A 107,310-nucleotide genomic window follows, 5' to 3' on the forward strand; every position below is an offset into this window, starting at 1 on the left:
CTACTGCATGTTTCCACCCTACTGGTTTCGCTCTTTTCCCCCATATAATATTATATAATTTCAAACCAATTTGAGAATTCTCTTGGGAGATTTAAATATTATGTTGCCTATATTATGTTTTACCTGGAAATGTATTCTTGCTGATATCAATAACTTTCTCAAGTTCCTGCATACAAAACTATTCATTCAGTACAGTATCTTCATATTTACCCCACCTACATAATAGTTTATGATTCTGTTCAATGAATTGTCTTTTAATTTGATGAAAAAACTGCACTTTGATTTTCATCATTATTTACCCCTTGGAAAAACTATGTTAAAACTTCTGCTTTCTCATTATCAGAACTTATTTTGTCAGTTCAAATAAGACCTGGGATGTGACTACATTTAGTTTGCATTTCATTCATTCTTCTATTTTGCCTGTACATTTCTGATGTCTTGGCATCTTTATTTATCCACCCACAGTATTTCCTGCAACTCTCTTTGTTTTTGTTTTTTTAATAATTCTTTGTGTGACTGACTTATTTCTTTTATACTTTGTTAGATCTTTACTGTTCATTGTAGTTTTGCTTTTTATAGGCTTTGTCCCTTTCTTTAATTGCCAGTTTGCATTCCTCCTTCCACCATGGAAGTGAGGTTTTAGTTTTGGGGTACTTCAATATCTTAGGTACAGCTACTGAAACTGCTGCTATTAATCTGTTTATTATGTTGCCATTGAAATTCTCTATGTCATCACACACAATGAACATTCACAAATTCAGTACACTTACTTGTAAATAGCGTCTAGTTAGCTTTCTTAAAATTCCAGGTGAGTAATTTTCTATTACCTTCAACCTTACCTTGGCCTTGAAAAGTAGTATGGATAGGGATTTCTTTTTCCTTATATATTATTTCTCAACTGCATCTGCTTGCAATGTCTGCTGTTATAATTCCAAGGTGTAAGCAAGAAAAACTATTGTCTGCTGCATTAAATCTAGTTGGGGTGCTACAGTTTAAAACCACTAGATGGTTTTCATCAATTAACTTTTAGTTCTTGACCATGTGCTATCAAACTGTGTGCATTCCAAAAAAGATTGTGATCCCTGGACTAGTCATTTCACCATTAGCCTAATCCAAAATCATATAAATATAGCCTATTGACAGATTGCTAACATACACATATTTTTCTACTGCCCTTGCAATGCTCATTTTTTTCTGATTGTTCTTTGTTTGTGATGTGCAATTTATCACTTCAATAATAAATGTAATAAACCTTTCTTTTTTCCATACTAATATATCATCGCTTATTCCTTCCGCAATGTTTATCATATTTTTATAGAGTGAGGCTGTGTTTGCAGTTTCCCTTTTCCTCTTCTGATTTTCTCTTCCTTCTCCGCCTGCTGTTTTGAGAGTCTCCTTACAGCTTCTGCATAAGATCTGCCACTAACAATTTTTGCCTTTTGTATCAACTTATCTTATTTTGCCAGATGACACCCTCTATATGCCGGACTGTGATTACTACCACTGTTACTATACTTGACATCCACCCTTCTATGCAACTTCCATAGGAATGCTCTCCCCTGTATTTACCACATCTCATTTTCCCCTTACAAACATTTGCTACATGCCTATACCATACTGTTGGCATTTATAATTCCTGAAGGGAGGGGAAATATATGGCTTGATGCTAAAGATCTGAAACACTGGTCTTACTTTCTCAGCTAGAGTGTCTCCGTTAAACATAATCAGCACTGCTGTTGATGATTTACTTTCTCCTCCTCATTCACCATGGTCTGAGTGTCCATCGCCTCTGTTTGCTAGAAGCAGGGCGTGGACAACAGGGGCTGGATCATTTGATGATTATCTGTTCTGTTCATTCCCTTTGAAGCACCTGGCATTGGCCACTGCTGGAAGACGGGATACTGGGCTAGATGGACCATTGGTGTGACCCACTATGGCCATTCTTATATTCTGAAGAAGTATGTTTTTCTAGCTGTTAGCCCTGCAAGTTCAGTCTGAAATCTCATAGGCAATTTGGGTCCTTTCCTTCTTTTGCATCATCACCAAAAAACGTTATTGCTTTTTTTACTCCTGTTAAGCCTGCAGAGTCAACACAGCTAGCCAGACTCTATTCCTTCTTATGAATCATTAAGGGAATTGTTTACAAATCTCCAGTAAGTTACACATTAAAAGCAATGAGGATGCATAGATGTCACTAAGGATCAAATTGGAAGACAATGGGATTGCATAATTGCACTGTTTTGAAGGCTTAAATTGGATTCAAATTTGTGCACAGAGTTTGTGCCCACACTTTCCACATGGGCGAATTTTACCTAGTGAGTAGATCTATTGAGTAATAAGGTGTCATTTTTGCAGTTACTTTTCAGAGGAGAGCAAAACTTAAGTTTCTGGGGGCAAGGACTCTTTCTACTTATTCTTGTAAAGTGTCGTGCATGTTTGTCACTGCATAAATGTATAACAATAATTTTGGCCCATGTAATATTTATTGTATCTCCTTTGATGCTGTAACATGATTTCAGTAAAGATAGATGTGGGTCTTTAGTGTATTTCAAATTAAAATGCCCTCAAATTTTGCACATCTAAGAGTACGTCCAGATTACCCACCTTATCGGTGGGTAGCAATCGATTTTTCGGGGATTGATATAGCGCATCTCATCTAGATGCGATTTATCGATCCCCGAACGCACTCCCATTGACTCCGGAACTCCACCAGAGTGAGCGGAGTCGACACAGGGAGCCGTGGACGTTGATCCGACACCATGAGGACCCGAGGTAAATTGATCTAAGATACTTCAACTTCAGCTATGCTATTCACGTAGCTGAAGTTACGTATCTTAGATCGATACCGCCCCCCATTTTAGACCAGCCCATAGACAACTTGAACAATATGTTGACTGCCAGACTTAGTGAGAGAGTCAGACTATTAGAATGTTCCAGATGTGGGGTGTCTAATTACATAAATTTGTGGCATTTTGTAGGAGACAGAAGGTTCTATGTGCACTGGATGTACAAATGTCATAGATGCACTTGGGAGCAGGGTGACATCAAACAGAAATGAGCCTCACAGACATGTAAACATTTTTAGTTGACTTGATTATATTCTAAATCTGCTGAAGTTACTTTAATTACTTTTGTCTCAGAATGAAGGGAACACTGATTTGCTCTCCTTAATCTTGTAAAACGTCCATTGAAAGTCAATGAAAGCTTTGTCAGAGTACCAAGTGCAGATTGAGAAGCCAAGTCAGCTCCACATTATTGAATACCTGTGTAATCAGTATCACTTATTTACAGAGAGTATTATGATTGAAAGATGTGTACAAGATGATACAGAATTAATACCGGACTGTGCAGTATGGTACACTAGCTAAACAAATATTTTAGAAGATCTTTCATTTCTGCAATTTTCTTTACCCCGTTACACCACCTCAAGACAGTGTCGTTTGAGGGGAAATTCCACACTTGTTCAAGTAAGGCTGATTTTTATTATTTGTATTAGCCCCATTGTATAAACACAGAACAAAAAGACAGTCCCTGGCCTAGACAACTTAGATTCTAAGCAGGAGACCAGAGGCAACGGATGATACAGTGCAGGTGGGGAAGTACAAGGAAACAATGAGACAATATTAGACAGTATAATAAGCAGTGGTCTCAGCACAACAGTGGCTAACCATTATCAAGATTTTTGGAGGCATCATAGCAGGGCCACCCAGAGGATTCAGGGGGCCTGGGGCAAAGCAATTTCAGGGGCCCCTTCCATAAAAAAAAGTTGCTATACTATAGAATATTATATTCTTGTCAGGGCCTGGGGCAAATTCCCCCACTTGCCCCCGACCCTGGGCAGCCCTCCATCATAGAGAAGTAGAGTTTTTTGGGAGGTTTAGAAGATACTTAGGTAGCTTTGCAGATATTTATGAAGAGATACTCCCAAGAATAAAAAGCGGCAGAGGAGAAAGAATGAAATGCTTGTCTGAGCACTTAATTGGGCAATGGACGTTAGCATCATGCACAGATCAAAGGTGAGGGTCAATATGTCATCAGTACAAAAGATGTTAAGTAAGGTGGCTGTGGGGATAGGCTGTGAAATGCCTTGAAAGTGAACATAAGTAGCTTACATTTGATGCAATAGAGAAGGAAGAGCCAGTGGAGAAATGCAAACAGAGAGAACAACACGATCAAAGCAATGGGCTAGGAAAATGATTTTTGCAGCAGCATTCTGACTGGGTATCAGTGGGGGCAAGGTTGAATGTGTCAAGGCCAGAGAAAAGGATGTTACAGTAACTGGGGTGTGAGATGATGAGATAAGAGTTTTAGCTACATAAACGGATAGAAAAGGCCATATCTTAGAGATATGGCATAGAAAAGATCTGCAAGATTTAGACATGGACCTCTCTCTAGGTTCTCATACCCAGACTGAGTCGAAGATGATGACCAGGTTGTGGATCTGAGTAACTAGCAAGTTATTGGTGGTGTCCACAGTGATTGAGAAAGGAGGTAGTGCAGAGGACTTGTGGCAGAAAATTGAGGCCTGTTTCAGCCATGTTAAGCTTGAGCTGGTGGCTAGACATAGAGTTATAGAGTTTAAGGCCAGCAGGTACCACTAGATTATTTAGTGTGACTCTCTGTATAGCACAGGCCATGTCCACCCATCCAGCACCAGGGGCGGCTCCAGGCACCAGCGCAGCAAGTGCATGCCTGGGGTGGCAAGCAGCGGGGGGCGGCCTGCTGGACGCTGTGAGGGCGACAGTCAAGAAGCATTCAGCGGCATGCCTGCAGGAGGTCCGCTGGTCCCGCGGCTTTGGCAGCAAGTCAGTGGCAAGTGCAGAAGGCACGGGACCGGCAGATCACCCGCAGAAATGCCACCGAATCTGTGTGATCAGTGGACTGCTGTGCTTGGGGCAGCAAAAAACATAGATCCACCCCGCCAGCACCCACAGGCTAAACCCAACAACTGAAATTAGACCAAAGTATTACAGCCCACAGAAGATTAACTGTTATGTGTCACAGACAGAGAATAGGAGGGACCAAGGTACACCAGTGCCCCAAGCCTCCCCACATGGGCTGGGAAATGTTTAAGTGAGATATGCCCTGATAATCCTAGCAAGTGATCTGCAACCATATGCTGCAGAGGAAGGTGAAAACCCCTTGTCACGCTGTCCAGAGTGACTCATGACTGAGTGTGTCAGTCTCAGGACAGACTGTTAAAAAGCAGGGCAGACACCCCAACTGGTGGTATGTTCTATAATTAGATTTCACCAACCCAGTAACAAACATGAACTTCCACAATAGTCACAGTCTGAGCTATAGACTAGTCTGATTGAGAGGGGAGGTTCACCCTCAGTCTCTTCTATTGAAGCTATTCCACTTCGGCTAAAGAATTACAGTCACTGAATCAAAGAGGAGAATGACTGTACAGCCTGGTGGTTAGGGCACCCACTGAAGAGGTGGGAGACCAGGAGCTAGTCCTCCTTCTCCAATGACTAATTATTTGTACACAGTGGAACAGCTTCAACAGGAAAGACTGAGGGAATCCCCTGAATATCCTATAGCAGAGGTGGGCAAACTATAGCCCGTGAGCCGTTTTAAGCTGGCCCACTAGTCGCACCAGGGACTTGGCCCTGCTCCTGCCAGGGCACTGGGTCGGGGCTGACCAGCGGCTTGGTCCCGCTCTGGCTGGGGTGCTGGGTTGGGGGCCGCACCATGCTTGAAGTAAGCGCCACTTGGAGCCTGCATCCCTGAGCCTCTCCCCATGCCCCAACACCCTGCCCCAGCCCAGATCCCCCTCCCGCTCTCCAAATCCCTCTATCCCAGCCTGGAGCACCATCCTGCACCCCAAACCTCTCATCCCCAGCCCCCACCCCAGAGCCTGCACCCCCAGCTGGAACCTGCACCCCTTCTCGCACCCCCTGCCCCAGTCCTGATCCCCCTCCTGCCCTCCGGACCCCTTGGTCCAGGCCCAGATCACTCTCCTAGATCCCAAACTCCTCATCCCCAGCCCCACCCCAGAGCTCGCACCCCTCCTGCACCCTAACCTCTATTTTGTAAGCATTCATGGCCCTGTCCCACTGTCTGTGATTTGGGGGCGTGTCATAAACAGATAGCTAAGGGTTAATGTCTCTTTCACCTGCAAAGGGGTAACAAACAACACCTGACCAGAGGACCAATCAGGAAACAAGATATTTTAGAATCTCAAGGGAGGGGGAAAGTTTTTGGGTGTGGTCCTTTGTTCTGGGTCAGTGCTCTCTAGGCTCTGAGGGTGATTACACTATCTCCAGGCTCCTAATCTTCTGTTTCCAATTTGTAAGTACAGTAGAAATACAATATAGGTTTTTACATTGTTTTTTCTGTATTGCAAATGCGAGTTTGCTGAAATGTAAATGTATTTTTTCTGAATAAGGTGTTATTAATATTTCATCTTGATTACAGAGACGATTTTTATGTCTTTTCTTTCTTTTTATTAAAGCTTTCTTTTTAAGACCTGTTGATTTTCTATTCCTAGTTGAGGCTCAAGGGGATAGGAACTCTGGGCCAGGATACGTCTCCCTCAGGGAAAGACTGGGAGGGGAAAAGAAGGAGGGGGAAGGTGAATGTCCTCTCTGTTGTTAATTCAAGGAGTTTAAGTATAGTAATCTTCCAGGGTAACCCAGGAGGGAAACCTGGGAAGAGGTAAAGAGGGAGAAAAAACCTGATCTGTCCTGTGTTGTGTTTCAAGGGATTGAAGCACGGTAATCTCCTAGTGTCCCCAGGGCGGGAAGAATCTGGGAGGAAGAAAGGAGGGGGAGAGAAATGGTTTATTCCCCTTTGTTGTGAGACTCAGGGAATCTGGGCCTTGGGGGTCCCCAGGCAAGGTTCTGGGGAGACCAGAGTGTACCAGGCACTGGAATTCCTGTTTGGTGGCAGCGTTACAGGTTCTAAGCTGGTAATTAAGCTTAGAGGAATTTATGCTAGTACCTCATATTTGAACTCTAAGGTTCAGATTGAGGAATTATACTATGACAGGCCTGCCATACAATTTTTATTCCCTTATGTGGTTCTCAGGCCAAAAAGTTTGCCCATCCGTGGTACAGACTCATGTGTGCGTGTGTGTGTGTAGAAGCACTATTAAAGAACTTATGTTTTTTAGTGGATCAATATGAAAATGTACCCCTTATAATTACTTAATACATTATAGAAAAATAGAGCCAGAAGCAGGCACACTAACCAAATGCCTGTTAAGAGGCCACTAAAAAGAACTATTATTGGTAACAAATTTTTGCTTGTATAGGGTCTGAATTAGCTCCTATTGCAGTCAGCATGAAGTGTGGCAAGTCTTTGGACTCTGGGTTAAATACTGCAGTCCTTATTCATCCCATTTAAAATGGGGCTTAAATTCTGTATCCTCACCAAACTGACAGAATTTACTTTTTATAATTTCTGAGAGTTTTTCAAGTAAATCTGTTGATTCTTTTGAGTTATAAACTTTTTTATATCACTGTGATAAAGTGGGGTTTTATTCATCTTGTTACGTTGCATGTGAGTCTTACTGGCCTATACTAACGCTGTGTGTACCTTAGTTTCCCTGTGTACTGCACCAATACTTAGGTGGTGGGAATTGGGTGTGTGATTTTTGCTGAGGCCTTCAGGGCAGGTGAGGCTGCCCCACTGTTTGCACCTATATAACCTGAGACCCAGGAAGGGGGATGCAGCCAGGTGACACCTGTTGCCCAGGAAGTGAGACAAAGAGAAGGAGGAGGATCCTCAAAGATGGTATCAGAGGCTGGGTAGCTGGAAGTGGGCAGTCTGTGTGGGAGGACTGGATTCCCAAGATGGACCTGGCTGAAAGTCAGTGATGTCTGTAATAGCAAGTTCTGTTCTACGCTGTGTTCCTGTCGGTTAATAAACCTTCTGTTTTATCAGCTGTCTGAGAGTCACAACTGACTGCAGAGTTGGGGTGCAGGGCCCTCCGGCTTCCCCAAGAGCCCTGCCTGTGCAGACTCACTGCGGGAAGCGCATGGTGTGAAAAGTGGATGCTGAATATTCCAAGGTCAGACCCAGGAAGGTTGAAGCTGTGTAAGCCTCTTGACCTGGAGACAGTATGCTCACAGAGAGGAGGCATGCGCCCCCAGAGTCTTGACTGGCTTCATATAGAGTAGTTCCTGAGCATCGTCCAGTGACTACTTGGTAACTGGTGTTTGAAGTGGGATCAAACTGCACCGTGTGGACAGAGAATCCTGCAGTAAGTGACTTGGGAGCAGGAGAACAATGGGGATTAGAGAGAGATGGGCATGCTGGAGGCTCCAAGAGATGCATTTCCAGGAGGCAGACGAGTCTATGGCATAACCCCTGAGAGAAAGTGGACCCCTGAGAAGGGCTGTCGCACTGAAGGGGTTCCTCCCAGGGATCATGGGAAGCTGAGAGAGCACAGGCCTGTGAGTCTATGACCACATGGGAACAGCATGGAGATGGCCTATAATCATCTTCTTAAAAAGAACATTGTAGAGCCGTGCAGAGAGAGAGGGCTGCACATTGGAAAATTCACCAAGGCACTGCTGATTGCTCAGTTGGAAGAGAATGATTGCTCTAAGGAGCCGGTTCCTGACCCAGGTGGGACCGCGAGAGAGGCTCAGAGCAGCCAGGCAGCCCCAGGCGTCATCCCAGCCACCGACCCAACCATGAACATGGGAGGGCTGAAAGCAGTCAGGCAGCCTCAGGATCCACCTACCCAACCAGCAGGGGATCTTCATGGCTGAGTTCCCCATTGGTGGAGCTGAGACTGTTGGACCTGGAAATGGAACTGAAACTGAAAGAGCTGGAGGACTGTGAGAAGGAACGGCAGGACCGTGAGAGACAGATGCAGCATGAATTGGCTATGGCGGAGCTGAGAAGCAGAGATACCCCTACCGTGGTGAGTGGGAATGGGCCCAGGGTGGCTAAGTCTGCAGGGAACTCCGATATAAAAGCGCTGCCTCAGTTTAAGGAAGGGGATGCAATGTGCACCAGGTTGACCCTGCAAACAGGTTTTGGCATCTCACCCCCTTACTGGGTCCCAAAACCATAGAGATGTTCAGCCAGACGGATAAACTGGAAGCAGGGGACTATAGACTGTTCAAACAAGACCTGCTGTACAAGTTTGAGCTGATCCCTGAGGCATAGAGGAAAAGGTTCTGGGGTGTGCAGAAGACCCAGGGGATGACCTATCTGGAACTGGTCATGTTGATGGGGGAATACACCTGCAAGCGGGTGAATGGGGCCGGAGCACAGACCAAGGAGGACATGATTGAACAGATGGGGCTGGAGCAACTATATGAACTCTGCCCCCCTGACCTGAGGATATTGCTGGTGGACAAGAGGCCGAAGGACCTACACCACGCGGGGCTGCTGACTGATGAGTTTGTAGACAGCAGGTCGGAATATAGAATGGAATCCCCGGGGAACAGGCCCACATCAATACAAAAGGGGGGTCATCCAGGGGCTTCCCTGAAGGGAGTCTCTGATAAATCCCTCCTGAGAGGCACAGCCAGTACCCAAGGTGACTGACCCAGCCCCAGATGACCAACAGTACCTGAGGTGTAATTACTGTGGGCAGAGGGGCCACAGATGTTCAAGGACACGGACAGGATGAGCAAACCAAGCCCTCAATGGGTTTAGTGGGTGGGAGCCCAGCCGGAGAAGGGGCTGGCTCTCCAGGCAGGAGGGGCTGGCAGTTTAGCAATGGCCCAAGAGGGAGGAGTCTCCCAGGTCAGCTCCTCAGGGAGGCTTGGTGCCCTGGATTCAAAGTTCTCAGTCTACAGGGCGGCTGTGGGGCAGCCCCTGAGGAGCAAGTGTCTCATTCCCCTGGAGGTGGATGGGAAGCTGGTCACTGGGTACTGGGACACGGACTCTGAGGTGATGCTGGTCCAGCCCGAGATGGTGCTCAACATCTACCTGACCCTAACGGGCCTGTGTGGGCCCCTGTTTAAGGTGCCCGTGGCAAGGGTACATCTGAAATGGGGGGCCAAGGAGGGGCCCAAAGATGTGGGGGTGCACCATCAGTTGCCAACCGAGGTGCTGATGGGGGGTGACCTGGTGGATTGGCTGGGTGGCCCCTAGAGCACCCTAGTCATCACCCATAGCCAGAGCCAGTGAAAGGCACTCTGCCCTGACACTGGGGGCAGTGCTCTGCTGAGAATGCAGGTTCCTAATCCAGCAGGAAAGGAGCCACTGGGGACTGGTCTTGGCAGAGCTATGGCATTAGACCCAACCACTGAGAGGGAGCAGGTCCCCATTCCTTCCTCAGACGCTGAATTCCAGGCCGAGCTGCCTAAGGATCTCTCCTTGGAGAAGCTGAGGGAACTTGCTGGCTACAGCACGGCGAAAACTCTGGAGGAAGGCTGTTGGGAAAGATTCCTATGGGAGAAGGGATTCCTGTACTGGGAATGGGCTCCCCAAGGGGAAGTGGAACTGTGGGGGATTAAGAGGCAGCTAGTGGTCCCCAGAAGTACTGCCACAGGCTACTGTACCTGACCCATGATGTCCCTTTCTCGGGACTCCAGGGAATCCAGCACACCAGGCAGAGGCTGCTAGGGAACTTTTATGGGCCCGAGGTCTTTGTTGCTGTCCAACAATACTGCAGGTCCTGCGAACCCTGCCAGTGGGTGGGGAAGGCCCAGGACAAGTGAAAAGCAGCTTTGAGTCACCTGCCCATCATAGAGGAGTCTTTCCAGAAGGTGGCCATGGACATAGTGGGACCCCTCAGCAAGGCAGCTCAGACAAGGAAAAAATACATTCTGGTGGTGGTAGATTTTGCTACTCGTTATCCCAAGGCAGTGGCCTTGTCCTCTATTGAGGCAGACACTGTGGCAGACGTGTTGCTGACCATTTTCAGCAGAGTAGGGTTCCCCAGCGAGGTCCTTACAGACCTGGACTCCAATTTCATGTCAGCTCTGCTCTGGTGCTTGTGGGAGAAGTGTGGGGTCCGACACACCTGGGCCTTAGCGTATCACCCTCAGTCCAACGGGCTGGTGAAGAAGTTCTATGGGACCCTAAAGATGATGCTGAAAACCAGCATGAACCAGCACCCACAGGACTGGGACAAGTATTTACCCCACCTGCTGTTCTCATACTGGGAAGTGCCCCAGGAATCAACCGGGTTCTCTCCTTTCGATTTGCTATATGGGAAGAGAGTGAGGGGACCCCTGGACTTGATGAGGGACAAATGGGAGGGGAAGGCCTCCCCCGATGGAGAATCAATGGTGGAGTATGTACTGACTTTCTGGAAAAAGCTTGCTGATTTCATGGACTTGGTTGGGGAGAATCTAGCCAGGGCCCAAGGGAAGAAGAAGGTCTAGTACCACCACTCAGCACATGCCTACTCCTATGCCACCGGGGACCAGGTGATGGTTCTCCTTCCCATGAGAAAGAACAAACTACAAGCTGCCTGGGATGGGCCCTTTAAGGTCATCAAGCAGCTGAATGAGGTGAACTATTTAGTGGAACTGTCTAACCGGGCTCACAGCCACCAGGTGTGCCATGTCAACATGATGACATTCTCCCTGCCTTACTTTGACAGGGAGAATTTGGTACTGACTGTGTGTGGCCAGTGGGAGGAGCAGGTAGATGATCCCCTGGTGAATCTATTCCCTGAGACGGGGGCCGGCCCTTCGCTGGAATCAATTCCCCTCTCTGGCCTGCTAACCCCTGCCAAGCACGCAGAGATCCGAGAGATGCTGGGTTCCTACCAGCAGCTGTTCTTCAACCAGCCTGGGCTCACTAACCTGGCTGTCCACCAGGTGGAGAAAGGAGCCCACTCTCCTGTAAGATGCTTCCCGTTCTGGGTCACTGGGAAACCAGCCCAGAATTTGGAGAGAGAGGTCAAGGACATGCTAGCTTTAGGAGTAATCCAGCTGTCCTCCAGCCCTTAGGCCTCTCCCATGGTGTTGGTCCCCGAGAAGGACGGGTCAGTCTGGTTTTGTGTGGATTACCAGAGGCTTAATGCCATCACCAAATTCGATGCCTACCCCATACCTAGACCTGACGAGCTTCTCAACAAGCTGGGGAGGGGCTTGTTATCTCACTATTATGGATCTCACCAAGGGCTACTGGCAAGTACCTTTGGATCTGGATGCCTGGCTGAAGTCTGCTTTTATCACCCCTCTGGGGTTATACGAGTTCCTGGCCTAAAAGGGGCACCTGCCACCTTCCAGCGCCTGGTGGACCAGTTACTCAAGGGGATGGAGAATTTTGCCCTGGTGTATATTGATTTAATCTGTGTTTTTAGCCTGTTAGGGAAAAAGGCCCCTAGTCTCTTATTACTCCTAACAACTACTAGCATTAACAGGAGGCCTAATGGAAGTTTCCTAACAACCCGACTAAATGCAGACAGCCTGCTTCAATCACTATTTGATAAAAATAGATGCATGTACTAACGACATATTAATAAGGATAGAGAAGACGATTTATCAGCATATAAGCCATCTGGCCGGAATTGGGGAACTAGACACAGGTCACAAGGACCCCAAATAGGCCCACATAGCTTGCCAAACAAAAACCGCAAGTAGGGGTATCTGAACAGTCAAGGCCGCCTGACTGTCAGGGGACTGTCTATACGGAAATGAAACACAGTACGCTTGCATTTTTAAGAGGTTATAGGAGTTTGTGTATCAAATAAGGCAATTACCTAATTGTTTATGAAATATAGAACCATAAAAGGTATAACAAATGATTTAATGAAATATGCTAATTTGCGGTTTGTAGCTATATAAGCTGGAGCAGAAGCATGCTCAGGAGGCCAGCCCATCCCTTGCATGGGAGAACGCTGACCTCCACTTGTGCACAGGTGTATACTCAATAAAGGTGCCTCAGGCTGTCTGATCAAAGTACAGAGGTGGTCTTCTTTTCCCCAACAAGCCAGACCTGGGAGGACCACGTGTCCCACGTTAAACAAGTGCTGGACCAGCTCTGGGATGCAGGTCTGATAAAAGCTGGCAAGTGCAAAGTGGGGATGTCAGAAGTGTCATAGATGGGCCACAAAGTGGGGGTCGGCTGCCTAAAACCAGAGCCAGCCAAGGTGGAGGTGATCAGAGATTGGCCTACTCCCCAGATTAAGGAGCAGGTCCAGGCTTTCATTGGGATGGCGGGCTACTATCAGAGGTTCGTGCTCCACTTTAGCTCCATAGCTGCCCCCATCACTGAGTTATGTAAGAAGTAAGCCAGATAAGGTGGTCTGGACTGAACAGTGCCAGAGGGCTCTCTGTGCTCTGAAGGAGGCTCTGGTCAAGGGCCCGGTGCTGGTAAACCCGGACTTTGACAAGCCCTCAATGGTGTTCACCGATGCCTCAGACACAGGGCTGGGTGCTGTCCTAATGCAGTCATCATGAAGTGTGGCAAGTCTTTGGACTTGGGGTTAAATACTGCAGTCCTTATTCACCCCATTTAAAATGGGGCTTAAATTCTGTATCCTCACCAAACTGACAGAATTTACTTTTTATAATTTCTGAAAGTTTTTCACGTAAATCTGTTAATTCTTTGAGTTATAAACTTCTTTATATTGCCGTGACAAAGTGGTGTTTTATTCATCTTGTTATGTTGCATCTGAGTCTTACTGGGCTATACTAATGCTGTGTGTACCTTAGTTTCTCTGTGTACTGCACCAGTACTTAGGTGGTGGGAATTGGGTGTGTGATTTTTGCTGAGGCCTTCAGGGCAGGTGAGGCTGCCCTGCTGTTTGCACCTATGTAACTTGAGACCCAGGAAAGGGGATGCAACTAGGTGACACTTGTCACCCCAGGAAGGGGAAACGAGACAAAGAGAAGGAGGAGGAGCGTCAAGAAGGATGTCGGAGGCCGGGTAGCTGGAAGTGGGCAGTCTGCATGGGGGGACTGGAAGAGGGGGAATTCCCAAGATGGACTTGGTTGAAAGTCAGTGATGTCTGTAATAGCAAGCTCTGTTCTAATCTGTGTTCCTGTCAACTAATAAACCTTCTGTTTTATCAGCTGTCTGAGAGTCACATCTGACTGCGGAGTTGGGATGCAGGGCCCTCCGGCTTCCACAGGAGCCCTGTCTGTGCAGACTCGCTGCGGGAGGTGCATGGTGTGAAAAGTGGATGCTGAATGCTCCGAGGTCAGACCCAGGAAGGTCAAAGCTGTGTAAACTTCTTGCCCTGGAGACAGTATGCTCAGAGGGAGGTGGCATGTCACCCAGAGTCCTGACTGGCTTCATATGGAGTAGTTCCAGAGCATCGCCGAGTGACTCCATGACAATCACCACTTCTGATTTTTTGCTTGGGGGTGGGGCTGAATCTAATCTTTGGGGTCCCTGGATTTTGAGAATTGAGAACAGACTCACTTGTAGATAATTCCAAAATCTAAGGCATGGGTTATTTTTTTTAATTGATGTGCTTGGTCTGTAAATACTTTGAGCCACAACTATTTCTATTTACACTGCATGTAATTTTTCAATTAATTGTTGTTAGATGCATTTTACAACAACTATTGTGGCAAATAATTGATTTCACACTGATTAATTGTGACAGAGTGTGTGGTTTTTAATATATAATTGCAAGGTAAATCACCTAGGGAGAAACTGACAGAGATAGCACTGTCTTATAGTTATTTAATTCAGGGCTTCATTGGCTGAACTACAGCCTGTTTCCTGCATCTTGGTAAAACCATAGGAAGGAGCAGCTGTCCTGCATGTGAGTGCTGATACTTACATCAAACAAGAAAATCAGCTGATATAATGGAGATTGGACAGTGGACAAATGACAATGGCTGGATGAAGACAGAAAGTGCCTACTCAAGACTTAAAGGAACAAATAGAGACTGTCCAAAGGTCTTGAGAGTGAAGCTGGCCAGGAAGCAGAGCTGGGAAACAATGGAGCCTGTTAAACAATCACATCTGCTTGGTTTGAAACTTCAAATTTCCAAGAAAGAGCTTTAAATAGTATTCAAACTTCCTCCACCAGGTGCTCAAACCTCTGCAGGCTCCCAGGCTCCTGCAGCTTCACAACTAAAATTTTGAGAAGCAGGCAAAGGAAGTTGGAGCACTGGTTAAAGTTTTCTCTAATGGGCGTGCCAGGTCTGAAACAGAAAAAACCATCTCCTCAGTCCCACTCACAGAGAGCCTCTCTCTCCAGCCCCTTCACAAATGAGTCTGCAATCCACACAGCTCCATATCCAATTTTTTTAAAGCCCAAATAATTCCTACACAAAAGAGTTTGTTAAATTAGAGTTAAGGTTGACTGTGTTTCCTCACAACAATGCAAACACTGAAAAGCAAAGAAACCATAAGTTAAGGCAGAATTCACACAACTAATACCAGTTTCCAAGTGTTAGTCCACTACCACTCTTCCTCACCAACACAAACACGCTCAATTTCAGTTCAACAGTACTATCACCCTCAACTACAGTTGATCAGAGAACAATGCTGTTTCGTGGCAACTTGCTGAGGTGTTGAAATTAGTTTTTGTTCTGCTTTGGCATGAAAGCAAAACCTTTCAAACATTTTCACAAACATCAAGGGAGAGTGCATGGGTAAGGCACTGGCCTGTGGTGGGGGAGACCCCAGTTTCACGTCCCTGCTCCCCAGCAGAGTTTTTTAATCCCAGATCACTCTGAATCTGTTAGTGCAGGAACTTGAACCTGAGTCTTCTACATCACAGGCCAATGCCCTAACCACCAGGCTCTAGAATACTGTATAAGACTCACTTTCCCCTGCCTTAAAAAACTTCCTACCTTTTCAACGAAGACTTCATCAAAACCAGAACATCTCAATGAAAACAATATATTTTGATGAATTTTGTTAGTCTTAGTTTTCTCTGTTGCTGCATATTTTTGTTTTGATCTCGACGCTTCCTGTTTTGCTCTCCTGATCCAATCCACTTCCCTCCTGCACAGGCACTCTGAGGATACCAAGACTGTTCTCACCAATTCTTTTCTCATCAGAAGAAGCACATCACCAAAATGAATGAGGTAAGCAGTGTATTGGTGAAGTGTGTTAATAGACCAATGAAACAGTTGATTTGGAAGTGGCAGTTCTATGAAGTGCTGGACAAATTGTCATGACCTTGGGAGTGATTGACTAATGAGAGTTATTTGTGATGATGTGATGTTTCATAGACTGTCTTGTCATTGGATATCCCGCTGAAGTTTTCATACGGAGTTCTGTGGACTATTCCAGAAGATTATCTCCCCCACATATAGTTCAATTACGATTTTATTATGCTCATTGGCCACCATATTTCCAGGAACTCAATGAACAATACTACAAGGAGTACAGTGCTAATTTGAATGCTAGAAGGAATGATGATCTTTCATTGGCTCTTGGTAATATTGCTAAAGCGCAAGACAAACAATAAATACACTATGCTAGAAGAAAGACTTGTAAATATGGGAAAACAACATTCAAGGTTAGGGACCATGTTATGTAAATGGTGATTCTTTGTAACTTGAAGTCTTTAAATCATGATTTGAGGACTTCAGTAACTCAGCCAGTAGTTAGGGGTCTATCACAGGAGTGGGTGAGTGAGGTTCTGTGGCTTGCAATGTGCAGGAGATCAGACTAGATAATTATGAGGGTCCCTTCTGACCTTAAAGTCTCTGAGTTATTTTTCAGCTGTTCTCTAGACTCCTTCAAACACATCTGTCATTTTGAGAAAAATCTTCTTCTGTTAAAATAGTGTATTTTCACAGTTGTGGGAAAGAACTAATGCTGGAGGAGACAATAAAGATCTGGATTGTCTGAGCTGTGCTCAGTGCAAGTATGCAGTGGGGGAGAGAATTTTATTTAGAGAACATTATGTGTATCACTGACTGAAGCAGAACATTTCTGAGGGAGCCCTTTGTTAGAGTTTTGACAGCATATCACTGGAGTGCACAAGAATTTTGCTGGTCAGGATGATGAGGAAAAGGTGGATTTGAAAAAAAAGTGGCTGAGAGTAGTATTTGTACGCTTAACTTTCAAACACTGTTGGGGCCAAATATTTCCATGACTTTTATTTATGTATTAAAAGCAGTATTTGATCCTTTATGTACCATCAATTCTCTATTGTTTATGCAATAGAGAGATCTTGCAGAAATGTTTACGCTGACTGCCTGTATTGTTTTTGCAGGTAGAACTCAACTACACACAATATCCGGACTATCTATTTGAATATGATCAAATTACACCAGCATGTGACAAGGGGGAAGTCAGAAACTTCACAAAAGTATTTTTGCCAATTGCATACTCAATTATATGTGTCCTGGGCTTAGTGGGTAACATCTTTGTAGTAATGACCTTTGCTTTACATAAAAAACCTAAGTGTATGACAGATATATACCTCTTCAACATAGCCATAGCAGACATATTGTTTGTTCTCACTCTTCCATTTTGGGCAGTGAATTATGCTGCTGAAAAATGGGTCTTTGGTGACTTCATATGCAAAATTACCAGAGGTATTTATGCAATCAACTTCAATTGTGGTATGCTGCTCTTGGCCTTTATCAGTATGGACCGATACATTGCTATTGTACAGGCAACAAAGTCATTTAAACTTCGGGCTCGAACGCTAGCATACAGTAGACTGATCTGTTTGGTTGTATGGGTATTGTCAATTTTAATTTCCAGTTCCACTTTCTTATTCAGTCAAAGCTACAGCCACTCCGTCAATGAAACAGAACAGATTTGTGAACACAGATCCAATACCGAGACAAAAGGCACTACTTTGAAATTATTGCTGCTGGGTATGCAACTTCTATTTGGATTTTTTATCCCTCTGCTGTTTATGGTATTTTGCTATGCATTCATTGTCAAAAGCTTGGTGAAAGCTCAGAATTCCAAAAGAAACAAAGCAATATGTCTGCTTGTATTAATTGTTGCTGTTTTCCTGGTTTGTCAGGTACCACATAACATGGTTCTTCTTGTGACTGCCATAAATATGGGTAAATTGAATAAACTTTGTGATAGTGAAAAGCAAATAGCCTTTGCAAAGTACATTACAGAAGTCCTGGCCTTCTTCCATTGTTGTTTGAACCCAGTGCTCTACGCTTTTATTGGGGTCAAATTTAGAAGTTACTTTCCGAATATGATGAACGATCTGTGGTGCTTGAGAAACAAGAAATACAAGACCAAGAGTTCAAGGACAAGTTCTGATACCTATCACTCAAGGCAGACAAGTGAAATTATGAGTGACAATGTGTCATCCTTTACTATGTAATAACTTCAACATTATTACAAAGGAGCTTTGATTATATTCATCCACCAATCCAAACCAATTCATTATTCATGTCACAGCTAATGATTTGACTTTCTGACACCCTAAATAGTATTTCCTATGATCTACAGCTCCCTCCATCAAAACAATTAACATAAACAGAAGAATGACACCACTATGGAAAACTCGTATTAATCACTGTCTAGCTAATGTTTATGCTGTTTTCAAATACAGGCACTTAAAATTCTCCAGAGAGCTAAATTTATCAAGCAACTTCCTTGATTCTAATGAAAAATTGCAAGTTTGATTTGAACATTGCCTTGGTATTTTGGTTTTAAAATAAGCCTCAACTCAGCTATCTCATATCATAACAACAATTTTGATAGAATAACAATTTTAAAAGAATCAGAGAGGCAAATTCACCACCAGCCCAACTCCATTTATACTTATGTTATTATTAATTATTTATATTGCAGTAGTGTCTTGAGGTCTTGACTAAGACTGGGACCCCTTTGTGCTAGCATTGTATATACAAATAGTAAGAGACAGTCCCCGCACCAATGAGCTTGCATTCTGAATAGCCAAGACAGACAGAGAATGGGAAGGGACATGCTCAAGGTCACATAACATGTCTGTGGTAGAATCCTCTCCTGCATCCCCATGCATTCCAGTGCCCTAACTACTGACTGCTGCCTCCCTCTATAGTTGTGCCTTATGTCAGCACTGAATTGTCCAGAACCACGGCTTCTGAAGGGAATAGTATGTTGTTTTATTAAATACACACTGAAAGGTTTTGTAACATCAGTTTTTATCATCTGTGGAACAGAAAATCAGGTTTATTTGAGAAGAGACATTTTCCTGATTTGGCAGTGGAATTTCAGGTTGTAGACTCTTCTGAAACTGACCATTTTGTAAATTTGTCCTTGAGAAAGATAAATATTCAGAGTGGTGTTTTGGCCTATTTGCTTTATTAAATGAAATTTTAAATTCACATGAGTGATTTCTGTTTTTCACTGAAGATGGCCTAACAGGGCAGTATTTGGCTCACTTGATACTGTGATATTTATTTGGACAAACAGTGACATGGAGAAAAATCCTGAAGTCTTTTCTCAGTACTTATTAGGTATTAAAATTCCTGTTAGGCTCAATTGTGCTACCTGCTAAACTGATGCAAATCTGGAGTAACTCCACAGACTTCAGAAATTGATATGATTGAGAGCAGAATTTGGCTCATTGACTGCCATGTAACTCGGAGATAATACTGAGTAAGGACTTCAGTATTTGACCCATTATGAATAAACCTTGAATACTTATACAATAAACTGTCAGAATTATTAGTCAGTGCTAGAGGCATACAGTATAACCTAATCATGATCCAGCATTAAACTGGGATACATCTGTTATGCAATTTAGCTTTTTTCACATTTTATATTTACACATTTCAGCAATAAAGATTCAGCATAGAACTTAACTGATTTTTTAAATTATGCACAACACACAGAAAAATATGTAAATAGCATAGCTACCTTAAAATGGTTGTTATAGTTTCTTTAATACTTCTGTTTAGTTAATTAAAAGTTCTGTTTGCTGTGGGAGCTCATAAAATTGCAACAGAGGTCAGAAGAAAACTAGAGAAGAAGTCCCATTCTTTCATAAACAGGATTGGTTAGAGAATATTCTAGACAGGAGCTTGGAATCTTTGAGGGAATTATTTTGGGTCTGAAGTTACTAGCAGGCAATCAAATTTCAGTCTGAAATGGAGGGTGGGGGGAAAAGTGTAGAAAGGAGCAAAAGCAGCTGCTTTGCTTCAATCTCTACAAGCACAGCTCCTTTGCAGAACAGCTGAAATGTGGGGAAGTCACTAGCTAGATTCCGATAGATGTCTGGGGAATAGTTTCTGCACGTGGACTGTTCCCTTCTCAGATCAGTATAAGTTTTGGCTTTGGCAGAGTAACTACCCTTGCATGATTTTAACTGGCTGCAGGATGGGGAAGCAGATTGGAGCCAGCAGAGTGCCTGCCAGTGGTAGCATGACAGGGCCAAGAGCTGGTGCTGATGGGGTACTGAGGAGGGAGAACACAGATGGGACATGCTACATGGGGACTGTTCTCATTGGAGCAATTCATCAACGTTTGTAAATTAGTTTGAGATTTTCAGATATAAATGTTGTCTATTTTTTTCTGACACTTCAAATTTGAAAATTAAATATGGCTTTTATTGTTAATTAACTGTAAATTATACAAACGTGATACAAAAATACATATATTTATTCATATATAGCAAAGCATTCTTACTAGTAGAAATTCCAGCAAATAAAACTTTGATAACTGATTGACAGAAAAATAATACAGTTCTGTCTTCATTATCCTAACATTAAATAGCTGAAACAGGGTCACTTGATTATATTGAAAATTCCTTATTCATCTTAAAAACTCTATTATACAGTCTATTCAATGTTTCCTCCTTCCCCTATCATTAGATACAAGACTTTTAACTGTATTTTGCTGTATATAGTAGAAAATACCATTTAAAATGTGTTTAATATTACTTCTATGGTTTTTGTAACAGATTTCCTAGATAGTGTTTGGAAAACCTGTATAAATAAGATATGCTTGTTATAGTTTATATTCTGAGTATATTAAAAAAGATAAACTTCTTATCAATGTTCCCTCTAATTTTTTACATCCATGTGTGGAATTAATTTTTTATGTGCACCAATATGGAGGCGATGTGTGACAGGGGTGGGGCCAATGGGTTTGGAGTGCATGAGGGTGCTCAGGGTTAGGGTGTGTGTGGGGCTCTGGCTGGGGGCGCAGGCTCTGCGATGGGGCCAGGAATGAGAGGTTTAGGGTGCAGGCTGTCCTGGGGCTGCAGCAGGGAGAGAGGACTTGCCCCAGCAGCGAGGGGACAGGGGAGAGGCACCTCTTGCCAGCCACAGCAGCTCCAGAGCCAGGGCAGAGGCGTCTCTTTCTGGCTGCGGCAGCTCCGAGGCTGGGGGAGAGGTCCCTCTCCCCCATTTGTGGCCCTTAATAGCCTGCTGTATGGCCAAGCAACTTAGAGGGAACTTAGCTCCTTATTGAATTTTGTGTGCTTTTCTTCACACAAATCCCACAATGGTTTGCATATTATTAAATTGTGGCATGAGTGATGATTTTGAAATGATAGAGGACCTCAGGAAGCACTTACAATCTGGCACATTTCGTCCCTGTGACCCATATGCAGTGGAGACCCTCCACTTTTGGATCTGCTGCAGTCAGTATGGAGGTGAGGTGGGGTGGGAATGAGGGGTGACAGACTTTGACACTGTCTCCTGACCACAGAGGAAAGGACTGGGCATCTGCAAGCAACAAGGCAATAGGAGTGAAAAGACTGAGGTACGTCTACACTGCACGATTATTTTGAATTAGCTTAAACCGATATTACAAAACAGATCTAATAAAATCGGTTTAGCGCGTCCACAGTGGGATCACGAAATTCGATTGTTCGTCCATGGTCCAAGTTTACCATCGATTTTCAGGACCCGTTGCACATGTGTGGGTAGCTGTTCCTCAGCTATCCCATAGTTCCCACTTCCGGGTTTGAGAGCACAGTGCCTGATTGGGCAGAAAACATTGCCCGGGTGGTGCTGGGTACAGCCTCACCCCTCCCTTTGTGAAGCAGCAGACAACCCTTTGGGCGCCTTTTTCCCGCGAGTGCATTGAGCAAACGCCACATAGCACAGCAATCATGGACCCTGAGATCACAACAGTTATCCTGGCCGTTGTCAACCACTCCCGTACCTCTCTGCCAGCAGCATTCATCGTACACAGAGGGTGACATTTACAGTACTCAAGGAATTATTTATTTTACTTCTCTTTCACGTGCTGAGGGTGGGGGGGGGAAAGGACTGACTGCTGTTCCGTTGAACCACGCAAGACACTGTGTATTAAGCTACAGACATTGGGCGCTCAGCCAGAATGCAAATAGTTTTTCAGAGACTGCTGTGAGACTGGAGTTGTTAGTCCTCATTACCCCTCCCTCCATGAGCATGGTCCGTTTGAGTCTCTGGCTTTCCGTTACGTTGTTGTCCACGACCGCTGTGTATCCTGGGAGTTATTTTTCAAACGCTTTGGCATTTCCTGTTCTTTAAACGGAGCTCTGATAAAACAATTTGTCTCACCATACAGCGATCAGATTTAGTATCTCCCGTAAGGTTCAATGCAGGAGCTACTTTTGCATTTGAACTGCATCGCCACCCGTGCTGATCAGAGCTGGACACGTGAAAGCAGGAAAATGTCATTCTAAAAGTCTCGGGGTTTTCCTCTGTTTACCGGCACTTCGCATCCGATTCGGATTGCGGACCAGAGCGGTCAGTGGTGCACGTGTGGTACCTCTAGGGAGGCCAATAATGTCGATTTCCGTCCACACGAAAACCGCTAATCCGAGTTATCACTTTTCGAATTTAGCGCTACTTCCTGTCATTCTTGGGAGGAGTTCCGAAATCGATTTAAGGAGCCGTTTAACTCGATATTAATGACGACGTCGTGTGAACGGGTACAGCGTTAAATCGGTATATCGGCCATTAAACCGATTTAAAGTCGCAGTGTAGACCTGGCCTGAGTAGACACACATTATCCCTTCCCTAGCCTCTCCCTTCTTTTAAAATAATTCTGAGAGCAGTAGCTGGTAGGAGAAACTTTGCCACCAATGAGTCTGAGTGAACAGGGGAGGGTCCTGGAGCAAGTATAGAGACACAGAACCTCCCTGCAGATGAAGCTGTGCTGCAGAGGATGACCAAAATCTGCACAGATCAAGGGATCCTGCAAGGTTTGTGTGCTTATCCTATGTGAGTGTGTTTAAACTCGACCCCCACAACAGAAAAATTTGGAAGAAACTTTTTTAGAGTTTCCCGCCAGTGGGAATGATCTGGAGCCTAGCGATTAGCGTATTAGAAGCTGAAGGCATCACTAAACAGAGTACACAAAATCTATAGAACTCAATGCTATATTCCTTGTAAGACAGCTAAATAAATGGATCATAGTTTGTTTCAAAGGTATCTGTACACAGTGGTAAAGGGGAAGTAACAAAAATACATACTTAGGTACTTGACAAGCAGAATACAAACTGCAAGCCACCCAGAAGTCACAGTGCCATTATCATGTATGTATCTTCATTATTATAAAAACATCAGAATGCCAATACTGGGTCAGACCAGTGGTCCATCTAGCCCAGTATCCTGTCTTTCGGAGGGAATGAACAGAATTGGGAAATTGTTGAGTGATCCATCGTTCCTCCAGTCCCTGCTTCTGGCAGTCAGAGGTTCTGGGACACCTGGAGCATGAGGTTGTGTCCCTGACCATCTTGGCTAACGGCCATTGATGGTCCTATCCTCCATGAACTTACCTAATTTTTTTTTAACCCAGTTATACTTTTAGCCTTCACATCATCCTCCGGCAATGAGTTCCAAAGGTAGACTGTTGTGTGAAAACATGTTGTCTCATGTTTATTTTAAACCTCCTGCCCACTAATTTCATGAGGTGACCCCTGATTCTTGTGTTATATAAAGGGGTAAATAACACTTCCCTACTCATTTTTTCCACACCATTCATGATTTTATAGACCTCTATCCTATCCCCCCTCAGTTATCTCTTCTCAAAGATGAACAGTACCAGTCTTTTTAATCACTCCTTGTGTGGAACACAAGTCCAACACCCCTAATCAGATTTGTTGTCTTTCTCTGTACCTTTTCTAATTCTAACACGTCATTTCTGAGATGGAGAAACCAGAATAGAACTTAATATTCAAGGTGTGGGCATACCATGGATTTACAGTGGCATTAGGATATTTTCTGTTCTATTCCCTTTCTTAATGGTTCCTAACATTCTGTTCGCTTTTTGGACTCTCACTGCACATTGAGCAGATGTTTTCAGAAAATTATCTAAGATGACTCCAAGGTCTCTTTCTTGAAGGGTAACAGCTAATTTAGAACTCATCATTTTGTATGTATTGTTAGGATTATGTTTTCCAAGGTGCACTACTTTGCACTTATCGACACTGAATTTCATCTGCCATTTTGTTGCTCAGTCACCCAGTTTTGTAAGATGCCTTTGTACCTCTTCAATCCGCTTTGGACTTAACTATCTTGAATAATTTAGTATCATCTGCAAACTTCATCACCTCACTGGTTACCCCTTTTCCAGATCATTTATGATTATACTGAATAGCACTGGTCCCACTAATATCCTGCGGGAACTCCACTACTGACTACTTTCCATTCTGAAAACTGACCATTTATTCCTATCTTTTGTTTCCTACCTTTTAACCAGATACTGATGCATGAGAGGTCCTTCCCTCTTAGCTCAAGATTAAGGTGATGTTTTAGTCATGAGTATTTTTAGTAAAAATCATGTTCAGATCACGAGCAGTAAACAAAAATTCACAACCCTTGACCACCTCTCCATAACTTGTACTATATATCCCTGACTAAATCTTGGGTAGGGGAGGGCAGTGGCCCAAGGGGCACCATGGGTGCCTTTGGGCGGAAGAGGGGTGGCCTGGGAACCCGCTAATACCGGGGGGGGAGCACGGCTGATGCCGGGTGGGGGGCGAAGAGGTTGGCAGCGCTGGCAGATTCCCTACCTGGCTCCTCCTGGCTCCCTGGAAGTGGTAACATGTCCCTCCCTCAGCTCCGTGCCCTGCCCCTGCGCCAAGTGCCAGCTCTGCAGTTCCCATTGGCCAGGAACTGTGGCCAATAGGAGCTACAGGGGTGGTGCCTGCGAGTAGAAGCAGTGCATTAAGCTGTCTGCTAGCAGCTGAGGGAGGGGAATGTCACAGCTTCTGGGAAGCCTCCCAAGATAAGCACCATCCAGAGCCCACCTCATCCCCACCTGTGCCCCAACCCCTAGGTCCTTCTACATGTACCCAAAATCCTGCTGCTGGGGCAGGAGGCGAAGGGGTCGATTGCCCAGGACTGCCTCAGCAGCAGTAGGTACGGCTGGCTGAGCAGCTGCCCAAACTCATCAGGTGGCTCCCTGACTTTGATGACCTCTGTGAGAAACTTGTAGCCTTACTCATGACTGCTTACTCTGCTTAAGAGCCTTTGGCACAGGACCTTCTCAAAGGCTTCCTGTAATGGGGAACTGTGGCCAATGGGAACTTCCGGGGTGGTAGATACAGGTGAGAGCAGCACACAGTGCATCCGCCTGCCCCACCCCAGCCCCAGGAGCCACTGCCAGACATGCTGGCCACTTCCAGAAGCGGCGCGGGGCCAGGGCAGGCTGGGAGCCTGCCTTAGCCTTGCTGCCACCCTAGAGACACTTGAAGGAAGCTGTGCCTGGCTGGAGCCTGCCCTGCAAACCCTTCCTGCACTCCAACTCCCTGTCTGATCCCCCTTCCACACCCACCACTCCTCACCCAGAGCCCATTCCTGCACACCACACTCCCTTCCACACCCCAACTCCCTGCCCCAGCCCTACATTATGGGCCTGCATACAATTTCCCCACCCAGATGTGGCCCTCAGGCCAAAAAGTTTGCCCACCCCTGTCCTATAGCTCAGTGGTTAGAGAACTCTCCTGAGATATGTGGGATCCTTTTTCCCCTTCAGGCAGAGGACTGAACTGAATCTGGGCCTCCCACATCCCAGGTGAGTGCTCTAAGCACTGTGTTAAGAATTGTAAGGGAAGCACTGCAATCTCCTCCTCTGGCCAGATTCTGAATGTGGCCCAATTTGTTAATGGGACCCATGGGGAAAATACACATTTGCCCACCTTTCTTTCCCCCGTTTTTGAATTGCACTGGGATTTAGGCAGAAGCCAGGCAAAAAGATACTTAAGTAATTTTTATCTTGGAAATTTAAGTACTGGGTGAGTTTAGACACATAGAGGGTTAGGTGGCAACCAAGCAGGAGTCTTGTGGATCTCAGTGGCTCCTGAGATTGGTACTTAGGGGCCTAAAATCATGCACTGAGGCACATAAGGTCCATTATGGATCTAGGCCTCCCTCATTCCCACACAGGATCTACTCATATGGCTAGTAACAGTAAGAGAGGGAGAGCAGCCTCTGTGGAGCCATTGCACCATCTTCCACAGAAGTAGCTGAAGAGTAGGGGCCAGAAAGAATCATATCATGGTCCCTGCTCTGCTCCTGCATCAGTGCAACTACATGTTGGCCCTTCGTCAGGGCTTGTGGCAAAGCCATAATTTAACTGTATATTGCCACTTAGCCAAGAATAGCTGTTCCAGAAACCGGTATTTTACTTTAACAAAAACTAGCTAGCAGATTTGTTTTAGCTTTCTCAATTTTTGCACCCAGCACATTAAAGGTAATCATTAGAGGTGTGAGTGCCTCTTATGTAATGCTAAGTGCTTTCAGTTTCCACTTAACCAATGAGAATGAGGGCACTCATACCTCTCAGCAGGCACTTGTTACCATGCAGGAAAGAGTTATATTCCAGTTCTTCTATTCATGATAGAAACAAGAGAGATCACATACTTATAAGAAATAGAGAAAATAACTATGTCCTATATATACTTATTAAAATTGTATATGACAGCCAAGACTGAAATATGATGATACAGCACCTTGTCTCAAGCCTACCACAATGGTTTTTTGCATTAAAGCTGTAATTGAACATTTTTGTTCTCCATACCTCATTATTTCCAGAGCCGCTCAAAAAGCAACTCCTTTTGAGTTCCCATATTTGTAATCAGGCCTTTCCTGGCTATTGTTTCTAAAACACCTGTGTTACTTTTGTCTTTTCAAGAACTAGAAGAGACTGCAGAATCTTTGCTCCAAGGAGTGTGCCATATAAACAGAGCAAAAACTGACTATAAACCAAGGGACAGTGCCAAGTGTATATAGGAGGATAAATTACAACAGCGTAAGATCATCTGATATTCTTAATGTTACTGATGAATCCTTTTGTTTCCTCTCTATTGTTAGAAAAAATATTAGGGTTGGTAGATGGTGTCAGGAATGAAGGCTGTTTGGAGTAGTGACAGTGACAGAAGGACTGTAGTGTGGTAGAATTATTTTTATGACAGTGTTGTCTATAGTTTTTATGCTAAGATAAGAATGATCAGATCCCATGTTTACAGTTTTAGGGTGTCTGCTGATCCCCACAGCAGTCAGAAAAGGGAAATTATTTTTAAAACATCCAGACTTTTGAGGTAGTCTTTACACATCATGAAGAATCAGTAAGAGACACAATCTTTTGCTTTGAAGTTCACTCTTATCACCACAGAGCGCAGTGAAGTCAAATTATTTTTTCAACTTCAGCTCCTTTGTTGTGATAATTCATGAAGAGCCAAACCCTGCTTGCCTTTTTAACATAAATGGAAGTACTGACTTCAGCAGGGTGCATACGGAGAGCAAGTATAGCAGCAAGAGTTAATATACTGATGCTAATATATCAAATGTTTTCTGCTAATGAGAACAATGTGGCCTTGTCTATCTTCAAATAACGGAAATAGGAGAATGTACAAAATTATAAACCAATCAGCATAAGTTTGATCCCCAGAAAGATATTGAAACAAATTATTAAACAATTTGTTCAAATCTAGAGAATAAGGTTGTAATAGCCAAATGCCAAATGTTAAACCAATCTAATTTCCTTCTTTGACAGGTTATTGGAATTATTTGAAATTATTCATATTAATATGGGAAACCATCAAACACTAATTTAACCATAAGTTCCTTTATTAAATTTAAAGGCCAATACAATAGCTCTAAACATGCCTAAAAAGCCTAAATTATAAGCAATTTACTACATCTAAACAGTAACAAAACATTTATAAGCATTTGATTAAGAAACTTACAACCAGGCTAAACCTAGGGGTGCTTAGACCCTTATTGGTTGGCTCCAGCATGGTCAGGCAGCAGGTATTAACAATGAATCCTTTAAGATGATGCTTCTTAACCTTTACTGTAGCCTGCATCCCTTCGGTTCTCTGAAATATGTTCTTGCACCCCTTATCAAAAATCGTTGAAGTAGGTCAGTTCTTTAAACCTAGATATATCATAACTATAGAATGAAAGAGATAGAATTATATATTTATTTTAGTTTTGCAGTTAAAATTTAACACCGTAATCGTTAAAAAAAATGTATAATGTTAATACATACATAGGTTTGATTAAACAAAGTAGTTGTACTTACGTGCCTGTGCTTAATTTGAGTTTCCGATGATTTACCCTCTAAAAAAATCTGGCATGTCTCACACCCCCAGAAAGGGCATCTTATACCCCCAGAGGGTGCATGCACCCCAGGTTAAGAGCCACTGCTTTAAGAGGTTACTTTTTATACCCTTTAACAAACACATGCGGTCACTTCCCATTACAGACTCCAGCTAAAAACCAATCTGAGACCATTCACCCTTATTTCCAGTCTTAACACAGAGAAGATTTTTACAATCTCCTTTCTCAGCAGGCCCTTCCTCCTCTCCTTCTTGATGACCTACAGTTTTTCTTTTGCACCTGGGTTCACATAGGCCCTAAATTTTGAGATAACACTGGAATGAGTGGTGGGAACGACCATGCTGGATCATTTAAACACAGATTTATTTCGTTTTATTTAAAACCATCTGCAGATACCCTTATTGGTCAGAGGCCATCTTTTTAGAAACTTCCCCTTATTTCATTAGTTATTCTTTGAACCAGACATCCTTCCTACTTCATTCCTTCTGACCTTTTACATTATTATTTTCAAGGCATTCCTTCTAGTTGCAAGTCAGATCCTTTCTTTACAACAAATAGAGAGTCCCTTAAGTTAACTCTAATTCTTTAATTGCATATTTATCTTACACAGAGTGACTGGTCTAGTGGATAGGAGGAAGCTGTAGATGTGATACAGCTGGACTTCAGTAAGGCTTTTGATGCAGTCGCATTGAGTCTCATCAGCAAACTAGTGAAATATGATCTAAATAAAATTACTAGAAAGTAAAGCTTGTGAACTGGACTTCCGATACAACAGAGGTACAGGCTGTTTAAGAGAGCTGCGACTATGGTGGTTTTTTAAGTGAAAGCCTGGGTTTGGAAGGAATTTGGAAAGACCATGGAGAACGACTACCAGATGGTCTCAAAGGTGTTCTGGCAACCCATCTGTCACCTTAGGAGAGGTCAGTGGGACATTGCTCAGGCTGTTCCCAGCAAGAGTGGTGAAACACTGGCCTCAGCTGAGGAGATTGTTGAAAGCACTTTGAGGAACTCCTCAACCCTGTGGACACGCTCTCTTTTCATGAGGCAGGGCTGGAACTCCCTCGGTGAGATCAGATCTATTTCCATTGTAGAGGTCACTACAGCAGTAAAGTGCCTCCGTAGTGGTAAGGCAACAGGGATGGACAAGATTCGTCCGGAGATGTTGAAATCACTGGATAATGTTGGAGTGTTGTAATTAATGTGCCTCTTCAATGTTGCACGGAAGGCAGGTTTAGTACCTCTGAACTGTCAAACCAGGATGGTGGTCCTGATTTTTAAGAATGGAGACTAGAGGGTGTGTTCCAACTAGAAGGGGAAAAATCACACTCCTCAGCCAAGTCCATGCCAGGGTGTTAGAAAGGAGGCTATGCCCATTAGTTGAACCTCAGATTCAGGAGGAAAAATGCAGATTCCATCCCAGCCATGGAACAATGGACCAGCTCTTTGCTCTCTTGCAGATATTTAAGGGGTCATGGGAGCTTGCTAATCTGGTCTATTTTTGTTTTGTAGACCTGGAGGAAGCATATGATTGCGTTCCTCAAGCTATTTTGTGGGAAGTGTTTTTCGGGTGTATAAGGTGCCGGTGCCACTTTTGCGTGCTATCCTGTCCCTCTATTCTTGGAGTGAGTTGTGTTTGTATTCTTGGCATTAAGTTGAGTTTAAGGTGGGTATTGGACTCCACCAACAGTGTATTTTGTCCTCACTCTTGTTCATGATTTTCATGGACAGGACATCAAAGTGCAGCTGAGCTATGGAATGTATCCAATATGGGGACGTGGAGGTGGTATCTCTGCTATTTGCAGATGATGTCCTTCTTGCTTCTTCAGATTGTTACCTCCAACGTGCACTCGAATGTTTTGCTGTTGAGCGTGAAGCAGCTGGGATGAGAATCAGCAACTCCAAATCAGAGGTCATGGTCCCTTCTCAGAAAAAGATGGACTGTTCTCTCCAGGTGAATGGGGACAAGCTCCCTTAGTGGACAAGTTCAAGTAACTAGGGGTCTTGTTCACAAGTGATGGTAAGTAGGAGCGTGAAATTGACCTGCATACTGGTGCAGCAGTGGCAGTGATGAAGGTGCTGTACCGATCTGTGGTGGTGAAGTGGGAGCTCAGTACTCGGATGAAGCTCTCAGTTTACAGGTCAATCTAATCTATGTCCCCATCCTCACTTATGGTCATAAAATTTGGATAATGACCGAAAAACAAGAGAGCAGGTAAAAGGAGTGGAAATTAGGTTTCTCCGCTGTTTGGCTGGGCTTACTCTCCGAGACAGGATGAGAGGCTCAGCTATGTGGGAGAGCCTCAGACTAGAGCTGCCATACCTGCAGATCCAGAGGAGCCAGCTGAGGTGGTTCAGGCACCCGATAAGGATGACCCCTGGAAAGCTTCCTTTGGAACTCTACTGGGCACGTCCCACAGGGAGGAGGCCCCAAGGCAGACCCAGTACACGCTGAAGGGGTTACACCTCCTGGCTGGCCTGGGAATGCTGGAAAATACCCCCCCCCCATCTCTTTCAGGAGGCACTGGAACCTGTTGCGGAAGAAAGGGAAGTCTGGTCCTTCCCACTCTCCATGCTGTTGCTGCGACCCTCAGCAGGAAAAAGGCATAAAGGAAAAAGAAAAAGCAAAGTAAACGCACAATTGGCAGAAAGACCACTTTCAAAAAGTAGTTATTAATGGTTAACTGCCAAACTGGAAGGATGTATTTAGTGGGCTCCCGCAAAGGTCTGTCCCTGAGTTTGGTATTACTGAATATTTTCATTAAGGACTTGGAGGGGATAGTGTGCTTATAAAATTTGCAGATGACATCAAGCTGAGAGAGGTTGCAAACACTTTGGAGGACAGAATTAGAATTCAAAATGATCTTGATGCATTGGAGAACTGGTCTGAAATCAATAAGATGAAATTCAATAAAGACGTGCAAAGTACTACACTTAGGAAGGAAAAATCAAATGCACAAATACAAAATGGAGAATAACTGACTAGGCAGTAGAACTGAAAAACAGGATCTGGGGGTAATAGGGGATCACAAATTGAATACAAGTCAGCAGTGTGATGCTGTTGTGAAAAAGACGTCATATGTAGCATCATATGTAAGACATGGGAGACTGGTGAGGCAATCAGGTGAACTGTGTCTACTTTTGGGCACCACACTTCAAGATAGATGTAAACAAATTGGAGACTCAAGAGGAGAGCAACAAAAATAATAAGTTTAGAAAACATGACTTTTCTAACTATAATTATACATGCAACAAGTTACCTAGGAAGGAGGTGGAGCCCCCATCTTTGGAGGTTTTTAAGAACAGGTTAGACAAACATCTGTCAGGGATGATCTAGATATACTTAATTCTGCCTCAATGTAGGAGGATGGACTAGACCTCAAGAGCCCTTCCAGCTCTACATTTTTGGATTCTGTATTTTGCTTATTGCAATATTTTGCAAAACTAGGTTAAAAACATTTTTTATAAATTTGAAAAAACAAAAGTTTATGCATTGATTCTAATGGAGTTTCACATTATGGGTTTGCCCATGGAGAGCAGCTTTCAGGATCAGGACTTTAGACTGCAATATTACATTCTTTGCATCACTCTAGGTATGAGCTCAATCATTCAGCAATACATGCAGCAGGAAGGACAGAGAAATATTAACATGGTGAAACAGGCCATGATGTTGCTTAAATCTGACTTCTCAGATTTCTTTTTAAAATAATCTTAACCTTGAATTGTGTCAAGGGAAAATAGTATGTAGCTCATTAGTGCCACCTATTGCATGTTTCTGGAAACAAAATACCAATCAACAATACATGTATACTAGTGTACAGTATCTGCACCTTATGGTTAATCACTTTGAATTTTCTTAAATCTTTTAAAATTTCTAATTACATATTTCATTTGGGGTTGCTTCATCTCCTGAACTTCCTACAACTTTCCCCTCATTTCTATAATTTACTACAGATGGATACAAAGGTTTCTTTACAAACATACTGCAAAGAATAATCACATACTGTAAAGTATTTGCATGTCTTAGTCTACAGCATTAGTAATGCTTTATATGTTCAAGGCACTGCATAACCATTAATTAATTAATCCTCACAAAATCTCTTTGAGGTAAATAAATAGCAATCTATAAAATTCTTATCTGAACCATACTCCAAACATAAATTCATCAAAACCACTTGCTCCCTCATTTTCTTTTGAACAGTATTTTTTCAACAGTATTAACAAATGTTAAAACATTTAGAGAATCCTCAGTCTTTTTTTTTTTGTTTTAAATCTGTGGTAGCTCTGCATATAGAATTTAATTTGCATCCCCCTCCCTTAGTTGCATGTTTGTTTATCAACAGGGGTTGGATCAGGCCAACTCCTGTTTGGCTTACTCACACAAATAGTCCCATGAATTGAGTAATTAAGCAGAGCAGGATTTGGTCCCAAGAGCATTTTAAAAGTGATTCTCAATTTTTGCTGTGGGTAATGTGCTGCTCATTGAACTAACTACATGTGCCTTTCCTAAAGTTCTGCTGCTTTTGCTATGAAACATTCTACTGAAATGAAGTGAAGTGTAAACAGCTGTGAGAACTACTCAGTTATATGAACAATAGAGTGGATCAGAAACATTTTCATGTAAACTTTTTAATGAAAAATACTTGATTACATTTTAGTGATTTTTTAAAATTTTGATCAAAATTTTTCAAAACTAAATGTTTTAAAAACTTTTAAACTCTCCCCCAACTGAAAAAAAACCTCACTCTCTCACTTTTCTTTTACTCCTTCCTCTTTTTCCCCTCCAGCAGAAAAAAAAGTATTGTTTCCACCTACACAAAACTGAAACGTAGGGGGAAAAAAGTATTGAAAACCCCAAAAATATTCATAGGAAGTTTTTGAAAGTGAAAAATTTATTTTTAAATATTTCATAAAATATACTTATCTGTTTTCAACTAGCTGTAATTAAGATGTGAAAGTATCAGATTAAGATAAAAGCAATTTTAATTATCTGAATTTATGCTTTCAGTTTTCACGCAACAGAACCACCCATTATCCTAATTATTCTATACCAGAGGTTCTCAAACTGTGGTCTGTCGACCACCAGTGGTCCATGAGCTCCATTCATGTTGTCTGTGGATAGTTCTCTCTAAGGTACACACCAGGACGGCTGCACACGAGACTAACTAGGTGCCTGGACCCTGGAGATGACACACATGTAAGGTGAGGTAGTGGCCTTAGGGGGAATAGGAGGTAGGTAGGTAGGAGGGGGAAGTGGGATGAGGGGAAATTTGGGATATGCAAGGCTGCGGCAGCCAGAGAAAGAGGTGACTTTCCCCAGTTCCAGGGCTGTGGCTACCAGGGAGAGATGGCCCTCCTTCCCAACTTCAGCTCTGTGGCAGGAGAGAGATGCCCCCTCATTCCCAGCCTCAGCTCTACAGCCGCTGTGGCAGAGGAGAGAAATGGCCCTGCCCCTTCCCAGCGCCAGCTGGGGGTGGGGGGGTGGGGGGAGCTTGCCACAGCAGGGGGGAGAAGGCACATCCATTGCATTAGAAAGGTAAGACTACTGATATTAAGATACAAGTTGTATGCTTTTATTTGTAGAACAAAAAAGTTAATTATTAGTAAAGGTTTTTTTATATAGCACTTTTATCCAAAGTGCTTTACTATAGTTAGCAAACAGTACAAACAACATTTGGAAAGATCATTAAGTGGTCCACGGAGACCCTCAGCAATTTTCAAGTGGTCCATGAAAAAAAGTTTGAGAACCACTGTTCTACACCATTTTGCTATTATGAGTCAAACTCAGATGGTGATTTAAACTATGCAGTTGGTGTAAATTGACCAGCAAAAAAGTGTGAAGTGATCACCAAAAAGCACTCTTTGGATGGACTTAGCATCCAGGTTCCATTTCAGCAAGGTACTTTAAGCGCGTGCCTAACTTTAAACACAAAAGTCATCCCTATTGGGCAAAGCACTTAAACACCTGGTTAATTTCGGGCACGTGCACAATTTCCCTGGATTTCCAGGGATGTTTAAGTCCCACTCATTTCATTGAGGTCCATGGGGACTGTGCCTCCTTGGGCGCTGTGCTGAAGAGGGACGGGATCACTCACGTGCACCAGGTGAGGCAGCAGTTTCACTGGGGCCGGGCGTGGCGTTGGATAGGTACCAGCCAGGGGAAATAATTTACGGGGGGAGCGTCAAGCGTGAATAGCCTGGACAGGAACGGCCGGGTCGTGACCCTTTGTCTTACCTCTCCCGTTATTAGCCGGTTTTCCAGCTGCACCCCGGCCCCGCGCTCTCCACCCACAGTTACCCCAGGACACCAGCCGCCAATCCGGGCCCCTGAGCAGCTCTAGAGACCCCCGCGTCTCCCTCCTTTCCGGGCCGGGCGCCCTCCCCAAACAAGGCCCCAGCCTAGCCCCGCCCCTTCCCTTTAAACCTCCCGCGCCCGCCCGCCAACCGCGGCGCTGCTTGTTGGCACTCGCACATTCCACGTGCTGGGCCCGAGACAGGCCCTGAGCAGTTCCAGTCCCTCCCGTCGCCTCTTGGGTAGCTAGGAAGTCGGCACGGCCGCTTGCCTGCTCTCCTCCCCTGCCCTCTGCCCTGACGTTAGCGCCTCTTCTCTTCTCCGCGGCGAATCTGCGCGACCCGTCCCGCCGCTAACATAGTTTGGGCGGTTGTCAGGGAGAAACAAGATGGCGGCGGAGGAGGACACGGAGCTGCGGGACCTGCTGGTGCAGACGCTGGAGAGCAGTGGGGTACTCAATAAAATCAAGGTACTAGCAGGGGAGGAGTTTGACCCCTGGGGCGCGAGACACGTGCGTGTGTTGGGGGGGGAAGCGGGCGGAGCGGCCTGCCCTAACGGTACTAACGGCTACTCCGCCCGCCCCGCGCCATGAGGGGAAGGCGGGGCCGGGGACTCGGTTCGCTTCCTCCTGCGCCGCCCCTCCCCCAGCTGGGAGCTGCTAGGCCCAACGCTCCCCCGGGAGTCCGGGACGCGATCGCCGCACTTGTCTGGCCTACGGCGCCCGTGGGTTAGGCGGGAGCCGTGATGAGCCACTGCCCTGCGGGATCTTCCGCGCCCGGGGAGCGCCGCTGGCCTGGCCCCTGACCCACCCGCTCGGCCCCTGGCGCTGCGCTCGCTGCGTTGGGGGGCGAGTTTGCTCCCCACGCTCGCGCGGCAGCTTCAGGCCCAGGGCGCGCCTGGCAGAGCCCAAGCAAAGGAACCCGCTCCAAGCTGTTCGATGCTGCAAGCAGAGGCTGTGTAACGTCCCGGTTCAAATAGGGCCCCTCCTGAATGTCCGTGGGCCTGACCCGTGTAGCCTCATTGATGGATGCGTGTATTGATTACCGATTGATCTTTTCGATTGTATTGGTTAAAAAAGAATCGCTCTCCTGAGGGTTACAGCTGCAGGAATAGTATTAGTATTAAGAGATTTAGGTGCACCCAAGAAACACTGAGCAGATAAACAATCCCACAAATACTAAAATACAGTAGCAGATAAAAAGGGTTCTACTCTGTGACCAGCATCTCTCACATCTCCTAGAGGGAGTCCCTGGAGTGTCAGTCATCATTCTCCTCATCCTTATCATCAGCCAGGGTTGTCATCCTGGTGTGTCTCTATCCATTTCTTCCTTGTGCATACAGGCTGGCCAACCCCTTTTATTCACAGTCATGCTTGCATCCACTAAGAGTCATTCATGTACATAAAGGTTAGTGATTGTATACTATAAACTGTAAGCCTTTCTTTGTTGCTAACTCTTGGATTTCCTTTAAATGAGGTTATGTTGGCTTCTTCTTGGGTCACATAATTAATTTCTTTTAATTCTTTTGACATTCCCATTCTAAATAGACCTGTGAGGCTTCCCAGAATGCCAAAAGGATGAATTCCTTGTTTGTTTCTGGGTGCCTTTTATTCTTGGCTGCACCCATGTGTCTGAATTGAGCTGGAGCCTTGCAAATCCTGAGAACAGCCGTACTGTTTGGGTCTGACTCAAATATGTTTAAGGCTTGTGCATGCTAACAAGGGAGAGCCGTGTGTAACTGGGTTTCGGATTGGCCCCGTTGTAACTGAGTCCTTTGAATGGCTCATAGACTGGGCCTGTGTTTGCCAGGATATGAAGCTGTGGTTCTAGGGATTCCTGTCCAGACAAGCAGCTTAGACCAATACAAGGGATTTATTTGGGCAAATGTAAGGGGATTAGAAAAACCTGAAGTTGAAAAGTATATAATGACGCTATATAAAGTCACTAACTTTAAAGTATATAACTTTTTAAAGATCAGCTCGGTTTGGTCAGGTATGTGTGTCACGCTTTAAGCAAAACTGTGCAATTGAAACATTATTGTCCCCTGTAGTTTGAAATAAGTGTGCTATTTTTTGCTTCCTTTCTTAAATTTCATTCATAGATGAAAAGTGCTCACTGTATATAACGCCATATGTAAATACAGTTGATTATAGTATGGTTACTACTAGTAGTTGCTAGTTCAATTTAATTTCTTATGTAAAACCTTCCTGTGTGTGTCCTTGCATAAATCCTTCCGTTCTAATGTCCTGCAAACTGTAATTAGGCTTGGAAAGTTTTTTTTTATTTTTTATTTTTATCAATAAATGTTGGTAAACATTAATTTCACCAACATAAACAACAAAGAAATATTTTATCAATGTTTGAAATTAACAATTAGGTGAAGTAAGAAAAATGCTGCTTGAGAACTTCTTAGAGTTTTATTTTTAGGATGTTTACTTTGTTTTGACATGTGATGTTGACAGTTTGTGTTTTTAATGGTAATAAAGCTTTGTTTTTATATTTTGATGTTTACTGTCATTCTCTGATCACCCATAACTTCCTGCAACTGTGAAAATTAAATAGATAAAAACACTGAAAAATAAAGTTTAAAAGTACATGTTGGATTTATTGGTCAAACTCATTTGAAAAAATTGAACTCTGCCAAGTCTAGTTATAATACAGAAACTCGCAGTAACTGATAAGGTTAAATTTACCTGGCCTTGGTTGAGATAAAAGTAGTGAGAGACTCTTAGAAGTTTACATCCTACTCCTCACTTGGCCCCTGTGCCCTACAGAGACTTGTAAATGGTTCCTGTAGCTTCTGCTGCTAGCTCCTTTTTTTTTGCCAGTGGCTCCCACTGATGCCATGCTTCCCAGGGCTTTGGAGCGGTGCTCCGGCTCTGTTCCAGCTCCAGGCAAAACCCTGTGGCTCCGCTGCTCCAGGATCTGCTCCAAAGCCCTAATGCTTCCCTGAAATTGACAATTTTCATATCTTAAACACAGTATTTTAAATAGCCATGTAGTAGCAGCTGTCTGAATGAGGGTGAGGACAGACTTTTGATAGATAGTTGTGGTAATTTATGGGAGTTGTGCTACTTCTATTGATCTGACCGATTTTGATAGGCATTTACACTTCTTCAAGTTGATTTATAAAATGCATAAGGAATTTTTCTTACAGTACATTAAATGTAATAATACTCAAGCAAGCAATATGTTGAGTATTATGTACCTGTTAGTACTTCATTTTATTTTTTTAAATAAAAATATCTAAGTTAGGGAAAACAAGCTATGCTCTGATATTGCGTATTTATACCTCAAAATTAAACAGTCTACTTTCCAAGGATGGGTGAGCGTAAAAGCTAGAAAGTAAGGCATAGAAGGATGTGTGTTCAGTGTCATGTGGAGATCAGTAAGACATAAATGAGAGCAAACTATAAAAAGGGTATTCATGTGAGTCTGATGCAAATGAAGTAGAGAGAATGTGAACTTGTCATAAGAGACAAATGTGGAAAGACTCTAGTTAAAATAGAATATATTCAATAGAAGACGTATTATAAAGGCGACCAGTGATAAAACTGGGGAAAATATACGAGATCTATTTGCTTAGTTTTAGGCCTTCTACAGAAACTTGTGAAGGAACTTGTCCTGCAGGAGTTTGTATGTGGTTGTAATAATAATAAACGTAGTTTGCTTGGGTTTGGCTTTTCTTTATATTAATATCTTGTGCACGTTGGCATTTGTGTAAATTATTTAACTTGACAATGCAAAATGTCTGTTACTTTCTAAAACCATTAATGTTTTGAGTAATGCTGGGCATTTATTTTAGAAGTGTTATATTTTATTTACTAGTCTTTGAGCACAAGAGAATGAGTAAAGCCGTAATTTGTACACTGCCAGATACGTAAGCATGGATAAATGATATATTGGCCACTTGCAACTGATATGCATTTCTTCTTTTGCTGATACACACTTCTTAAACTGAAATTTATAATATTAATGTTCATAATCCATGACCATGAAACTAGTTAATATTCAAAAACTATCCAGGTGTGTGTTCCTTCCTGTTACTTCATGTATTCTTGTGACGTTTCTACAAAAGCTTGTTCTTCACATTCATACTCTTATTACTTGTTTCCACTAAAACTGACAACGTGATGTGTGCTGTACAAACACAAAAGAAGATTTGGTTCCGAAGAGCTTGTGCTTTTTCTTTTCTTTTCATTCAGGGAGACAGTCTTCATATGACAAAGGAAGGCCTCTACTCTTTCCCTTCCCCCTCCCCCATATCCTGCTTTACAACCACTGTTTTCTGGCTGGATATGATTTGTTCAAAATAATTGTATGCCCCTTCAGTTGGGTGAAATGTCGCTAATGACATGGGGTTTGCAGCACTCACAGCACCTCTTGGTCATAGCAATAGGAGAGCAAGACTCCTTTCACAGCATAAAGCTAACGGCAGCCTTGATAAGTCAGTTTTATAAGTTCAGCTTAAAAACTGTTTCTGTTGGGCAGTTATCAGGTTTGCCACAACAGAGGGTTAAAAAAAGAATAAGATTATATTAATTAAGATGTTATAAAGTTGATTCTTTATTTTAAAGAACTTATTAGTTTCCACAGCTCCTTCTGTCACCGTTCATGACAACTGCACCTGTATTCCCCTCCGTGGTCCATGAAGAGCATGCACTCGAGGACCCAGGCTCATCAGTCATGACCTCTCTTGGGTAGAGACCTGTGCGTCTCTCCCTCTTGACCAGGGTGTTTCCAGGGCTGCATGGTTTCCTGCCATAGTTTCCTGTGGTATCACTAGCAAGCCAGACTGCCCAAACAGGCCAGCGTCTGCACTTGTATTTCTCTTTGAAGGCTATAAATAGCTGTGATTGCTAGTAGTCACAAGTTACCACACAACTCTTTCTAAGAAGCACACTTATTCTTAAAGCAGAAGCATTACAGAGAAAATATATTAAAAACAATCTACACCCATGCTACCAAGCTTATCAAAAAGAACTCTGGTAGGAGTCAGTCCTTCGAACTCAACCAAGGGTGTTTTCTGTGGTTATAGTTTAGTAATAGCTTGAGCTAGCACACCCATGAATAAGTTGATCTTTTCTTTATACAGTTTGAACTTTTGATTTTGAGACTCTGGGAACAGGTAATCAGCAGATGGTGGTTGTCTCCTCAGGGAGTAGTTTGCATAACTGGAGGTGGGGAATTTGCATTCACTTCCACCTAGAGATTTCCCCAGGCAAACCATTTGACAATGTTTGTCCCAGAAGTCCATTCTTGTCTGGCACATTGTTCAGTGTAGTCCTTTAAAGTTCATAACACTTCACAAGGTTCACATCCTGTCTCCCCTCTAGGAGAGTGGTTATGTACAGTCCTGGCCCAGACAATTTAAAACAGTGGTCCTCAAATGTACTTAAACTTAGTAAACTCTCCCAAGGATATTGCAGAAAAGATCATATCTGTTATACCATCCATTTATTATAAAGCACATTTTATAAAGTCTATTAATTACTAATTTCCTGTCATACTCAGCACATTTTGTACTATTTAGTCTCACAGGGTGTAATCTCCAGCATTCCCATCCCTCTTACACGTATTGTTACAGAAGCAGCTTCATTTCAGGAGGACAGCTTGTTCATTAAACTAGAATGACTGTCTAGGTACCATTATAAATAATGTTAACTATACTTTTAGCATTTTTAGCTTCTTTGAAGTAAATGAGTATTTTTAAGAAATAGTTGTTCAGATTTTAAATTTAAAACTTGTGCTTGAGCTGATTTCAAGTGTTACCTACTCTACAAATAAAAAAAGGATCTCCTACTTTGTTAATGACATGAGAGCCAGATCTGCATGTGGCACATGAACAAAATCACTATGATAGGATCTTAGCAGGAATAGTTATTTTCATTGATGTAATGTGGTTTTCTAGTAGGACTGGGGGGATCATTTTGTGGCTCAGACGGAGATGTCACCAGAGGCTAGGGTGACCAGATCGCAAGAGTGAAATATCAGGACACATTGGGCGAGCAGGGTGGGGGAAATGATGACGATAGACACAGGTGCACAGCCCCGACCAGAGCCATGAGAGGGGCACACAGCCCTAGGAAGCTGCAAGAAGAGTTGTATGGCCCCTGCTTCAGCCCGCACCACAAGCCACAGAGTAAGGACTCATGGCCTCAGCTTCAGCCCCCAGTAGAAGCCACGAGGCCAGAGGCACAGGACTCTGGCTCCAGCCCCCAGCTGAAGCTTCAGGACAGGGGCACAGGATCCTGGTTGCAAAGTCGGATCCAGTGGCAGGGGAGCGAAGGTTCCCAGTTCTAGTGCTGGCTCCAGCCACAGTCACAGAGGGGAGACCCCCAGTCCTGCCTTCAGCCACTGACAGCTGAAGCAACCTACGTCACAGAGGTCTGGAATCAGTGAGTCTAAATTATAGACTTAGTCATAATACATATTTAAACATACAGATTTATTTGTACACTAAACAAACAGGGGTAAAGGGCTGGGTTTTTTATTCAGTCAATAAATCAACTTCCCAATTTACATACCTCTCAGATATTCCAGAAGTCTACTATTTCTTGGATAACTTTTCCATAGTCATGACTTGCTTCTGGGCAATCACAAAGCTGTAGAAGTCCTTGCAACTCATCTGGAAATTCATTTTGACAAGGGTTTCAGTCCGCACCAAGACTGTGCTGCTTTGATTCTGGACATCAGTCCATGCACCTTTCATGACTGAAAATACACGCTCTGAGTATGCATTGCTTATGGGTATACTGAGCACATATGACACCAGCTTTGCCACGTTCAGGAGTTCAGTGCTACTGTCTTTGTTTCTCAGCACTTGAGACCAGAGTTCCCCACCTAAATAGTTTCCAGGTTCCAACTTGGAGTTGATGTCTTTGATGATAGAGCTGATCAAGGTCCACTGTTTTCTGAAGGTATACAGCTGTCACGGCCGCAGACAGATCCTAGTATTCGAATACCTTATTAACTTTGATGATCAAGCACTGGGTATTGAACAAGTAGCCAGTTGTTGAAAAATCAAACCATTTCTTCAAATATAGGATCGACACATCGTAAAATTTCATGAAATCTTTCTGGAGACATGTAGCAGTGACAGGCAGCATGTCAGTTAATGCATTTTCAACTTTGGAGCCAAAGAATTTGTCATTTTTCCATTGCTGAAGTTTAGTTCTCAGAGTATGCATTATGACATATACTTCACATGCTGTGATACTCTCATTTTCCAAACAGAGCACAGTATCATTGAAGATTTTCAGGACATTCTGGAGGAAAAATAGATGAACCTCAACTTTGCTAGGTCTCTCACCTTGTTCACCGTTTTTGCTGTCCGAGAACAGCATCTATAGAAATTTTGGGCACTTCTCACTGCCCAGAGAAACAAAGTAGCACTTAATAGCCTGCCACACGTTTACAAGCCTGTTTACAGCTGGAAAAAGACTCAACCAGCACGTTGGAACATGGCACAGTAAAGTGGCATACTCTATAGCCACAAAGTCAAACATATCCTTCAGTACTGCTACTCTTAGCAGAACTGCTGAAATAATTGAACATCTTAGTCACCAGAATCTCAGTGTCAATTTGTAGGGTATTGCTAGCATGTTTCATGGCGTTGTGCACAACATAGAGAGGGCAGTTTGCTAGCAAGATATTTTCATTTTGTTTTTTTAAATTCTGGTACACTGATTGTCGCTTTCCGTAATTCACATTTGCATTATCAGCACAGTAGGAAGACACTTTGTTTAGGTCTAGTTTCTGTGTCACAAGTTTTTCAAGTAAAGTGTTGCTTATTGCCTCTGCAGTCTCTTCACTTTCCTCATAGAAGTCTAACAGTTTATCTTGGACCTCATGTTCAGGAGTCCAGGTGTCAGTGATAAGGGGAAGGTTTTCACATTGCCACAGATGCATCTAGCAAGGGCAATGAGAAATAGGGACCATCTGGCTTGCTGAGGTCTTTTAAAAATTCTGTGGAGAACGGTGACAGCACATTTTTGATCAATGCCTCTGCTTTAGTCCGGCCATAGCTGATGTGCTTTGCAATCGTTGAATCTGGATACAGGGTAGGCGCCAGTTTAAGTTCACAGTCACGCAAGCGATAGGAGTGTTGATGGGCTACTGTGCAGTAAACTTGAGTTAGCTCAGTAGTGATAACCTTGTTGAAGGATTCATTTGGCTTGCTGAAAAAATGTGAGACCAAGGTACTGCTCTTCTGAGTCTGGGTGTTCTGTCCATGATTTTTTGATTCGGCGTGATGCTTAACATCAGACTCACCACCATGGCAAATGCTAAATTCTTTCCTGCATGCTTTACAAAAGGCTTTTGAATCGCACTCCTAGGATTTCCAAATCCAGGTGTAAGTGGCTTCTCATTCTGTCCTGTATCTGCACTGTCTTTTTTTTTTTGTGTGTTTTTGGTAGTTGGCTTCTCCCTTGCCATTGCCATTTCAGTTGGGTTTTCAGCTGAAGATTGTTAGCTTAGCTAGCCACTGCAAAGAACTACCACTTATGTGTTATTACATGCCCACTGTAGTTTGTCCTACGGTATACACTGTGGTTCAGAACTGTAAACTACATATCCCTACCATAAATTTGCATTACACCAGAAAACAACCTGAAAAACCAAAATTGCCAGTGGATAACCAGTCACAGTCGGGTTTAATGGGACATTCCCAATCAACTAATTTTCTATTTCACTACCAAATGTTACATTTTACCTGACTCTCTCGACAAATGGTGACCCGATTGTACGTCAAGCAGATGTACACTGCCAAGTGCAATCCCTGCTTGCTAATATGGGTAAGTGAACTGGGCAGCAGGTTAGCAGTGCTTGCTCCCAGCCTGCTCTGTAGAATCAGCATGTGCAGAGAGAGGCAGGTGCCTCCTTTCCTTGACTCTGCCATGAGCAAGGTGGACCGGTCTGCACACACTCTGCTGGGTAGAAAGATGCAGCCTCTGACACTTACCTCAGGGACCTGCCGGCCGCTTCCTGGGAGCCACCTCAAATAAGCACTGCTGGGACCCACCACTGCATTCATTTGAGGCGGTGAGCAGCAGGAGGGGCGGGACTGACCTGGGGCATGTATGGCATGGCCAGAGGCACGCTGGTCTGCCTGTGTCATAAGGTATAATTCCCAAATCTGAACCTTAGCGTCCAAAATTCTGGTACCTGCATGAATTCCTCTAAGCTTAATTACCAGCTTAGATCCTGTAGCGCTGCCACCAACCAGGAATTCCAGTGCCTGGTACAGTCTGGTCCCCCCAAAACCTTCTCTGGGGACCCCAAGACTCAGATGCCTTGAGTCTCACAACAAAGGGAAATAACCCACTTCCCTTCCCCCCCTTTACCTCCTCCCAGGCTTCCCCTCCCTGGGTTACCCTGGAAGATTACTGTACTTAAACTCCTTGAATTACAAAACAGAGAGGACAATTTACCTTCCCCCCTCCTTCTTTTTCCCCCTCCCAGACTCTCCCTGAGAGAGACAGTAATCCTGGCACAGAAATTCCTATCCCCTTGAGCCTTAACTAGAAGAAAAATCAAACAGGTCTTAAAAAGGAAGCTTTTAATAAAAAGAAAGAAAAGACATAAAAATTGTCTCTGTAATCAAGATGAAAATATTACAGGGTCTGTTGGCTTATAAAAAAATAAACAAACAGCCTTATTCAGAAAAAATACAATTTAAACATTTTCAGCAAACTACACACTTGCAAATACAGAAAAACAATGTGAAAGCCTATATCGTCTTCCTACCTGTACTTACAAATTGGAAATAGAAGATTAGAGAGCCTGGAGATAGTGTGATCACCCTCAGAGCCTAGAGAGCACACAGACACAGAACAAAGGACCCACACCCAAAACTTCCCTCCCTTGAGATTTGAAAGTATCTTGTTTCCTGATTGGTCCTCTGGTCAGGTGTTGTGTTTTACCCCTTTCCAGGTGAAAGAGACATTAACCCTTAGCTATCTGTTTATGACAGCCTGGACCTGTTCTACCAGCATGCCCCTTTCTGTTGGGGGTGGGCCCGTGCTGCACCACACAGCTCCCCTGCCCAGTGCCCCCTGGATCCATTGTGCCTTGCACTCCCTGAACCCACTATGCCTAGAGCTCCCCAACAACAAATGCACAGTGTTGTGCACACCGCCCCGCCCACAGTCCCACCACAGCTGCCCAGCACCTCACACAGAACCTCCCCCAACTTGCTAGTTTCCCAATACACACATTTTCCCTCCCAATGCCCTTCTCCACAGCCCTACCACCACAGCTACACAATGGCCCCCACTCACACAGCCTACCCAGTGTCCCATTAAACCCGACACACACAGATCTCCCTCACTTCCCAACACCCCCTCCAACAGGCCCACAGTGCCTAGCACCCCAAAACACAGAAACCTCCCCCACTGTCCAGTGGCCTCCACACCCTCACAGCCCAGCACCCCCCACACACACCTCCCAGACATTCACCATCACATCCTACCCCCTTCCCTGGCCGCACTCACGAGCCCTGCTGGGAGGCCTCTAGCTCCTAGGCTGAGAGTGGCTAGGGGAGTCTCCAGATTCTCCACGTGCTGCACCTGCCAGAAGCACAAGCTTTGTGGTTGGTGGCTCCCATTGGCTGCCAGAGTCACGGAGTGGGGCTTACAGGCACTGGCAGCATGCAGAGCTGCCTCCCCCTCCCCCCACCCCCAACCAAGAGTTAGAGGGACTTGCCAGGGGCTGAGATGGGCAGTCCCAATGGTGCTTACCTGGAGCGGCTCCCAGGAAGCATCCGGCAGGCAGGTCCCTCTGGGTCGTAGGGTCACAGGTCGGGGCGGAGAGACTCTCTGTCCACTGCTGGCGCCTGCAAGTCCTGCTTCTGCAGCACGTGATAGAGACCTCCTTGCTTCCTCTGTGCCTGGGGCTGCACTGCAGGCTCCTGCCAGCGGGCAGGTGCCGGGAGCTGCCCCAGGAAGAAGAGGTGAGCAGCACCGGCGGCAGCGTGTGGTGCTTCTTCACCAGACTGTCCCGATATTGGGACAAAGTGTGTCCCAACTGATGTAAAGGTTGGGATACGGGACAAGTCTCCTAAAATTGGGACTGTCCCGACAATATTGGGTGTCTGGTCACCCTACCAGAGTCCCTCTTCTTTTAGAGATGTTTGGAAGGAGTACCAAGGTGTCTAGAGAGAATTACTCATCCTGTATCTTGGAGAACCACTGAGTCCGCCTCTTAATCTGCCTAAGGAGCAGAGACTGGTAGCCCTTGATCCACTAGTTCCTGTCTTCCATTAATAAACAATTAAAGAGAATACTTCAAGTGTTCAATCTGATTAGGGAATGCTTTGTTTAACCTGCTGTAAGTGCATTTGGCTTCTATGGCATTAGAAGAGTGAGAGAAATCTGTTTGAAACCAACAAGGAAGTTAGGTAACTTGTAAAGAAACAAAATGAGGTAAACTTTAAATGTTAGGTGCTGGTGGGGAAGTTAACTATACTCTTTAAATTTGTAAGAATACTGTAATTACTTAGTTGATTTCTTAGGGTATGGCTACACTCACACTTTACAGCACTTTGAAATTCCAAGTGTAGCCATACCCTTAAAAAAAAAAAAAAAAAAAAGGAGGTTGTAAAAAAGTTGACTGATTCACAAGGGCTGTTACCCAACGTTCCCAGAAAAAATCAAGCACTTCATGGACTTTTACTGTCAAATGCAATTGTAAACATTGAACATTCTCACTGAAGGGAAATCTTTGCTGGGAATATTGTGTCTGGAGAAGCCTTGTACTAGAAAACTTTTATTATAGTAACTGCTGTGCCTGAAATATTGTCATTTCAACTTCTGTGAGGGGCAAAAACCCCAGTAATGTTCTGTCTTCTTAACCTGTGTTCAGAAAACATATATTGAGTCACACGCACACGCACACACACCCTGCGCTGAGCACTGCAAATTTCACCGCTGTAAAGTGCCAGTGTAAATGGTGCTCCAGTAGTGGGAGCTACTTCCTTCATGGAGGTGGTTGGTTGTTTCATGTTTGAACACTGGGAGAGAGCTATGCTGCGACTATACAAGCCACATTAAAGCACTCCCATGGCAGCGCTTAAACGTTGCTAATGAAGATGTGCCCTTAGTGACAACCATACAACACAATTCTCATAACTTCATATGCATTCATTATATACATATATGGAGAAAGAAATGACGTTCAGCAGGTCATAACTTTTCCCCTGATACCTTACAAGGCATGCTTTATGTGTAATATAATTATATTCCTCATCTGTACATGGGGAGTTACAGGGTGCTTCCCCAAGGTACAGAATGTCACACCAAGTACGCTATATCCACTGTATCATACTTGTCCACATGTTCCTTGATCTCCTCAAAGAATTGTAATAGATTGGTGAGGTATAATTTCCCTTTACAAAAGCCAGGTTAATTTTTCCCCAACAAATTATTTTCATCTACATGTTTGATAGTTCTGTTCTTTACTATGGTTTCAACCAATTTGCCTGGTACTGAAATTATCTTTACTAATCTATGATTGCCTCTGGAACCCTAGCTGTATGGAAAGCCTTTGGGTCCAAGTTTCCATGCAGCTTACAGGCAGTTCTCTTTTGTGATGGTACCTTTTAATTTCCATCTAACTAGTTCACTCATTTTGTATAGGTTCCCTTTCTGAAGTTAAATGCTAGTATGATGTGCTTCTTTGGTATTTCTCCCCACCGCTAGTCCCACAAGGATGTTAAATTTAATTATGATATAGCTGATATTACTGAGTGATTCAGCTATATTCACCTCTTGGATCAGATACTGTGTTCCACTTAGGACTAAATCAAGAATTTCCTCTCCCCTTCGGGGTTCCAGGACCAGCTGCTCCGAGAAGGAGTCACTTACAGTATCTAGAAACTTTTATCTCTTCATCCCGCCCTGAAGTGCAATGTACTCAGTCAAGATGGGGATAGTTGAAATCCCACATTATTATTTAGTTTTCTATTTTTATAGCCTTTCTAATCTGCCAAAGCATTTCACAGTCACCATCACCATCCTGGTCATGTGGTCAGTAGCATATTCCTACTGTTATATTCTTATTATTCAAGCATTGAATTTCTAGCCATAGAGATTCTGTGGTATAGTTTGATTTATTTAAGATTTTGACTATATTTGACTCTGCTTTCTTTCACTTGACCTACTCTGTCATTCCTATATATTTTGTATCCTTACCATGTCCAATTGATTATCCTCATTCCTCTAACTTTCTGTGATGCCTGTTAGAGCAATATCCTCATTTAATATCAGGCACTCAAGTTCACCTATTTTAGTATTTAGACTTCTGCCATTTGTATGCAAACACTTATTAAGTTTGTCACTTTTTAGGTGTCTGCCATGATCTGATGTAATTGAATGGGACTCTTTCATTTGACTGTTTCTCTTTGATTCTTGTCTGTGCTTTATCAATTTTTAGCCTGTCCTCCTTACTAGAATATAGACTTCCCATTAATAGATGCTCCCCTAAGGAATGTCTCTGTCTGAACTGTATGCTCCTCCACAGCTATTTGCTTTCCCCCAGCCCTTATTTTAAAAACTCTACAACCTTTTTAATTTTATATGCCTGCGGTCTTGTTCTGTTTTGGTTTAAGTGGAACCATCTTTCCTGTATAGGCTCCTGCTTTCCCAAAGGGTCCCCCAGTTTGTAATAAACCTAAACCCTCCTCCATACACTATTGTCTCATCCATGCACTCAGACCTTGCGTTTCTGACTAACTGGCCCTGCGCATGGAACTGGAAGCATTTCAGAAAATGCTGTCATGCAGGTCCTGGACCTCAGTCTCTTACCTACCAGCCTACATTCAGCCTCTATGACCTCTCTCCTACCTTTCCCTATGTCATTGGTACCTACATGTACTATGACCACCAGCTCCTCCCAGCACTGCACATATCTGCCTAGATAACTTGAGAGATTTGCAGCCTTTGCAGCTAGCAGGTAGTTCACCATCTAAATGGATGAAGGTTCATTAAAGGTATGATTTATTTTTTATTTTTTTTCAACAAATACAAGGATAGAACAAAATGCTGTACCTTGGAATATTCCATGAGGGATGTAGGGAGACTCAGACATAAGGAAGTATTTATGCAAGACTTAAATTTGAATGTTCAAGAAGAAAAATCGAATGAATGAATGAAAATGAATCCAAAAAAATAAAGCTATACTCGTTTTACAGAGATCGTTTTATACCTTGAATACTGCTCAGATTCATGAGTTTAGATTCTGTTGCCTGTCTCCTGACCAGACACTGCAGAAATATCTATATCTTGCTATTAACATTTTCTTAATCTTTGAGTATATTGTTTGTGTACATTTCCTTGTCATAGAAATGTATATTAAATGTGGACATTTCAAAGACACATAAAGGACTTAAATGTCCAACTTGTATTCAAAATTAATAATAATTAGGTGCCCAGTCCCCCCTAGGCAGTGTGGTGTTAAAAAAAATAATTAAAAAAAAAAAATAAAAAACCCCCCCACCCTGACAGTAGAAATGACCTAGTAGGCCATGTACAGTGGAACGTCAGAGTTACGAACAACAGCATTTTTCTTCTGCATAGTAAAGTTTCAAAGCTGTATTAAGTCAATGTTCAGCTGTAAACTTTTGAAAGAACAACCATAATATTTTGTTTAGCGTTACAAACCTTTTAGAGTTACAAACAACCTCCATTCCCAAGGTGCTCATAACTCTGCGGTTCTGCTGTAGTTCACGTTCCTATTGTTTCTTCCCTTTGTTTTTTTTAGATTGTGAAAACTCTTCTTTCCCAGCCCGAAACCACGTTTAATATAATGATGACATTTAGGTGTATTAAATTCAATACAAGTACCTCTGGAAGAAGCTGGGGTCAGTTTAAACAAATACCTGGCAGGCTACTTGTTGCTTCTTATGTTCGAATTGTGGGGAGAAAATAGTGACTGCAAAAATACGATTTCTTTTTTAATTTGGTAGGCAGAACTACGAGCAGCTGTATTTTTGGCACTTGAAGAGCAAGAAAAAGTAGAGGTAAGGAGATAAAATAATGTAATTTCTACGTCAGCTTTCAGTAAACTCTTAATGCAATAAAAAGTACAAAAATACAAATAAAAAGTTCATTTTTTGTCACTTTGCCAAAAGTATGTTGATAACCTTAAATTCTTACTGATTTCAGTGGTAACAGGATCAGGCTTTAAATATGGCAACAGAAATATCAAGATTTTACTCAAAATTTTCTAGTTTTTTAGATGTTTGGGTTACAACAGTGAGACGAAGTGTTGGAGTTTATTCACTGAAAAATATAAAAAACTGTCTTTTCTGTTTTTTCCTTTTTTATAAGATCTGGTTAGATTAATAACATCTCATTCACAATCGGTTAGCTCTCTTGGGTAAACATTGATCTTGGCTAGTTTTCAAATAGCATGTTGTCCAGAATGACTCTAAAGAGGATAGGAAAGAGACAAGGTGGATGAGGTAATATGTTTTATTGGACCAACATTTGTTGCTGGAAGAGAGAAGCTTTTGAGCTTCACAGGTCCCTGCAGAAGAGCTCTTGTCTCTTCCACCAGCGGAAGTTAGTCCAATAAAAGACACTAGCGCACCCACCTTCTCTCTGTCATATCCTGGGACCAACACAACTTCAACAACACTACAAACATCTAAAAAAATACACCAGTCCGTCAAGTATGTTCAGAAATTCTTTTAAAATGCTTCTTATTGACCTGAGCAATGTCATATCCGATCATAAGACTTCTGAAATGTAAAAGATGGAAATACTTTCAAAAAGCACGTGATGAAAAATTAATTAATGCATGCAGTTGCCAAGAGTACTTCTGCATTTTTAAAAAAACATTTTAAAGGAACTTTATCAGTTTACTCATGTATAAACTTACATTTAAAATTAGAGCCTCTGAATTAAAATATAAAGTTTAAGAACATATTTCTCATTTGCAAATTTCTGTGCTTTTTGTTCTTTTGGTGACTCTGCAGCAACAGTTAACACAGACAAAGGCTGTCCCTGGAGATGTACAGACATCATTATTAGACTGATTCATGAACAGTGATATTTTGGTATGCTGGTGATCTTGGTTTAAAATTTGGCATTATCTAAATAGTATAGTGATTTTTTTCAAACCAAAAACTGCATGTTAATTTCTCCTTGATTTTAAAATGTAGGTTAAATAGAACAGATCTAGTAGGGGAAATTAGCACTTAGACGCTTGCCGGAAGGTATTGCAAAAAATAGAAAATAAAATTGTTTAGTAATCCCATGTTAACTAATAGTTTAGTCCATATTTTCTTGAAGAATCTGCAAATTCTATTTTAAAAAACAGAGCAAGTTCAAAATAGTAGGGCTGTCAAGCAATTCAAAACAACCTAATTGCGCGATTAATCATACTGTTAAACAACAATAGATGTTTGTATGCCCCTTCATGATATCTGGCATGTATGCTGGTTACAAAAGTCCCATGCAAATGCCTGATCTCACTTTCTGTTGACATTGTAAATAAAGAAGAGGGCAGAATTATCTCCTGTAAAGGTAAACAAACTTGTTTGTCTGAGCGATTGGCTGAGTGCACTTGTGGGCTCTAAAGTTTTACATTGTGTTATTTTTTTGTACATAATTCTATGTTCGTAAGTTCAACTTTCATGATAAAGAGATTGTGCTACAATACTTTTAGGAGGTGAATTGATACATATTGTTTCTTTTGTATATCATTTTTACAGTGCAAATATTTAATAAAAATAATATAAAGTGATCAGTGTACACTTTGTATTCTGTGTTGTAATTGAAATCAATATATTTGAAAATGTAGGAAAAAATTCAAAAATATTTAGTTTCAATTGGATTCTATTGTTTAACAGTGCGATTAAAGCTGATTAGTCACAATTAATTTTATTTGCATTAATGGGGTGAGTTAACTGCGATTAAGTGACAGCCCTACAGAATAAAATTGGCAAACTTCTATTTTTCAGTAGTTGTTTTGCTCAGCTGTTAAACTTGTAACTTTTTTTTCACTGTATGGGAAAAACATAAAAATTCATAACCTGCTGAACTGTTCCTACCTTATAATAATGTTTCTATAGCCAAACTATAATCCCCTGGGGGTTTGTAACAGAAATATTAAGACAGCCTTAATTATGGCCATCTAAATTTACTAATTACTACTAGTACACTTAGTCTAAAAGCACATTTTATTTGGTAAAGTGGATTGTTTAAGCTGTGAGGCCTGTATGCCCAAAACTCTTGGTGAGGCGTTAAATTTCTTTGCAGTACAGGGAAATCCTTATTAATTGTCCTTGATTTTTCATCTTTCAACAGAACAAAACACCCCTGGTAAATGAAAGCTTGAAAAAGTTTCTAAATACAAAAGATGGTAAGCTCTTCCCTGTTCATTAACTTATACATTCCTAAGATATGACAAATATTTTGAAGAAAATGAAAGTAAATCCATTTGTTCTTGTTTTGCAATATGATCCTGATGTTGGTCATAAACAGATCGGCAGTAAAGATAGAAGCCAATCCTGCTCCCATTAGATAAAATATCAAAACTACCATTGCACATGCTGAAGTCAAGATTGAGTCCAGAGTTTTTAAAGCTAGGATTCTGTTATTGCCATAGTCTCAGTTGAGAGGACTGATTTCTGTAGGTATTTGAATTAATTGCTGAGGAAATTTTTTTCCATTGTTTTGTCATTTGTTGATTTACAATAATTCAGTTGAGCCTTTTTAGTGCAGCAGAAACAGCAACCTGAAGCTGTAATATGAAAGTAGATTGTAGAGCTACAGCATTAAAAGTATGTGTGGGACAGACACCAAGAATAAGATGTCTTTGAGCTGGATTTTTATATTATTTTATTTATTTTTTTAAAAGATTAAATGGAGCATAAATTTTAGAAGGAACCCTAAGCCCAGGTCTACACTACGAGATTAAATCGATTTTAGATACGCAATTTCAGCTACGAGAATAGCGTAGCTGAAATCGAATATCTAAAATCGATTTACTCACCCGTCTTCACCGCGCGGGATCGATCCGCGCGGCTCGCCGTGTCGAATCCGGAAGTCCGGTCGTCTAGCTGGAGTTCCGGAATCGATGTAAGCACGCTCTGGGATCGAGATATCGCGTCCAGACCAGACGCGATATTTTGATCCCTGAGCAATCGATTTTAACGCGCCGATCTGGCGCGTAGTCTAGACGTGGTCTAAGTTTTGCTCCAGCAGTTTTGGTTTAATTTAAATGTCTTCCTGATATGGATTGAGGATTAGGTAGTTAAATACCTAAACCAGGCCTGCAGAATTATGAGTGGACAGAGGAGACCAGACTGAGGCTTTCTTAAAAATCATGTCCTTAATATAAGAGAATTTAATTCTGTTTGATCTGCCAAATGATTTTTTTCTTTTTTCTTTTTAGGTCGCTTGGTTGCTGGTCTTGTTGCAGAATTTCTTCAGTTTTTCAATCTTGACTTTACATTGGCTGTTTTTCAGCCTGAATCAAGCACAGTAAGGAAGATACTGTTTTTAATCATATGCTAACTTGACTGTTAGAATCTGAAATGAACAAATGCAGAAGCTTTATTGGATTTGGTTTTGGTCTATGCCAGTTACTGAAATTTGTATGCTAAATATCAGCAGGGCTGCCCAGAGGATTCAGGGGGCCTGGGGTCTTCGGCAGTGGGGGGCTCCCACTGCCAAAGTGCCCCGAAGACCCGTGGCAGGAGGGTGCTGCCACTGAATTGCCACCAAAGACCCGGCACTTTGGCAGCAGGTCTCAGAGCAGAAGGACCCCCCGCCGCCAAATTGCCACCGAAGACCTGGAGCGGAAGAAGCTCCAGGGGCCCAGGGCCCTGTGAGAGTTTTCTGGAGCCCCCGGAGCGAGTGAAGGACCTGACTCCAGGGGCCCCGAAAAACTCTCGTGGGGGCCCCTGTAGGGCCTGGGGCACATTGCCCCACTTGCACCCCCCACTCTGCCCCGGGTGGCCCTGAATATCAGCAGGAACTTAGTACGTGTACATGTATCCCTACACTATCCCAGGCCATAGACTGTCACAAGTACAGAAAAAGGATGCTTATGTAATTAAGTATTCATAGGTTATGGTTTTTTTTTAAAGTTGACTCTGCTAAAAGCATAAGTGCTTCATCAGTTCTTTTTTACTCTGTCATTTTTAAATAAATCAGTTTTATCTGTGGAGCTATCTGTGCTCATAATAGTGCTCATAATAGTCAGGGATTCTATTAATCAAATAGTGACGTTCCTTTGGCCTGTGTGCCAAATTTTACGTCTCTATTGTGGAAGAAATGAACTCCACTCTCAGGTTGGAAGCAACAAAATCAAAGACAGCTTTATTCAGGACATGCAATTGCAAGGGAAGAACACAGCTGACAGAGAGCATCCCTGCCTCAGTTTCTCCAAGGTACAAGCAAAATCGCACAAGCATTTATACCTCTTTGTGATATGCATTAATTCAAAACATCTGCATTTTATTTAGGCTATTTGCTATCTATTCCAGTATTTTCTCACTTTCTTTTCTCAAACATTGTTACCTCAAGGCTAGGTCAGACTTACTATTCTGCTGTTTTCCACTTGCTTCTGATGTGAGCCCTGCTTCTACAGGGCTCTTGATATTAGGCTAAGACTTGACAGAACAGTTGCTTTGTCTCTGACACTTAAATGGCTGCACTTAAACCATCTCTTTCTTTCCCTGCTTCCACACTATCAATGAAGCAATACTGAACTGAGAGTAAAATAACTCACTGTATAATGTCAGAAAGTGGTTCTGCTGTAAGAGAAACTGGAGGAAAAACAAGTGATTGTATGCAAGTGAGCCAAACAACACAATAAGCAACAAAGTTGTGTGCTTGGGGTGTTACAATTCTGTTACGGAAGGAGGAGACCGAAAATGGCTTTTTTTTTTTTTTTTTAAGTAGTACTATTTTTTAATAATGGAGATATACCCATCTCCTAGAACCAGAAGGGACCCTGAAGAGTCATTGAGTTGAGTCCAGTCCCCTGCCTTCACTAGCAGGACCAAGTACTGATTTTGCCCCAGATTCCTAAGTGGCACCCTCAAGGATTGAGCTCACAACCCTGGGGTTAACAGGCCAATGCTCATACCACTGAGCTATCCCTCCCCCCTGTATTTAGCTATGTCTTCTAAACGCTTTTTCAATTATAAAATACTTATATATGACATTGATTATTTCTAATTTGAAAATATTTTTCATCTGTTTTAAAATGTTAATTCCTTCACAAAGTTTTCATTCTTATTGATCACTTTTCAGTTTAGTTTTCTAGAATCGTTGCTAAACTAGTTATTTAAGCTTGAATTTGAGCAAGAATGAATTTTTTTCACGTGAATGGAATATTGATTTCATATCCATTTTAAAAAGTGGCTAATATAAGGCATTTGTTAATTCAGTCTAGATAAACAGATAAAAACTGGTGATTCATATTAAATCCTAGTGGAAGGACTTTTGCCCTGTTTTGCAGAAGAAAATTCAGAAAAATCTTCTGCAACTGACTTAATCCTAAAACCACCTAGACTCCCATGCTGTGCTAAATGTCCTCAACTCCATGTGTCTTCAGAATCAGCTCTGATTAAGAGGAGCTTGTATACTAGAGAAATATTTCAAGTGTTCCCTATTCATTACATAAAATGAAGGTCTGTTCTGAAAATGGCACTTCCTACTAACAGATTGCTCCCTTGCTGTCTCTAGAGTCACATCTGCTGAGTTCAATAGCCAAAAATGCTGTTACTACACTGCTTCTGTTAGCCCTACAGAACCAACATAGCTGAGAATGCAGGCTGAGTTCTCTTTGTTGTGTTATCAACAGTTTGTTTTTTGGGCTGTTTTTTTTTACAGTCAGTTATACCTCTGCATACTCAAGGAAAAGCATAGTTTTATATTGATTAATGATAAGAAAAAGACCCAGCTTGACTCTCAAAATCCAAATGGAGATTGTGGGACTGGCATTTTTGGGGTGTGGTAAAAGTGGGAATCTTTGTAAAATGAGCATGTTTGATAAGGAGATGTATTGAAATAAAATAAATATAGAATTCCACAATGGCACATTTATAGTCATTTTTCAGATTATAATCTCTTTTCAAATCTGTTTATCTTTCAGTAACTTCCATAATTTATTTACTATATTTGCTACTGATTTTGTTTCCTCACAGCACTCTCTTTTATATGATCCTAGAATGAAGTAATACATTTTGTGCAGTTATTTCTGTAGTAGTAGACCCCTAATTTAATGGGATTGGGTAATTCAGAGGATTAGAGGGTTGTATAGATGTTTTCTGCTCAAGGTTTTTGATTTGAGTAAAGCCAGGCCTTTACGGACTAAATGATTATATCGTCGTGTGGGCGATTTTAGTCTGTTTTGAATGAGATGATGTCTATATCAAACACTAAATTTTACTTGTGATTTCCCTGTATTTTTGAAGAGAGGGCTACAGCTCCCATTAAGTCACCTTAAGAATTAAAGAGGAAGGATGCCATTTGTAGTCATTCTGTACTCATGTCAGTGAAACTTGGACAAACCATACTGTCACATTTTTGTCTCTCAGCTACATGTGTAAAAGTTGAATTTAGAGCTACCTTTGTTCATTTTTTATTGAACTGATTTACAAGCTATTCTATAATCTTGTTGCTGATGTTGAGAACAAAGGAATTTGGAAAAAAGATTAGGACAAATTTTCATCTGGGTCGTTCGTTAAAATCTGATTTTTTTGGACCCATAGAGGCTGGAAATTAAGGCTTTGATTCTGCATACTGCTCCACATAGGTGAAGCCATGTGCTCGCACAGTTCCATTGAAGTCACTGAAACCCTGCATGGAGGCCGTGGTCCATTTGTGCTGAGCTTGTTGCAGAATCATTGGTTGAAGTATGGTATGACCCAGTTTTAAAAGGTAATAGACTAAAATAACTTGAATATAATATTTATTTTAATCTTAATTCTGTGTTAAGTGACGTGGAATATTTATTTATTTTGTTTTTGTAAGTTCTATAATGTGGTATAAAATAAAGTTGCTGTTCAGTGTCAGCTGGTCCTGATATGTACATGATTGCAGCTGGGAAATCTTGACTGGATGGTCAAATTGTTGCTGTGTAACCCCTAAAAGTTTACCACTTTCATTTAAGTTTAAGATTATATGTTAACTTTTTTCCAGCTAAATGGGCTTGAAGGGCGAGAGAATTTAGCCCGAGATTTAGGAATTATAGAAGCAGAAGGTACTGTAGGTGGCCCCTTATTGTTGGAAGTGGTCAGAAGATGTCAGCAGAAAAAAGGTTCCAGTGGTGGAGAAGTAAGTATTGTTAAAATGCATTATACCTTTTTTACAATTTACATTTTTATGTAGTTTATAAACTGCTTGTCTTCTTAGGGATGAACTGTTGGAATTCTTTACATGGAAATAGTATCTTAAGAGAGAGTTTTCACCTTCAGGACTTTCATTCCTGGGTCTTAGCTGTTAGGGTATTTTGACCCTTGAGGGCAATAGTAGATAGAATGGGCAGGCGCCCTACTGGTAATCATCTTCCATTTCTTGACACCTATAAATATCACCATCTAAATGTTCCAGACAGTTCCTTTGGTTGCAGTTTCCATGATAAACCAATACAAAATGAACACACAAGCAAGAGTATACCTCAAATTAAAAAAGAAAACAAATTATAAAAATTGAGACACATTCATAAATATCTTCACTTCTGAGTGGAAGTGAGAGAGAGCCCTGCAAGGTTGTATCTTCAGAGGAAACAAATTGCATGTAGGTATTTTTATCTTTATTTAGCAAGATACCATCTGTGCAGGGTTCTCACTCTTGGGGAGTAAGTAGTTTGAGAGATGTCTCAAAAGAAGAAGAAAAATGAATAAAGTTGCAATGAGTAACAGCAAGGCCAATGCCCGTAGTGTGGATTTTTCTTTTATTTTTATTTTACCAATCTACGAATATATGGCTTGATCCTGCTCCATTGAACCCATTGTGAGTTTTGCCATTGTCTTCAGTAGGAGCAGGATCAGACCTGTGAGGAGGCTTTTTAATCACCCAATACATAAACGATATTTTAGTTTATAAGAGGTGGCAGCAATTAGTGAGAAACTTTCTACAAAAAAAATCAGTGACCTGAGAATAAGGAACCATTCCAAAAGAAACTAATGTTTTTAGGGGAGTGGAAATAAAAGGGCTACAAGAGTTTACTTGAGAAATCTTTTCCAAAGAAATGGAGAACAGAGAGTCTGAAACAGGATTCCATTCTGGAAGCTGTATCAAAGCACCAGTGCTTTGTAAATATGTGGTGAAGATCATGTTGTTGCTTTACAGATGTCTGCAGTGGAGACGCAGCTGAAGCAGGCTGTGGCAGTAGCATATGCAGTTATAGCTCTTTCATTTCCTGATCTTTGAGTTTTTGACTGTGCAAACTTAAAATTCTCAATACTTTTTATGGTATATACACCTACAATACATGACACTTAAATACTATGCTCACTGGTGTATTGGATTATATGTAAGCACAGATGTCCATTTTACTGTAAACAGTAGTCCAAAGGAGCAAAATAAAGCACTAAATATTTTTAGAAACCTGCCTTCTATATGGTAAATTCTTACAAAGTGCAACTTTTGCATGGCCTCCAACCAAGAGAACAAAGTCCTCTGTCTTGCCAAACTTGAACTTCAGGTCTATCTTAATTGAGTTACATTTGGTCTAAATTATGTTCTGCTTTTGAGATAACTCATTAAGCATTTATGTTTGAATATATATTAAGAAATACTGCTTCCTTTCCAAAACAACGACAACATTGCCAGTTCTAACTTCTCCCTCCTCCTTTGAGGCTAGATCTGATTGTAGCTAAGTGTAAGTTATAGGGAAGTTCTATAGGAATCTCTACTACTTTCTCTAGGCTCCCTGTGGCATCAGTTGCTGCTTCCTTTCTTACAGTTGATTCATGTAAGATACTTCAGCGTCACAACTGCCTTCCTAGTATCATTGCTCAATCAGAAACAAATTCAGCAATCCCACAAGCTGTTGGTTTCTATGTGCTTGTTGTCTGGAGAGACTCATTGTTTAATTCATCTCTTGCAGCTTGTATTTTTAAAGTCAAGAAACATGCATACAAGCTGTTTTTTGTTAAAACAGGAAAATCTGAATATGTAACTTAACCCTGTCACTAGCATAAATTAAAGATATTTTGGTCAAAGGTGTGAAAAAACACTCCCCTGACAGACAAAAGTTTTACCAATCAAAAGCACCAATGTGAAAAGTGCTTTGTCAGTGGGAGATGCTCTCCTGCCAACAAAGCTTTCAGGGGGTGGTTTTATTTTGTTGGAAGAACTCTCATGCCAACAAGGAGCGGCTACACTGCGTAACTTACAGCCACACCTGTATAGCGTCACCGCTGTGCTACTCTATAGTACACAGTGTAGAGATAGCCTTAGTTCTTTTACAATTTTTTTTCAAAATAGATCTAATTACTGAAATGTCTTTATAGAAAATGAGAACAGTTTTCCATTATGATTAGGAATGGAATGAGATTCTGTACAACTGCTTAATCAGAAGTGTTCTATCTACTGTGCTTCATCATAAAGTGTTATGTTAACAGCAATTTAATATAATAAGAAAAGTATTCAACGTGTTTTAAGAGGATGCAATGATGAATTCTGTTTTTTTTTTTTTATTCTGATGCAATCAACAAACAAACATTCAGTGTGAGATGTAGACTAATACAGTATTACCCTTAGAAACCAAGTAGTAATGTCTACACTATGAAATTAGGTTGAATTTATAGAAGTCGATTTTTTTAGAAATAAGTTTTATACAGTTGATTGTGTGTGTCCCCACTCTAAGACCATTAAGGCCATTAACTCGGCGGAGTGCGTCCATAGTACCAAGGCACAGTTCCTGCAGTCTTCATGTCCATTGGAATTCTGGGTTGAGCTCCTAATGCCTCATGGGTCAAAAACCATTGTCGCGGGTGGTTCTGAGTACATGAGTACATGTTGTCAGCTGCCCTGACCCCCCAACCCCCCCCCCCCCCCCGCGTGAAAGGAATGGCAGACAATCTTTTCAAGCCTTATTTCCTGGATTGTCCATGCAGGCACCATACCATGGCAAGCATGAAGCCCACTCAGCTCACTGTCACCATATGTCTCCTGGGTGCTGGCAGACGTGGCACTACATTGCTACACAGCAGCAGCTCATTGCCTTTTGGCAGCAGACGGTGCATTACGACTGATAGCCGTTGTTGTCTCCTGGGTGCTATTTTAGCTGACCTCGGTGAGGTCTGTCAGGGGCACCTGGGCATAAATGGGAGTGACTCTAGGTCATTCTCTTTAAGTTTCATCTCATGGATATTCAGTCCTGCCTGAAGTCGTTCTGCACCGTCTTCTGGTGAGTAGCCAGGAGACAAGGCTGGCTAGCAATCGTACTGCACCGTCGTCTGCCAGCCTAAGATGTATAAAAGAGCAATGGAGTGGATCAAAACAAGAAAGAGACCAGATTTGTTGTGTATGCATTTGCACCCCCCTCCCTCCCTCCCTGAATAGTGGTGGGAGGGATAGCTCAGTGGTTTGAGCATTGGCCTACTAAACCTAGGGTTTTGAGTTCAGCCCTTGAGGGGACCATTCTGTGTGACAGTTGTGTGTTTCTCCTTGATGCAGACCCACTCTCTTTGTTGATTTTTTAATTCCCTGTAAGCCAAGTCGCCCCTCCTTCCATCAGAGCAATGGCAGACAATCATTTCGCACCTTTTTTCAGTGCAGATGCCATAGCATGGCAAGCATGGAGCCTGCTCAGATCACCACAATTATGAGCACTGTAAACATCACACACATGATCCTGCAGTATATGCAGAACCTGCAAAAGCAAAACCAGGCGAGGAGGCAACGGCAGCACGGTGATGAGAGTGATGAGGACATAGACACAGACTTCTCTCAAAGTACAGGTCTCAGCAATGTGGACATCATGATGTTGTTATTGGGGCATGTTCATGCAGTGGAACACTGATTCTGGGCCCGGGAAACAAGCACAGACTGGTGGGACCGCATAGTGTTGCATGTCTGGGACGATTCCCAGTGGCTGCGAAACTTTCACACGGGTAAGGGCACTTTCATGGAACTTTGTGACTTGCTTTCCCCTGCCCTGAAGCGCAAGAATACCCAGATGAGAGCAGCCCTCACAGTTCACAAGTGAGTGGCAATAGCCCTGTGGAAACTTGCAACACCAGACAGCTACCAGTCAGTGGGGCATCAATTTGGAGTGGGCAAATCTACTGTGGGGGCTACTGTGATCCAATGCAATCAAAGAGCTGCTGCTGTTAAGGGTAGTGACTCTGGGAAATGTGCAAGTCCTAGTGGATGGCTTTGCTGCAATGGGATTCCCTAACTATGTTGGGGCGATAGATGGAACCCATATCCCTATCTTGGCACCAGAGCACCAAGACAGCGAGTACATAAACCGCAAGGGATGCTTTTCAGTGGTGCTGCAAGCATTGGTGGATCACAAGGGACGTTTCACCAACATCAACGTGGGATGGCCGGGAAAGGTACATGATACTCTCATCTTCAGGAACTCTGATCTGTTTCAAAAGCTGCAGCAGGGGACTTTCTTCCCAGACCAGAAAATAACCATTGGGGATGTTGAAATACCTATAGTTATCCTTGGGGACCTAGCCTACCCCTTAATGCCATGTTTCATGAAGCCATACCCAGGCAGCCTGGACAGTAGTCAGGAGCTGTTCAACTACAGGCTGAGCAAGTGCAGAATGGTGGTAGAATGTGCCTTTGGATGTTCAAAAGCGCACTGGCTTAGTTTATTGATTCTGATAGAGCTCAGCGAAACCAATATTCCCATTGTTATTACTGCTTGCTGTGCACTCCAGAATATCTGTGAGAGTAAAGGGGAGACGTTTATGGCGAGGTGGGAAGTTGAGGCAAATCGCCTGGCCGCAGATTACGCGCAGCCAGACACCAGGGCGGTTAGAAGAGTCTCTGATGCGCAGCGCGCCCTCCTGTAAGCTTTGAAAACCAGTTTTGTGACTGGCCAGGCTACGGTGTGAAAGTTCTGTTTGTTCTTCGAGCGCTTGCTCATATCCATTCCAATTAGGTGTGCGCGCGCAGCGTGCACGTTCGTCGGAGACTTTTTATCCTAGCACACTTCGTGGGCCGGCAGGTCGCCCCCTGGAGTGGTGCCGCTGTGGCGCTTGATATATACCCCTGTCGGCCCATCCGCTCCTCAGTTCCTTCTTACCACTCGTGTCAGTCATTGGAACAGTGGAGTGCGGCTTAGCTGATCTCCACCTCCCTAGCGAACAAGCCCTCTTAAGCAGATACAGTTACAATACCTGGGAGGCGGTTGGCAAGTTTACCGAGTTGGTTCCGCAGGACTCCCGTCAGGAGTTTACAGCTCTCCTAGAGAAGGGGAAGAGGGTCGTGAGGACCTCCTTACAAGCCTCGCTAGATGCCGCAGATTCGGCCGCTAGAACAGTCGCCTCTGGCATAGCCATGCGACGTATATCACGGTTGCAGGTGTCTGGCCTACCACCTGAGCTGCAACACACCATACAAGACTTGCCCATTTGGTGGACAAGGCTTGTTTTCGCAAAAGACGGACCCCAGACTACAGAGTCTGAAGGACAACCACGTCATTATGCGTTCGTTGGGAATGCATACACCCCAGACTCAAAGACGGTCATTCCGCTCCCAACCTCAGCGCCCTTACCCCCCACCTCGGCCAAGACAAGATTTTGCCCGAAGGCGAGGTCATACTACCCGCAGATGTCAGTCTGGTCCTCAAGGGGGCAACAATTCCGATCCTGCCAAACCAACACCAGGACCCAAAGCAAACTTTTGAGGGTGCGCCCGAGAGCAGTGTACCAGTTGCTTCCCTGGATCCCTTTCAGTTCTACAACTGCCTTTCTCCGTTCCTCCCTGTGTTGTCCCAGTTGACTTCAGATCGTTGGAGCCTACGTACGGTGGAGCTTGGATACCGTCTTCAGTTTGTTCACCCCCTCCCTCCCATCCCGCCCCTTCGTCCCTCTTCAGGGACCCCTCTCACGAGCAACTCCTCATTCAGGAGGTTCGCAGGCTCCTCTCAATCGGAGCTATAGAGGAGGTACCGGAGGAGTTAAAGGGCAAGAGGGTTTATTCCCAATATTTCCTAATTCCCAAGGCAAAAGGGGGCCTCCGGCCCATCCTGGACCTGTGAGGACTGAACAAATTCATCAAAAAGTTCAAGTTCCGCATGGTATCCCTGGGAACCATCATTCCTTCCCTGGATCCCGGAGATTGGTACGCCACTCTCGACATGAAGGGTGCATATTTCCACATTGCAATTTATCCCCCGCACAGGAGGTATCTGCACTTTGTAGTAAATCAGGGTCACTACCAGTTTACTGTCCTCCCCTTTGGTCTTTCCTTGGCCCCTCGGGTCTTCACGAAGTGTATGACGGTCGTCGCTGCTTCCTTGCGCCGTTGTCAAATACACGTCTTCCCTTACCTCGACGACTGGCTTATCCGAGGGGCCTCCGAGGCACAAGTCATCAGCCATGTCACCATCATCAGAGAATTGTTTATGCATCTAGGCCTGATCATCAATTTGGACAAGTCCACTCTGGTGCCTGCACAGAGGCTAGAATTTATCGGGGCAACGCTGGACTCCAACCTTGCAATGGCCAGTTTACCCCCACACCGGTTTCAGGCCATAGTCTCCCTTGTCAAAAGTCTTCAGAGTTTTCCAACTACCTCTGCTCGTTCTTGCCTTGCTCTCCTCAGGCACATGGCTGCATGCACATTCGTCACAAAGCATGCCAGACTGCGAATGCGTCCTCTACAAATCTGGCTCGCTTCCGTCTATCGGCCGGGCAGAGACGCCGTAGACATTATTCTGACAGTTCCGCCGAACGTTCTAGGCTCCCTCGACTGGTGGAGGACGTCATCTCGAGTGTGTGCAGGCCTGCCGTTTCATCCTCCCCAGCCCTCCACGTCCCTAACAACGGACACGTCCTCACTGGGCTGGGGTGCTCACCTAGGGCACCTGCACACCCAAGGCCTTTGGTCATCACGGGAGCTGACGATTCACATCAATGTCCGAGAGCTGAGAGCAGTCTGACTGGCATGCCAAGCGTTCCAGCGCCATCTACAAGGCCGTTGTGTTGCAGTATTCACGGACAACACAACTGCCATGTATTACATCAACAAGTAGGGAGGGACACGGTCCTCCCCCTTGTGTCAGGAAGCGATCCGACTGTGGGACTTCTGCATAGCCCACTCCATAGATCTAGTGGCCTCCTTCCTCCCAGGAGTGCGGAACATGCTCGCAGATCACCTGAGCAGGTCCTTCCTATCACACGAATGGTGCATCCGTCCGGACATTCTCCATTCGGTTTTCCGGAGGTGGGGCTTTCCCCACATAGACCTGTTTGCATCCAGAGTGAACAGGAAATGCCAGGTGGTCTGCTCCCTGCAAGGTCACTCCCCGGGCTCCCTGTCGGATGCGTTCCTGATTCCGTGGACGGGCCACCTCTGTTATGCCTTCCCACTGTTTCCTCTCGTCCACCGAGTCCTACTCAAGCTCCGCAGGGACAACGCCCGTCTTATCCTGATCGGCTCGGCTGAGGCAGCACTGGTACACCATGCTGCTCGACCTGTCCCTGTCAGACCCGTTTCCCCTACCACTCTGGCCGGACCTGATCACGCAAGACTTCGGCAGGATGCACCATCCGGACCTGCGGTCCCTTCATCTGACAGTGTGGCTGCTGTCTGGTTAAGCCAATCGGAGTTGCGTTGGTCCGCTGCAGTGCAACAGGTGCTGCTCGAAAGCAGGAAGCCTTCCACACGATCGACATACCTTGCTAAATGGAAGTGCGTCTGCCACTGGTGCGCCCAACAGGGCCTTTCTCCTCATTCTGTATTAGTCCCCCCTATCTTGGACTATTTATGGTCTCTCAAAGAGCAAGGTCTGGTGATCTCCTCTCTACGAGTGCATCTTGCAGCTATTTCCACCTTCCATCCTGGGGAAGCTGGCAGTTCAGTTTTTTCCCACCCTATAGTTTCCAGATTCCTCAAAAGCTTGGAGCGACTCTACCCCCAGGTCAAATGCCCTACCCCTACCTGGGACCTGAACCTCGTCTTAACCAGGCTCATGGGGGCCCCCCTTTGAGCCTTTAGCCACATGCTCGCTGCTGTACCTGTCCTGGAAGACAGCATTCCTAGTCGCTGTCACCTCAGCTAGACGAGTCTCAGAACTTCGAGCATTGACTGTGGATCCTCCATATACGGTGTTCCATAAGGACAAGGTATAGCTGCGACCGCACCTGGCGTTCCTCCCTAAGGTCGTCTCCGCCTTTCACGTTAATCAGGACCTCTTTCTGCTAGTCTTCTTTCCAAAGCCGCACTCATTGCGACGGGAACAGCAGCTGCATACTCTGGATGTCCATAGGGCTCTTGCCTTTTACATTGAGAGGACCAGACCCTTCCGACGCTCACCTCAGCTATTTGTAGCGGTGGCAGAAAGTATGAAGGGCATGGCAATCTCCTCCCAACGTATTGCTTCTTGGGTGACATCCTGTATTTGGGCTTGCTATGACTTAGCTCATGTTCCGACTGGTCATCTCACCGCCCACTCTACTCGGGCTCAAGCCTAATCTGCCACATTCTTGGCCCATGTTCCATACAGGAAATCTGCCGCATGGCCATCTGGTCTTCCATCCACACCTTTGCATCGCACTATGCATTGGTCCAGCAGTCCAGAGACGATGCCGCCTTCAGCTCAGCAGTCTTACATTCCTCAACATCTCGCTCCGACCCCTCCGCCTAGGTAAGGCTTGGGAATCACCTAATTGGAATGGATATGAGCAAGCACTCGAAGAAGAAAAGACGGTTACTCACCTTTGTAACTGTTGTTCTTCGAGATGTGTTGCTCATATCCATTCCACACCCGCCCTCCTTCCCCACTGTCGAAGTAGCTGGCAAGAAGGAACTGAGGAGCGGATGGGCCGGCAGGAGTATATATCAGGCGCCATAGCGGCGCCACTCCAGGGGGCGACCTGCTGGCCCACTGAGTGTTGCTAGGGTAAAAAGTCTCAGAAGAACGTGTACGTGGCGCGCGCACACCTAATTGGAATGGATATGAGCAACACATCTTGAAGAACAACAGTTACAAAGGTGAGTAACCGTCTTTTTCTCCTTGATGACCGCTCCCCTCCCCTTGGTTCACTCTACTTCCCTGTAAGCTAACAACCCTCCCCTCCCACCTTCAATCACTGCTTGCAGAGGCAATAAAGTGATTGTTGCTTCATATTCATGCATTCTTTATTAATTCATCACACAAATAGAGGGATAACTGACAAGGTAGTCCGGGAGGGGGTGAGGGAGGAGGGAAGGACACGGCCACACTTCACTTTAAAACTTATTGAATGCCAGCTTTCTGTTGCTTGGGCAGTCCTCTGGGGTGGAGTGGTTGAGTACCCAGATGGCACCCCACTGCTTTCTTGGGCATCTGGGTGAGGAGGCTATGGAACTTGAGGACGAGGGTGGTTGGTTACGCAGGGGCTGTAGCCACGGTCTTTGTTCATGCTTCCTTTCCTGAACCTCAACCATACAACGGAGCATATCAGTTTGTTCCTCCGGTAGCCTCAGCATTGTCTCTTGCCTTCTGTCACCAAGCTGATGCCACCTATCATCTTTAGCCCGCCACCTGTCCTCGCTTTCATATTGTGCTTTCCTGCACTCTGACATTGTCTGCCTCCACGCATTCTGTTGGGCTCTTTCAGTGTGGGAGGACTACATGAGCTCAGAGAACATTTCATCCCGAGTGTGGTTTTTTTCACCTTCTAATCTTCACTAGCCTCTGGAAGGAGAAGATAGTGTGAGCGTAGAAACATTTGCAGCTGGTGGAGGGGAAAAAAAAAAGGGGGCGTGGTAGTTAAAAAGACACATTTTAGAGAACAATGAGTAGACTCTCTTTATTTAAAATGGGTTGGCTATTTAAAAGGAGAGGCTGCGGTTTTTGGGTTAACATGCAGTACAAACTCAACTATTGCCCCCTACCCCTCCCACACCCAGTTCTCTGGGATGATCGCTTCACCCCTCCCCCTAACAGTGGGAAACATTTCTGTTCAGCCACAGGCAAACAGCCCAGCACAAACAGGCATTTCTGAATGTCCCTTTAATAAAATCACCCTATTTCAAGCAGGTAACCATGAACGATATCACTCTCCTGAGGATAACACAGAGAGATAAAGAACGGATGTTGTTTGAATGCCAGCAAACTCCGGGGCCATACGCTGTGTTATGCAGTGATTCCAGACTAAGTGCTACTGGCCTGGCATGGTAAAGTGTCCTACCATGGAGGATGGTATAAAGCTGTCCACCCCAGAAACCTTTTGCAAAGGCTTTGGGAGTCCATCCTGGATAGCTTCACTGAGATGTCTTTGGAGGATTTCAGCTCCATCCTTAGACATGTTAACAGACTTTTCCAGTAGCTGTACTGGCTGCGAATGCCAAGGCAAATTAATCATTAAACACACTAGCTTTTAAACTATTTAAACGGCTTTGTCGTGTGGACGGGTGTAGGGTTAAATCGATGTAACGCAGCTAAATTCGACCTGAACTCATAGTGTAGACTAGGGCTAATTTAGCTTCAGTCAAACACTTGTGACTGGTTATTGTTTATGCAGTGTACTATGTGCAGTATAAAAGATATTACCTCACCCACCTTGCCTCTCTGGTTAGTGTTTAGTTAACTTTTGGCACATTCCTAATTGTAATGAAAATCTGTACGATCTGTTAATCTGAAATATTGCTTTTCTGCTTAAACCTTTCGTATTTTTCATCAGAAGTATTTTTAAAAGAAAACTGAAGCATTTGTATGACAAAATATTCACTGAGATGAATATAGTGAAGTTAGAAGGGATCACCAAATTTAATGGGGTCTGCCCTATAAGCAGAGAGAGTGAAATCCAGGTGATAGCATTTATTATCATTCCTGGTCAGGATAGTCATTTAAACGAAAGGAATGTTTACCAGACTTTCAGAAGTAGTGCATTCAGCTCTTTCACTTACACCAAGAATGTGTTTAAATACACATTAATAAATTAGTCAGAAGAAAACTTAATTTGAAAATAGTTCTGGCTTAGAATTGCTAAAGTGGTTGCACAATGTCACAATTTGTATGTAGTGAAGGGCAAAGAGTTTTGCATGCTTTGTTGTCGTCATTTGGCATTCTGACACAGTCTTGTAGAATCTTAAGTATGTTGTTTTCTTTGTGCAACTTTGGTTTAGGTAGTTCCAGTTCTGTCTGACATGCGTTCTTCATCAAAATCACCCGATGGAAGATCAAATACACATCCAATATCGAGTAAGGTAAGTTAGCTACATAAAAGGAAACACTAAATAATGTAAGAATTTTTGTATAAGTTCATTAAAAAGCGTTGTTGTTTTTTAATGTAAAAGACTATTATTGCAGAAGTGCTGAGTGATTCATTTAGCAGGAATCTTTTGGCCATCATACTCAGCTGGTTGAGGCTCTGGTCTTTCTTTTCCAAACATTTTTGAAATATAGAAGAGCTGTGTAAATCCTTATGTAGTGACAGTGGAAGTTGAAATACTGGTCATTTAATTTAATTTATCAATAATGCCTTACATGGGAGATGTATAATCAAGCTCTTAAATGGACTTTGCTTGGTGCTAATCATCCATCTTTCAGACATGAAGCTGTATGCTTAATCTGAAGATGCTCAGTCTGAAAGTATTTAGTTAGTTGCAATATTAAGGACTTTCTGCATGCTGTTTTAATGTAAAACGTTGTGAAGATTGTCATAGGATGTGTTGCAGCATGCTGTTAGATAAGCAGTACAGAAAATTAGGTGTCATGGCAAGTTATAGCCATGTCTTAAATGTGTTTGGCACAAGGTGAGGGGCTCATTGTCACAACAAGTGATGATATCACATCATGAGATAAACACTGATGTGTTGCTGTGTTAATGAAGTGATCCTATACATTTTCTAGTCAAAACAAAAAAAGACTACTCTGGACACTTGTGCTCATCCAAGGTTAGTCCACTTCACTTCCTCCTCAATAACAAGGTTTCCTTTTTGAGTTTTTATTTTAGATGCGTAAAAACTGAAACTAGTTTTGTTGCTTCCCATTTTACTCCAGTTTTGGGGAATTTGAATGTGGATGTGGAGTACATTAAGTGGTGCATTCCAGCAGTAGTTTCAAAGTCCTAGTGTTTCTGTTTTCCCTCTGATACATATATCAGCAGTTCTGAATGACACATCACTTACAGCTTAGTCTCTAACCGCCACCTTGCTTCTCAAAAATACTTTAGAATAGAGAACAAAAACTGGATTCATTTTTTTGTATGTAAAAATAAAACTAAATTTTAAAAAGAAAATTCATGTGATGAAGGCAGGGGAGTCCAATTGCTGTAAAATAGGATAGAATAGTACAGCTTGTTATGAAGGAGGGGACAGAAAAACTCATATGGTAGAAGCTGCTTAATTGGAACACCCTGCTGAATTCCCATCATCTTGATTTCACAGCTGTTTCAATTAAGTAGTTTCCCTAAATATTACTTAAGATTATCACCGTATGTTTCTCCAACTTGAATTGCTTAACTGATGCTTGGTTATATACTAGCTATATTATTACTGCAGAGATCTTGCTTTAAAATTGGTAATTTATTTCAATTATCAAAACATTAAAATTGGCACAAACTATACATCACTGAATGTTTTCTGGCTGTCACTATGTAGAACAGAGGAAAAGTGTACTGATAAGTTTTGACTTTCATTAACACCTGTATCTGTATTAGGCCAGAAGTCATCCCAGCAAAGTACCTTTGAGCAACTACACTTCTTTTAAAGCAGCAACACACTTATTCTGTTTTAACAGGGAAAACTTGTTTTCAGAACTTATGCCACTAATGTAATTATTCACATCTTATATAAATGGCTTCAGCTGTCACTCAGATTAAAAAAAAAGTATATCTGAATAAAGCACATTACAGCTGAAGGCATATTACAACATTCAAAAAAAAGTTTGAAATGTCAACGTGCATAGCAAGAAAAAGAATCCAGAAAACTAGTAACGAGTGGCTGCTTTGGAATTTTTCATTCATTTCTTTTGTTTAAGAGAGTGGAAATTTTTACTTTTGGTGCTGGCATTGCCTTGACAGTATACACCTCTACCCCGATATAACGCTGTCTTTGGGAGCCAAAAAAGTTTACTGCATTATAGGTGAAACCGCATTATATCGAACTTGCTTTGATCTGCCAGAGTGTGCGCCCCCCCCGCCCCACAGCATTGCTTTACCATGTTATATTCGAATTTGTGTTATATCAGGTCGTGTTATATCGAGGTAGAGGTGTAACTGGCTTTCCTGTTTCCTGAATGTCTACAAACTCCATTTTAGTAAATTTGTGCACTACTTTGTCATGCTGAGTATACAATGTTGAGTTGTTCCCTGAAAATAGGCATATAAATGACAAAATTACCTGGAAAATCAGTTATCCTTACAGAGCTTTTGTGCAGTTTGTGTGCAGTGGACGCTTCTGCTGGTCCTTGACTTAGAAATCCTCTTTTGTGTCTGACTAATTACCCACTGTGCTTTTTATGATACCAGGCCCACTTGGTATATTTCCAAGGGTTCTGAAGGAGCTTAAGTATAAAGTGTTTGAACCACTAGCAAAACTGTGCAATCTCTCATTAAAAACAGCTACTGTACTGGAGAATTGGAGGATAGTAAACGTGTCTATGGATGATTTGTGGAATTGCAGGGCAGTAAACCGTATATCTGTACCTGCTAAATAGGTTAAAATTATAATTAAAAAATAGAATAATAAAATACCTGGAAGATCATATTACGTTAGGATCTAACTAGCATGGTGTCTGCATAGGAAATAGTATCTCACTGATCTACTAGAATTCTTGCAACATGTCAAAGTAGTGGATAAAGTTGATATAATTTATGAAAAATGAAATCATGGGATGAAAGGCAAATTATTAGATCATAACCTGGCTAAGAGGAAAAATAAAAGGAAAAATGTACTCATAGCAAAAAGTTGACAGCAGGATGCCTTAAGCTTATATGTCATACCCAGTGTTTTAATATATTTATAATCTGGAAAAGAGATGAGCAGGGAGATATCTAAATTTATGTAAGAGACAGTTCTTTGAATGATTGCGCATGTCAGTTCCACTTCAGGGGGTGGGATGGGCGGTGTGTGTGTGCAGTTATGAGAGATTTTTCCCTTAGTGGTACCCATTTGAATGGCACATGCGCCCTTTGCTGCATATTCCACCTTGCAAAGATATAAAGGGCAGAGCTGCTGCCCACCCCCCTCAGTTCCTTCTTGCGGCCTTTGACAGTTGTTGGAAAATGTGATTTTTGCTATTGCAGGTTTTTTCCTATGTTTATATGGTTGTTACTCGTTTCAGTAATTTCAGTAGTTTAAACTGTTTATGGAAAAGAGTTTTCTTTTGAAGTGTTTGTAAATATTTTGGTTCCCATTGCTGGGTTATGCCTTGGTCACTGGGTTTCAAGCCCTGCTTTCCTTCAAGAAACTGATGCCAGCGCGTGACCTGCAGTCCAATTGCCTGAAGTGTCTTGGGGAATCTCACATCAGGGACCGTTTTCAAATTTGCAGGACTTTAATCCAAGAACCAAGACAGAGACAGGGAGCCAGGCCTAAGTTTCTTCTCAGGGAAGTGGCTTTGTGTCCACCCTCAGAGTGATCCCACTCAAGGAAGGTAGCGAGTGCATCTGTGTCAATCAGAAATGCTCCGTCTCCGAAGTACTGAGGAAGAGCTACCAGAAGATGGTATGTAAGGGTTCAGTATCTGGGAGAGCAAAGTCCTCAGCACCGAAGTTTAGCAGACATTTGTACAAGTACGACAGAGTGCACTCCACATCCACTCCGAGACAGTCATCTGCTCAGCAGGGACTATCAGCATCAGCACCTCTGAGGTGGCTTCGTCTGGTTCAACGGTACAGGAGATTATCCCGGTACCGTCTGCTCCGGAAGCTATGCGGCAGCATGGGACCTACTGAGTGTCTCAGGATCCGCTTTGCGAACAATCCAGGAGTCTTCTTGCCCAGTACCAGCACCTGCTGTAACTGTATCATCCCGGCAGATGGTACCATCCATGCCTCCAGTCTTCCACCTGCCTCTTTGTTTGCCTCTACTGTCCAAAGGGAAGCTGGCCATAATCTTACCATAACTGCTGTGTCCGGGCTCCCAACATTAATCGCCAGCACCAATGGGAACAGCCCCTTCCTAAGAGGCTGATTTATCTTCGGACTCTGAGGTTGTGTCTGTGTCACAGCCAGACCAGGAACAACTCCATTCCTCTTCCACCACCTACCATCCTTTTTAAAGGCGAACATTTATTGAATATTCAATCATAAAGGACATTATTTTTATTCATCAAACAAACTCAAGAAACTAAAACTTAACTTATTTTTTTTAAATTAAACAACTAAACTTTACTTAAAAAATGAGACACAAAATACCAAACTTTTGCTGTAGTGATAACCAGGCGTATACAAAGATACAGTCAATTTTCATTATCTTTATCTTTAACCAGATAATGAGCTAACCTAAATTGACCAAAACAGATTAAGGTTTCTTCTTCTTCCTGTCCTAGAGAGTATGTCGCTCGCCAGGTGTTATGGACTTATTTACAATGATATGACTGAGGAATTTAACTGACAAAGCCAATTCTTGTTCAGTGTACAAAATCATAAGTGAGTTGAGGCACTGTTGGGACATTGTGCTTCTTAGTTTGTTTTTTACATGTGCTACTTTCGAAAAGGCTCTTTCACGTGAACAGCTTGTAACAGGTAAGAGTGCAAAGCATTGAACAGGTTTGTAAAAGGCCTGGAACATGGAAGACTGATCCGATTCCTTTAGCCAATGAAGCCACTCTCTGGTGGTGGTCATAGTGGCTACCTTTAGGAACAGATCCGTCATAATCCCAAAGCAATCTGACTTCAGCTTCCAACTCATCCAAGGACACTTTAAATTTGTTGGCAATGATTCTCATATTGTCCCTGCCAATGTCTCAGCTCAGCAGTTTTCCCATTGCAGTCACAATTTTACAAGTCTCCTGTTCAAATTGCTGGTCAGTGCCGGTAATCACTGAGTCTAGGAGTGAGTAAAATGAAGTTATTCTCTCCTGCTTCTCTTTTGTATCAAAGTGATGCTGGGATGCAGACACGTCATCAATATGAGTGGCTGTTTTTCTCTTCTTAACTGGGGGAATCGATATATCATTCTCTACACACATTTTCACACTGTCATTGAAAATAGATTGAAAATATTCTGGGACACTTCTCATCGCAGCGAAAGAGTTACTCAAGCTTTTCACCCCTGTCATTGCAGTAAGTAAGTTGAGATCTGGAGCTTGAAGAGCCTTACTCACTTTTACCCCTTCTGGAGAACAGGGTATATCATGTGAAGGGCAAAGATGAACTTGAATGAATTTAGTTCATGGATAAGGCCCCTGGCTTTTATTTTAGCGTCAGCAAGACGAGTTGTTTTGATAATCTCTTGTAAAGCTTGTAAAATAATGGAGTAGTCTTGTTTTACAGCAGCCACTGCTTCTGCTCTGCATGCCCATCTTGTGTTTGATAATGACTTCAAAGTCTTCAACTGGGATCCTACATCTTGTGAAATCTTCTCAATTACTGCATGTCACATAGGACTCCCCTCCATGAAGGCATAAACAGTCTGACTAACACCAAAAAAATCATACAGCTCTGTTTCCTTTACTTGAAGTGAATGCATCTTCTAGGACGAGCTTAAAACAATGTGCGTAGTAGTGTAGATAGAGTATTTAATTGTTTGTTTGTTTCTTTACATTTCATTTGAACTCCCACAGTACATCCAGACATAGTAGATGCACCATCAAAACAGACAGACATCACTGGTGACCAGTCAATTTTAAGAATGCCAAGGATGTCATTTAACTGGTCAAAAATAGATTGAGCATCAGCTGTTAACAGTCTCTGAACAGACACAAAATGTTCAACTGGACTTTGTTTTTCCTTGTCAGAATACCGCACTACAATGGATATCTGCTCATGGTGTCCACAGTCAGTGTTGTCAGCAATTATTGAGACCATTTTTCCATTTAGTGAAGACACAATCTTTTGTTGCACAACATTGTGCAAGGCCACAATTAAAGCATTTTGGATGCGATTACTCAGATAGGTAGCGTTTCAAGGAGATTGTTGCACATGCTTTGCCATTATGGGATCATATTTTTGGAGCATATTGACAAGATTTTAGAAATAAACCATTCTCAAAACTGTCAGCTTTTTCATTGACCTCTGAATGGTCTCTCACCTTTCGCCAAACACAGAACAATGTCAATCAGACGCTCCATTATGCTTTGGTTATGGCACCATTCTTCTTGTTTTGACAGATAAGCCTGCTTGCCCTCAACCAACAATACATCAGTAGGTTTCCCTTCATTAAAACTTTACCATGAAGCACAGCTCAACGCATGAGATTTTGACATTTGGTCGTTTTTAAAACATTTGTTAGCCCTGTGCCAGTTTCTGAATCCCTTATTAATAAATGCTGGATCAGTGTGACCTTTGTTTGCTGCATCATTAGAGGAGAAGAAATGGCAGTAAAAGCAAAATTCTGCATCCTTTGATGGGCTATATTCTAACCACCTACCCTTTCATACCAATCAGACTGAAAACTTTTTTTTTTTTTGTTTATTCCCTATTTTACTTCTAGGAAACATGCTCAGTCTAGGCTGATAAAGACCTCTAGATAATAGAGACGAGCGTTCTAATCTGTTTTTTGGAATATCACAGACCGAGTCATCAGATGCAATGTTTGATGGCTTTGAATAGGAACTATGCTGACCTGAACTAAGAGACAAAGTCTGTTTCTGTTGGTCATTACTCAGTTTATTGCAATCACTGAAACTGGTGGCGGCATTATCTTCATGTAAGTTCTTAACCGAGAAGTCTGAGGTATTTGCACTACTATCAGCACATTCATTATAATTTAGTTTGCCTGCTCCTTTTCTTATCTTAACAACGGACCAAACCATATTTTAAAATTAAAAGGGGGTATCATACGATTGAATTAAAAGGTAAAGCCACAGGCTTGTTATGCTGTTTCAGTAGAGTACACGTGACAAAGATTACAAACGCTGTAGACGCTGTGCTGGGCACACCTGATGCAGCCGCTTATATAGGTCAAAGAATTTTCTAGAATAGTAGTCGGAGGGGGAGAGGGGAGGACCAATGGTAATGCGGCGGCACCGCAGTAGTGGGGACGCATGCTGGGAGCGAACGTGGGCTTTTTATACATTTCTACAACATCTATATTACGCAATTCGGTGCTGATTGCATAATACAACAATCCAAACTTTAAAACGAAAAGAGCATATCATGCGATTTAAATTAAAACACACAGCCACTTTTTTCATGCTGCCCTTGCAACGCCTCCAGGTACCTCCCCCAGAGCTTCTACTGGCCACGGTTCTCAGTTCCCGGCCAATGGAAGCTGTGGGGGTGGTGCCTGGAGTAACACATGGAGCTCTTCCCTGCCCCCACCCCCCCGAGGCCCAGGGACGTGGTGCTGACCGCTTCTGAGAGCGGTGTGGAGCCTGCGGCACCACGGGGGTGCAAGTCCCATGGGCCGGATCCAAAGCCCTGAGGGGCCAGAGCCAGGCCGTAGTTTGCCCACCCCTGCATTAGGATGTGCCTGGGCACACCCTGTGTGCACGCCTATGCTTGGAACACTTAAAAGGAAACTGAACAAAGGTGTAATAAACTGACAGTAGGGAATCATTTTGCATTATCAGAAATGTAGTAGAGAAATGCTGTATGTCTTTTCTATCTTCTGTGGAAAATTTTGTTTTGTACATATAAAGTGATTGCTTTGATAGCAAGCTTTACATAAACATCAGAATGACCATACTAATCAGACCAATGGTCCATCTAGCCCAATATCCTATTTTCTGACAGTGGCTGATGCCAGATGCTTCAGAGGGAGTGAACAGAATGGGGCAGTTTATCAAGTGAACCATCCCTTGTCCAGTCCCAGCTTCTGTCAGTCAGAGGTTTAGGAACACGTAGAGCATGGGGTTGCGTCCCTGACCATCTTGACTAATAGCCATTGATACCTATCCTCTATCATCTTCTCTAATTCCTTTTTGAACCCAGTTATACTTTTGGTCTTCATAACATCCGCTGGCAATGAGTTCCACAGGTTGACTGTGTGTTGTGTTTAAAGTAGTACTTTCTTTTGTTTGTTTTAAATATGCTATCAATTTAATTTCATTGGGTGACCCGTGGTAATGTGTTGTGTTATGTGAAGGGGTAAATAACAATTCACTTTCTTCATACCATTCATGTATTTATTGACCTTTATCATTTCCCCCCCAAGTCGTTTCTTTTCTAAGATGAACAGTCTCAGTCTCTTTAATCTCTCCTCATATTAAACCTGTTCCATACTCCCAATTGTTTTTGTTGCCCTTCTCTGTACTTTTTCCAATTCTAATTTATTTATTTATTTATTTTTTTGAGATGGGGCATGCAGTACTGTATGCAGTCAGTATTCAGGGTGTGGCCATACCATGGGTTTATACAGTGGCATTAGTGGCATTACATACCATGGGTTTATACAGTGGCATTAGTCGGGACTGTGTTTTCCAATGTACATAACTTTGCATTAATCCCCATTGAATTTCATTTGCCATTTTGTTGCCCAATCACCAGTTTTGTTAGATCCCTTTGTAACTTTTCAGTCAGCTTTGGATATAACTATCTTGAGTAATTTAGTTTCTTCTGCAAACTTTGCCACCTCACTGTTTACCCCTTTTTCCAGATCATTTATGAATATATTGAACAGTACTGGTCCCGGTAGAGATCCCTGGGGGACACTGCTATTTATCTCTCTCTATCGTGAATACTGACCATTAATTCCTACCCTTTGTTTCCTGTCTTTTAACCAGTTACTGATCCATGGGAGGACCTTTCCATTTATCCCATTATTGCCTATTTTGTTTAAGAGCTTTTGATGTGGGACCTTGTGAAAGGCTTTTTGAAAGTCCAGATATGCCTTATCCACTGGATCACCCTTGTCCACATGCTTTTTGACCCCCTCAAAGAATTCTAATAGATGGATGAGGCATGATTTCCCTTTACAAAAGCCACATTGACTCTTCCACAGCATATCTGTTAACATATGGCCTTGTCTACAGTTGCAGCGCATTAAATCAGCCTCAGGCACCATAACTCCTGAGGTGTCCACACTGGCAAGGCACTTAGAGCACCTGGACTCTACAGCTGGAGCGCTCCTGGTAATCCACCTCCACAAGAAGCATAGAGCTTGCTGTGCCCAGGCTGGAGCGCCAGGGGTGTCAGTGTGGATGATGCGTTGCATTACTGCACTCTGATTGGCCTCTGGAAACATCCAATAATCCCCTGAAGTCAAGTGGCAGCTCTGGTAATTATTTTGAACTCGGCTGCAGGCATGCGGATATCCCCTTTCAAAGCTCCGTTTCTGACATCCCGCATGCTTATCTGCTCCGGGACACACATTAGTCGTTACTGTGGAATGCTCCTGCTGCAGAGTGTGTGTGTATGTGTGAGAGAGAGAGGCGGGGGCAGGGGCTGATGTTGGGTTTCCCCCTTCCCCGTGCCGCTGTCTGAACTTACAAGATAGCATGCTAACTCACTCTGCTCCCCAAAACACAGTCTCTCCCTCTGTATACAGACAACACACTCCTTGTCACGCTCTCCGCCCCCTCATTTGAAAAACAGCTGGTAATCTAGTAGGATACCCATGGAACAATGGGATTGGGAAACCTGCATCATGTGACGCTGTGCCTGCCCCATTAGGCGTTGTAAACCCTGTCCAAAGCATGCGGCAGCCACTTGCACGCTGGGATAGCTACCACACTGCACTACTCTCTGTGGCGTTACAAGAACTGTTAACGTGGACATGCTCCACAGTCACAAGGAGCACAGTGTGAACACACAGCAGTGCTTTCCCTGCTGCTGTCTCTGAGGGCTGGTTTAACACCCGGTGTTCTATATCTGCAAGTAGTGACGTAGCCTATGTTTCTGATAAATCTGTTCTTTACTATAGTTTCAACCAGTTTTTCTGGTACTGGAGTTAGACTGACTGCCTATAATTGCCAGGATCATCTCAGGAGCCTTTTTTAAAATTCAGTATTGTATTAGCTGTTTACCAGACATTTGGTATGGAGGCTGATGTAAGTAATAGGTTACATACCAGAGTTAGTAGTTCTGCAGTTTCATATTTGAGTTCCTTCAGAACTCTTGAGTGAATACCATTTGACCCTGGTGACTTGATAAATTGAAGCATATTAATTTGTTCCAAAACTTCCTCTATTGACACTTCAATCTGGGACAGATCCTCATATTTGTCACCTAAAAAGAATGGCTTTGGTGTGGGAATCTTCCCCCACATCCTCTTCAGTGAAGATGGATGCAAAAGCTCATTTAGCTTCTCCACAACAGCCTTATCTTCCTTGAGTGCTGCTTATAGAGTATCCTCTTTAATAAATCCTTCCATAAGGGATGTGTCTGTCCAAACCATGTGCTCCTCCAGACCTGTTGGCATTCCCTCATTCCTTAGTTTAAAAACTCTTCTATTACAGGCTTCTCTGGGGAGTTCCTCATGAAATTTGTTCATATAGAAACTAGTATCTGACAGATGTTAGTCAGTGTCCATTATTTTATTTGCCAGACAATTACCTCTTCCAGATGAGGATAGATTGTTAATGTTCTCATGAAAATTTCCACATGGCCACAGAGAGAACATCCCTGAAGATGGGAAAATTTAGTTGCAATGATTTACTGCTTAAAAAAACTTGCTATATATAAATGCAGATTAGAGTGGTTTAAACTACTCATGGTTGTTGTTTTTTTTTCCATTTCTTTGTGCTGTTATTATTTTTTGCGTAGATACCAAGGTATAAAGGACATCGTAAACTGAAAAAGTGCTTGGACAAGGCTGGTGAGCAGGTAAAATGCATAAGAGGAGAAGATGCTGGCAGGTGCTTTTAGTCTTCCTTTAGGAAAACAGATTATACTAAAAAATAAAATAAACTGACAATGCAAACACTAAAGTTTATTGTAATTTAGCTATTAATATAAAGGTATAGAAATGGCACTCTAAGGCACCATGCTTAGAATATTATATACATAAAAAGCTTACTATATAAATCATACTAACAAATGAAAAATTAAGCCTTCTGTTGGGCACTTCATTGTGAACTAATGCTGTTGACGTGTGGAGGGAACGACAACCGCATGAGTTTAAGTGTAGAATGTCTTCAAGTTTGAATTTCTAAGGGCTTTTTTCTTAATGTTGCAGTAATTTGGCATATCCTCCCAAAACTAATCTGTGAAGCCATTAATCTTCTCCTTTACAACCCTCCTTAAGACTCATTTTTACCTTAAGACATCACCAGATGATAATGGGTAGATAGAAAGCTAGTGGGGATAAATTATATTTAATTGTAAAATAAATCCTTTAAAAAATTATTTGGAACCATTATGTACGTGCTTTTACTACTGTCATGCTTACTCACCATCTCCCTTTCTTCTTGTTGCGTATTGCATTTGTTTCTTGTCTTTAAATGATAACTGGATTCTGCTACTCTTATTTATGTTTATTACTTTACTTTGCATTCTCCCATTAAAACTGGGAGTGATTGTAGGTTAAGGTACCACTCAATCTTGGTAAGGGAAGTGGGATCTTACTGTGTAAGGATGGTATAAATCAGGACTACAACAAATAGTTGCTGCTGTGTATTTGACCTTTCTGAAAAAAAATTCACAGCCACCTTTCAGAGTTTACTATCTTTGCTCTTTTCTCTGCGTTTTGCATCACAAGTGATTAGAATATATGAATAGATTAACTGCCAGATTTGATTTGATTTTTAATGTACTTTGTTTGTTACTTGGCTTGCGAATAGGATCTTAAATAACTAAACTTTAAGAATCAGCTTTTTATAAAAATATTAGCCAGTTGAGTTTTAATTTAGAAAAAATTGCTCTTGATTTGTAACCTTGTCTGTCTGCATCAGATTTCCACTAATTTTTACAATCTCTTTAAAAAAGAAACTTAAGTGGAAATATCAATATCACTTCAGTTTTAGTAGTATTGCTGTATAACATGAGGTGTTTTGCTCTCCCACTGTAGAATATTCCTTGAACGAATAATTTTTAAAACTGACTCTTTTTTGCTTTGTAACATGGTTCGCGATTAACTAATAAACACTTTTGGAAGATAACTTGTAAATCACAAATGATCCAACTTCCCCGGCACATACCACTCTTGACCTCTTCACATTTAAAATGTCTAACTTTTTAGGATGTTTAATTTGAAAAAGAGTTGTGTGGGAGAGTGATAAAAATGCTAAAACCCCATGGCTGTTAGTTGATTTCCCTCTCAAGTACTTGTAAAATGAATGCGTTTTCAATTCTGTATTAAAATTTGTCATTAAAGGTATTATTGAATGGCAATAGCTCTCTCCATAGTTAAGGTTACAACAATATTTGAATTATAAGATGGATTTTCAACATTCCTCTAAGTCAGTGGTTCACATCCAGGGGTATATATACCCTTTGAGGGGCACACAGAGGTCTTCCAAGAGATATGTCAACTCATCTAAATCAGTGTTTCTCAACCTGGGGGTTGTGACCCTTGGGGGGGTGTCACAGGATGAGTTTGAGGGGGGTGCAAGTGCAGGACCAATGTTAGAGGGCGGCAAGCAGGGCAGTTGTTCGAGCCCTCACGCCACAGGTGGCCACACAAAGCTGGATTACAAGCTTCAGTCCCGGGTGGCAGAGCTTAGGATACAGTGCCAGATGGCAGGGCTCTGGCTTCAGGGGTACAGTAGTCTGGAAAGGTTGAGAACTGCTACTCTAAGTTCCTTCAGAGATGTTTCTTCCTCAGACTTGATGCAGATTTGTCTATGGACAAACAGTAACTCTTCTGGCCAATCTGAGGTGAATTGGACAAACTATTTCTGAGAAAAGGAAGTTGGAAATCTAGGTATAATTCAGATGTGGAGAGATTACTATAATGCTGTTTGCTATGTTTAGCTTCCAAAATGATGAGCCTTATTCAGAAGATCTTGCAGAATTCTAGTGACACTTTACAGAATCGAGGGTGCATATAATCGTTCTCTTCTGTGTTAAGAGTTGTCAGAATTCCCTGTGAGGCTGCTGCTTAGGTCTGTCAGACCATGTTATGCATACATAGCATCTGCGGGATGTTGTAAAGATAGTCAAAATGCTGAGTTTTGTTTTTTTTTGTTTTTTTTTTTAATATAATGGATCAAGTGCCCCTCCACAAGCCATATGAATGTAATTCAGTGTTTTTCTAACTGTGTAAGAGAGTTTTTTTTTTTCCATGAATAACCTCACCCTCTAAATAGCCAGTCATCCAGTAACTGTTTCAAATTATTTCACTCTGCACACCTCCTGGAAAAGTATCACTGGTGTTCTGTAGAATGTTGTTTGAGAATAAAATACTTCTGAATAGAGCTGGTTGGAGAAATTCCAGTGTAACATTTTTTCATCAGAATTTGCTGATTCATTGAAATTGAAAAGTTTTTCATGGAGATGGTTCCAATTTGATTAAATTCCTTTGAAACTTAGGCAAGAAACATGCCTGGCTTTCTGCTAACTTGCTCACCCAGCTCCTTGGCAGCCTGGGCTCCTAGGGTTCCTGAGGTCCGTGCCTCTGGGGCAACCCATTATGTAGACTTGCCTTGGAGATGGGGCTCCAGTCTCTTTCGCAGAGAACGTATACATGCTGAGGTTTTGTTCCAAAGGGGGGGCGAGACTGCCACAAAATGGAATTATCTTTCTCCACCAAGCTCTACTTCCGAATTCTGTTCCCACCTTCACTGACTACCTTTTAAAATGTGATTCTACTCTGAAAAGTGACTGTCTAAAAATAACACTTTCTTACACAATGGAGTTGTTGCTTGTATGCATTCAGAGTCTTCTCTGCTGAATATTAACTAGTAAGTTTTGATTGTATTTTATTCTTGTTCAACTTGCAAGAGCCAATGCAACTAAGAGTGAGTAAACAGTATTCCATCCTTTCTTGTGCATCATCAAACTAATTATTTAAGTTCCAATCATCTATGTCTCTCAGAACCCCTTTGATGCCAGTGAGTTTGTACAGTTGTCACTAACACAACAGTTTGGCTTTACTACTTGTGGTGTTGCGTAAGAAGGAAGGAGCATAGCTTAATTCTCAGTTTAAATTGACTTTGTGCCATAATTATTAGAATAAACAACATTTTACTTGGAAAAATGAGCACATGTGGTCGTGAAAGCCATTGGGAAATATGGAGTGCCGTGTTAGCATAGTCACTTTACATAGTTCTGCACATGAATATTTTGTTCTGCTATTTTTGTTTGCAGTGGTGTTGTAGTCATGCGGGTCCCAGAATATGAGAGAGACAAGGTGGGTGAGATAATATCTTTTGTTGGACTAATTTCAGTTGGTGAAAGAAACAAGCTTTCCAGCTCCACAGAGCTCTTCTTCAGGTCTGTGGAGCTCAAAAGCTTCTCTTTCACCAATAGAAATTGGTATAGTAAAAGGTATTACCTTATGCACCTTGACTCTCTCTTGCATTTATATAGTATCTTCATCAACATTTATTTTGCAATACCCCTATGGTAAGTAAGTATTGATAACCTCTTTTTTTATACTGTTGATTGGCAAACAGAGAGATAAAGGGTAAGTACCTTGATTACAGTTGTGCAGAGTAGTCTTGGAACCAAGTTTAGAACACAAGTCGTTAGCTCTGTCCCATAAATAATCCAGCTGTAGAGTCCCCCATACTTAATATCCCTAGCTCTATATTCCGACAACATCTGTTAACTATGTTCGCAAGGTTAAAAAAATTGAGTACTCAAATATTAGGAGAACATTTAGATAGAAGTGGAAGACTGAAACATGCCTAGTTAGCAACTAAATTGCCTACACAAAAAGTAAATTTTACTAATTTCTAGTACATTTTTCTGCATTACAGTATTTTTGGTTCATTTGACTTTGCTTCTAGGTATAACCTATATTATAAAGCCCTATAGAGGGGATGGGATAGGGTTTGTTTGTTTTTTTAAAGAGCTCTTTAGATAGCTTTGAAATAGGATTTTTTTCTTAGTTGATACACTTGTATGGGTACAAAAATAGAAAAATTAAATCAATTTGAAAAATTGATTACGTGGATGACTTGCATAGTGTATGTTCCCTGATGGTTCCTTATTAACAGTTGAACTGCAGTTCAGTTATGAGAAACTATATTTCCATGACTTCACTCAAGAAAAGGCATTTTCCCTCCTGTAAATTTGATAATTTTATTTATTTATTTATTTTTAAGGTTGCCGAAACCAGTCAAAGTGATACAAGTATTTCATCAGGAGAAACAAAAAGCAAAAGCAGCATTCACTTTCTTCCCAATGAGACAAAGCTAGTTTCTCAACCACACAACAAAGACTTAAATACCAAAGAAAAAAGTGATCCAGCTGTAGGTGAGGATGACATAGAGGGAGATTCTTTTTTTGATGATCCCATACCCAAACCGGAGAGAAACTATGGCTGGTAAGTAAACCATGCTCCCTAGTTAACACATTTATTTGATGCTTAGTAGGTTTGGGTTAGATGTGTTACTTGCATGTAGCCTGTAGTAAAAAGTGGTGTGAAGGTGCACTGTAAAACATCCTACTAGAAATGCACAATACCTTCTGGGGCTCCCTGGTTGCACTGGTGAGTAATTTTCACCCTTTTGGCGATGTTGCATAGTTCTTCTTCGAGTGCTTGCTCATATCCATTCCAGTAGGTGTGCGCGCGCCGCGTGCCGGAAGAATTTTTACCCTAGCAACACTCGGTGGGTCGGCAGGGCCCCCTGGAGTGGCGCGCTATGGTGCCGGATATATACCCTGCCGACCCAGCCGCCCTTCAGTTCCTTCTTACCGCCGTGTCGGTGGTTGGAACAGTGGACGCAGCTTAGCTGACCTCCGCTTCCTAGCTACTCGTAGTTCTTGTGTAATACAGTTATATCCTTATACGTTTTTTTCTTATGTTAGTTTTATGATACTTAGCGGGTTCGGGGAGTAGCCCCTTTCCTGCAACCGGTGCCTGAGCCCTGCCCGGTCACCGTTTTAGTCCGTGCCTGCCAGCCCGGCCGTTGCTGACAGGAAATCCACAACGACTCCTGTTTACGGTGCTTGGGGATCGCGATAAGTGTCCCATTGCACGCGTTTAAGCCGACAACAACAGGGAGCGGCACTTTATTTCCCTCACCTTCTGACAAGCGCGGGCTATTGGCGGACAGAAGCGCCTCCTCGGCACCGGACCCCGCTGGCACCGACCGTTGCGGCACCGAAGTCGACTCGGCACCGCTCCATCTTTCTGAGGTTGAGGAAGCCACGACTCCTCCTACCAGTGCGACGCTCCCGGCACGGCCGTGGTGGCTCCTGCTCTGCTGTTCCGTGCCAAGGCCCGCAGCCAAGAGTCATCACAGTTGATCGCCGCACCGACACTGCAGAGACCTGAGATGCCGGCTCTTGATTCCGGTTCCCGCGGGCGTCGATCCGTGCCTGCTGCTCCCGGCACGCGCGTGGTTGAGCTTCCTGCTCGCTGCTCCGTGCCAACTGCACAGCCAGTGAGCTCATCTGAGTCGGATCGCCCGGCACCTGCCCCGGCACCGACACGGCCGGCACGGTCGATCCTGGTCCCACAGGGCTGTTGAATCCGTGCCTGGCTGCTCCCCGGCACGCGCGTGGTTGAGCTTCCTGCTCTGCTGCTTTCTGGTGGCCATCCCCTCCAACCCACCCAGCTCCAGTGTTGAGCCTTCATTTTTATCTGAGTCGGATTGCCCAGCACCGGCACCTGCCCCGGCACCGAACGGCCGGCACCGCGATCCCGGTCCCAAGGGCTGTTGAATCCGGTGCCGTGCTGCTTCCCCGGCACGCGCCGTGGTTGAGCTTCCTGCTCCTGCTGCTTCTGTGCCATCTGCACACAGCCAGTGAGCTCGTCTAAGTCGGATCCGCCGGCACCGACTCCTGCCGCGGACCGGCATATTGACACCGGTCGATCCCGGTCCCACAAGGGCCGTCGAATCGGTGCCTGACTGCTCCCCGGCATGCGCTGTGGTGAGCTTCCTGCTCCTGCTGCTTCCAAGCCAACGGCACCGCAGCCAGAGAGCTCATCTACACTCGGATCGCCGGCACCGACTCCTGCGCGGCACCGGACACATCGGCACGTTGATCCCGGTCCCACAGGGCCGTCGACCAATGCCTGACTGCTCCCGCGGCGCCGTGGTTGACTTCCTGCTCCTGCTGCTTCCGTGCCAACAGCACTGCAGCCAAGGGGCTCATCTCACTGGATCGCCCGCACCATACTACAGAGGCACGACGACGCTGGCACCATTGATCCGGTCCCACAAGGCCGTCGAATCCAGTGCCTGACTGCTCCCGGCACGCGCCATGGTCGAGCTCCTGCCCCTACTGCTCCATGCAATCTGCACTGCGGACAGGAGCTTGTCTAAGCCGATCGCCCGGCCCGACTCTGTGACACACTGGCGCAGTCAGCCCTGTCGATACCTATCCCATTCACTGACCCGATAATCTCGGCACGTTCTCGCTCCATCACCGCTACAGGCGCTATGACTGCTGTACTGCTCCCGTCCTCGAGGTCTCGGTCGCTCCCGGCCCGCTGTAGTAGGAGCCGGATCTCGTTTCCAGATACCGGACGCCTTCCGGTACCAGGTCCCAGGTGCCAAGTTGGCAAGGTCTGGTAGAGTCAGAGACTTGACCATGATTTTCAGCACCTCCATGCCTTCCGGTCACGCACTGTCTTCCCACCGGACTATCTTATGCTCAAGACCGCGTTCTGGTGTGCCCACAAACACCTAAGGCGCATCAGGACCTCCCATGGAGGGTAGCGCTCATGGTGGACTCCAGGTGCAGGAGTCCCGGAGGAAGGATAGAGGATCATGCCTTGTCTTTTTTTTTTTTTTTTTTTTTTGGGTGAGAGGGGGAAGAAATAATCCCAATGTCCTGGCTAACATTTCCTCTCTCAATAAACAAGGACCTAAATATGTCCAAAGCTGTGCGAGAGCCTATTGCCTAGCTCAAGCTGGGTGCCACATTTGCCTACCCACTGCACTACCAATAGCCAGCATGTTGCTTTGGGATCTCTGAGATTTGAAAAATAGTATATAAAACCAACTATTGTGTATATAAATCTACAAAATGGCTTTTTTGAACATTTGCAGTTTTGTTTTCATAGGGCCCCTGACATATAAGTTCTACAAATAAAAGTTAAAGTTATGTCCACATTCTCGTTTCCTTACAGAAGTGAATTGCTAAAGCTGTTTCCAATAGTTTGTCAGTGTTCGTTGTAACGGATAAAAATAAATGGTTATTATTACAAAACAATGAGCCACATTTCAAGTAATCCACCCAATCCGTAGTAAGGATTTTAGGCCTCCTGTTTTTTATTTGTGTGCAAACAGCTGTATTTCATTTTTCAGCTTGTTTTCCAAAGCTTTTTCTGTTTTTAAACTTCTTGTCAGCTAAAATACAGTTGGTATCATGGCCAACACACAAGTAAAATTAGGGGGGAAAAGTCTTTTAGCTGAGGTTTTGTTTAAAAAAAAAATCTAGTGAAAATAACAATAGTTGAAACAAACTGATTTTGAAAACTATTGCGAAACACTGGTTACTGCAATATTGCTCCAGTCAATATTGAATAATACATTACTACTGCTACCTAGATAGTCTATGATAAAAAATGACAAATACATATAGACTTGGTACCTCGAAAAAAAGGCCCCAGCTTCCTAATTTTGACTGTACTTCATTACTTCCACGGGGAAAAGTTCGGGGGTTTTTTTGTTTTTTTTTTAAATACAGCAGAGTTGAGAAAGAATGTACACTGGAAGAACTCCAAATAATTTACATATGCTTCTTAAAAACTAAAAATAATGACATACATCATATTTCTTTAAAGGTTTATTTCCCCTTTTGAGATTTACCCTAGAGTTTATTACCCTATAAAGATTTGGACAGCATTTCATCTGTAAGACAACAAGTAAGGACTGGCTGGAAAACAACATTTCTGTTTTATGAAAAATTCTGAGATTTGGAATTTGTTTTCATTCCAATGCAGAACAAAACAGAGTCTTTCTGAAATCTTTCACAAAAGTAAGACAGAGACACCTCAGAACAGCCCAGTCAATCTCTCCTTCAGAGTTATTCCTTTGTCTAGCTATACCAAAAAGACAGGAGACATTTAAGATAGATTTAATCAGGCCACAACTTTATTATTAGATGTTGGGGACTACCTGGCAGATGAAAGTGTACAGTGCAGGTAACACCATGTTTATTCCATAATTACCTGGGGGGGGGGGGCTTCTGCCAGCTCCAGGTCCTTCCCCTCCGCAATCCACTGCTGGGAACTTACTATCCATCTGGGCCCCCCCCCACCACCCTGTAGGAGAGTTAAAGTGGGCTATAAGAAAGGGAGGCTGGCTCCTTGCTGTAACAATCATAGGAGTCCCCTTTAACGAACCACTCCTTTCAAGTCCATTTCCAACCCGATTAGCAACCATTCCCTCGAGCACTTAGACCTCTCTAACCAGGTGGCTAACCCCTCCTGATATGGGAAAAAAAAAACAGGGCAGTGCGCTCCATCCGCATGATCGCAGTGACCTGCTATGCCATGGAGGCCCCCAACCCCACTGCGAGCTCGTCGAGACTCAACTGTTGACGGCCAGCACAACGGCCATGTGCTCCGTGAAGATAGCCTGGGCGGAAACATGGCCCTACCTCCCTTTGTCAGAAGGGCATTCCCATCTCGGCACTTTTGGCATAGCCACACGACACTCGATATGTCTAGGTAGCATCCTTTCTCCCAGGCATTCGGAACGCCTTGACGCTTCAACTCGGCAGCCTTTCCTGTCTCTTTGAGTGGTCGCCCTGTCCAGTGTGCTGCATTTTTTGTGCTGGAAGTGGAGTTTTTTTCCCCACATATGACCGGTTCGCTTACCGCACGATGACCAGGAAATGTCCGCATGGTCTCGCTCTACCAAGGTCTCTCCCCGGACCATATTTTTTACGATCTCGGACGTGCTGTTCTCAGGCCATAGAAGACAGGGCCACCACGCTGCCCCGCAGCGCTTATGGGTCCTACCCAACTTTGCAGGGCAGGAATGCGCATTCTCATGGTCACGTCATCGCGTGGTCCAGACACAACTGATATCCCACGTTGCTCGCCTGTCCATTAGCCACCCAATTACCCTGCCACTCACCGCAGCCTCATACCTCAGGACCACGGCAGACTTGCCACCCGGACCTGCAGTCCTCTTCACCTCACAGTGTGCTGCTGCCGTGACTAGCAGGAAAACGAGCCCTTCCACCTGGTCAAACGTACCTTGCCTGGTGGAAGCGTTTCTTCTACAGGTGTGAAACGCTTAATCTTACTCCTGCTGAGGTCTCGATTCCCTTATGTTGGACATACCTCTGGCCTACAGCAGCAGGGCCTACCGGTGCGTCATCGCTTGAGGGTACACTTGGCAGCCATCTTTACCTTCCTCTAGGCTGAGGTGATCGTTCTGTGTTCTCACTCTCTATGGTTTCGAGGTTCCTCAAGGGCTTTGGAGCGCTTACACCCTATAGGTACACCGCCAGCCCCAACCTGGACCTCACATGGTTTTTAACCAGACTTATGTCTTCCAGCCCATTCGAGCCGTTAGCATCGCTTGCTCGTTTGCCTATACCTGTCTGGAAGACAGCTTTCCTCGTCGCCATTACAATCAGCCAGACGATGTCTCCAAAGCTCAGGGCTCTTCGGGGTCCACCATGCACTATTTTTTCCCAAAGACGAGGTGCAGTTACAATCCTCACGCGGCTTCCTCCCTAGGTGGTGTCTGCCTTTGCCTGTTTGCCACCCTCAAGCGGGGCGATGGGGACAACAGTTGCACTCTACTGAACGTCTGTACAGCGCTCGCAGTTATGTTGAATGGACAAAACCATTTCCTAAGACGCCCAACTCTTGTGGCTCGCGGTAGCAGACCGGAGGAAAGGACTACCCGTTTTCCTCTCAGAGGATCTCATCTTGGTGGATAACGTGCACCCGCACTTGGTTTATGATTGGCTCACTTCCCCAAGCCACATCACTATGCCTTCTACCAGGGCTCAGACTTGTCTGCCGCCTGCTGACTCGTGTCCCTACCCACGCAATCTCTCGCGCGGCTCCGTGGTCCTTGGTCCATACCTTTGCTTCGCGGCATTATGCTCTGGTTTAACAGTCAAGGGATGGCTGCAGCCTCTGCTCGGCGCTTTTGCATTTTGCAGTATCTCACTCCGACCCCACCGCCTACATAAGGCTTGGGAATCACCTACTGGAATGATATGAGCAAGCACTCGAAGAAAAAAGACGAGTACTCACCTTTGTAACTGTTGTTCTTCGAGATGTGTTGCTCATATCCATTCCACACCCGCCCTCCTTCTCCCACTGTCGGAGTAGCCGGCAAGAAGGAACTGAAGGGCGGGCTGGGTCGGCAGGGGTATATATCCGGCACCATAGCGGCGCCACTCCAGGGGGCGCGCCCTGCCGACCCAACCGAAGTGTTGCTAGGGTAAAAATCTTCGACGAACGTGCACGGCTGGCGGCGCACACACTACTGGAATGGATAATATGAGCACACATCTCGAGGAACAACAGTTACAAAGGTGAGTAACCATCTTCCCTTCTGATACCAAGCCAAACTGATTGTCTGGCGGGGGCTGGAGAAGGGCAGAGTGGAGTCTTGGCTCTGCTAACCCTGAGAGCTTTCCAACCATTTGCTGCTAGGAGTAGTATCTAAGGTACAAAGCCATGCTCTTGAGCCCTGGAGATGCAACTATGACCAACCTTAAATGTAGCTGCACAAGTAGAAGGGAGAGTCTTTGGCCTGGTCTACACTATGCATTTAAACCGATTTAGCAGCGTTAAACGGTTTAACGCTGTACCCGTCCACACTACGAGGCCCTTTATACCGATATAAGGGCTCTTTAAATCGGTTTCTGTACTCCTCCCCAACGAGAGGGAGTAGCGCTAAAATCGGTATTACCATATCGGATTAGGGTTAGTGTGGCTGCAAATCGACGTATTGGCCTCCGGGCGGCATCCCACAGTGCACCACTGTTGACCGCTCTGGACAGCAATCTGAACTCGGATGCTGTGGGCCAGGTAAACAGGAAAAGCCCCGGGAACTTTTGAATTTCATTTCCTGTTTGCCCAGCGTGGAGCTCTGATCAGCACAGGTGTGCGACCGATGCAGTCCCAAATCCAAAAAAGAAGCCTCCAGCATGGGACCGTCACAGGAGATACTGGATCTGAATTGCTGTATGGTGAGACAAATCTGTTCTCTCAGAGCTCCGTTACAGAAGACAAAAATGCTAAAGCATTTGAAAAAAATCGTCCAGGCTACACAGTTGCTGCGTGACAAGCGTAACGGAAAGCCAAAGAATCAAATGGACACTCATGGGGAGGGAGGGAGGGGTACTGAGGACTCCAGCTATCCCACAGGGCCGCAGCAGTCTCCGAAAAATGGGTTACATTCTGGCTGAGCTCCCAATGCCTGTAGGTTCAAAACACATTGTCCGGCGTGGTTCAGGGTATAGCTCAACAATTTACTTGTCCCCCTCCCCCTCCACTTGAAAGGAAAGGAAAGAATCGTTCTCTCTTGACTTCTTTCAATATCACCCTGTGTCTATTGAATGCTGCTGGTAGACGCGATGCTGCGGCAGTGAAGAGCAGTATCTGCTCCTCTCCCCTCCCTGGTGGCAGATGGTGCAGTTAGGACTGCTAGCCGTCCTTGTCATCAGCCCATGAGTGCTCCTGGCTGGCTCAGGGAGGCTGCCCGGGGGTGCCCTGGGTAAAAATAGGAATGATTTCCCGGTCCGGTTCCCAGTAGATGGTACAAGAATGGCTGGTACCGTCCTCACCATAGCAACTGGGGCTGAGCTCCATCAGCCCCCTCCTTTCCTGTGTAAGAAAAGATTCTGTGACTGCCTGGACTTATCATAGCAGCAGGATGCTGGGCTCCTCTCCCCGCACCACTTAATGTCCTGCCTGGACTTTCATAGCAGCGGGGCTGCCTCCCCCTCATTTTATTCTCATCTAACAAAAGTCAGTGTTTCTTATTCCTGCATTCTTATAACTTCATGACACAAATGGGGGGGACACTGCCATGATAGCCAGGAAGGTTGGGAGGAGGGGAAGCAACCGGGTGGGTTGTTGCAGGGGCACCCCCCGTGAATGGCATACAGCTCAACATTTCTGCGGGATCTGACACGGAGCAGCTGTGCTCTCTGATAACACTGGTTCTCAGTACACTTGCCCCATATTCTAGGCAGGACTGACTCTATTTTTAGAAACCATAAAGGAGGGATTGACTCAGGGAGTCATTCCCAGTTTTGGCCTTTGCACCCCGGCCAACCTCAGCCAGGGGCACCCATGATAGCAGCAGACAGTACAGAAGGACAGATAACCGTCATCTTACTGCCAATTTACAATGGCAGCAGACAGTACAGAATGACTGGTAACTGTTCTCTGCTATCATGCAAAGAGCAAAAGAATGCTGCTGTTTGTAGCACTGCAGTAACCCTCTGTTAGCGGCATCCAGTACACATTACGGTGACAGTAAAGAAAAAAAAAAAAGCTGAAAGGGCTCCATGGTTGCCGTCCTATGGTGTCTGCCAGGGCAATCCAGGGAAAAGGGCGCGAAATGATTGTCTGCCGTTGTTTTTCCCGGAGGAAGGATGAGTGACAACATTTACCCAGAACCACCCACGACAATGATTTTTTGCCCCATTCAGCCACTGGGCTCTCACCCAGAATTCCAAGGGGGCGGGGGGACTGCGGAACTATGGGATAGCTACAGAATAGTACCTCCACAGTGCAACGCTCCGGAAATCGAGCGCTAGCCTCGAACGCATGGACGCCCACCCGCCAAATTAATGTGCTTAGTGTGGCTGCGTGCACTCGACTTTATACCAATCTGTTTTACAAAACCGGTTTATGTAAAATCGGAAATTAATCCCGTAGTGTAGACCGTACCCTTTTTTCTCTGCATAACTTTTTCAAGGACTGGCAGAATTCTAACCCACAGTACTGGAATAGTTAATGAAAATATTGTTAGTTCTCTCTCTCAGACACAGACACACCAGCTTCATACAATACAAGCATTAGGAAATCTCTTGTAGAAATCAGTGTTCATATTTATTACCTAGTGTGTCCAAGCTGACTTGTTTTCAGTAAAGTAATTGTTTTTCTGGCAACATGTCAACTTTTGCAGGCCCAAAACATTTTAGGGCACTTTGTGGTTTTAGTAGTGGTCTGATGATGAGTGAAATGATATTTTGAAGTGCAAGTCTGACTGAAAGGTGCAAAGGTGTCAAAACCCACATTCTCATTCCGTTGATCTTGCTGCAGCTCTGAGCAGAGCCGTTCCACTGTGGCTTTGTTAGAGCAACTTTAAAGTTGTACTGACTTTGGGTGTGCCAGAAATGCACCTGAGGATTGATATAGCAGGAGGTTTAGCTCATCCATGCCCACTCTTTCCCTTTTACATTGGCAACAAACAGCGAGGTGGTCTACTCCAGTGGCTCTCAACTTTCTAGATTACCTGTACCCCTTTCAGGAGTCTGATTTGTCTTGCATATCCCCAATGTCTTACCTCACTTTAAAAACTGCTTGCTTACAAATCAGATATAAAATATAAAAAGAAAGAGTACTTGTGGCACCTTAGAGACTAACAAATTTATTTCAGGGATAATAGCTTTCGTGGGCTACAGCTCACTTCTTTTGGATGCATAGAATGGAACACACCAGACAGGAGATATTTCATACATACAGAGAAACATGAAAAGGTGAAGTATGCATACCAACTGGAAGAGTCCAATCAATTGAGATGAACTATCGTCAGCAGGAGGAAAATAACCTTTGAGTGATAATTGGAGATGCCCCATTGAAGGTGTGAGGAGAAAAACCCAATGGGGAGAACACTTCAGGGAGAAACCTCTTCTAACCACTCAGTGACAGATTGAGGTGGAGTATTTGCAACAAAATAACTTCAAAAAATAGACTCCAAAGAGAGACTGCTGGAACTCAAAATTAATATGCAAATTGGATACAATTTAACTTAGGTTTTAACAGAGATACTGGAATGGTTGGTCATTTACAGCTAATTGAATCTATTTCCCATGTTTAAGTTCTACAGTTGTATGCATATTTTCACCTTTTCATGTTCTCTGTAGTGTATAATATCTCCTGTCTGGTGTGTTCCATTCTGTGCATCTAAGAAGTGAGCTGTAGCCCATGAAAGCTTATGCTGAATAAATTTGTTAGTCTCTAAGGTGCCACACGTACTCCCTGTTCTTTTTGCGGATACAGACTAACATAGCTGCTACTCTGAAAAATATAAGTGTCACATCACATTATTACTGAACAATTGCTTATTTTCTCATTTTTATCATATAATAAAATCAATTGGAATATAAATATTGTACTTACATTTCAGTGTATATGGAGTAATATAAACATGTCATTTTAAGAAATTTTAGTTTGTCCTGACTTCACTTGTCCTTTTTATGTAGCCTGTTATAAAACTAGGGAAATGTCTAGGTGATTTGATGTGCTCCCTGAAAGACCTCTGCATACCCCCAGGGGTACACATACCCTTAGTTGAGAACCACTGGTCTAAGCCCTCTTATGTTGGCCCTGCAGTATCAGATGCTCGCTCTTATGCTGGGAGGATCCTGATGTGGCACAAAGTAACCACACAAGATCATTCTCCCCTCTATAATAAACTGGCAAACTCTTTTCAGAAAGGGATTATTTATGACTGTTACCTAGTGGGAAATAAAAATTGCAAGATCTGCTCCTATGATATATTTAAAGAGCAGCTGATGTCTCATGAAAAATATTGAACAAATACATTAGAAAGAACTCTGCTTCTTATTTTTTTGTTTTTTTTTTCTTTTTTTATCAGTACCATATCAGGATTAAAATAACATCTTTGATTTGCTCCTGCTTATTTAAGAGCTTAAGTACTAATTGATTGTAACATCATGTTAATTTCTACAGCCAACTGATTGTGAGGTAGTAAACTGGGATAAAACAATAGGTGGGAATACCAGTGTCTGAGAGATCTAATAATTGCGCATGATCTTTAAACTGACAGCTTTAAAATATTAAAATGAAACTTTCAAAGGAATTTGTTCCTCCAGTCATTGAATCTGCGATAGTGATAGTGCCTTTCAAAGCAGGTAGATTCCCAGGATTGTTGCAATTTCCTACATTTTTGTCTTGCCGGATTACCTTGGCTTTTAACTGACATCATGGTTCATAAGTAAGGCTATGTTTTTGTCAACGATATTTTTAGTAAAAGTCATGGACAGGTCATGGACAATAATGAAAAATTCATGGAAGTCTGTGACCCGTCATTGACTGACTGTTACTTAAAATACCAATGAGAAAATGAGTAGCCTGGGCAGCTGCGGGGTGTGGGAAAGGCTATGGGAGCTCCAGGGTCCCCCTCTGCTGGCGGCTCCAAGCTCTGGGGATCTCCCCCTGCTGCGCCTAAGGTCTTTGGAAGTCATGGATTCTGTGACTAAATCGCAGCCTTATGAATAAGTTAGAATAACACATCCAGTGCATCTGTGTTAATTACTGTCCTTGAAAACTAAATATAACAATCATGAGTGCAAATTCTACAGTTCATAGACCTGTGTTTGTAATCTAATAATTCAAAACAAAAGACAAAACAACATTAGAAGAACTTAAATAGGTTTGTGCAGTAGTTAGCAAACAATACAACTAGCCTATATTTATAAACATGAGGAAATGCAATAAAAACAGTGTTCAGGAATTTTACTACTACAGTATTACATGAGTACTCAAATGGTCCTCAGTTGTTAAAAGCATCAAAGGCCAATGACTTGAATGGTAATACTTATTCATAATTGCTACCTGAAAATGCTTGAAAGATAAGAGTTCAAGAAAAGAAGCCTTAGTTACTCAGCAAAACTAAATTTCCTTGTAAAGAACAAATCTCTATGGCAGAAAAGAAACAACATTTTTCAAATTACATGGATTATGCTAACAATCTCTTTCCATATCAATATTACATACATTTTTAGACTTGTGTATTTTAATTTGGTTTACGTAGCATGCAGGTACTGATAACAATTCCATAGTAAGGCATCTTTGTGTGTGCAAATTGTGGTAAATGAATTAGCAAAATGCTAATTAGCAAGGTTCTACAGATTTTGTGACTTATTATACATGTAGTAAAATAATAGTTTGTAATCTTCCTCCACAGTGTATCATATTTCATGTGTATGTACATGTAACATAGAGTCATCATAAATTTATATAACTTGTTTAAATATACATTAAACTCACCAAAACCATAGAAAGTTAATGCAAAATCAGATTCTGCTCAGACATCATCTCATTAGATGAGTCTAAAATACATTACATGAAACCAGTCACAACTTGGTCACTGAAAATATTTTCTAGGAATGGTGAAGATTAAACTTAGACTTTCAATGTGCTTGTTGCATCTTTTATTTGTAAATAATATGTTAATCTATATTCCATTCCTAAATGTAATGGCAGCTAAACCAGTTTATCATGTGGCGATGAAAAAAATTCGTTTTGCTGCAATCTCAAGGGGGCATGCTTTCTACAATGTGACTGTTACTAGTTTTGTTGAACAAAACTGATCATAATTTAAAAGCAGAAACTAGCTGATATATTTATTTATGCCTCAATCTTTTCCTCTTGGCTACATGGTATTTGTGGGGATAACTAAAGGCCCCTTGATAAAAATAGTGATACTGAAGAAGATGCAGGAGATCTATTTGTGACAGAAGGCAGGCAGAAGTCCATGAATAGGTGAGAAAATCACTTTCTTCTTGCATGTCTTGCTTGACACTTTTACCACCAACTTCCAGTAGAAAGTTTTTGGCCTTTTTTAGATTGTAAAGTGAATAGTTCCTTCACCTGATCTTTTGCTGCATACGTTACTATTTCTAGGTGCATACATATTTAATGGATGGTAGAAAAGAGAGTCACATATCTATTTATAAATTGTTTCCCTTTTTAGGAAAACAGAGTCCAACAAACGAGGAGGAAGCCTTGCATCTCTTTCTGATGCACCCCCCCTAAGGAGTGGGCTAAGCTCCCTTGCTGGAGCACCTTCACTAAAAGAGCCTGACCGTAAGTATAATATGGAAATCCTTTTGTATCTTGAGTAGGGCAAGAGAGACGGGAGATAGACTTAGCTGATCTTGAGATCCCTTCCAGTCCTACAATTATATGTCTGTAAGTGTTTTCAGGATTGGCTCTTAAATTTGGAATATAATATTAGCCTATAGAAAAATATACTAGATTTAATTAGTTGATGGATGTGTTTAAGTATGCCCTTTTTTTCCAAACAATAACCAAACATATTTCTGATTTCAATTTTTTTTGGTTACAGATGCAAATAGAAACTCTGTTTTGAAAGATCTACACTTGGTGAATGCAAAATTTGGATCTCTTGAATTAGGCAAGTAGTCGTTGAGCATGAGGGAACGTAAACATCCTAGTTTTGATATGCCTTACGTTTCAGCTCCTCAAGGAAACTAAGACACTGAAATATACTGGTGTCTTACTTTGATAAAAGTTCCATTGGCATCAGCGGGAGTCTTGCTTGAGTAAGAGAAGCAAAATATTCTTTATACAAAATTCCTAACTGGCAGGAATTATTTGTATGTTTCTACCAGAATTATTTTACACATACAACAGAAACTCAAGCCACCCCATGCGTATATTTTGGTGATAATTTTATAGTTGGTCTGCTTGTCAGTAAGGTATTGTTGACTAGAACAGTGCTATTCAAAGTGGTGGTCCGTGGAGCGTTGCTGGTACGTGAGCCATTGGCTGCTGGTCCATGGCAAGTTTCCAGGAAAGAAAGAGAGAAACAATAGTATAATTTAAAAATCACACTGGAATTCCACCAAGAATAATTATCAGTCTATAAAAGTCGACAATATTAAATAATAATATTGATAAATAAAATAAAAAAAGTCTGCCAATTTTTATTTTATTCATTATATTGTTTCTGATATAAATTAACATGATTTTGAATGTGTCAAATAATATTTTCTTGGATCTAGTCATTTTATACTATTCGCCCAGATGCACAGCCTTTCAGTCAGTCTTCAGTGTATTTAAATATGAACATCTCTGCATGTACGTGACAGTCCCATTCCAATTAATACAATGAAGAATGTTAATTTTTCTGATCTGATGTGCTACGTCCCTATGCAAAAACTGTGATAATATGGCGGAAATACGGTACCGATCCCTGGCACATTGGGGGGAAAAAAACTGCTGGCCCGCCACATCAGATAGTTTGACAAGCACTGGACTAGAACACCAGAGGGAAGCCTACTGTAAGAAAAAATAAAATGTCTTGTAAAGCAGCTTAAGTTAATATAGTACTAACTTTTATGAACCATTTCCCCACATTGCTATTAATGTTATATTGTCATGATTGATGACAACAGTGTCCAGTTACCATTGTTCTCAATTCTATGGCAAAATATATAAGACGATTAAATTTATCCAGCATGGAAATGCATCTCAGAATTAGTGTTCACTTAGGATCTTTATTTAGAATGGTAGCATAGGCTTTTAGGGCAGATTTTCAAAGGCACAAGTGGAAGTTAGGCATGCAACTCTCATTGGCTTTCAGTGGGATTTAGGCACCTCTAATTGCCTTTTGTGTCTTTGAAATTCTCCCAATTATAATATCAACATAGAATCATAGAAATGTCCAGCCCCCTGCAGTGAGGTAAACCTATACTATCCCTAACAGGTGTTTGTCCAATCTGTTCTTCAAAACCTTCAATGACACAGATTCCACAGCCTCCCTAGAAGCCTGTTCCTGAGCATAATTACTGTTATGGTTAGAAAGTTTTTCCTAATTTCTAACTAAACCTCTCTTGCTGTAGATTAAGCCCATTATTTCTTATCTTACCTTCAATGGACATAGACAACAATTGATCGCTGTTTGCTTTATAACAGCCCTTAAGTTATTTGAAGACTGTTATCAGCTGTTCCCTCAGTCTTTTTTTTCCCTAAATATGCCTAGTTTTTGTAGCCTTTCCTCATAAGTCAAGTTTTTTCTAAACATTTTATCATTTTATTTGCTTGCCTCTAGACTCTCTAATTTTTCCACATCTTTCTTAAATTGTAGCACCCATAATTGGATACAGTACTCCAGCTGAGACCTCACCAGTGCTCAGTAAAGCAGGACAGTTACTTCCTGTATCTTCCATATAACATTCCTGTTAATATATCCAAGAATATTAGCCATTTTTCAACTGCATCACAATGACTCATACTCAGATTGTGATCCCCTCTACTCCCCCACTCCCTAGCCTTTTCAGCAGCACTATCACCTAAATGGTTATTTCCCATTTTGTAGTTATTTCTGTGCATTTGATTTTTTCCTTCCTAAGTGTAGTACTTTACACTTGTCTTTATTGAATTTCTCCTTGTTTAATACAGACCAGGTCTGTTTGTCAAGGTAATTTTGAATTGTAATCCTCCCCCCAAAGTGCTTGCTATCCCTCCCAGCTTTGTGTCTTCTGGAAATGTTACATGTATGCATTTCACTCTGTTATCCCAGTCATTAATGAAAATGTTGAATAGTACCAGCTCCAGAGCTGATTCCTGCAGCCCCATTAGATACACCCTCCCACTTTGACAGCAAACCATTGATAACTACTTTTTGAGTAGGGTCTTTCAGCCAGTTGTGCATGCACCTTATAGTAATTTAATCTAGATCACATTTCCCTACATTGCTTATGAGAATGTCAGGTGTGACTTTGTCAGAAGGTTTAATAAAATCAAGATATATCACATCTACTGCCTCCCCCTTATCGAGTAGGCCAGTAACCTTGTCAAAGAAGGAAATTACATTGGTTTGGAATGATTTTGTTCTTGACAAATGCATGCTGGCTATTCCTTATAACCCTAGATTCCAAACCAGAAGGGACCATTGTGATCACCTAATTTGCTCTCCTGTATAACACAAGCCATAGAATTTCCCTAAAATATTTCCTACATGCTTATAAATTGATAGTTTAATTTGTTTTAGTATCTTTCCAGGTATCAAAGTTAGGCTGACGGGTCTATAATTCCCTGGGTCATCTTTGTTCCCCTTTTTAAAAATAGGTTCTATGTTTGCCCTTTTCCACTCTGCTGGGACCTCACCCATGTTCCATGAGTGCGTGAAGATAATTAGCTAGTGGTTCTGAGGTTCCTTTACTTAGTTCTTTAAGTATCCTGAAGATGAATTTCATCAGGCCCTGCCAACTTGAATACATTTAACTCATCTAAATCTTTAATCTTTTTTTCCTTATTTTGTCGTACATTCCTTCCCCTTGTTGTTGTTAATAGGGCTGTCAAGCGAGTTAAAAAAAATGATTCTGATTAATTGTGCTGTTAATCATGCTGTTAAACAATAATGGAATACCATTTATTTAAACATTTTTGGGTATTTTCCACATTTTCAAATATACTGGTTTTAATTATAACACAGAATAAAAATGTATAGTGCTCACTTTGTATTTATTTTTATTACAAATACACGTATTGTAAAAACCAAAAAATAGTATTTTTCAATTCCCCCATTGCAAGTACTGTAGAAAAGTTTCTTTATCATGAAAGTTGAACTTACAAATGTAAAATTATGTACAAAAAAGTACTTTCAAAAACAAAACAATGTAAAACTTTAGTGCCTACAAGTCCACTCAGTCCTACTTCTTGTTCAGTCAATCGCTCAAAAAGTTTGTTTACATTTTCAGAAGATAATGCTGCCTGCGTCTTGTTTACAATGTCACCTGAAAGTGAGAACAGGCATTCACATGGCATTGTCATAGCTGGCGTCGGAAGATATTTATGTGCCAGATATGCTAAAGATTCGTATGTCCCTTCATTCTTCAGTCACCCTTCCAGGGGACATGTGTCCATGCTCATGACGGGTTCTTCTTGATAACAGTCCAAAGCACTGTGAACCAACACATGTTCATTTTAATTATCTGAGTCAAATGCCACCAGCAGAAGACTGATTTTCTTTTTTGGTGGTTCGGGTTCTGTAGTTTCCGCATCGGAGTGTTGCTCTTTTAAGACTTCTGAAAGCATGCTCCACACTTCGTCACTTTCCAATTTTGGAAGGCACTTCAGATTCTTAAACTGGGGGTTGAGTGCTGTATCTGTCCTTAAAAATCTCACATTCATACCTTGTTTGCATTTTGTCAAATCTGCAGTGAAAGTGTTTTTAAAATGAACAACACGTGCTGGTCATCATCCAAGACTGCTATAACATAAAATATATGGCAGAATGTGGGTAAAACAAAGAGCAGATATACAATTCTCCCCCAAGGAGTTCAGTCATAAATTTAATTAATGCATTACTTTTTTAATGAGCGTCCTCAGTATGGAAGCATGTCCAATGGAATGGTGGCCAAAACATGAAGGAGCATATGAATGTTTAGCATTTCTGGCACGTAGATACCAATGCCAGCTGCAAAAGTGCCATGCAACCATCTGTTCTCACTTTTAGGTGACATTGTAAATAAGAAGCGGGCAGCATTATCTCCCATAAATGTAAACAAACTTGTTCATCTTAGCGGTTGGCTGAGTTATGTTACAAAAAAAAATCTATATTTGTAAGTTGCACTTTTTCACAATGAAGAGATTGCACTACAGTACCTGTATGAGGTGAATTGAAAAATATTATTGCATTCATAATCAAAAATAATAATATAAAGTGAACACTGTAAACTTTGTATTCTGTGTTGTAATTGAAATCAATATATTTGAAGAAAAACATCCAAAAAATGTAATAAATTTCAATTGGGATTCTATTGTTTAACAGTGCAATTCAAACTATGATTATTCGCGATTCATTTTTTTAAGTTAATCGCATGAGTTAACTGTGATTTATCGACAGCCCTAGTTATTAATATTGTGTTGAGTATCTTGTCACCATTTAATGTTTTTGGTGAAGACTGAAGCAAAAGGTGCATTAAGTACCTCCAGCCTTCTTGATGTCAGCAGTTATTAGTTCTCCTTCCCTACTAGACAGAGGACTTATATTTCCCTTCATCTTTTTTTCCTTGTTCCTAATGTATTTATTAAAGAACTTCTTATTGCTTTTGATGTCTCCTGCAAATTGCAACTCATTTTGTGCCTTTGCCTTTCTGATTTTTGTCCCTTCATGCTTGTGCTATTCTTTTATATTCTTCCATAGCAATTTGTCCACTTTTTGTAGGATTCCTTTTTGATTTTAAAGTCATTAAAGAGCCTTGATGAAACCATATTGATCTCTTACTATTCTTCCTATTTTTCCTTTGCGTCATGATATACTAATTTAAGAAGTATCAAGTTATACAACAAAATAGAACTATTGATGGTTTGGCTACAGAGCTGAGAGCCATGTCCAATTCACTGAAATGTTGTGCTTTATTTAGGGTTTGTCTAAATTAGGAAAAGAGATTAGGTTGCAATTAGCTAACATCAGACTTGAGTTCTCTTTCTAATCTGTACAGATTTTGAGAGGATCTGCTCTTGATGCTACCTACAGCTGGATTTATAAACTCTGTTCTGACATAAAAATATAATTTTGATCTCTTTGTATTTCCTACAGAGGGAATCTGTTTTTTGTTCAGTAAAATACTTTTTTCATTATTTAGGAACTGGTGATGAAGATGAGTATGTTGATGATTTCAACAGGTAAGAGGGAAAAATACTTCTATTCCTACAGTGTGTTATTTAATGGATAGTAAACATCATTCAGTTTTCTAGTTACATTGAACCAGAAGTAGGTTCAATTTTATCATGATCAGTTTGACAATGCTGCCATCTGTCTGCCATACATCTGTGAATATAAATCTTTTTTATACTTTCTCTAGGCAGGAGTGTCCTTAGGATGCTGACAAGCGTTAAGGTTTTTTTATTAAAGAAAAATATGCTCTTCTCAACAGTGCAGTTTTATCATTTACTTTTTATACATTTGAATTAATATTTTTAGCTAACTGTCTATATACGAGTCCAAATTGAATCTTGCATCTAGAAAACTCAGTAGCATGAAGGGAAGACAATTGAGCAATAATATTTAAGGCCCTGATCCTACAATTTTCATGGCACAGCTTATTTCTCACAGCTTAATTTAGTTACAGGTGTATTCTCAAATATTTTTATAATTTAAATATGCTTTCTGTAAAAATTGGGCTATCTAACCTAAAGACTCTCTTTTTCCTATAGAGGTGTGAGAGTGTGGTGGGAATTCTTGTACAGCAGAAAAAGAAAATCTAATTATTCTCACCTTTTATTCTTTTTTCTGTCATTAGTACCAGTCATCGCTCAGAAAAAAGTGACATCAGTATTGGTGAAGAAATAGAAGAAATTTCTGTGGAAATAGAAGACTTGAATGTCAGTAATAAAGTATGACTTTTATTGTGTGGGCGTGCTTTTAATCTTTTATTAGATATTGTGGTTAGATGTTTGGCTGTCCTTTCTGGACAACTGTCGTCATGTAACAGACATTCTGGGCACAGATGGATATAGTCATGCCATTCATTAAAACTGCCTTCTATTTATAACCATTCACTTATTGTTAGGGTTAGATTCTATACTGACTCTTTTAAAGTAAATAAATAAATTAGTAATTTGATCTAACTCTGCAGTAACTAACAGTTGAGAGATTTTTTTGTAATCTTGTAGCATATGCACGAGTTTTTATTAACTGCCTTAGTTGTGCTCATATTTTCATTATTCAGCACTGGCTATCAAATTTCCATACCTCTGTCTGCATTGTTAGAATATATGCCCTTTCTAAATCAGAACACTTCAAAGTATTTTTGCTGGGATTCTGTTGAACTCTGAGATATTACAGTTAATAGGTAGGTACTGCTGCCAGCTGAATTGTTCTTTGCTGACAGCATGCTAACAGCCTACTGCCTAGATGGCCTTCCAAAAATTTTCAGTGCATTTTTAAATTTTTCAACAGGGCAAGTGACTCCAAATCTACTTGATTTAAAATATTTTTTTTTCTCATTTGAACCAATTGTTCTTTATTTGGTTGGAAAAATAAAGTAGTGGCATTAGGAGCCCAATTCTATAAGGTACTTCTCATTAACTTAATGGGCAGTTGAATGCACACAGTATCTCATATGTTGGAATTGATACCTTGCAGGACAGGGCTGTAAGCTAGCAAGATGCTTTTTGCAGGACTGTATAGTTTAACAGATTTTGAAATATAAATAAATATATATATCTTGTCTGATTTTTGTTTTCTAGCTTGAAGACCTCACACAAGATCTTACCATTTCTCAGTTAAGTGATGTTGATGCTGCAGATTATATAGAGGATGTGGCTTAGAACTGGACAGTAGAGGTGTTTCAAGTGTTGGATTGAGAACTCTTGTGGACTGTTATTTTCAGACAATCATTCTTTGCTGGAAAGTCTGTTCCCTGTTTGTGCCTTGTGTTTCAAAAAGACTGGAGATGTAGAGAGCTCTTATAAAATCATAGCAAGAACTGAATGAAATAGTTCATTCCAGCTTGAGTCTAATATTGGAATTGTTGTTCTTCTGGTTCAGCAAAACCTTTCACACAAGGAGTTGAATTTTTCCAGCTGGATGTCCATTGCTGGCGATGGATACACAAAACCATCAGTCTATAGGAGAACATAACTGAAGAAATCAGCAAAGCTGCAGAACTTCGACACAGATGTATGGCTTTATAACGAATTTACACTGTTATGGTAACAGTCTGATTTTTAGCTAAGATAAGCAAGGAAACTTAAGAGTTACTGCTTCAACTTACTAAAAACTTCAGCAGTCTATATGAAATTTACATAATATCTAATAAATCTGCCTCAGTACGTAGTCACTCCATGCCTACTTCAAGGAGTCAAGATTTTTCAGAAGTGACTAGTGATTTTTGGGAGCCCAGCTTTAGAGGTCTGTAAGGGGCCTGATTTTTGGCATTTTCTGAAAATCAGGCCCCTTTAAGGTGTCTCCAGTTGAACAGCCCAAACTGAGGCACCTAAAATCAGTAGGCACCTTTTGAAAATCTTGGCTGAAGTATCTGTCAACTCTGAACTTTCTTGTTTTAATGTATTTGTCAGACCATTAACGTTACTCTAAACTACTTTTTTTGTGTGATTATTTCATTAATGTTAACAGCTGTTAAAATCCCAATAAAAATGTGAGATTTCCTTATGATCCACAGATCATAATACAGAATAACAAAATTTCTGAGAAGAGCTGTTTAATGGTTTGTGGAGTTCATGTTACTGGGGAAGATCTTAATTTGTATTGACTCACTTTCATTGTTTAAAATCCATATTTTTTTTTAAAAAAGGAGCACCAAAAAAGTATGAAACAATTAAACTTCTCTGTGTATCAGAATCTAATAACTAACGAATAGATTTAAACCCAGATATTTAAAAATAAATACCAGGCCTAAGATATTGAACACACTAAGTTATAGCCAGGAGCACATTTTTGTATTTCCATTATCAACTCTTGAAAAACAGTCAGTCATGGAAACATTGACAGTTTCTTAACTATACTGTCATGCATGGCACTGCTGTAGTATATAGGTCATGGACATTTGTAATACTGAAACAAGCCTTCAAAATGTGTATTTTTTGAGCATTGTTAGAAAATTACATTGGAAATATACATGTCAGTGAATATAAAGATAAATTAATCACCTTTTTGTAGGTTTTGTAATTTTATTTCAGGCAAGCTACTAGCCATTTCAATAACAATAGCATGTGAGACCATATAAGAACGGCCATACCGGGTCAGACCAAAGGTCCGTCTAGCCTAGTATCCTGTCAGCCAACAGTGGCCAATGCCAGGTCCCCCAGAGGGAGTGAACCTAACAGGTAATGATCAAGTGATCTCTCTCCTGCCATCCATCTCCATCTTCTAACAAACAGAGGCTAGGTACAGCTTATAGAGCTGCTTTACGTTGATTTGAGTCTGACTTAGGCCCTTACACACTGAGCTAGCAGATGTGGGGCTGTATTGGAAGGTTATACTTGCACAGTAGGTAGATTATCTGAGGCAGAGGTGAAAAGTAACATTTATTTATGTGCATCCTCCAAATAGCCAGCATAAAGCAACAGAACATGAGCCATGGTGTCAACATCTTACCTTGTGCCATAATGTAGCGGTCTTGAGCACAGAGGAGAGATTTTCCCCAGGCTCAGACCATCCCAGAATGTACATGAATGTACCAGAATGTACATGCCACAGCCTTGAAGTAGCAAAGACCTTGTAGCATTCACTATTAAGGCTGAGATTCTTTATGCACAAGATCTCCCACATTTTAGAATTACTACCTGTAAAGGAGGACATGGAAAAAAGAAAGCAGCAGCATGTCTGAGGGTGTTTTCTTCCACTAGAACTTCCACCAGAGGCACTTAGAACATAAGAATGGCCATACTGTGTCAGACCAAAGGTCCACCTAGCCCAGCATCCTGTCTTCCAACAGTGGCCAATGCCAGGTGCCCCAGAGGAAATGAACAGAACAGGTAATTATCAGGGAACAAAGGGTAGGAATAAATAGTAAATTATCAGAATAAGAGGGGTAACAAGTGGTGTCCCTCAAGGGTCAGTCCTAGGACCAATCCTATTCAACTTATTCATAAATGATCTGGAGAAAGGGGTAAAAAGTGAGGTCGCAAAGTTTGCAGATGATACTAAACTGCTCAAGATAGTTAAGACCAAAGCAGACTGTGAAGAACTTCAAAAAGATCCCACAAAACTAAGTGATTAGGCAACAAAATGGCAAATGAAATTGAATGTGGATAAGTGTAAAGTAATGCACACTGGAAAAAAATAACCCCAACTCTACATACAATATGATGGGGGCTAATTTTAGCTACAACGAATCAGGAAAAATCTTGGCGTCTTTGTGGATAGTTCTCTGAAGATGTCCGTGCAGCAGCAGTCAAAAAAGCAAACAATATGTTAGGAATCATTAAAAGGGATAGAAAATAAGACTTAGTATCTTATTGCCCTTGTATAAATCCGTGGTACACCCACATCTTGAATACTGCGTACAGTTGCGGTCTCCTCATCTCAAAAAAGATAGACTGGCATTAGAAAAGGTTCAGGGAAGGGTAACTAAAATGATTAGGGGTTTGGAATGGGTCCCATATGAGGAGAGATTAAAGAGGCTAGGATTTTTCAGCTTGGAAAAGAGACTAAGGGAGGATATGATAGAGGTATTGAAAATCATGAGTGATGTAGAGAAAGTAAATAAGGAAAAAACTATTTATTTGTTCCCATAATACAAGAACTAGTGGCCACCAAATGAAATTAATGGGCAGCAGGTTTAAAACAAATAAAAGGAAGTTCTTCACAGGGCACACAATCAACTTGTGGAACTCCTTACCTGAGGAGGGTGTGAAGGCTAGGAGTATAACAGCATTTAAAAGAGAACTGGATAAATTCATGGAGATTAAGTCCGGTAATGGATATTAGCCAGGATGGGTAAGGAATGATGTTCCCCAGCCTCTGTTTGTCAGAGGGTGGAGATGGATGGCAGGAGAGAGATCACTTGATCATTACCTGTTGGGTTCACTCCCTCAGGGCCACCTGGCATTGACCACTGTCGGTAGACAGGATACTGGGCTAGATGGACCTTTGGTCTGACCCAGTACGGCTGTTCTTATGTTCTTAAGTGATCCATCCCCTGTCTCCCATTCCCAGCTTCTGGCAAACAGGCTAGGGACACCATGTCTGTCCCTCCTAGCTAATAGCTATTGATGGACCTATCCTCCATGAACTTAGCCAGTTCTTTCTTGAACCCTGATATAGTCTTCCCAGAGGCTGTTGTGAAGGCCAAAGAGTTCTACAGGTTGACCGTGCATCGTGTGGGAAAAAATGCTATCATCATGAAACTGTTTTTCAAAGCCTCTCTGATGCGTGGCGCACCTCAGTGTGCTCTTCTATTTGTCCTGATGTCTGGCTGTTCAAAATTGGCCACCAGGCAATTTTCCTCAACCTCCCACTCTGCCATAAACTTCTCTCCCTTACTCTCTCAGATATTCTGGAGCACACAATAAGCAGCAATTACAATGGGAATAGTGCTTTCGGTGAGGTCTAACCTACTCAGCAAACAGCGCCAGCAAGCTTTTAAACCAGGGGTTGGCAACCTATGGCACGTGTGCCAAAGATGGCATGCGAGCCAACTTTTAATGGCACACTGGGGTCTGCTGGGACCCCAGTGCGCCATTAAAAATCCTGCCGACACAGCAAGCTGCAGGGTCCGCGCTCCAGGGCTGGAGCGCCAGGCCAAATGCAGCAAGCCGCCGGCCCCTTCCCCATGAGCCATGCCGCCACGTACAGCGCTCTGGGGGCCAGGGCTGTGCGCTCCCGCGGGGCAGCATTTGGCTCCATGGGGAGGGAAAGACGCTCCCCACTCATCTGGAGCTCTGCCTCACCCCTCCCCTCCCCTCACAGCGCTGCACATGCAGCGGCAGGGCTCTGGATCAGCGGGGAACCTCATGGGAAGGGGTTTGGGGCCAGCGGGGGTGGGTTGGATAAG

General features: G+C 42.6%; 2 protein-coding genes across 7 annotated transcripts; both read left to right on the top strand.

Annotated features, from left to right (window-relative positions):
* Window positions 1-11,351: 11,351 nt before the first annotated feature.
* Window positions 11,352-18,148, top strand: LOC116825490 (C-C chemokine receptor type 6-like). Its single transcript, XM_032781555.1, has 2 exons — window positions 11,352-11,768; window positions 17,063-18,148. Exons 1-2 carry the CDS (start codon window positions 11,352-11,354, stop codon window positions 18,146-18,148), a joined length of 1,503 nt encoding a protein of 500 aa, XP_032637446.1.
* A 16,677-nt stretch (window positions 18,149-34,825) lies between these two features.
* Window positions 34,826-104,460, top strand: CEP43 (centrosomal protein 43). 6 transcript variants are annotated; one of them, XM_032781429.2, is made up of 14 exons: window positions 34,829-35,074; window positions 49,570-49,623; window positions 51,917-51,971; window positions 53,007-53,095; window positions 56,768-56,902; window positions 67,874-67,954; window positions 78,562-78,621; window positions 83,007-83,227; window positions 95,498-95,578; window positions 95,790-95,902; window positions 96,165-96,233; window positions 101,434-101,473; window positions 102,091-102,184; window positions 103,040-104,460. In XM_032781429.2, exons 1-14 carry the CDS (start codon window positions 34,994-34,996, stop codon window positions 103,118-103,120), a joined length of 1,254 nt encoding a protein of 417 aa, XP_032637320.1. In that variant the 5' UTR covers window positions 34,829-34,993; the 3' UTR covers window positions 103,121-104,460. The 6 variants fall into 6 exon arrangements, with proteins under 6 accessions (XP_032637353.1, XP_032637329.1, XP_032637320.1 ...); XM_032781462.2 differs by lacking the exon at window positions 56,768-56,902 and having other exon boundaries at window positions 34,826-35,074; XM_032781438.2 differs by lacking the exon at window positions 49,570-49,623 and having other exon boundaries at window positions 34,827-35,074.
* The last annotated feature ends 2,850 nt before the right edge of the window (window positions 104,461-107,310 follow it).

This window comes from Chelonoidis abingdonii, chromosome 3 (genome assembly GCF_003597395.2).
Source record: "Chelonoidis abingdonii isolate Lonesome George chromosome 3, CheloAbing_2.0, whole genome shotgun sequence".
NCBI lineage: Eukaryota > Metazoa > Chordata > Testudines > Testudinidae > Chelonoidis > Chelonoidis abingdonii.

Bases quoted from the DNA above. Each gene is read 5' to 3' on its own strand.
- LOC116825490 (XM_032781555.1), top strand. From the start codon at position 11,352: ATGGTTCTCCTTCCCATGAGAAAGAACAAACTACAAGCTGCCTGGGAT. The intron at 11,769-17,062 runs GTAAGATGCTTC...TTGTTTTTGCAG, and splicing joins AGAAAGGAGCCCACTCTCCT to GTAGAACTCAACTACACACA.
- CEP43 (XM_032781429.2), top strand. From the start codon at position 34,994: ATGGCGGCGGAGGAGGACACGGAGCTGCGGGACCTGCTGGTGCAGACG. The intron at 49,624-51,916 runs GTAAGGAGATAA...ATCTTTCAACAG, and splicing joins AAGAGCAAGAAAAAGTAGAG to AACAAAACACCCCTGGTAAA. The intron at 56,903-67,873 runs GTAAGTATTGTT...ACTTTGGTTTAG, and splicing joins AAGGTTCCAGTGGTGGAGAA to GTAGTTCCAGTTCTGTCTGA.